We start from the raw sequence: 121896 nt of genomic DNA on the forward strand, positions 1-121896 counted from the left end.
GTTACGCTCTAACGACAGGAGACAGCATTGAGTTTTCGAAGCATTAAATTTTACACGATTTTTGAATCCCCATTGGACAATGCTGTCAAGATCAGAATTTAATGAGCTTATCATACACTGCCGTTTAAATTCCACATCCGAAGGACAAGGATGTGAATCTAGAAACGAATATGAAAAGCTGAGGGTACTGTCGTCGGCGAAACAGTTTAATGGATTAGAAGTGACAGACAAAAGATCGTTTATGAATATAAGGAAGAGAGTCGGAGACAAAACGGAGCTCTGGGGTACACCAGCATTTATTTTATGAATTTCAGACTTGAAACCATCCAATACAACTTGTATTGAACGGTTAGAAAGGTAATTTCTAATCCAACGAAGAAGAGATTCATCAATACCAAAAGCACGCATTTTCGATAAGAGAGCTTGGTGCCAAACTCTATCAAATGCTTTTGAAATATCAAGTGCAATAATCTTACTTTCTCTGTTGTCTGTAAAAATGGGTCCGAAAAATACTCTTAAGTCGATTGCATCTTTGCATCCATATGTTATACATAATTCTGAATGTTGCTTTTGTAAGGCCAATTCTTGAATGCGCTTGCGTTGTACAGGCGCTCTATTATTCCATTCATATTGATAGAAGAAAAAGAATTGAACGTAGATAATAAAGATTTTTCCCCTAGCGTGATAGACTTTTTTAACTTCCATACACTCAAAGGCTTTCCTTGATAAATCTGGCATCTTCTTCTGGTCACAGAGGGTATATGCAGCTTTAAATTTAATTTTGCTATAAATAGTTGAAATTATGGTAGTTTTAAGTTTAGATTTAAGTTAATATTGTAAACACTTAACGTTAGCATTTAACATAGTTAATAAATACAATTCAAATTTTTTATTAAAATTTGGACATGTTATTTGTATTATTTTTTGTAATATGAAAAAAGGTGGTACCCGTGGCTTGATGGTAAGTGCGTTGGACTGTCACGCCAGAGGCCTTAGGTGAAATCCCTGCCTGTGCCATCCAAAGTTTTTTCACGGGTACTGCGAGGAATTGAAAAATTCTCCAAGAGTAATTCTTGCCATAAAAAGTGCTTTCTCAAATAAGCCGCTCGGATTCGGCTTAGAAAATAGTAGGTCCCCTCCATTCTTGACAACATTACTCTCACACAGAAATGGTTGAAAGTTGTAAGTCACTAGGCCCTAGTTCTCAAAGGACTGTTACATTGCACCACCTTATTTATTTTGTTTTAATATGCATATGTTTTAGTATACAAATTTAACAACAATTTAAAATGAATAAGATGGACAAACAGTCCGTAGAGACAAGGGCCTTATGACTTACAACCATTATTTTTCACTCGAGTTTTTCAATAAATAAATTATTATGAAACCAAGTAGATTCATTTGATATTGCACAAACACATATAAATATAAACGGAAAAAAGAATTATCTAATGTTCTATACACTCCCTTGAATAATAACATATTATGTACCTATGATAATTCATAAGCGTCTGAAATAATAAAAACAAAAATAATATAAATAGCAGCTACTTTTTATTTTCTCTTTCTCATTTTCTTCTTCCTAGTTATTTGTATCTCTCTCACATTTGTACATGAATTGTTCCTATTATAATGAACAACTGCATAAACAATGGCACCAAACTAATTGATCTGTCAAAAAAGTAGGGTTGGGTTCGAAGTCCTGTATGGATCATAATACTGTATTTAAAATACTGTATCTCAAAATACTGTATTTCAAATATGTTTGTATAAAATACTGTATGATCAAAATACTCTTGCTCAAAATTCTGTATCTTGAAATTCTGTACACCAAAATTCTGTATTAGAAATGCTGTAAATAGGCTGACAAATAAAAATCGTTTTGATAATGTAAAAAAGTGCGCACTTAATTTTAAAAACAGATTCCTTTTATAATAGAGTAAGAGCATTCTGTTTTTTTACTTGTTTGGAGTTTCAATAAATGAAAAAATGTACATTCGAAAACCGAGTTCTGCTTTTGTTGTTCTCTATAATGGAAGCTTAAGAGCGGAATTTTGCAAAAATACAGTACTTTTAGATAATATTTTACTTATACAGCATTTTAAGAAGAAGAATTTTGAGATACAGTATTATTAGATACAGTTTTTTGACAACATAGCATTTTGAGATACAGTATATTAACCATACAGTATTATGAATATACAGTATCATACAGTATGATACAGAATTTTAACCATAAAGTATTTCAAAATACAGCATTTCGAACCGCTCCACCTCCAGTATTATGAAATTCAGTATTTTGACAATAGAATATTTTGAGACACAATATTTTAAATGTAAAGTATTTTGAAATACAGAATATTAACCATAAAGTATTGGGACCATACAGTATCGCACTGTATCATACAGAATTTTGACCATATAGTATTTTAAAATACAGCATTTCGACCCGCTCCCATCCAGTTTTCAGAGTAAATCGCTTTTAATGCCCAGGAAAAATGGTAATTAAATCCTGCTTCTAAATTCAGACCAATAAAAATAATTTTTATAGAAGTTCCTTTGATAGCTATGCCCTAGTTTTCTTTGAATTTTATAAAGTTACCGAGACCATTTTTAATATTTGGGCAAAACTTTGAAAACTGATCTAGTTGATTTATAAGAATCAACGACCTCAATATTGTTATTCAAAGACCATTGTTTGGCTGTTTTGCTGGTGTACTTTGGGTCATTATCCTGCTGGAAGACCCATTGGAGCAGCATTTCAAATTCAGCATATTGCAGCATCACGTTCTTTAATATTTCTACGTAGGAATACTGGTCCATTATATTTTAAATCCAATATATTGGACCAACTCCATAGTAGAAAAGCATCCCCATACCATGATACTCAAGCCTCCATGCTTGATCGTTTTCGTTGTATACCCCTCGCGCAAATTTTAACCGTTTAGCTATGTGTATTTTTTTTTTTCAAAAGCGGGACTTTTCGTGGACTGTGAGCGTTCAAATTGTGATGACTCAATCGTCTTCTCACAGTATGAACAACGCACGTTAAATCCATTTTGCTTACTATTTCCGTAACTGCTGCGAGAGGATGTACGAGTATCTTCGAAAAGCGAATAATTTGTTTTGTCATTGATGGTGTCAGATTTTTTTCCGCAAAAATCTTGAACTTTAAAACAAATTCTTATGAATGACTTACTTGTAATTGGGAAAATATTTTTTAAAGCAAAAAAACAATTTTTTAGACAGATATTTCGATTGCTGCTATTATGTTGCTCTCTTAAGACCCTTTGAACACACTAAAAAGAAGAACAATGAGAGAAAATTAATACATAGTTAGATTACGCTCGCAACGGTTCTTCGCAAGCTATGAGTAAACCTCACATAAGAGTTAATGAAAAAAATGACACAAAATAATAAAAACAAAAACTTAATTTTATTTTATTTCATTGCAATTATTTTGCTCGCCACTGTTAGTGATGTGTACATTTTCCAAAAAAGTATTAAAATCTTCTTTTCTAACCAAAGCAACTAACTTAACTTAGCTATCTTCTCTTCTTAACTCTAACTATCTTTTTCTCCTTTTTTCTTCTTCTAATTCTCTTATTTCTTTGTTAGTTAGTTAGTTTTAAAAACTTTATGTAAACAAAAAAAAAAGCTTTGATTTACAATTTACAATTTTAACCTTAAGTTTAATATGGCTTGGCCAATGGCCGTCTACCAGATTGACATTTTTTTTTAAGTTTTATATGTATAAATATTTAACATTGTAGTTTTTGTTTTTTTTTTTATTTTAGAAGCCTCCTTCGATAATACGCTTTCTATAGCACAGTGCGCTTGATGTGTATTTATATAAAATCTCCCAGCTTACTTTTCCATTCAAAACTTCCATGGTGTTGTTCCAATCCATTTAGGCCACCCCAAAATATCTCACTCGAAACTCTTTTAAGATGGGACACCTGGCAATAAAGTGAAATGTATCTTCCCTTTCCTTCAGATTACATAGGCCACATAAAATCGGCAGATCAGGTCGATGAGGAATGAAATTTAAATTTAATAATTCTCCTCGTACTTTGAATATAATGTTTATCATATGCAGAGGGTAATGGTTAAGGAAGTATGTGTTTTCTCGTAGGTCTGTACTGAGTTGACTGTAGATCATTCTATATTGTAAGGTTTGTGCTTCTTGTAGATATTTTGCATATGTGGTGTTGCTGACTTTTTCTAATATCGCTGTAAATACTCTTCGCAAGTCCGTTACACTAATATCAGGTAAACAGCGGAAGTTTTCTCCTAGACTATTCGCCAACTCCTCCCACTCTTTGACTAGAGCTCCCCTAGAAGATAGCAGCTTCTTAAGAACTTTTTTTGGCAATCTAGTATTATCCATCTCCATCACCTTCAAATTATATTCAAAATGCAGCTTTAGTGTGCTTAAAAACATTGGCGGTTCAGTAGTTTCCAAATGCAACATATAATTAGGTGTGCAGTTAGGTAGCCGAAAAATGCGTTTTAAGAAATACCTGAGGAATCTTTTCACCTCTTCGAATTGGTTGTACCCCCAAACCTGAGCACCGTAGAGCATTATAGAAGCTGCGGTGGCATGAAAAATTTTAATCTTTGCCCTGTGTCCGATGAATTTATTTTCAATACAACGGGCCCACACTGAAGATACAACTCTCTTGCTTCCGCTAGTTTCAACTGGAAATGTTTTTTCATGTTGAGATTTGCCGTGATTAATACGCCTAAGTATTTATATTCTCGAACGATTACAACACTGTATCCCATATAAGTCCACTTTTCATTACTCGCATATCTACCACCACCATCCCTGAATATCATCATTTTGGACTTCTCTTCAGATGATTCATCGTTCGCTGCATTCCTTCAACACTAACAGATAAAAATACAATATCATCCGCAAAAATGAGCCCTGGTATCTGTGTATTTGCAAACTGGATGCCTCCGCCAACTTCTTCCACGATATCGTTTATAAAGAGATTAAACAGTAACGTACTCAGGATACATCCTTGCTTTACTCCCATTTCAGCTGGAAACTCTACAGAAACAGATTCCCCATCCCACACGTAGGCTACATTCTTTTCATACATCGCTTTCAGTAAGGTAACAATTTTACCTGATATCCCCAATTTATAGAGCTTATAAAAAAGTGCTTCTTTGTTTTCAAGTAAAATAATATTTTATCGATAAATTTTGTTTTTCCTTTTCCTTTTTCTTTAATTTTATTTTATATTATTTTCTTTTGTATTTTGAAATTTGAATTGTTAAGTTAAGTCACATGCTCTCACAAATTTATAAGATACCTGTTATCTTACTGTGTAAGCTTTAAAAATAAATAAACTGAAACCAGCGTTCTGGTACTTACATTGTATTATGTATATGATAACTTGTTAGTTCTATGAAAATTTGCTAGGTAAAGCATTTATTCTCGTTTAAGCATGTGGTTCAATGTTTTTTTCTCGTAGTGGGCCAAAGAACAATTGGAATTAGAGTTGGGCGTAAGATCGAAAGAATTCAAATACGTACCAGCTGATAGCTTATTACTAGAACTAGTATTCTGGAGACAAGTCTAAAAACCGCAGGAGATCAGAGATATGATTCATTGGACCCTTTGATTTTTGTATGTACATGAAAAGTGGTTTTCTATTTATATTTTATAGTTTAAATTTTCCAAAAAACAGATTTAACTGGCAACAGCTAAGCAACTACTATATTTCTCCTTGTTAAAATTTAATACAATTTGTTACCGAGTTTTATTTTATTAATTAATTATTCACCTTTATAAGAAATACGTAATAGCACTTTTCATTGAAAAAGTTTTTCTTGAGGATCTATCAATTCCTCGTTAAAAGCAGTAGTCATAAAACAAATCTTTTGCCGTATAGCTTAAATTCAAAAATATTACCCTACAATATGATTGATATTTTGGTTATGTGCTATGTACCTATGTATATGTCGATACTATATCCAATAATTCTTGAAACAAGTGCATTAAATCATTCCGTCCTTACTTAGAAGCTTTTTTTAAAACACTTCAATTTCGTTTTCCTTTCAGAAACCATTGGCAAGAAGTCCACGTTAAAAAACAAGCGAGTGCGCACAATATTCACACCCGAACAATTAGAAAGACTAGAGGCTGAATTCGAACGACAACAGTACATGGTGGGGCCAGAACGACTGTATTTGGCGCATACCCTTCAATTGACTGAAGCCCAAGTGAAAGTATGGTTTCAAAATAGAAGGATAAAATGGAGAAAACACCATTTAGAAATCACTCAACAACGTTTGGCGCTCCTTCGGCAGACACAAATGCCACCGGGAAACGAGGATGAAATCAAAAATAATTGCGAGGAAATAAGACAAATAGGAGGCAATCGACAACCATCTGAATCTGATCTTTCCGTATGCAATGATTCCATGGACGGTGAAAGTGTTGCTGAGGGAGATGATTCATAAGTGAAGAAGCTTATGCATGCAGGCCATAATTATACTCTTAATAAAAGCATTTAAAGGCTATGATAAGCACAATTTCAAATAAGCACAGGGTGTAATTTAAATTTTAAATAGAGAAACAAAAAAAATATTACTTGTACATAATATGAATGATATAAATTGTAAGTTGTAATTTTAATGACTAGGATATTAATATACTTAACAAACAATTTGCTGACTTTTTGTTCTTGTTATTTTGTAAAACCAGAAATTTACCCAAATCAAAAACAAAAAAATAAGCCGGTTTTCGGACAAAAATATAGTTTGTATTTCCATATGTGACAGTGTCCGAGAAAAGGGAGTACAGGGTTATTGAAAAGCTTGGTTTGAGATTTACGAAATACAGTGACTAATTAAAAACAAGAATTGTGCTGTTGTAAGTATAAAAAAGAGCTAGTGTATCCTTCTAAAAACCTGTAGATATATGAACATAACCTAGTTAATACAGCAATTAGCTGTACATTACTTTTCTTTAAAGTTTTAGAAAACAAAAAAATGAATTTATTTTAAAATTGTTTTTCTTTTTGATAGATAGATAGATAGAGGCTCCCTGAAATTACGCCATAGGAAATTACGCCAAAAAAATAAAATGGAAAAAACGCCAAAAATTCTCCATACAATTTTTTGGCTTTTTTTCCTAGGAAAAAGAACCCAAAGAGTTTGGTGTTAATTCCGGATTTTTTGGCTATTTTTTCCGAAAATTTCTTGGCGTTTTTTCCTTTTAGAATAATGAAAAAAGGCCAAACAATTTTTGTTTGGAAAAAACAAAAAAGGAAAAAAACGACCAAAAATAAACTTTTTAGTTTTTTTTTCCAAATCTTAAAGCAAAAAACGCCACAAAACAAACTTTTTGGCATTTTTTTCCTAATCAAAGCCAGAAAATTAACCGTTTATTCTTTCAAATCAAAAACAAAAAAGTACATGTTTGTCGAATGAATGGTATACAAAATTATATAACGGCAAATAACAGTATTTTACATGTTTTTCACGAATTTTGAAGAGCATATTTTGTTAAATTTTTTAACGTGATCAGTAGTGATTGGTAGTTTGTTGTTTCCATACCGTTAGTAGAAGAGCATTTTGATAAAGCGATGGACAAAATGGAAAGTTTTGATTATGAAATTATAAGTGGTAAACAAAAAAATAGCAAACTTTTGTAACAGAACAAAAACAAATACACAAAAAAAAAAATGTGTGTATAAAAAAGATGTTCTTTACATTTGTTATATTTATTAACAATTGTGGTGCTAAAATGAAAGTAAAAAGTGATGGATTGTGTGTAAAAGCAAAGAACTTCATTGACCAATGTCTGTGTTGTCGGGAAAATGTGGCAGATGTCCTTCAGGTTTACATTTAATACCTATACAAAAATTGACAAATTGAAATAAACAAAGTTATAAGAAAATGTGTTCTACAAAACAAATGCACAAGTACCTATGATATAATCAACGGCGGGGGAGGCAGCGCGTACGCGTCGCGTTCGCCGTTGCGGCGCGCCGCTCCATGTTACGTCGTACGTTCAGATTCTTTTATAGACTTTTTGGGCTTTAATTCCAAATTAATTTTGGAAATTAATCCAGAAAAAGCTCTGTTCATTCTTTAAAGGCTTAATTTCCAATACTAATTTGGAAATTACACCAAAAAGTTCTTATTTTTTTGGCGTTTTTTCCATTTTAGTATTTTGGCTCTTTTTCCAAAAGTTTGGCGTAATTTCCACACTTTTTGGCGTATTTTCCTTTTTGTTTTTGGGCGCTTTTTCCTATTTTTTTTACGCCAAAATTGTTTGGGCTTTTTTTCCAAAACAGTTTTTGGCGTAATTTCCTATGGCGTAATTTCAGGGAGCCATAGATAGATAATTGGATTTTATTGAATCAACATTTGAATTTAACAATAGATACGTTTTTACATTTACAAAAATCATTATTACATGGCATTTGCCGTCTGCCAGATTGACAACTATAATATATTAATTTAATTACAAAGATATAACCGTTTTAAATAACATATGTGTTTAAAGTAAGGAATTACATATATGGAAACCAATAAAATTTAAAAATTCAAATAAGATACAGTTAAAGGTTTGTTTAATCAAAACTCTTCGTTAATTATTCTTGCTCTATATCTGAGCGCAATTATACAATATTCATAAAGTCTATTAACGTTCATATGATTCAATTCGTCCAGGACTTGCTCTTCAGATAAAACATCGCTCCCAAGAACGCTTCTTCTGGTTTCTTTCAGAGTTGGGCATCTTCCCAAAAAGTGAATGACGTCTTCTCTTTCTCTCATGTTGCAAATGCTGCATTCTAATGGTAGATCAGGTCTGTGAGGCATGAAGTTCAGATTGACAAGCTCGTTGCGAAGTCTGACCATTGTAGCGATAACATTAACCTTATTAGAGTCACGAAAATAGTTTTTCTCTGCCAAATTTTGATTTAATCTACTGTAAACTGTTCTGTAGATGGAACTGGAGGCTTCAGCTATATATTCAGCTCTACATTTCTCATCCACCTTCGAGATCACATTGTAGAAGAGAGTCTTGCAACTACCAATGTTTACCAGGTTTAAATCAAAGCTTAAATTGCATTCTTCAGCTAGTTTTGACCACTCTCTATGCCAGCTGTTTCGTTCGTGTATGGCACTGATAGCTACCTTCTTGACTAATCTGGATTCTGATAAATTGAATATGTAGGTACTGAAGAAAATCGGCTTGCAAGGTCTTTATGTGTAAAGGTGATAGTCCTGTTTCGAGCATTACCACGTAATTTGGTGTGTTGACTGGTAAGCTAAATATCCTTTTAATATAGTGAGTCAAGAGTTTTTCCACCGTTTGAAATCTCATACATCCCCAAACTTTGTTTTTCTTTTTGTAATTCATGTTTTCATTTCAATAGGATATGTTTTAAAATATTATGTATCTTTCTTTTTTGTTTGACTAAAGACTAAAACAGTACAAGTATGAAACACTTGTATAGCTGGTTATTTAGATTAGGATTGACTTCGTATCATATATGTAAATAAATCATCTTAAAGGTTATTAATTAAAATTAGCGATTTTCAGGTTTATCATCTTATTCGTCTTGATAAATTATAATCGTGGAATTCGTGGCAACTAATCGAAAAGAAATTCAGTTTGCAGATGCTTTTTATTAACATGCGTTTTATATTTCAAAAGTTTGTCTATATGTATCAATTTTAGATTTTATTTTTTTATGAAGAAACGGACTGTTGGATTTTTATAAAAAAAAAACTACTGACTATCAAGTTTGAAGACAACATTTTTAATTTTTGAAAAGCTTTAATATTTCTTATAAGTTAAAATTAGTTGGAAGCCATTATCTCAAATTTTTGAAAAGATATTTGAGTAGAAAATCAATTTTTACCACCTTTTGTTAAATTTTGTTTTAAGTTTTATTTTTTGTAAAAAAAACTATACGATTTTTCTCAACATTTTACTGAATGTTAACAACAATATTTTTTAACAGATAAAAGTAGTTTAATGCTAATATCTTAAATTTTTGAAAAGATATTTGAGTCGAAAATCAATTTTTACCATTTTTTATTAATTTTCTTGTTTAGGTTTTTTATTTTTTGTAAACAAAACTGTCAATTCCATTTTTCTCAAAATTTTTCAGACTGTTGAAAACAATATTTTTATAAGTAAAAATTAGTTGGAAGCCATAATTTCAAATTTTTGAAAATATATTTGCAGGGCCAGATTTAGATGTCCAGAGGCTTCGGGGCAATAAAGAAGCGGAGGCCCCTTCGCGGCGAATTATTTTTTTTTATAAAGTAAACCGTTTTTTCACTCGAGTTTTTCAATAAATAATTTATTGTGAAACCAAGTAGATTCCTTTAGTATTGAACAAACACATTTAAACATAAAGGGAAAAAGAATTATCTAAAATTATATTTTAGAGTTAACGAACGGAACCTTTCTAGCTTTTTTCGCCGAAAAATCGTTGATGATTTCTTTGAAATCCAGTTCTCGGAGTAAATCGCTTTCAATGCTAGAAAGCTGCTATAGACGGTTATGTCCCATTGTGGTTCGAAGCCTATTTTTTATAATTTTCATTTTTGAAAATGAGTGCTCCCCAGTGCAATTTGATACCATCAGAACCAAATACATTCTCAATACAATTTCGAGGTTTAGGAATGTAGCTCTGAAATATTGATTTTCGAGAATTTGGTAGTAAAATAGTTCAGCCGATTGATCTGTTCCATAGTCCTTTTTCTTCTGTTATAAGTCAATTAAAGACACAAATTGAACCAACTCATTAAAAAGACTAGGCTCTAAATCAAGCGGATACACTTTCACCAATACCTCTGCTGAAGCGTGCAAATTTTCAGCACCCATCTTCTCGATGTGATTCAGGAATCCAAATTTCTAACGTAAAGCTTCATAGACATGCAGTAAGAGAAACGGATAGCCGGTCAATCACATGGGATGAAGGCGGAAATACAAAGTATTTTTCCTTGGGTGACAGATTTAGGTCTTGTGCTTTCCCGTAATCGAGCGAATTCAACCTCACATTTCTCGTTCTGGTGCGGGTGCGTGATTGTACATATTCATTAGTATGGGATATTTTTTTGGCTGCTTCCTCGTATTTATCATAATCATTTCGTTTGGATTCCACGAATGATTTCAAAGATTCTAGTGCACGCATTGCCGATTCAAGAATCATTTTCGGGTCTTGCAACGTCTTTTTTGTAGCGTTGAATCGCTCCAATATATCGTTCCAAAAAGTTGCAAACAAAGCGGTTTCGACACCAATCATCTTCTGTGGAAGGTTCGTTGTTTCATTCCTCACGATTGGAAGATATGCTGGTTAGAGCTTCTTCGATTTCCGAATAGCCGTTGACTTAGGTTTTTTTAGCTTCAGCTCGACAAGACCAACGAGTGTCGCTGAGCTTTTTCAAGACTAAAAACTGGCCGCTTTTCTTCTCCGATAATTTCTCAAACAGAATTCGGTGCCGCTCTGTACTAGGCACTAGCTGTGAAAAACGTGAACGAATTCTGTACGAAGTCAAAGATTGAACAGCCGATGGACAAATTACCAATTAGTCAATAATAAGGCTGAATTATAGAGGAAATATGGAGATCGGATACTGATCACTCAAGGTGTCAACAGATTTAGTGTGCCAGTGGTATGTTTTAGAGACAGTGGGAAAAAATTCTCAATGAAGCGCGGTATGGAAACAGGACTAAAGCTGTGGAAATTTTACGGCAAGATAGTCAGCGTCAAGTGTACAGCACAGACACATACAATGCCTCAATCCCTTACTTTTTTCCTTGAGGGTCTTTAATTGGCAAAGACAAAGAGAATAGAAGAAACAAAGAGAAAATGTGCTGCATTGAGAAATGACATAATTGGGATTGTCAGACCTAGAACCTTCGTATCACCTCTATTGTGCAGAGTATCATTGCTCATGTACAGAAAGTATGCTTCAAGGCATTTAATTGATCTTCTTGCAAATTTGGGCTTGGATGCGACACAACTTCTGCTACTTTCAGGAGAAGCAAGGTGGGCTTCTTTAAATTGTCCTTTATCCAGCAAGCAGCAATGACATTTTCTAACCCCTCCTCTACTTACAACCAGGTTGAAAAGGCTGGGGAGATGTGCTTTCTGAAGTGGTGTAAGTTGCCAAAAAAAAACAAACCTCCCTTAACCAGTACCGCTTCCAATCAATTACGAGGTCAGTGGCAAATATGAAGCCTGAAATCAAATCCCTACCCCCAACAGAGAATGCAGCTACTAAACAGCTCTCTCGGCGAACCTACCACCAAGTGCAGCTCCCTACCTCTAACAGAGAATACTGCTGAACAGCTCTCTCGGCGAACCTACCACCAAGTGCAGCAGTGGCTCAGTAATGAGCTGGCCCCTCAAGATTGGAGTTGGAAACGTGTAGGAGACACCCTGGTGGCAAGAGGTTCTTCTAAAAACTATATTTTGTTGCTGCACCAAGGATTGTGTAATTGGAAAATGTGGCTGCCGAAAAGCGATGCTCACCTGTTCTGCAGCGTGTCTCCACTGTCAAGGGAAGCGCCTGAACAGTGTGCCTGCTGACGATGAAGAGCCCATTCAGCAAGAACCACCCGCTACTGAGGAAGAAGATGCCATGTAGAAGGTGCGTTGCTTCATTCCTCACGATTGGAAGATATGCTGGTTAGAGCTTCTTCGATTTTGGCTTTCGTTGCTTCAGCTCGACAAGACCAACGAGTGTCGCTGAGCCTTTTCAAGACTAAAAACTGGCCGCTTTTGTTCTCCGATAATTTCTCAATCAGAATTCGGTGCCGCTCTGTACTAGGCACTAGCTGTTAAAAACGTGAACGAATTCTGTACGAAGTCAAAGATTGAACAGGCGATGGACAAATTACCAATTAGTCAATAATAATTAATTTTTCCAAGAATTGAAGAACACTGATATGTACTGTAGGCTGTAGGTAAAGGTAAAAGAGCAAACAAAAAAATACATATCAAAGGAAAAGTTGTGTACTAGTGTTTATTAGTTAGAATTTTAAACAAAAATTTTCCGGGACTTCCATTGTCCGGTCCTATTCCACAGCTCAAAGTTAGAAATGGTTTGCGGCCGACGGATCTTCAGAATAGAGCGCAGACAACGGTTAACAAAAACTTGTAGTCTGCTAGAGATGTTGGCGGAGCATTTCCATGTTTCATTAGCATTTAACAGCACTGACTTGACGTTGTCGAAGAGTTTCAACTTAATGCGTAGCGATATTTTGCTAGAGTTCCACACAGGACAAAGGATTCCAAATTCACAACGGGCTTTGATTACTCTACTGTTAACATCCAGGTCCGTTCCGCCATCGAGAGCTATAAAACTTCCCAGATAATTAAACTGCTCGACCTCCTCTATGGTCCCCTGCTTTAGAATAACTTGTGTGCTTTGGCCCGTGGTCATTACTTTGGTCTTTTTTGTGTTAATCCTTAAGCCAGCAACCTCTCCATTTAATTGCAGTGAATGACACATCGGATTTAAGCCTGCCGTGTTGTTCGCCATGAGACATATATCGTCAGCATAATCTATGTGGCTAAGCTTGTCAAACAGATTCCATTGTATACCGTGTCTTTCATTTGTACCCAGCGTAGCGATCATCACATCCTCAATCGCCACCAAAAACAGAATTGTTGACAAGACATCTCCTTGTCTCACTCTTTGACGCATATTGAAGGAGTCGTAAAGCTGTCCATTGTGCAAAACAAAACGCCTTGCGTTGTTGTACGATTCTTTAATAACAGCGAAAGTTTTGAAACGATACACGTTGGAAACATTACATATTCTCAATAACAAAAACAACCTGGACCAAAAACAAGACATACAAAACATCTCTGCTGTTATTACTCTCTTCTTTCTTCTCAAACGAAATTTGTGTTCTATTCAATTCAGACTTAACTTCATTCCTCGAAGTGCTAATTATATTTATAATTTAGTTTTTAATTACGGGATTTATAAAAGTTCCCGTTTACGATGGAATTCATGATAAACGTTTCAAAAGTGGATTGATTTTTATTGTTAAGATTGAACTTTACGTAGTTTTTACGTAACTATGTAAATAGGAACCTTTTTTATATTTTAATTTGAGATTTAAAAAATAGACTTCTAATTTAACTCTTTCAGCTATAGATTTGCAAAGATGGGTCCGATTTGTCAAATTGAAAATTTTGACATTTCTCGACGTTTCAAGGTCTCTAGAGTCGAAATAAAAGTCCGTACGTTCACGACGTTTTTTTCGTCCTCCATAGCTCAAGAACTAGAAGAGATATCAACTTCAAATAAATTTTGTTATACAGATAATAAGGCAGAAAGATGCAGAAAGGGCTCTCAAGAAAATTGAGCAGGTGGTTTTTTTACCATAGCAGTTTAAAAAAAGGTGAAAATTTTGGTTAACCCTAAATATCTTACGAACCAAAAACGATAGAGACTTGAATTAAATTTTATATAATAAACCGTATCGTGACACCAAACAGGTATATTTTTTGAAAAAAAATCAATATAACGGTTTTTTATAAATCAATAAAACTGAAAAAAAAATTTGTCACCTACAAAATTTTACGACTGAAATATGATTTCATCTCCAAAACAATTTTGTGCAACGAAGAATAATGTTTTTGACATCTGGTAAAATTTTGAGAAAAATCGAATAAACAGTTTTTTTTATAAAAAATAAAAGCCTAAAAAAAACATTACTCAAAGTTCGTAAAAATTGAATATCGATTCAAATATCTTTTCAAAAACTCGAAATTTAAGCTTCAAACTTATTTTATCTTATAAGAAATATTGTTTTCAACATTTTTAAAAAATGTTGAGAAAAATCGAATTGACAGTTTAAAAAAAAAAAAAAAAACCTAAAAAAAAATGTATAAAAGATGGTAAAAATTGATTTTCGACTCAAATATCTTTTAAAAACTTTGAGATAATAGCTTCTTGCTAATTTTTTCTTATAAGAAATATTGTTTTCAACCTTAGGACAAATTTTGAGAAAAATCGAATTGACAGTTTTTTTTACAAAATATAAAAACCTAAAAAAAAATGTATAAAAGTTGGTAAAAATTAATTTTCGACTCAAATACTTCTTCAAAAATTTTAAATATTGGCTTCAATTAAATTTTATCTTATAAGTAATATTGTTTTCAACATTTGGTAGAATTTTTAAAAAATTCGAATTGACAGTTTTCTTACAAAAAATAAAAACCTAAAAATAAAATTAATAAAAGTTGGTAAAAATTGGTTTTCGACTCAAATATCTTTTCAAAAATTTTAAATATTGGCTTCAATTTAATTTTATCTTATAAGAAATATTGTTTTCAACATTCGATAAAATTTTGAAAAATATCGAATTGACAGTTTTTTTACAAAAAATATAACTCTAAAAAAACAATACTAAAACTTGGTAAAAATTTACTTTCGACTCAAATAGCTTTTCAAAAATTAAAAATATTGGCTTCAAACTTATTTTATTTCACAGAAAATATTTTTTTGGATATTTAGTAATTTTTATATAAAAATTTAACAGTCGGTTTGTTCATAAAAAATAAAATCTACAAAAAATAGTACGCAAATTGGGTAAAAATTGAACTTTTAAGCAAGACAAATTGACATACGGGATGGGAAGTTAACAGTGTGGGACGCATCCCAGCCTCTTTTTATTTTATTATTTACAAACAAATACAAATACAAATTTAAAAATTCAACAAACTGTTTTTGAGAAATTAGGTTGTTATTTTACTGACCACCGTGGCGCTCGACCTTGTACATAAATAAACATAAATAAGAAGAAAAAAGATAATTTCAATACATGAAAAATAAGAGGACTACATAATATGGTATGAAAATCCGAGAAGCATTTTTTGTCTTTTGCGGATACAAAGCGGGACTTTACAAGTGTTGCATTTCCATACGGTACTTGAAGGATCTGTTGCTGTATTTTGCACATCTTCGTGAAGTAGACCGTTGTGGTTGGTGCAAATTGCTTTCCATCCGTATTTCGCTCGGAACTGATGGCCAGGAAGACCAGTGCCTGTGCAAAAAGTGGACAAATTTCGATGCCACCCTTTGTGCATCACGGCGTCAGGACATGACACTTCAATCATGTCCCCATTGTGTTTTCTACGACATACAACACCTGCTTTTGCCGAGTCTTAATAGTCGGTTAGAACTAAAATCGATCTCTTATCTTCTATTTTATAGCTGCGACATTCGTATCGCTTACCATTTATCGAACTGCTCTCGTGTCAAATTTGTGTCTTCTTTTAGTTTCGGCTATCAAATCTCTGGACTCTGTCTCTACAAACTCTATAACAGTCCATAACTGTCGATCATCTCTAATGGAGATGGCGCAACAGTTTAATATTCACCTTTGCTGGGTGCCGGGCCATAGAGACATTCCAGGTAACTGTAAGGCAGATGAACTCGCCAGGAACGGTACAGAACAGCCCATCCTACCACGTTTGACAAGTACTGGCATACCAATCGCTACTTGTAAACTGCTACTAATGCAAGACGCTGCGAGGAGGGCAGGCACCATGTGGACCAACATCACCACGTGTCAAGCCACAAAAAACATCTGGCCAACACTGGATTTAAAACGTTCAAGGTGCTTGCTCTCTCTAAGCAGATCGCATATAAGCTCGATAATAGGTGTCATAACCGGACACTGTCTAATAGGAAAGCATGCCACGAGACTAGGCGTATTCTCAAATGACTTTTGCAGAAGCTGTATGGACGAGGAAGAGGAAGAAACGGTTCTTCATCTTCTTTGCACATTCCCTGCTCTAGCTCGAAAAAGCAAGAATTACCTAGGAGAGTTCTTCTTTAGCGATCTAAATCAATTCAGTATAATCAGCCTCTCACGTTTCGTAAGGGACTCTAACTGGTTCCATTGAGCTTAGGAGGACGCCTCAAGATTCATGTGGTATCACAATGGGCCATTAAACTGGCCTAAGTGTGTCCGTTTCCATCTTGGACAGCCACATAACCTAACCTAACCTTAGTTTCGGCAGATATTGACGATTCGAATGCACACGCTTAAATATTGTCTTTCATTAAGTCTACCTGTAGGGCGTAGCTTTTAAAATAATTATCAAAGAATACTCTATTATTCTTAGATTCTAAATTTTTTTCGAAACACCTTGCGGCCGAGATCAGTCTGAACTATGTTTCCTATTTTAGCGGTATATATGTATTTCAAATCTAAACAATATTTAGACTTCTCACACTTCATCCGAAGCCTATATACTCGCTTGATTGGCTTTTTTGGCATATACTGCTTTAAAAAGTTGCGATCTTTTGAATTTGATCATACTTTCATCAATTGCAATGTTTTTTTAGGAGTAAAAGTTTTTATCAAAATCTCGTTTTATAATGTTTTACATTGGCCTTACTTTATAGAGTTTGCCAAAACTAGCATTGCTTCTTTTAGGCACTCTCGTTGAAGGTTGATAGGTACCATCATAGCCGGAGGCCTTTCATTTCACTCGTCGTCTAGGTCTAAACTACAAACACTTTCATCATCTGTTGGAATATCTTTTAGAACAAAGTCAGCAATATCACCTTCATTCAGAACACGTCGCATTCTGCAAATGTAACATTCAATTCCGTTGAAGACATTGAAATAAAACCTACTAAAGTCACAGTGGTAAGTTAACTAACAACGATATTACTCTTATTTTTTTTTATAAAAAACGAATAATTTCAAATTTAGTGTATAAAATAAACACTAAATTACAAAAAAAAAATACTAAAATCATAACACCAGGAGCACTCTTACCTTTTTTACAGATTTTCAAAACTTAACATTGACAAAAATGACAATGAACGTGTTTTGTACAAAATCTTATAGCTTGTCTGCTGCGTTTCATTTGCAGAGATTCCGCAACGTACAACGGAAACATCCCAAACAACACATATGAAATCGAATTTTCTGTTAGGCGAGATTGAAATATATTTCAAATACCCGCGAATAGGTGGTAGGTAAACTAACCACCAGACCTGATAGAGTTAAGAAACATTTTAAACGCCCAAAAATTACCAAATTCAGTTACACTGTCATTCAATTATGAATTGAAAAACCAAAAAAAAATAAAAAAAAAAAAAACAATAATAAAATATCAAATAAACTTTACTGGAAAATATAAAACGTAAATTAAATAAAAATAAATTATTTGCTCTCCGCATTTGCTGATGACTGATGTTGTTGTTGTTGCTGTTGAGGGGACGCAATAATTATCTTCAAACTTTTATCGGGAAACTCAAATTCGAGTTTCTCTTTAATTTCAATGCTTGGATTTAGGGAATTCTGGAATGTTTCTATCATCCTCGGCACCAAATCATCTGTGATCATAATTTGTATCCAATAGCCAAGCACTCCGAAGGGAAAATCTTTTGTAACCGCAGAACCCGTTACAGACTCCGCAACAAAAGTCAAAGCGAGATTCTGTGATTTGAAGGTAAAATGCCTGCCATGTCTAATACGATCTTTTATAGAGAGAAGTAGGAACTTAGCAGCATAGGGTGCTAAAGTTATTTCGATTCCATCTAAGGGAATACAATTTGGAGCATTGGGCTGATAGTTAAGAGGACATGATTTTTGTAAAGAATTACAAACAGACATAGATTGAAGGAACTCATTGCTCTCTCTGATTGGATCATTTTGTTGCGAATTGTTCTCCTGTGATAGACACTGTTCGTTTAAGCTCTCTGAATCAATTTCTTCTTTAAAATTTTGCTTGGGAATTTCGCGGAATGTGAAGTCAGCGTTGACTCCAGCCAAGTCCGATCCCTGTTTTTCTATATCATCAAGCAGACTTAATAAAGTCTCTGGAAACAGATCAAATACGCTTTGCGAACGACTCATGTCTGTTACAAGAAAGTTACCACCTGTTTTTGTATCCTGCATCAAAAAGTTCAAAACACCTTTACCATTCCAGCGCGATGCCTGTTCAATCTCTTCTTCGGTCACACCGACCACTTGACAGAACTCAACCGTCCCAAATGGAGATTCCAAAGGGCCAAATTGGGAATCTTGAGCCAGTAATATGTTTTGAATTATAGAATTGGACCCGTCTAAAGCCTTTCGCCATGGAACATTGTCACCAGCATAAAATCTGTTTCCGGTTTGGAAGCAATATCTAGCTAATGCTTGCAATAGATTTGCTGGCCAAGTTGGAGGTCGGTCTTGTTTTTCATCACCAGATGTGTTTGGTGTTTTCAGAAGACGAAAGGTGAGTTCAAACCCCAGTCCAGATGTACGAACTCCTTCGATTGCAGGTTCCGCAACATGTACACGACCATCGCCATGTAGGTCACTCAAACCGAAACTAATGTAGTGCCAGTGGGCGGGGATACCTCGTTCCTGATCACCTATGTTCAGGTACATACTTATGTAGTCCAAGGGGTCTTGGCCTCCTAACCAATACTTGAGTACAGTGGTCACTTGCAATGGATTCGGTTGATCTGGATAAACACCCAAACAATGGTCGATTAGAGCCTTAAGGCCGGGCGGAGGTTCAGCTCTTACGGTGGTATTTATGCTTGCAGCCATTTAAATTTCAAAACTCTTACTTAGGAACAAAAACTCAACTAGTTAAACAAAAAATAAAGCTAAACATTTACTTTACGGATTTAGTATAAAATAAACAAAAACATTTTGATGTTTGAACAAAGCAAAATGTTGTTGGTTTGACTTTGACAGTTGACTCTTTGGCTTGGCTTTATTTGGCTTCAAACAAAATAGCTGCGCTACGGCGCACTAAACACGTCGCACTTAACATTATTAAAATAAACCTTTTTGCAAAAAACTACTAATATTTTAAACCTCCGCGCGCACATGCAACTTTTAGTTTCGAAACTGTTCGGTTTCTAAACTGAGCACGATAGACTTATATGAGAGCCCGCGCACATGCTGAAACCGTTCTGTCGACCATTCGAACAACTTTTAAGTTTGTGTTTTGACACAAAATAAACTATCACCTCGAACCAATCCCTTAGTTTGTGTCACAAGGAATTATAGGTAACTGCCCGGACATTCAACTAAATCATTGAATAATTTTCTGTAAGTGCAAGAAGGAGACAAATTTAGTCAATGTAAATAAATGTTTCCTGTGTATTGGTTTATTTCGCAACTTTCGGAGTTGCTTATGTGTGCGATGTTTGGGCAACTAACGATCGAACTATTTGGTTTTGAAAAAGTTGCATGTGCGCGCCTATGCTAAGAGTCTTCACGCAACGTCTAGTGGTATTTAAGGACTATTCAAATGCAAGTGACCAACGACAGATGAATAAATGTGATTTTAAACAACTTATAAACTTAAATTCGGTGCAAATTGCAAACAAAAAGGTAAGGTAATGAAATTATTTTTCTCATTTCCAAAATAAGAGGAATTAAAGAAAACAAATTATTTCTCACCAATTGTTACAAACTGCCAAACTCTATTCGCGTTCCACATGCAATTCACACTTCAATTATTAAAATGTTCACGTGCCTTAACCTAAAAACTTAATTCTAGTGTGTTTTGGTATTTGTCATGACGAATGAAAACAAGCCACGATGGAACAATATTTGCTAATCGTTGGTCAATAGTCTTAAATACCAATAATAATGGTTTTGTTTCATAATTTGAAGATTCTTTAGTATATTTATCTTAAAATCGTTATCAAAACTTCACTTAGTTCTGCCCAATGCTTAAATGTTGAGTAATAAGTAATTTGTATTGTTTTCTTCAAATAAATTTACCCCAAAGGAAGTAAGAAACTTTTTTGATCCATTGGAAAACCTACATTTTCCAAGTAAAATCAAAAGAAAATCCTTCTTTCAGTCAATAAAAAATTAAATCAATTTTTTATATTTTAAGCATCTTGCACAAGTGATACGAACTGCGAACTGTGGATGTTTGCATGTTTTGACTTTTTTTCACATGGGCTTTATTTCTATTCGCAGATACCGAAGAATTAAATTACCCTTCTCTCCATATTTTCCACAGCCATTATCTTTCACACAAAAACAAAACAATTGTGGTATAATTTTGAGGTTATGTTGCACACGAACAATTTATTCGTTACAGTGTGGAACGCGAATAGAGTTTGACAGTTCGTAGCAACCACTCTGCAATTCAGTACTACCAAACTATTTTTATAAAATTTTCTTGTTTTAGAGAACAAAATGCAAATTTGTTTATCCTATCATCCTATTAGTTCCTTATAATTTAAATGTGTTTTTGTTTGAAATTTACTTTTTAAAATATATAAATCACGTTTGTTTGTTCATTCGTTCATTCGTTGTTCGCTCTCATGTGCAATGCTCTTTATTGGCACAAAAGATTTAACAACCTATTGTTAATAGTTTAACAATTTACTGGTTAGAAATTTGCTAAATATTTATCAATTTACTAAGGGAGTCCAAAATTTTAAATATTTGCTAACTAGTAAACTGCTAATTGTCTTTTAGTAAAAAACGAACAGCCAAACATGTCTTAAAAGTGACAATTCTCGAAAATAAACAAAACAATTACGCTTAAATGGACCAATTAATTTGATTTCCAACTGTTGACTGGCCCATTCCATTTACAGCTCTTATAAGAATAATTGTTCAGATGTCATATGAATTTAGCACATTAATCAAAGTTAAAGTAGCCATTCCGTGATTTTAACTTTAGCAGATTGTTAAGAGATAGTTAGATGTTAAGATCGTTTAAAATTAGGTAAATCATCATCAACATTTAACATTTTACTAAAATGTTTAGTGAGATCTAAAACATACCGCTGAAAAAATATATTTAAAACACTGCCCAAAAGTTGCCTAGTGAGTATCACCCTTACTCCGAATTCCATATAATATTCACGCTAAAAAAGATTCGATGCACTTATACCCGAATCTGAACCAAAACCATCTTCATTATGTGCCAACTGCCAACAAATCTGTCAAATTTAGCGCATCTGTCAAATAGGCCCACTCGCACTCAGTAGTTTTCGTTGTGCAAAAAGCTTCTCACTGTACAGAAAATATATTTGCGAAAAAACAGTTGGGCTGACTTCTTTTAGAATTTTATTAACTACTTAACAATAATGGAACCCTATGATGTTGTAGTTAACCAACCTGTTGTAATTGATAATGTAAGTTTAAAAAAACAAGATGTATTTCTCTTAGACCAAACTTCGAAATCAAGGCGGAGTTAAAAGTACAAAAATGGAAAAGGTCTAATGGAGTATAATGGCTAATGACATCACCAAACGGTTTCACCTCAAGAGAAATAAGTACATCACAAAAATCTTGAATTTAATTTGGTTTTGTAATTTTGGAAATTCAAAGAATAGTTAAATTGAAAAAAAAAATACTATTTTTTTTAATTCGTTGCAAGATGTTCTGTTTGCAGCATTAGTCAAATTGATTGGTGCCATGCCCCTTGTCATTGTCGTCTTGACGTGACGTCGATGCTCAAGGGATAAATTGCCGGAAAACGTCCGATGACGCATCGATTGGGTTGCTTCAAAGTGGTGGTATTACGTTCCTTTTGGCCACAAATGCCTGAAGTCACAAAATCTTCGTTCATTTTAAGCTTTTGGTATGGATCCCGATAGAAATCTCTTTGGTTTTGACAAGAAGTGTAGAAATTACAGATTTCTTCATCTCGTTTGTAGTTAACCATGGACAGATTAATCTTTGGTGTTAATTCTGAGATAATTTTACGGTGATTTCTTGAGCTTTTTGATACCAGAAGCATGTCCACTTGAGGAATTGGAGTTGTTTTTATCATTTTCACTTTTTTTTTAATTTCGAAAACCAAAGAAAAAATTTGATATATATTTTTTTATTTAATAAAAACTTCACAGGGTTCTGGTGTTATCAAGGCTGGTTTTGCCGGTGAACATATTCCGAAATGTTACTTTCCCAACTAGTGAGTACCTTAATGGTGTTAGATTGTTGATTAACAAAGAATTGAGTGTCAATTGTTTGGTTGTCTACTTGCAGTATCGGAAGACCGAAACATGTACGAGTTATGGCTGGTGCACTTGAAGGTGATATATTTGTTGGACCAAAGGCAGAAGAGCATCGGGGTTTGCTGAGTATAAGATATCCAATGGAACATGGAATTGTTACAGATTGGAATGACATGGAAAGAATTTGGAGTTATATCTATAGTAAAGTAAGTAAAATAAGTAAGACAATAATTATTGCCTCTAAATCTGAAGGCTAAAATAGATCAGTATCAATACATATTTTTTCTGTGTTCCAAATTCGTAGGTATTGTATATTTTAGTTTTGAAACTTATCATTGCAAACATTAAAATTGAATCGAATTCTGAAGCAGCTCACTTTGAATAAGATTTTTTCAATTGAAACTCTGACCCTTGAGAGCTCTCCTTGAAAGTAATGTGTGTCCCAAATTATGCCGGTTTTCCAGTATGTCCAGTATGCATACTCATAAACCGTATATAATTGAATCCACTAATGTAACAATAAAACAAATACAAAATCGCTGTTTTGAGGATAAAATGAAACTTTGAAGGTTTTTGGTCCAACGATGTGTTCTTTTTCTGTTGATCTATGGTTTTCTATGTCTTTTAATAAAACCAGCAGTTTTTAGAGTCAATGTCTTTTAAGGTAATAAATGCATCAATTGAGTAAAAACAAAATTAAAAATTAGAGTTGTGTTGTTCTTAAACTTAAACTCTGTTCAGTATGAGTTGCGCTCATACTAGTATTTTACTCATAAAAACAAATGTCTGCAAATAGTCGGTGGAACAAAACCTATAGATTTAGAAAATCCGTTCGCTATGTATAAAGAGTAATTTTACTTTTCTTACACTCACTGTTTCATTTGTGTTACTGTTTTTGTTTTTAAACAACGTACTTAAGGGAATAATAATATCCTTGTAATTATTATTAAAATAGGAAGGACAGGATTATGAAGAACCGATGCATATTGGTTTCGAATGTGTGCACATTGTTATGAATGGGAAATATTGAGTCTGGTAAAGCATTCCACATTCGTGTAGTGCGACTAAAAAAAGAACCTCTGTACCTTATAGTCCGTTCGTAATTAGTCTTAAGGGTAAATGATGAGCATTCCTAGAAGTACGGGTATTAGGGTTGAATTGTTTGAGGGGAGGAATGCAACTGGCTTTTTCACTAGTATCTACCAAGAGCATACCTTTTCAGCTCATCCATTAGTAAGTAAACCAAAAAGTTTTGTTTCATCTTTTAAATTATTAACGAATCCCACTTACTTTGATTCTATTTGCAACCCAAATATGTATATGGCACGCAGAGACTAGTCAGAGAATTTACTCAAGTCAAAAACAAGGTGTTTCTTTGAAAACCAAGTAAAAAAACAGGCTGGCGCTCTTCTACCAAAATGTAAGGGGGCTTCATAGCAAGACTGCTGACATTTTTATTAACTCGCAATTATTTCTACACGACGTATTCGTTTTGACAGAAACTTGGCTTAATTCAAGATTTTCCGACACAGAACTTTTGAGTCAAGAGTTTAAAGTTTATAGAAACGATCGTCATGTTGGTAATGCAAAGGATTTAGGTGGAGGTGTTCTCATATCGGTAAAAATACATAATTCTCTTCTTTTGTATCTTTTCTATTTGAATTATCAATTGAACTGGTATGTGTTACGATAATGATACAGACTAAGACTATTTTTATTTTAAACATCTACATTCCTCCAAAAAGTTAGGAGTCTGTTTACAACGATCTCTCCTTGGCATTAGACTTTCTTATAAATTTGTCTAACTCTGACACCAATATTTTACTTCTAGGTGATTTTAATTTACCACACATTCACTGGATTCCATCCAAAGAATCCTGCCTTGAAGCCTCTTATTCTTCTTCACAATAAATTTGAACTATCTATTCTCGATAAAGTCCTTCTTACTGACTTACAGCAAACAAACTGTATTCAAAACTCAAAAAATCGAATTCTCGATTTAGTCTTTTCTTCTGACGCTGTTAGTACTCTTGTTCTAGAATCTAGATTAGGAATTACTAATATTGATAAATATCACTCCCCTTTGGATATTTTTTTTGACTTAAGTAATCACCTTAGTGAACACAGTAATCCCTTTGATTGCTCATATAATTTTGATTTCAGAAGAGCTAATATCCAGCAGTTGTCTGAAGATTTTACCATTTCTGGAATTGCTGATACATTAGCATTTCCAACATTGACGAAGCAGTTTCAACTTTTTATAAGATCCTTAATTATTGTTTTAAAAAAAATGTACCCATAAAGAAATCAGGAAATACAAACTTTAGCCATCCTTGGTACACGAAAGAATTGCGTTTACTGCTTAACAAAAGAAATAAGGCATGGAAAACGTAACTCAAAACTCTGCCCCCAATTAACTTCTCTTTTTATGTTGAACTCTTTAACCAATTTAAGTCTCTTTCTAATTTTTTATATGCTTGTTATTTTACTGATATGGGTACCTCTTTGAAAAAGAATCCTAAAAAATGTTGGAATTTTGTAAACTCAAAGAAAAAATTAGATGGCTTTCCAGTTAACTTCACTTATAAGAACCTTTTATTAGATAAAATTGTTGATATCTGTAACAATTTCGCAACAAATTTCCGTGAGTCATTTGTTAATAGCCCTGAAGAAGTTGATGAAGTATATTTTCATAATCTTCACTTCTTTTCGAAAACTAGCTGTAGTCACATATCTGTGCTAAAGAGTACGGTCCTTGATCTTTTATCTGCCTTGAATGATGACTGCTCAGCCGGTCCCAATGGTATTCCCCCGATAGTATTAAAAAAGTGTAGTAATGCTTTAGTTGAACCCCTTATTCCAACTTTCTCTGAAAACATTCGAATTTCCCAGTATATGTAAGAAGTCATTTCTAACAGCAATTTTCAAGAAAGGTAACAAGGCGGATATAACAAACTACAGGCCCATTGCAAAGCTTTCTTTCATTCCTAAATTGTTAGAACAAGTTGTTTGTGAAAGTGTAGCATTTTTTAGAAAAAAATTTCATTTCCAAACAGCAACATGGTTTTTTAAAAAAAGATCAACCGTTACTAATCTCCTCACATACTCAAACATATGTTCAAACGCTTTAGAACAAGGCTATGAAGTTGAGAGTATACACTTACTTTTCTTAAGCTTTTGACCACCTTTTGTTGCTCAATCTAGTGCTCCCAGAACAGCCATTTTGGCCCTTTTCTATTCATCCTGTCTATTAACGATGTATCGTCCTGTCTACGCTCAAGTGAACTTCTCATTTTTGCTGACGACAGATTTTAATAATAATAAAGTCCAAACACGTATTCTTTTACAGGCTGACATTGATGGTTTGACATTTTGGTGTCAAAGCCTTTCACTCAACCCATTAAAATGCCAGACGATAACTTTTACTAAAAAACTAATCAATAGCTTACTAGACTATTGTATATCACAGCAAAAACTCTGTCGCGTCTCCACATTTTATGACTTAGGTGTTCATTTCTGTTCCAACTTAAAATTTACACATCACATTAAATTTATTGTTAATAAAGCAAGTTCTATCCTGCGCTAACGCTGCGCAAAGGAGTTCAATGATCCCGTTGTTACTCTTTCTTTGTATAATTGAATATGCTTCGCAAGACTTCCTATTACGAAATTTATAGAAAACGTATTGAATCCATTCAACAGAATTTCATTCGCTTTGCCTTAAAGGGTCTTCCTTGGGATGTTCCTTATGATCTGCCTCCCTATGAACATCGTATTCTGCTTCTTCAAATGCAATCTCTCCACCAAAGGCGTGTTATAAATGACTCAGTATTTTTTCATCAACTCATTAATGGTGAAATTGATGCACCTTATTTGCTATCTTGTGTACGAATTACCGAGGCGGAACTCATCACCTGCGTACATTTAAATGTATGCATATTGACTTTCATAGAACTAACTATGGGGAGAATGAAGCTTAAAGTCGAATGAGCATTTTATATAACTTAAACTGTTCATCGATAGATTTAAATTTAATTAAGGTGGGATTAAAATCATTGTTTAGAATCAGTGCTCCACTATCGTAAACGTTCTCATTTTATTTTTTGTTTTGTAATAGTTAAATTATGTTTTGTATTTTGTGCTTGTGTTAGGCTATAATTGTATTATTTTTTACTAACAACTAACACATGCACTTATGATGAGCCTCTGATCGTAGTTTGAAGCAAGCTGCTATAAAATAATGACACCATGAAACCTTACGAAGGTGCTCAAGAGATACAAAAGTTTCAGTTAGACAACTGCCATTTATAATGCTTTGAATCTCGTTTAAAACTTCTTGCATCGGCGGAAAAACTTAAGCTCTTAGCAGCTTTTTCGTCGAATTCACATATGTGAGATGGTTTGTGATGCACATTCCTAGAACTGAAAGCTGTTCGGTCTCCTCAATTCCACTTCCCACCCATGGATAGTAGCATTGGGGGAGAGTTACGCTTTTACGACACAATAGAACACATTGAGTTTTCGAAGCATTAAATTCTACACTATTTTTTAATCCCCATTGAATGTTGTCAAGATCAGAATTTAATGAGCCTATCATTTGGTGCCGTAGGTTGTGCACATACAAAAAAAATTATGAGAATCTACAAACGAATATGAAAAGCTCAGAGTACTGTCATCAGCGAAAGTGGGTTAAAATTTTAGATAAAAATAAGAAAGAGCGTGGGAGACAAAATAGAGCCCTGGAGCACACCATCGTTTGTGTTGTGGATATCAGATTTAAACCCGTCCGATATTCGAAAGGTAATTTCTAACCCATAGTACCCGTGGCATGATGGTTAGTGAGTTGGACTGTCATGCCAGAGGTCTTGGGTTCGATCCCTGCCTATGCCATCTAAAGTCTTTTCACGGGTACTGCCTCTTGCGAGGAAATGACAAATTCTCCAAAAGTAACTCTTGTCATGAAAAAGTGCTTTCTCAAATCAGCCGTTCGGATTCGGCATATAAACAGTAGGTCCCCTCCATTCCTGACAACATTACTCGCACACAAGAATGGTTGAGAGTTGTAAGCCACTAGGCCCTAGTTCTCAACGGACTGTTGCGCCCCCCAATTTATTTTTTTTATTTAATTTCTAACCCAACAAAGTAGTAATTTATCAATACCAAATGAATGCATTTTCGATAAGGGAGCTTTATGCCAAACTCCGTGAAATGCCTTTGAAATATCAAGTGCAATAATCTTACTTTCTCTAAAACGATGTTAATATTTGTTCCACTATTCGGTGGGATAAACCATGATTAATGGATAATACGAAAGCCATATCGGTTATTAAGAAGCTTTCGTTCTTCAAGATATTTCTCAAGCTGAAAATTGATAAGCTTTTCCAAACCTTGCAAGAAGGGACGTAAATGCAATTAGAAGATAGTTAGAGGTTGCGGAGGGTTTGATAAAACCCATTTTATGTGCATTTGTGGGTCTTATTTTGTTTTATTATATTTTTGACACATTTGTAGGGAAACATTTTATTTTAAACATTTGTTTATATTTTAGAGAAAAAATAGAAACTTTTATTAAGCTTTAAAAAACCTTAAGATGTTTAAAGAATTGGAAATGAAGTAGTGGTAGAATAAGGTTCTAAGGTGCAGAGGTGGCCTTCGAAAAGGATATTTTACTCCTAAAGCTCGACACTAACCTTCTAACACAGTTCATGTTAATTTTTGTTGGTTAAACCCTCTTGAATAAAATACCATCTTTTGTAAATTATTTATTTTCCTCATTTTCAAGTTGATCAAGGTTTGAGTCATTTTATCATCATTCTTTATCATCATCGAAATTAACATTAATTTGAGAGATACAAAATTTCTTCTTCAAATAATACTTTCAACTTAAGAATAGAGACAATTTCGTTTGGTGTTGAAAATATAACTTCAAAAAAGGTTGAAAAGATAACCATGAATCCACATATACATATGTCAAAATTTTGTTATCACCTTACATAGTCTAGTCGTTCAAGGTGCTGTGTTCTCTACTCTGTACATTTATGTGCTGAGTAGTATGCAATTTAATGTAAAATGTTGGTAGTTACTCGATTAAGTTAAGAACTAAAACAGGTTCAGACGACATAAGGGACTTGAAAGGAAGGCAAATTTCTAGCGTCTGATTGGCCAGCTGCCAAAAAATTGCCTTCCAATTAATTCAACTTTGTTGGAAAGTTGACTGGAAAGTTAAACAAGAAAAATTTTCCTAACTATCAAGTCAACTCCATTTATGTGAAAATGACCGTTAATTTACTTTATTACTGTGTTATTAAATTATTTTCTACCCAGTTAAATTTAATGTCTTATGTAAAAGGGTTCCATGTCAAATTGGAAAAGAAATAAGCAATATTTATTGACAATACGAAATACAAACCGTGGTGGACTTCTTGTTTGCCTGAGGAGTGTTTTGTAGACAATGTAATGTTTTTGGTAGGCAGAGGTTAGTGTAGTAAAGTTCCAAGTTTGAAGTTTATGGCACTTGAAGAACATACCACTTAGTGAAAAATTACGTTCAAAGAATGCAGTTAATTGCAAATTAAGTCCCTTTTGTTGTCTTAACCTGCCCATTGTTGGAGTGTTAGTTAGGATGGAGAAATCTCATGCCAGATGTCTGGGTTCTGCTTTTTTCACGAATACTGCCTCTTACGAGGAATTGACAAATCCTCCAAGTGTAATTCTTGTCAAGAAAAAGTAATTTCTAAAATTGGCCATCAGGATTCGGTATAAAAACTGTACGTCCCTCCATTCCTGACATTTCTCTGATTATGTACGAGCTGTTGCGCCTCCTAATTTTTTAAATCTCATTTTTGGGGCTTAAAATCATGCTCTAAGAATTTTTGTATGTGATAATGATGGGCATCTGCCCTTGTCGGAAAAAGAATAGAAAACTAGTTACAAATGTACAGATTTTAAAGAAAATGTACCTCAGTGAAAATATTTGTTCAATAACAATTTAGAACTGTGCACATCTTGCCCTATTTCACTTGTTCGCGCCACATAATCCGCTGTCCTGTGGACGTGGATTGGAAGAGTTTCTAAAACGGTTAAGTGGAGGAAAAAATGTTTAAGGCATAAAATGTCACAAATCGTTTGCTGGACAATTTTGATTAGAAGTTTTAACATGATTGTAGCAGACTTTTCATAGCAAACATTTTTCATCTTCGACTTTGCATACACACGCATACGACTTTACAGATCGCTTATTATATCATACAAAAATTAAACAATTCTGTCATATTCTAATACATTTCTTCTCTTATATTATTCAAAGGAACAACTAGCTACATTCACAGAGGACCATCCTGTTTTGTTAACAGAAGCACCTTTGAATCCTCGAAGAAATCGCGAAAAGGCAGCTGAATTCTTTTTCGAAGGCATTAATGCTCCAGCCCTATTCGTTTCAATGCAAGCAGTGCTTAGTTTGTACGAAATATTATTTTGGTCAAAGTTAAAGAATTTTAAAAACTATTATTCATATAATTTTTCTTAAACAAAGATACGCAACTGGACGAGTAACAGGTGTTGTTTTAGACTCTGGTGATGGTGTGACTCATGCTGTTCCCATCTATGAAGGCTTTGCTATGCCTCACAGTATTATGCGTGTTGATATTGCTGGTCGAGATGTTACACGCTATCTTCGAACGCTTATTAGAAAAGAAGGATTCAATTTCCGTTCGACAGCAGAGTTTGAAATAGTCCGATCAATTAAGGAGAGGGTCTGTTATTTAGCGAGCAATCCACAAAAAGAAGAAAATATAGAAACTGAAAAGGCTTCTTACACATTACCCGATGGAAAGACGCTTGAGGTAAGATTTAAAAAAAAAATAAAAAAAAAATATTGAGGATTATTGTTATTGTCGTTTCTAATTGTTCTTATAAAAGATTGGACCTGCGAGGTTTAGAGCTCCGGAAGTACTTTTTAGACCTGATTTGCTGGGTGAAGAATGCGAGGGTATTCAGGACGTTCTGATGTATTCAATAGAAAAGTCCGATATGGATTTGCGAAAGATGCTGTATCAAAATATCGTTCTCTCTGGTGGTTCAACGTTATTCAAAGGTTTTGGTGATAGGCTCCTCACAGAGATGAAGAAGCACACATCAAAAGACTTAAAAATTAGAGTGAGTTTCATGTCTTTTTTTACTTATTGATAGTGTTTTTAAATTTTTTGTTTTTTTTTTCAGATTGCTGCTCCTCAAGAACGTCTCTATTCAACATGGATGGGAGGTTCTATATTAGCTTCTTTAGATACATTCAAGAAAATGTGGATCTCAAAGCGAGAATACGAAGAAGAGGGTCAAAGGGCTGTGCACAGAAAGACTTTTTAGTTTGTTTAAATTTATATTTTTACTACCAGGCCTGCTTTCGATTTGATTTTCGTCATTTATTTAGTTGAAAAAAAAGTTTGACGTTGTAAATGCATAGTTGTGCATTTTAAAAATGTAAAAGAAATAATGGCTTGTAGGCATAATTATTATCATTAGAAAACAAGCTAACACTTTGGTTTTCTCATGGCCATTTAAATAAAAATTTTCGCATAATGTATTTATTATAGGACACAACAAAAATCCCAAGTTTATATTCTGTTTTCTATTTCATTTTTAATAATTAATAAAAATAAAGTCCGTAAATTTATTGAAAACAAAAACAAAAATTAAAATACAAACGATGCATTCACATTAAAAGTATTTAGAAACAAACATTTTAAATCGCACAATTTGCTAGACTTTACATTTACAAAAGTAAGTGTTTCTTAAATCGCTATACACTATAAATACTCATTTTAGTGAAATTAAGTTTATTTAATCGCGACCGTTGAAACAACTAAGTGATTTTTTTTCAATAAAACATAATTTTAACTACATAAATGTTAACAAGACTTTTGTTACAGAAACCGAACCCCCCAGTTCAAGTGCTTGAAAAATTTTGCAATAAACTAACTTTTCATTATATTTATATCGAAAATACTGAAAACCTGAGAATCTCAATATGGTTGAGCGATTTAAAGAATTGAGACTAAGACTCGCGAAAATATTCAGAAATGAATCACTTTGTTTTCTGTTAAAAATTAAATTTGGTATATCTGCTTATAAATATATTAAGTGTGTTTGCAAAAGGTTCTCTTACAAAGTTTTGTATATGAAGGCTATCGGGGATAAAATTTCCCAACGATGAAATTTGCAAATACTCATAACCTTTTTCTTTGTGAGCTAAAATTTTACAATTCGAAATGATAGCCAAGATTCTCGTGACACTTCATTTCAATCAAAATAAACATCAAGGAATACTTTTGACAATATTCAAGTTCCCAAATTACGAAGAAGGGGAAATTCCTCGGGGAATATTATTGACGATAACTTCCTATGTTATGTATTTTTTTTTTGTGTGAGACCATTACTCTAAATAATTCCTTTTATAATAGACAAATTTCCTCGAGAATACAAATGAGAAAGAGACGTTCATGGGTACTTACTGAAGAATATACTGGAGCATCATATAGGGTCAACATTTTAATATTTCTATATTTTTAAACATTTTAAAATTAATTTATTTATGTTGACTAGCTTTGTTATGATAACGTTCATTAATGAATTAATTAATAAATTATATTTATTCCAAAAATACTAATCTGAGTAATGGTTTTGATAACGCTTTGCCCTAATACTGCGATTTTGAAGACTAAACTTAAGTTGTTTAATATATTTCGTGAACGGAGAAGATAGTTGATAATATTTTTTAAGAAAAGGATAGATTGTTCTTTATAAAGCTGACGAGAATACACGTATGTTCTTCAATGTTACATTAAACTATTTTCGTTACTGGGGTTTTAAAAAATTAAAAGTTAAACATTAGACTAATTCGTTGAATTTGGTTTTAGGTACATTCAAAAATTCTTTTCAATTCAATTTTTCTTTAAATTGGTCCAAACATACATTATTGAATTTTTTGTATAAATCTTTTGAGATTGGATGCGAATTTTTCAAAACATATTTAAAGGAGAATGGGTGTATTTGTTTGAGTTGCGTCCTATAGGAGTAACACATTGATGCTAACATATATCGTTGGAAATATCTCAATGCATGCAGCAATGGTTTGTATTAGGGATGTTGCGAATATTCGCATCCGCAATTGCGGATTATTCGCAATAATTCAAACATCAGCATCCGCATAAACTGATGCGGATGTTTTTTAACGCTTTTTTTCAAATTCGAAAAATAGCAACAATGATCAATAAAACCGACCCAAAACAATGATCAATTAAAACGAACCTTTCACCCTTATTAAACATTTTAAATTAAAAAATGTCGGTCCCAAATAGACGACGACAAAAGCAACAACAAGTCATATGGAATGGTCGCAGATTTGAGGATATAAAAGCTCTTGCTAAGTGGCCAGAGGACAGTTTATTTTTATATATTTAGTGAAAAATTGATACAAATACAGAACATAAATGCCGCCACCAACAAAAAGCAGCATCTGGATCTATTTTAATTTAAATAAAAATGATCCTGACAAGTCCGAATCCAAAATATATCTTTAAACATACTCACGAAAAAAAAGGCGCACGACTTCTTTGTTGAAAAACAACTTGAAGTCAAAGCATATTGTGGTGGCTTGTCCATTGTAAATAATATAGGTACCTAAATTAACGAAAATAAAGTGTATAATTTTATCATTTATTGCTTACATATTAGTTAACCATTCCTTATGGAAGGCTTCAAAAAAAAAATGTCTTTGGTGTCAAAAATAAAACCATTACAAGTAGATGCTTGATCGCAGAACATCCTACCTCGAAACAAAATTGGAAGGTTCAACCAACATAAGGGACTTCATTTGTAGTCAATTGCATTTCTTGAACGTACATTTTGACCAATTCAACTAGTCAGTTTTTCAAGTGTCATAAACTTCAAACCCAGAACTTTACTTCCCTAACTTCTACCTTCAGTTTACCGTACAAAAACTACCAAAAACATTATTGTCTACAAAAACAGTCCTCAGCAAACTACAAATCCATCCCCATTTGCATTTCGTCTTGTAAAGAAATATTACATATTTCTTTTTCAATTTGAAGAGAAACTCTTTTACACCAAATATTAAATGAAATTGTGCGAAAAATATATAAATCATAGAAGAATGAAGTTCAACTTTCAGTTAATTAAAGAAACATGAACGATTGTCATTCTGACGTTAGTTGACTTGACTTCATAGTTAGGAAGAATTTTCTTGACTTACTTTCCAGTCATGTTTCCAATAAAGTTGCCCTAATTGCAAGGCAATTTTTTGGCAGCTGGCCAATCAGATGCCAGAAACTTACCTTACTTTCAAGTCCATTATGTTGCCTGAACCTGCCCAATGTCCAATTCGTAGAAAATCGTATGGGGTTTTCCATATATAAAATAAATCAATTTATTCTTGATCCACATCTGTCAAAACACAAATCTGTAGATCTTGATTTTTCGTCAGACTTACCCTTCTTATCTCCAAAACTAATACAATTTTTAAAAAATGTTTAGCTGGAAATTTGACAGCTCTACCACACGTTACACGAAGTTGTACTAATAAAATGACAAAAAAGAAAACCATTCTAATCGTGTTTCATGTGCCACTAAAAAAAAACAAATTCATGAAGGAAATCTGAATGTATCCATGGAAAACCCAAGTAGAAAAATTAATGTATTTTAACGGTTCAGGTGAGTTCATGTTTTCCTATTCAAATTTATGACGACATCTTCTAGTTGATCTTACTTTAAAGCATCTTTAAAGTCAGCTTAAGTTAAAAATTGTCAGTTTCAATGTACACAAATTTGCAGATTTTTTTCATTCAGATTGACGGAGCTGGAGAATAAAATATAAACACAATTCATTATTATTACTTTTGAATTTATTTCCATCCTTTTAAAATTTTGCGATAAAGAATTCACATGAAATCGAATCTTAAAAAATCTGTTCTCATAATTCGGACAGCACAAGTGAGAAAATTGTAAGAGATTATGTTTATGTTGTTTATATTTCTGAGAATCCGGAAATCTCTGAGATCTTTAAAATATCAACGGACTAATTGCCAGAAACGTCATTGTTGGAAATAACTCTTTTTCGTTTTTTAAGTTAGTTTACAGTTACTTATAGTTTTTCATTGTCATATAGTTTTCATTATAGACGTATCGAGTATGCTTTTAGCAGAGCTTGGCCGATCCATTGTACAGTGCCAACTAGTGGATGTTTTGTACCCTGAAACGTTTACTATCTGTGAATCACCACGTACATATTTCAACATAATACATTTATAAAATTAACGGGTAAATTGTATACAAGCGTTGGAAAAAATAAATTATTTAAAAAGGGTTTAAAAAAGTGCAAAATTAAAAAAACAAAAAAAATATTTAGATTTTATGGTTTGCAGTTATTTATAACGTCTTTATAAGGCTGTCATGCTAGAGATCTTGGGTTCGATCCCTGCCAGGGCCATGTAAAGTTTTTTTTCACGGGTGGTGCCTCTTGCGAGGAATTTAAAAATTCTCAAAGAGTAATTCTTGTCGAAAAAAGTGCTTTCTCAAATTAGCCGTTCGGCTTAAAATTGTAGGACCCATCCATTCCTGACAACATTAACCGCACACAGGATTGGTTGATAGTCACTAGGCCATAGGTCTCAACGGGCTGTTGCACCAGCTAATTTAATTTTTTAATGAGTACATCCGCCATTTTAGAATATAACCTCCATAAGACGGTTTGGAATAGAAATTTTAATAATCACTGGAAATAGATTTTTTAATAATCACAGGAAATTCGGACCCAGAAATCCCAAAAAGCTTCAATATAGGTTTCCTTGTTTTCAAATTATCTGCCAACTGCATAAACCTTACGAGGAAGCCAAACGTTTTTAATTATGCTGAAGAGCGGTGAATATGGTTGCCATGGCAAAAGTTATACTCGTACGTCTGATTGAATTCAAGTTCTAACAACCCTCGAAGTTTGAAGTTTCATTCAAAGTTGTTCCCATCACTCTAAAATTCCAAAAATAAATCTTTTTAATTTGTTTGTGTCACGTTTATACCTACTCATCTTCTAACTCGGACGCACAGTTGAATCAGCTTACCATTCGACGATCTAAATATAAGATTTGAGACAAAATTTGCTCTGAAAGGTATTTGAGATACTATAAGAACTGGACATAATAAGTCAATGATAAGGTATAACATGTACATATGTATTTGGCTTTTGTAAGCTAATTGGTTTCTATTGTCAAATATACCAATAAGTTAATTGATTTGAGAACATTGTACGATCTGACAATCGTCTATGTATATACTTGGCTTTAGCATAAGTCTCTTAGGTTTGTGTTTTTTTCTGTTTTTAAAAAGTTTCTGCCAGTTCCAGTTAATGGGGTTTATTCCTTTAACTCACTAGCTGCTACAAGTCGAAAATCGTTTTCACCAATATTTGTTCATTACTTTCCGGTTCCGGTTGAGGACTAATGTACTCATACTAGGTCTTCTGCTAAAACTTATTCTCATTATATTGATACATCAGTCTGCTTTCATTCAAGAAATTCATTCTTCATGCATGAATTGCTAACAGTAGGTATACAAAAATTCATTTCACTAATACGAGTCAGTGCAGTACACACCTAAGTTACCAACTTTTGTTAGTGAATCAATAAAACCAGGTACAAAACTTGCCGCTCAAAAAACAATGAAGAAACTTAATTTCATGTATTGCTGTGAGTATGTTCAATTTTCTTTATGTTGTCATATGTATCGGTATCGGATGAGTCGAGAACGTTTTGTCATTAATATTGCACATATACTAAAATTGTAGCTAAGATTTCATTATATCATTTCTGTTTCGAATCCATGAGTAGCTTCTGTTGTGATTCGACGCGACGACCGATGTTAGCGTTTCGCGGCAGACACAGTTACAGTTGGTCGGCACTCGGCAGTTGAATTCAGAATGTTTTATTGTTGAGTTGTGTTGCGTGGTTACCAAAGTTTGCTATCATTCACAAAAGAAAATATCCAAAATAATTGAATTTGAATAAGTTATAAACTTTAAAAATACCTCCATTCTACCAAAAGAGTTTCTTAACACAGAAGTTGGATACATTCTTGGTTTTAAGAAACGTTTAATCTTTAAAAGAACAATTTTGGTCAATTTACGACATTTGTAGTTGGAAATATGATGAATAATGAATCTGAGGTAAATTTAAGTGTTTCATTGTATTTCCCTAATTTTTAAACCAACAATTTAAGTGTTTATGAGTATGTTTTAAATTTTGCATATATATTTGTGAACTTTGATTTTTAACTTCTAATAAAATTTGTGTTTTGTTTGCTAATACACAAATTTGTATCTTAGAATTAAAGATATTAAATTGCAAAATCAGGTTCCTTACCTACATACATATATACATATAGTATACTCTAAATTATGTATATGGGAAGAATGCAAGTGTAGAGCAAAACAAAAAAGAAGAAGACATGTTAATAATTTATTAAGATAATGATAGAAACAAAAATATACGTCACTAAATTTGATAGGTGATGCAGAACTAGTGATGTGCCTTTGTATATTTTTCACTGAGTAATTAATTCAAACTCAGGTACGCACCGTGAAGATATCGGTAGAAGGGTATAAAACAAAAAAGATTTTGTTTAATATGTAGTGGTTTTTTTAAACAATACAATAAACCTAGAGCCTAGTGACTCTCAACCACTTCTGTGTGCGAGTAATGTTATCAGGGATGGAGTAGACCTACAGTTTTAAGCTAGATCCAAGCGTATTTTTTGAAAAAGCACTTTTCATGGCAAGAATTACTCTTCGAGAATTTTTCAATTCCTCGCAAGAGACAGTACCAGTGAAAAAACTTTAGATGGCACATACAGCAATCAAACCCAAGACCTCTAGCATGACAGCCTAACACATTAACCATCATGCCATGGGCACTACGGACTCATTTCATATGTAAAAAAAACGTTATATGTACATTAATGTAAACCATAAAATCTAAATATTTCAATACTTTTTTCTGAAACTTTGCACTTTTTTCAACTTTTTTAAGTAGTTTATTTTTTGATCTTGTGGAATTTCAACGCTTGTATCCAATTTACCTTATAATAGTGAAATGTTTTCACTTATCCTGTCCGAATTCCGAGAACATATTTTGTATGATTCACAAAATTTGATAGGTGATGCAGAACTAGTGATGTGCCTTTTTATAATTTTCACTGAGTAATCAATTCAAATTCAGGTAAGAACCGTGAAGATCTCGGTAGAAGGGTGAAAAACAAGTAGACAGGTTTTTTTTAAAACAATACAATTTTTTGAAAAAAACAAGGTACATTTTTAATATTAATGCTTCAAAATATTATGTACTTTAGAGACTTTAACATGTGCTGACAGTAGCAAAATTAAAGATTTATACATACATTTATTTACGATGCTAAGAAGCTTGTACCGATCGCGATTGTACAAACATTAAGGTTATAGAACATTACAATTGTTGACTTTTTTCGTTTTTGTTTTTAGTAATATGTTTGTAAGTGTTAATGGTTGGTTAAAAAAAACACTATATTGTTTATTATTTATATGAATATGTACATATGAATTTTGAATTTTTTTATTTTGTTGCAATACATAGATCGAGCTCTATTTTTTTAACAAAAGAAAGTTAAAGAAGAAACCTTTGCAGAAATACACAGAATGTATTTTTAGGTAAATGATAAAATACATCATTTTTATATATTTTTTTTTAAAATTGCATACACTAAAGGGGTTATCACTTTTATTAACATGTTTATATTTTTCGGATCGTCAATAAAGATTGATTAATTTTAAAATTGGTGTTTCCTCTAAATGTGGTAATAACTTATACGTTGACTCTTTTTGGCCTAGAGGTGTTGTAATACTTCATAGACGGATTGACCATCTCTTCGAATCCCAAACGAAGGCGTTGAAGTAACTTATGAGAAGCTTTCTAATAATGTTTAAATGATTCTACATAATACTGGAAGGTTAAGACTAAAAATTAACAGCGTTCTTTAAGCTGTGAGCCAATTTCTATTCTTGGCTTTATGGCAATCCTTTTTCCGGAGCTGTTGTAAAATGATTTTATTCTATTTAGAAGAGATCGTTACTGTGATGACGATTAACTAGCGAAAGGGGGTGGTGTAGTGCTTAAGGCTCATTCTTCATTGGCAAGTCAAATTATTCCTCTTAAAAATGATTATGTTGAGAAAATTTGTGTAACAGTCAGTTGTTCTAAATATATGTACACTGGTGGCCACACAATTAGAAACGACACCTATATAGTAATATACGTATGCATAACTTTATTAAAAATACATTTCTTCAGGTTGAAAAGAGGTTTGATTTATAGCCTATGAATAAGAGTACACATTAAATAATTAATGCAAGAAAAAAGCTAGACAATATCAAATATAAAAACATATAAACACAGAACATATAAAACGGTATTTCATTAAAAATCTTCAATTTAACATAAAGTAAGCATTAGTGGTATACCCTCCCAGACCTACTTAATGTTTTGGAAAAGCTCGTCCGAGTTTTTAGATTTTTTGGATTTTAATCCTCTCTCGACGTCTGCCCACAAGTTTTCAATTGGATTCAGGAATTTGCGCGGGCCAATCCAAAATACTGGTTTTTGTATCGGCAAACCACTGCTTTACAATACGTGCAGTGTGTTTCGGATCGTTGTCCTGCTGAAAAATGTAACTAATGGGCATGTGTGCGAATGAATAAGGTTCCATGACATTCTCCAATATGCTTTTATAAACGTGTTGATCCATTCGATCGTTTATCCTTACTAATGGACCAACACCACTCCAAGAAAGTGTACCCCAAACCATTATGTTTCCTCCTTCATGTTTCACGGTCTTCAGCGTGTGTTTTGGGTCTAATTCTTTTTTCTGAGGACTTGTAACGTACACTTTACCGTCTGACTCAAACAAATTTAACTTAGATTCATCACTCCAGAGTGTTTTTTTTTCCGAAAATTGTAAGGTTTTATTTAAGTGCAATCTAGCCAAAGTCAATCGTGCCTTAAGGCTTTTTTTGGCACATATGGTTTTCTCCGTGCAACACATCCGCGTAGACCATGTTTTAAGAGGCGACGCCTTATAGTTCTAGCTGACAGTTCTCGACTAATTTTGGGGTGTACCAGAAGCCAAGGAAGGATTCCGCTCAATTGGCAATCTTTAAGGGATTTCAAAGCTTCCAGTTATTTGAAATACTTGTATGGCTCCAAATACCAACTTTTTGGAACAGCTAAATCCTTTTAGCTATGGAGTTTATTGACTCATTGTCATTTTGGTAACACTGCACAATCAGCCTCCGGAGTTCTGGATTGCACGACTTATTTTTACCCATTTTTTCACTGTATTATAATTAATACTGTAAAAATAAGGAAAATATAATGAAAACAACCAACTCACATCGATAAAAAATCCGAATTAAAAACAAATTCACTGATTCTAGTTGTCGTTTCTTATTTTCTGTCCAGCAAAATGTCGACTTCAAATGAATTCCCTAAAATAACCACGTTTTGACAACTTCTCGCGTTCAGAAAAACACAATATGTCAGCCATTATCGACTAACAGTACTAGCCAAATACAGTGGTGCTTAAAAAAATCTTATTGATGAAAATATTAACAATATATCGTTTCTTATTGTGTGGCCACAACTGTATATAATATTTTTTATTGTATATCTTATGTGCCAACTAAAACTAATTTCAATATTTATAATGCCCATATGCTTAATATTTCTTATATATTTGATATTAACGTTTCTACCAATTATAATACTTACTTTTGCGTTTTGGATGATTTTAATTTAGGTGATATTAATTAGATGTAATCTGAAGATGATAACCGTGATATACCACTTAATGTTTTGAATGATATAGAAATCTTGTTTATTGATCATTTGTTATCTTTAGATTTGAAACAAATTAGTTGTGTAAACATTTAAATAATCATTAACTTGATATTATTTTTTAAATAATGATATTAATTCATTTGTTAAAGCTCTTATACCACTTTTTTTGAATAACTGTTTACATCGTGCAGCTCTAGAAGTTGAATTTATTTCTTGAATTTTGCAACGTTAAAGTTAGTGAAATATCGTCGGTGAATTATAATTTTGCCACAGCTAACTATGGAGCTGTTAACATGTACTTTTGATTTCTAATAATTTATCTACATGTTTTGCATTATTTAAAAATGTCTTAGAAGATTCGTTTTGAAAATTTGTTCTTTAAAAAAAAAAATGCAAATAATAAGATCATAATTTAACTCATATTTCAAAAAATTGAAAAATAAATTGATCAGATTGCTGATCCAAAAAATTCAAACAATAATTGTCTTGTCGTTACGATTATGATTTTTTAAACTAATTTTCTTATCAACAATACGTTTGGATTGGAGTTTTGAGTTTCCCAAAGTTTGTTTCATGGCACCGGTATTTCTGAAAAAAAACCCGTGTTTTGTTGGAAAATATATCCATAGTATAGTAGGATTTTACACGAATAACAAAAACAATATCCATAGTATGAATAACACCGATAAAAGTTAGAGTAGAATCTTACTATGGATGGGTTTTTCACATTTACATAATTGCATTTGTATCTCTATGACTGTGTTCGTTGAGTAGTTGTGCATTTGGAATTATGTATGTGTTCCATTGGGGAAAAAAAATCAATCTGTTACTGTCGATTTTATTTGGTTTTGTTAATGAAAAAGGACTAACTGGGCTTATTTTGCAAGAGAAAACAATAGAAAAGTTAATTAAGTTTTGCTATGTCTCCACTAAAGGTATATCTCAGTTTAGATTGAAAAAATCTTGTTGGTGTTTTTCTAGCGCACAAAAAGATTTAAAATGATTAAGTATAACATTCTAAAATGCAAATGGTGTTTCGATGTTTTCGATGTGTGATGTGCAAGTGAGATAGTTGGATTCGTGTTAAACAATAAAGAACTAATTAGTTCAGCACCATATAAGAATATGCTCCATGCCCATTTGTTTTGTAATTTGATTAAAACAAAACTATATTTTTTGTACACAAATATGCAAATAAACAGACCATAATGCATTATTTTTTAAACCAACTTCTCCACGCAGGTTTTTCTTCCCAAATTTTTACTGGACTCCGATCTCATTTCAAATCAATTCAGGTATATAACGAATTGAGCCGATGTAGTAGTCTTCGAACAAACCTTGAAGCAATTGTTAAATGAACTTTTTTTATAGAATCTCAATTTCCAGATTTTGTCTTACCATTTCTTCTTAAAAATTGTCCATTTTATAAGTTTTAGTTAGTTTTTTTTTGCTAAGTTAATTTTAACATTTGATTTTCACAAAACTTTCTTCTATTTGTGTGTTTTTTTAAAATTTTTGTTCTGACAAATCTTTTTTCAGTTTTACCAATTTTTAAATACAAAAATCTGGCTACTGCGGATCGTTTTTGGTAATTTCTCACTGTACTATATATAAAATACCAAAAACGCACTTATTGTAAAGATGGATTGACCAAACCTCTTTCCATGGTTTTCCACTTGTCCCTTCGGAATAGTGAAGTTGTGGATGAATGGAAAATCTGGGTCTACACAATTAGTCTATAACTATTGAACTATTTCAAAATTGCAAGTTATTCCTTAAATTTTTGAAGCCATTGTCAAAAACAAGCTATATATTTAAAAATGGTTTACCTGATGTAAAGCACGTTTTCACTCGCGGTAGTTCTATTACCAATCTCGCCATGTTTTTAAATTAATGCTTATGCAATATGGAAAATGGGATTTTTCCAAAGCCTTTGTCAAAGTTGATTCTTATGATTTCTTAAAAAAACTTGAAATTTTTGAAATTCAATCGGGTTTATTAAAATGGATCAAATTTTATCTTACAGTAAACAGTCAGTACCTGTTAGTTCGAAACATCCTAACACTATTTTTAAAAATTCTGGCATTTCCCAAAGCTCTTGGTTTACGTTTCCATGTATACGTTTTGAAATTTTAAAATATAATTATACTTCATGAAAATAGTTTGACTATGTTTTTTTATTGAAAATAATTTGTAATATTTGTTTCTTTTAGATGAAATCAATGGATGCAAATCGATATGCAACTAAGAAAACTATTGCTCAGGGGATGCTGGATATAGCTTTGCTTACAGCAAATGCATCCCAACTAAAATACATTCTTCAAGTAGGAGAACAACATCAATTCTACAAATTAATGTTGATTTTGATAAGCCTATCAATATTTTTACAGGTACATAAGTGAACTAAGAATTAACCAACAACAATAATAAATTATGAAGTAAACTTCATTTTCTGCAATTTCAATCATTATTTCGTAGCAAAATATTATCAATTTTGGAATTAAAGCCTACTAGGAACTCAAATCGGGATAAGCGAAATTTTAAATGTTAACTCTACAATCTTAATCTCTACAAAATCAAAAGTTAGAAAAACGTTTTTTGAAAAATATAAATACAACTTTTACCAAATTTGTATACTAGGCCTTAATATTCCAAAAACGAAAATAATGCTTTGAATTGGAAAATATAAAAGTAAGCCAAGTATACACGATTTGAAGATTTTCCAATATTGACCGAACTGTCAAAAGTTTATCAATAGTATCCAATAAGGTGGCAATTGTCAATTTTCTATCAACTGGAAATTGTCTGTTTATACGGTTTGTTGATTTTATCCAATAGACAATTTTTTGGTAAGAAATCGGCAGACAATTGCTGACAATTTTTTATTTCAATTAATAATTGTCTTTTTACACGTTTGGAAGACTTTAGAAAGGAATAAAATTGGTAAAATCATTGGAAGACAATTTTCTCAACAGATGATAGAGAATATCAAAAATTTATTTAAGAAGTGATAACAACAGGTTGTGCAAAAAGATTTTTAACCCTTTTTGTTATATCTTCTTTTTTGTTATTTTTGAAACGGTTACTGCTTATTTCTTTCGATTTTCGTAGTTTTCAAATTCTTTTTTGGTTGTTTCCTACTCAAAAACTTTCTGCCAATTAAAAATTGGATGACGTTGTTTGAAAAGAACATCTTCTAATATCCATTAGTGGAAATTCATCAAATCATTTGAAAATATAAACTATTTGGTGTTAAGAATACAAGCGATTGCAAGAAGTCGGTAAATTTTTTGATAGAAAATTTGCCGACAATTGACTGGATTTTTTTTTCTGTCACTTTTGACAGATAAAATTTGTTGTTTACATAGTTGTTAGAAAATTGGTTAAAATTGTTTGCGAAAAATATACCAATATTGGAAGATCTTCCAATCATGTATACTTAGCTTTACAAAACAACTCAATAAAATATCTTTTTGGAAAGTTATATACAATAAATTATTATTTTATATGTAAATAGATTCTATCTGGGGCTCTCAGTTTATCATTGAGTTTGTTACGTGATTGTCGTCTTCATAAGGCCGAATTTCATTCATCAGCCAACATTATAAATCACGTTCGAACTGCATTTGCATTTTTAACTGCAATGATAAATCTGTTCATATCTGCTTTTGACTCAAAAATGCCACCTTCTCAAGGAAATTACTTAAATGATTAAAACAAAATATGTGTATTTAAAATTTAATGTACCTTTACATGAGTTGTAAATAACATTTTATCAAAATAAATATTGTCAAGCTGTGTGTTTTATATTTGAAATCGGTAATTCGTGGCAATAATAAATTTAGAAAATATAGCAGTTCTTAAACTTTTAAAAATTATATATACAAATTTCTTTAAATAGTCGTGAGAATCTTGAACAAAAACAAAACCATTTTTTTTGTAAGAATTACATTTACATACATATCGAGCCCTTCCCGCCAATTTATCGTATGCTCAAAAATAAATTGTATCCTAAACTACAAATCAAAAGCATACTGCTGGTCTTTGAAACAACTTATACAACAATGACAATATTCTTTCAGGCTCCATGTTTTACTAGCAAATTTTAATATTTAATTTGCCTTTTTTATTGGAAATGTTGGTTACGATAAAATGGCGGGAAGGGCTCGATATGTATACATATGGTTTAGTAATAATATACATACATATTACAATTAAAAACAATTAATTTTGTATCCTTATTATTAATATGTTAATAATGACCCCTGCAGTTTATCATTTGTGAAAATCGATCTTAAAAACATAAACCCATTTTTGATGTAAAACTAAATTAGCAGAATATAGCAAAACCAATATTTTTTTCATAATATCAGTTTGAAAAAACTTAAACTAATTTTGAAGAAGCTAAGTAATTTGAATTTTTCAATGGCAAATTTCTTGCCGAAGTTCTTATCATGTCTGTAGAGGTTAGGCTAGGTTAGGTTAAAATGGCTGTCCATGATGGAATGGGACATACTTATGCCAGTTTTATGTTTTCAGAGTTTTCTTAGGCTCAATGAAACGTGAGAGACTGGAATTTCCCTAGGTAATTCTTGCGTTTTTGAACTCACCCATGCAGCTTCTGCAAAAGTAATTTGAGAATGCGCCTAATCGCTTGGTGTGCTTTCCTTTTAGATAGTAGAGCAGATATAGACAGCTGTTAACAATTGCCTCAAGGATTGATGCCCGGCTGTCCGTGATGGAATGGGACACACTTAGGGCAGTTTTATGTCTTTAGGCTTTTCTTAAGCTCAATGAAACCAGTTTGAATCCCTTACGTGAGAGGCTGATTAAGCTAATATGATTTAGATTGTTAAGATCGTTATAGAAGAATTTTCCCAGGTAATTCTTGCGTTTTTGAGCTAGCGCAGGACATGTCCTCATTCATTCAGCTTTTGCAAGTCATTAGAGAATACGCCTATCCGATTGGCGTGCGTTCCTATTAGATAATAGACCACACATAGATAGCTGTTAAAAACTGCCTCAAGGATTGGTGCAATAATGCCTGACGTTGTTTGTAGTTTAGCTGGTATTATTCCATCTGATCCTGCAGACTTAAATGGTTCGAAGCTGTTGAGAGCACATTTTAGCTTGTCCCAGATCAGACCTTGTGGATATGTTATATTAAAACTTGAACGAATATGATTGTTACAAGTTGCGGTTAGAGAACTACAAGGAAAGTGAGTATCCAGTAGTAAGTTCAGCGATTCTTTACTTGAATTTGTCCAGGAGCCATCTCCATTTTTTATATAGCATGGCATCGCTGGATTGGTTAAAAGAAATTTCCATAGCCTGGAGGCCTCAGAGTATTCTTTTATCGTGGCACAAAAGGATCATCAGGAAAATCACTTAGATTTCCTTAGTGCCTTCTTAAAAATTCTCCTCCCAGTGAGGGGCTAGTAATGCGGGTCTGGCTCGGTTAAACAGTTTCCTACATTCTTTTCTGAACGAGTCAAGCTCTGAGGTCCACTAATGTAGTTTCCTCTTTCCTTTTATGAGTATAAGTGCACAGCCAATTTCTAGCGATCTATTCATAGCTGGGGTAAGGTCATTGACTTTGTTGTCAAGTTCCGGTTTTCATGCACATTGATATTGAACTGGATATATTTATGATCAGAGAACGAGTGTCCAAGATCATATGGTTATCTAGAGACAAGAGTTATGTCTAGGTCTTCTTGTCGAGTATTAGTAATAAAGGTTGGTTTATTTAAAACATTACTTACTAAGAGGTTAGTATACCAAGAATATAATCAAAAAGACACTCACCTTTGTTGGTAATATCTGTACTCCACATACAGTGTGATGAGCTTTAACATAGCTCCCAACATGTCTGTAAAATCCGGTTTAAAATCAATTCTGAGTTCTAGACATTTTAGATCTCGGTTGAATGGAAATGGTCATAACGTGTTTTTTTTTTGCTATTATTATGTAGTACCCCGTTCGTAGTTTTTACTTGAAATTCTGAAATTTTACGAACGAAATTTTAAAAAATCTGCCAGTTTTTCTTAGAGTGGACATTTATTTTTAGATTTAGTTTTAATATTCCCAATGAAACCAGTTTAAGACCCTTACGAAACGTAAGAGTCTGATTAAGTTAATATGATTGAGATTGTTGTAGAACAATTCTTATAGGTGATTCTTGCGTTTTTGAGCTAGAGCTGGGCATGTACAGAGGAGGTGAAGATTTATTTTCTCATCCATACAGATTCCGCAAATGTCATTTGAGAATACGGCTAGCCACGTGGTGTGCTTTCCTTTTAGACAATACAGGGTTATGACACCGATTATTGAGCTTATGTATATGCGATGTGCTTGGAGATAACAAGCATCTTGATCGCTTTAGGCCAGATGTTGTTTGTCACCTAAAACATGGTGATGTGATACCACCTGGTTTTTACTAGTACAAGACTTCTTTTACCGCCAAAAGTTCCGCCTGGAACACGCTGGAAATTACCGAGAGGCCAATGTTGTTGGTAAAAAGCAGAGCGTGCAATTATTTGTTTACTATAAATATATCCAGAGGTGTAAGGTAGAGTAGGGTGCCAGTGCCGCAGATGGGGTCGTGCTGAGCGATCGGCTTATACATAGGCAAGCTGAACGTTGAACTTTATTTAGTTTGTCGCGGTTTATAGCTTTTTCTAAAGCAAACCACCACACCTTACATTAAAATCGGTCTGATTACCGATGTATAACCAATGCGTGATTCGGTGTTGTAAGCCACATTTTGCAAGAAAAGAGCTACAGTAGCTTTTTTGACTGTTTCTGGTATAATGCGTTTCCAATTCAGTGTTTTCAATTTTGTCTAATAAATCCCAGCTACTTAGACTCGTCTAAGAACTTATATTCGATTCCTTTAATAAAGGGAGGGTTAGCAAATGGAATTTTGCATTTCTTCGAAAATAGGACTAATTAGGTTTTGTGTGGGTTAACACCCAGTCCACACCAATCAGCCCAAAGTATTTGTCTGTCTAAGGCATTTTGTAAGAGTTATTTTAGGGTATTAAGATGCTTTCCTTAAACCGCTAAAGCAACTTCATCCATATATAGGCAATCACTCTGAAACCCTCCGCATCCAAACCAGTAAAGATTTTAGCATTAAATGAATTAACTCCCCAAACGAACTCTCTACGTTCAGAGTTGTTAGTGCAGATGTGATTGCATATGTGTCCACCTTCTTTAAAGTACATTCGATGTCAAGGAAAGCAAGCACAGTGAAGTCTCTATGATGGATGGAGTATTCGATGGTACGTACTAGTTTGTGTAACGCCGTTTCCACTGATTTACCGTAGGTATGTTGAGACGTAGACAGAAGTCTTGTATCAATTCTTGCCCTTAAATGAATATCAATCAATCTTTCTAAGGTCTTAAGAAGGAATGATTATTGCAAATAAATTGTCGTCTTTGTCTAAACACAGAATAAATCTAAAAAAAAGTCTTTGGAAAATACAAAATCATTGCTACACTAAACTTTACTATCCTAGATCCCTAAATTAAGGGGTCTATTAAATCGAAATTCTTTCCCAAACTGAAATGTGAATCATAGTTCTAACGCTTAAGAACTTGATGAAGAAATGAGTTAGAACCCATTTAAGAAATTGGCTGTTAATATTTGCTTTGTTTTAAGTAATTTTAACAGTATATATTAAAATTGCTTATTTTATTTTTCTTGATGAGGAATCTATTATAGCTCTGCACTTGTTTCCTATAAATAACATTTATAATAAAGTTTAATGTAATATTATTATAGGGAATATATTTTATTAACTACCTATATGTCTTTTCGTTACAAATTTAAATATTCGTGTATTTGTAGCTCCTGGTTGGTATTTTCTTTGTCATCATTGGAAGTTTGAATATCAACAGAAAAAATGAACAAACAGCTGCTATTATTATGAATGATGTCATATTGGTCACAATATTTATAATTTCTATTGTTAATGTAATTATATCTGGTTTCGGAATGGAATACTCATCACAACCACTGCGGCTAATTGATCGTGGTGAAAAAGAGCCATAAAAGTTTAAAACATAAATTAAAAAAAAAACATGATAAGTTTTATGCAACAATGCACTTTCAGCAACATAAAAAAGTATATATGGTTTTGAAATTTAACGTGAATAAAATTTGAAGTATACGTACATTGTACGTGTCGTATGACAGTTCTTGACAGTTAACTAGCCAATCAATTTCATTGTCAGACGTAATTGCACATAAATTAAACCCTGTTCTTACTCCTCATTAAAATGATTTTTCCTTGTTTCTGTTACAAACTTAATTTGAAACTTAAGAAAAAAACTGTAAACTAATAATTTTTAGAAAGAATTTTAAAAATAAAGTGAGTCTATTTTTAAAAAATTAACAACTTGGTTTTATTTTTTTATATATACACAGGTGACAGTTGGAGTACTTCTCTTGATTCAATCTTTATTGTCTATTCATAAAACACCATTTCAAAGAAAAGCGGCAGACGTTTTAAATCATTTTGTTGTGGCAACAGTTTTGCTTACGGTATTTTGCGATGTCTTAAAGATGAATTTTGGACTTGATCCGGCTGTTGCTGTTTCTATAGCAGGACAATCCAATCCTTGATTTTGATACACCTGTTTATGTTAAAAATAAACCTTTAGTTTAAGTACTTATACATATGTATCTATAAAAATTTTTGGTGATACATACATTCAAATAAATGTTGCGGAATTTTTTAAGGAAATAAACAATTTGTAAATGTATACTGTATGATAAAGCTCTATTTTCAGTAAAATGTATCTTTAAACTGTCAACAGCTAAGGTTTTGTTGTTTTTTGGAATAGAAAATATTTTGCGTTGATTAGAGATCTGATATGCCTCACAGCAAAATAAAATGCTCAACAGGGGTATTAAGGTCTGGTCGGTGAGGCAACCATTTATAAAATTGATAGTGAAACCAATTTGGTAAGTATGATAAAAATGGATAACTTACGTTAGTTTATTTAACCAAAAGCTAAGTGAAAATAAAACCGATCTATCACAAAAAAATGAAAATTCCACATGCTTACTTAAATGCTACACCATCTATTCGGTCCCCCATTATTTTATTTATTTATTATTATATGTATAACTTCTCAAAAGAAGTTTTTAAGTTAAATACTATAACCCTACTTATCTGAATGGTTTCACTACATCAAACATACCTAATTTGTACAACTCAAAGATTTGAACATCCTACTAGATAAGGATTGCTAGTCACCAACTTGGCGTTAATGTCATCTATTCTTTAACGCTAAAAGCCCTTCAGAAGGAACTTAATTTTTGTTTATTTTATCAAACCCCTAAACAAATATAGATGTTATTAAGCTGGACATACACGACCATGTCCAATTTGGTACGGTCCAAATTTGCCCGGAAAACACGACCAAGTCACAGCCACTTTGGCATATTGATTATTTTTATATTTTTAATTTCGAACACAGACAAATATAAGTATCCCAAAGAAATACACAGGCAGAAAGAGTTATTAGGGGTCTAAGATTGTGTAAACAGACAGAACTACTTGGCTCGTTGTTTCCCCACACACGGAATTGCCAAGCCTAGGCTCGTTGCTAAAAATCCAAATGGACCAAAAATTAAATTCTTCATTTTTCCGTTGAACCTAACTTACATACTTCAGGTGGCCCTAAAGTCCGGGTAGTTGCGGTCCTTGTGGATTGGGTTCGAAGATCTTCAGGGCTGCAGCGTTGATGTCCGTCCGCTCTACATGATCCGGCCAAATAAGTCTTTCGACTTTAATTCTTTTAACCAGGTCAGTGTCGCTATTGAGCCCGTACAGTTCTTTGTTGTCTCTTCTCCTCCACTCTCCATCTATGCAGACGGGACCTAAAATCACACTAAGACATCTCTCTAAAAACATCCTAAGACGCTTTTGTCTTTCTTTAAAAGGGTCCAAACCTCGGCGCCATAAATTAGAACCGGGATGATGAGTGTTTTATAGATGGTGCTCGAGAGAAAACTGTACTACTCAATTGCCTTTTAAGTCCGAAGAAGCAGCGAGAGAGAATTGTTCTTCGTTTGATTTCAGTGCCAGTGTCGTATCCGACTAATTGGGTGGACCTTTGAAGATGGTGCCTCGAGTGTTGACGGTTGAGTTTTGCACAAAACGCATGACACGACCTTGATAGAGCAGCGAGCATTCTCCATCGTCATTCTGCACAAACAGATAAGTTTGACAGGTATGCCAAAACTAGACATATTTCCTGTAGAGCTCTTCCCTATAGATGCTGTCATACGCAGAAATCGATAAAGATATGGTGGGTAACGAATTCGATTTGAAGTACCTGATTTTTTTGCCTAAGATCTTCCGTAATGTGAATATTTGGTAAATGGTGGACTTTCCTGATCTGAAGACACATAGGTAAGGTTGTTGACAAACAACTTGAGACGTAAACATAGTACAGCAGAAAGGATCTTATTCAGGAGACTGGTTCAGTTTGTTTTTAACGCAATTCAGAATGTCTCCTTTCTGGTGTATTGGGAAAACTATGCTAAAATTGCAATAATCGGGCATGCCTACTTCCGACCATATTTTGAAGATGAATTGGGCCATAATCCCTCCCAAGTCATCGCTCCCTCCCAAGTCAAGCTTTAAATAATTCGTCAGCAATGCCGTCAGCAAAAACACTATATGAAGATATAAATTCTTCGTACGTATCACCTTCCAAAATCCATTTGTTTACATTGTGGTATTTGTAATGTGGACGAATTCAACGAGAGAAATTGACGCGTTTTCACGCATACATAGAATCAACTACTAAATTTTTATAGGTAAATTTCATAAAATTAGAGGAGAAATCACACGCATACTTAAATAAATTTATGAGTCCAATTTCCGGTTTAGCTTGTAGGCAAACCAATATGGGATTTATATCTTTACTAGAGTATTTTTGGCCGTCAGCTTCAACATTTCTGTTGGCTTCCTACCTTTACTTCGTCGAAGACGAGTAGGCAGACTTGTTGTTCTGCGTCGCCTAGGTTGAGTGGTTTTATCCCCTTACAACGGAATTCTATTCGTCATCGCCGTCATATAATTGGGAGAAGTGCTCTTTCCATATCCTCAACAAAGGCTGTGGTCTTCACAGGATGGTCGCTGATACACTTGGATCGACTTTCCATTACCGCAGCATAAATTTCCTTCTGATTTTTGGCACAGTTAGGTAGAGGTCTCAATAGAACATGTTTTAAATATTAATTCGAGGATTCACCTTTAAATCATTGTAAAAAAAAAATTTTATTTTTCGGACTTAACCTTACTTTTTTTGTATTTTATTTTTTCAATTGATAACACGGCGTACTAACAGCTAGGTATGTAAGGGAGGCATGCTGCCCTCCTGCAACCAACCTGCTTGGGATCACTATAGGGTTTCGGGTGGGTGAGTTTCGGTATATGGAAAGTACTTCTTGCGTATTTGAGCACTAAAATAAAAGAAATCCCCAACAAAAAAATCAAGTATGGCAACACTGAACAAAAAACATTTAAGAAATGTCAAAATCAACCACTTTTGCGTGTTTTGTATGTAAAAATGTGAACTTTGAAAATTAATTTAAAATAGAAATAAATGTTTCCTTACTCACTCTAAAATTACTATAGTTATTATTTATTTGCACATATCTATCAAATAAAAAAAAACCGCGAGTCGAAATTCGTGCTGCGGTAATGGAAAGTTGAGCTGAAGCATTAACCAACGCGAGGTTGGTTATTATCCATATCTAGTAACTCATGGTTACTATAAGAAAATATTCATTTGCATTTAAAACATTTGCTCTTAATTTTGCGCTACAAAACAAAAATTTGAAAACAATTAATGTTGATGCGAATACAAGAACATTTCCCATCCTGATAGCTTTGATCATCGAACGCGACCAATATTTACAATCAGATGTATTCCCTCCTCATTGGGACACGACTAAAAAAGCTATTCCGAACACAAACCCAAAACAAATCAAAATACCTCCACCCGCAACCAATTTCTTAACCACAACCAACTTCGCGCACGAAAAAAAAACTGACATAACCTCAAAGTGTACAACACACACTCTCATAAATCGAAAAAGAACGAACATAATTTTTTAAGGTGTCGCGTTTGTGTGGTTTTTTCGCGTGAAACTTATTTCTATTTTCCCTCAAGAAATTAAAAAACAAAATTATTGCTCTCTAAAATAATCAAACATCTTAACAAATAACGCAAAGAACAAAAGCTCAAACCACTAAATGCAAAATAAACTCGCATAGCAAAGTTAAAATAAAAATAAAGATTTATACCAATAATGCATATCTCAATAAAACGTCCAAAAAACTAATACACAAACAACATAACAACACAAAAAGAATTTTTATTTTATTTTTGTATACATATACCTGCGTGCGTGAACGGAACGTGAAATGCAATGCATGAACGAAAAAGAATCGTCTTAAAAACCGTGCTATATTAAAGTTTTTCTTTTCTAATTTTCTTTATTGTAATTTTATTAATAATTGAAAATATCGTTTGTTTAAACTGTAAACAAGTCAACTTGAAGGGATTTTGTAATATGGAATCCCATCTCTCCTCGTCAAAGTGAAACATTTTCTGAATGAGGAGACTTAGACTTCTTGGTGCTTCAGCTGCTTCTACTTTTACCTACATCACTAACAGCACCATAACTTCAGTCATTCTTAATTTGATTTAGTTGGGGCTGTAGCTGTGGAGTGTCTAGTGTCGACATCATTATTGGGGAATCATTTTTATCTGCATCTCCAGCAGTACCAGGTCCGTCAATTAACATGATATGCCACAAATGAGTATTGCCCATTTTCAAGTAAATCATTGAATAGAATCGTTTGTTCGATTCTCATGAGGAAGATGATGATGATGATCTTGAGCAGCAGCAGCAGCAGTTTATCATGCAATGTTGTTGATGATTACCTCGGTGACACACTCGACCGAGAGGAAGAGGAATCAAAATGAATAATTTATTTATGCTTCCAAAAAGCTACCCGTCCACTGTGTTTCATGCTTTCGATTTAATTTCCAACACAAAGTCACCACAGAAAAAGCAGCCGCCACAACAAATTGAGAGAAATGTTAAAAAGAAATAATCAAAGGTGAGAGTTTATAACAGACCAAACATAACATAACCAAATAGGCCTTTCCAGGATCCCACACCTAACATTTAGCTTCAAAGTCCTTTTAGATGTATTATTTTTTTTTAATTTGTTTTTCATCGTTTTCTTGTGAAACTCTCAGTCAAATGCTGCCATGGAAGCTGCAACTTCATGAATTGCACTTGCAAAGTTGTATACAATTGAAATCGAATTCGACAACTTCTGCTGTCGGTTTCGGTCTCTGTCATCAGGATGATGAGGATGACACACACCTCAAACAACAACAATACCAATCATAAAAGTTTGCATTGCGCTCTTGCATTCCTTTGGGTTGTACACAGAGTTTGTGTTTTGCTTTCCTTTAATTTGTATATTCATTATTGTTTTTTTTTACATAAAATCTTTTAAAAACTGGGAGTTGCCGAAATTCAGAGACAAGTGCATGTATTTCATCTTAAATTTGATCCTAGAAATTGTTTATGATATCGTCTTTATCGATTAAAAGGTAGTATTTTGTATCCAAGTATTCTTCTAGCGGCATGACAGCGCGCGTTAGCGGCAGACATAAAGACTTATTATTTTCAAAGTTAATCAGCCTAAAACTATTTTGGATAAATGTGATAAAAATAGTTTTTGAATCTACATTTTGGCTGTTTTATTTTGAAGCTATTTTAATTTTAATATATTGCGCAGTGTTATAAACATCAATTGTTGAGAGCTATAAATAAAAAAAAGAAATAATAAAATGTTGATTATTTGAATCATCACATCAGCGCCGTTTAATTCAATATAAATTTCAAGTTAGTTTGTATTTGTTTATGTCTACCGCATTATTTGAATATATTGTTTAAAATTTAAAACTAAACATGTATGCAAGGGTTTATAAGTTTTAAAATCTTTGAAAAGGTATTTGAAAAGAAGAGATGAATATGGAATATTGTTTAAGATCAAATTCAGTCTAGATATTAAAAACCGTGCATTTTATTATGCAAGATTGTTTTTAAATGATCGATTTGAAAAATTTAAAGCCTAATATCTTAGAAAAAAATCTTGGGATATTCAAGGTCCGCCCAAACAGGATGCTCATGAGTATAATCATGAAAACCGTTTAGAAAACAAAGGAAGACGTGCGTCGAATAAAATATTCACTCCAGCAGTTGTACCCAAGATAATACGGAAAGTGCAGCGAAACCCAATGTTATTACCTCCAAAGACATGCCACATGCTTCTTAACCTTGATCTTAATGGGCGAGTAGGTCGAAAAAAGTCTTTTATAAATAAAAAAATAGCAAAGTCGTCTTAGCTTCGCCAAGGAACATCTTTCTGAGAACTCTAACTTCTGAACTTACTTACTTACTTAAGGTGGCGCTACATTCCTGTGTGGACTAGGACCTCACTCAACAAACTTCTCCATCTAGCTCGGTCCCTAGCTAGATGTCTCCAGTTTCGCGCTCCATGTTGGGTGAGGTCACTTTCCACTTGTGCGCGCCACATGATCCGCGGCCTTTCTCTATTCGCTGTCCTGTGGAAGTGAATTCGAAGACTTTCCGGGCCGGAGCACTGGTTTCCATGCGCTCTTCGTGACCCAGCCATTTTAGTCGTTGGACTTTTACTCTTCTGGCTAAGTCAACGTCGCTGTACAGCTCGTCGTTCCATCTTCCCCTTTACTCCCCTTCGATGCATACGGGACCGTAGATCACGTGAAGAACTTTTCTCTCGAACAGACCCAAGGTGCTTTCATCCGCTTTTGTACCGTATAGCAGGACGGGGATGATAAGGGTTTTAAATAGCGACACTTTGGTTCTTTGAGAAGCACTCAATTGCTTTCTAAGCCCAAAGCGTTAATCTTCGTTTGATCTCAGCACTGGTGTTGTTTTCTGCGTTTAAAGCGGAGCATAGGTAGACGAAATCCCTGACTACCTCAAAGTTACGTCTGTCGATGGTGACGTTTTGACCAAGACGTCGGTGTTGTATGTCCTTTCTTGACGACAGTATGTACTTTGTTTTGCCCTCATTAACCGCTAAACCCATTTTTGCCGCCTCTGCCTCAATACTCACAAAAGCCCCATTGAAATCACGCTGAGTTCTTCCGATTATGTCAATGTCATCAGCATATGCTAGTAATTGGACAAACTTTTGAAAGATAGTGCATCTAGTGTTGACGTGTGAGCTCTGCACTATTCTTTCTAGTACGATGTTAAAAATATCGCATGACAGTGCATCACCTTGTCTAAAACTCTTTTTGACATCGAAAGGTGCTGTTAAGTTGTTTCCAACCTTTATCGAGTAGCGTGAATTCTCAATGGTCATTCTGCACAAACGTACGAGTTCGGCAGAGATGCCAAAACCAGACATGGCTCTATACAGCTCTTCCCTGTAGATGCTGTCATATGCGGAATTGAAATCGATGAAAATATGGTGTGTGTCGATTTGGTGTTCTTGGGTTTTTTGCAGGATCTGCCGTAATGTGAATAGTTGATAGACTGTGGACTTTCCTGGTCTAAAACCACACTGATAAGGACCTATCAGGTTATTGACGATGGGCTTTAGACGTTCACATATTACGGCAGAAAACATTTTATAGGCGATGTTTAGTAGGCTGATAAGTTGGTACATATTAGAGGGTCTCCTTTTTCAGGATCAGGCATACAATACTGAGGTTCCATTCATCGGGCATACTTTTTTCCGACCATATCTTACAGATATGTTGGTGCATGATCCTAACCAACTTATCTCCAGCTGCTTTAAAGTGCTCGGCATTCAAGCCATCCACTCCAGCGGCTTTATTAGACTTCTGCTTAGATATGGCAATTTTTACTTCGTCTAAGTCGGGAGAACGGGATTGTTGGCTATCGTCGTCTATGTTGAAAGGATCGTCCTGTCTGACAGCGGAATTTGGTTCGTCGTCGCCGTTATACAGTCTGCAGAAGTGGCCCTTCCATATCCTCAGCATTGACTGCGGTTCCACTCTTACTTCTGAAGCTCTGTTATTTTCTCGGACGAGTCCTAATCTAATATTTTTGGAGTTGATGGTATTCCTAACAGAGCCTAATACAGAGCTCAAAAAGAAAATATTAAGTCTTCAGTGGAGCACAGTGTCGGCAGCGGTATAGTTTAGAATGTACGCAAGAGTTGGTAATATAGAATTTTTCGATGGAATTATCGACAAAACTGTGTACATAATTGATAATTTTAAATTAAAATGTATTATATTTGTATTAAAATTGTTTTCGATTTCGATGTTTTTCATTAAATGAAACCGCAAGCACAGTCACCAGATATGAATTTAATCGAAAATCTGTGACTACTGTTTGGCAGAAACATAAGGAAGCACCAAATTTTTAATACAAATGACCTTAAGAAAGACAATCTGGATGAGTGGAACAACATAATCTCAGAAACCACCTAAAAGAAAAGGAATTCTTCCTCTTCTTCGGTTCCTACGCTCGTTCTCAATTACACGCCTTTTGTTAGCTCTTTAGGAAAGCCAATCTCATTGCTAGGCAGTTCGACCCCAATTCAACGCTGCCAGTGTTATGACTCCGTCCGTACTTGAGCGAGTTAGTGAGTCCTTAGGGATCTAAACACACATAAATCCGCTGGTCCGGATGATATCCCCGCTGTTGTCCTAAAGAGGTGTTCTTTAACGCTGTCAAAACCACTGCGTGAGCTTTTTCATCTGGAAAACCGCATTTGTCCATCTCACCGAACAGTGGAGCAAATCTTTACATCGCTTTGGAGAAAGCAAGATTATCGCACCTGATATTTCAAAAGCTTTGATAGGGTTTGGAATAAGGCTCTCTTATCAAAAATGCGTGCTTTTGTTTTTCATGAATCCTTCCTTCATTGGAATAATAAGTTAATTACCTTTCGAATCGTTCAAAACAAGTTGTATTGAATGGATTTAAGTCTGAAAACCACAAAACAAATATTGGTGTGCCCCAGGACTCTGTTCTATCTCCAACACTCTTTCTCATTTTTATTAATGATCTCACGTATGCGACTTCTAATCCAATACATTGTTTCGCTGTTCATAGTCCTCTTAGCTTTTCATATTCGTTTTCAGATTCACATCCTGCTTCTTCGGATGTGGAACTGCAACGACAGAATATATTAAGCTCGTAAATTCTGACCTAAATAGCATTGTACAAGGGTGAATAAAAATCCGCGTGGAATTTAATGCTTCGAAAACCCCAATGCTGTCTTGTATCGTTAAAGCAAGATATACCTCGCTTGCCACTATCCATAGATGGGACTTGCATCGAGGAGACTTAACATCTCGATATTCTCGTTATGTGTCTCACTATTCACATTTTGTGGGACGATCACGTACGCGAAAAATGCCTCAATATTTGGGTTTTCTAAGGCGATGCAAGAAATTGTTTTCCCCCTCTGATCTAGCTGTTATCTACAAGTATTATATATGTACGTTCAAAGCTTAGGTATAACTCCCTTATCTGGGCTGGTGCTCCTGCAACTGCAACTGCAAGCCTGTTGGAAGTATTGAACGTAGAGCATTTAAATTGATAAATGCTCTTTTACTTCGCTTGAAAATCATCGTATGGTAAGTAATAATAATAGTAAAAATAGCCTGCTGCATTTCACCCTTAAACAGTTCAACCGTACTACTCGCGCTTCTAGGAATGCTAATCAATATACCCTCGAGCCCAACTTCAGTCGTAATGTCAAGTATAGAGATTCGTTCTTTAGCCGTACTAAGCGAATGTGGAATGCTTTCCACACTCTGTCTTTCCCAGCCATTGCAATAAATTCAAAACCAATGTTCACCCGCACCTCCTCTTAATTCCTGTCTCCCTTTAATAGTGCGTATATGTGTCTACATAATAAGGGTAGTATTTTCCCCTTAAGTGCGCTTATTTTAAAAAATGTATGACAAGAGCTAATACACAAAACTTTAATTTGTTAATTTGTAGACTAATAAAGTTGATCAGAATTTGAAAAAACGAGTAAATTAATACAATTCTGTTTCCATCCATATTTCTTTAGATTAAACACTTTTCCAAAGGATTCACAATTTGTCAAAATATGCTTTCATCAGTTCGTTAAGTTCAATTTAAAGCAAAACACAGAACCAACGGTTCAGATGTCCGGGTCTACGCCTTTTCTCCAGGGTAAGCATGGTCTGCCATGCTGTCGCCTACCATAAAACGTACTACAAAGGACTTTCCGAGCTGGTTCCGAGCTTCGCTCATATGAGCTAAGTGTTCAGCCCACCGAAGTCTACCGTGTTTAACTTTTTTCACAAGATCAACTGCGAGTTAGGTTGCATACTGTTTATGATTATAGAGTCTTCGGAATCGTCCCTCCTCATATGTGCCTAAAAGGTCGGTGTGCTATGAGATCTATGATCCATATGTGAGTACTGGCAGAATCATTTTCCTGTACAGAAGGAGTTTAGACATTAGATTCAAAAAGATTTTTGACAGACTGAATGTAGGCTCTGTTGGCTTTGAGCAACCGCCCGCGTATTTTTTTGTATCTAAGTTGTTATCGATTGCTTCTATTGACCCAAGGTATTTGAAGGTTTGAACTACTTCAAATTTATGCTCAGCTACTTTGATTGTTTGACTAATTGCTCTTCTCGCAATCGGTGCCACCGTGTAGTATGTTTTTCCTTCACTAATACAACCTGAAGCGGTTATCCCTATGATTTTGATGTCGATTGCATAAACTGGACCTTGTGACGATGCTCTCCCTTGTTGGCGTCCAAGAGTCACGGATTGCTTTCTTCAACGCGAGATTGAAGACAAGGCAGTCCAAACCAACCCCTTGTCGAAATCCATTGTAGATGCTGCTTGGTCTTGACAGCACTCCTGCTATTTTCATGGTCAACCTACAAAGTCTTGCCGATTTATTTGAGATTCCGAATTCTCTCATGACTTTGTATTGTTCTACCCTGGCTATGCTATGGAGGCGGCCTTAGAGTCTATTAACAAATATTATGTTGCAATATTAAATTCTAGACATATTTCACCCGCCTGCATAAATGATTTGCCTGTGTGGAGCCTCACTGTTATTGTCCTATGATAGTTTTGCGTATGGGGCTATCCGATCTTGTAGGATATAGAGTATCTCTATAGGTGTTGCACGTTGTGACATCTACTTTCTTGTGTATGTTACATATAATATCTTTTTGCCAGTCTTCTGGCATTTCGTCATGTTACCATAGGTGAACTATAAGTTCATGAATTGCTCGATCGCCATGTTGAAACACCTTGACTGGCATGCCATCGAATCCCGGGCTTCTGTGGGCTTTTTCTTGAGCTAAGCGTTTAACAATTTATTAAAGCACAATTTCCATCGCTCCAGTATGCCTGCAGGATCGACCATCAGATTTCTCTCTCTGTCCTTGCAATATGTGCAGCGCTGTGTATCTATAATGCGTCATGTTTCGGACTTAATTTGGTTATTAGTTCTAAAACGAAGCTAATGTTGTTCAGCTTATCATCCTTCCAAAACTTTGAAGTTGATTTTCAGTACCATGCCCCAGAATATCAAAATTTCAAGATTTCTAACTGTAACTTTTTAACCGGGACCAAGACTTGTCTAACTTATACTAACCAAAACTAATCCAATTGTTTTTCAATAGAAAAAGTGAATGATTTTAAATACTTAGGCCTTGTAATTGATTTCAAAATGAAATTCTCAATTCACACGGATAACTTGGGAAAGTACTTTACTTTTTGCAAAATTAAGTTTCAACTGAGCTTTTAAAAACTATTTACTATGGCATTTTAAAGTCTAAGTTACAATATGGAATTTTTGTTGGAGTGGTATCTACTTCAACAAAATTCAGCCTTTGTTAGTTTTGCACAAATATGTTATTAGAAAAATTCGCCGTACACCAAATAGATATTCGAGTTTTCCTCTTTTTTATGACCTGAAAATTTTTCCAGTGCGTCATTTGTATTGTCTTAGTGCTTAAATCCTTTTTATGATGTCTGGTAATCGTAATTTCCGTTTAATTTCAAATTATAGTTTAGGTGGAAACTCTACGAACATCTTTACCGTACCCACATTCCGTACAACTGCGTTTCAATTTTTTGTATTCTATTTCATCGTTTCGGTTATTTAACAAGCTTCCACTTTCTTTGAGAACAGTTACTGCTCCTGGTATGTTTGCAAGTCATTTAAAACTATGGGTTTTAGATTTTGATTATTTAAACTTGGAACTAATTGTTTCTGGTACTCTGGTTTAGTTTTATGATGTGTTCTTTATTTTCTCTATGAAATGTATTTCATTTTGTGTAACAAAGTAGTTTTATTTTCATTATTGTAATAACATCTTTTTTTTCTGTGTATTCTCAAAAGGATTCGAATAAAACTTTCTCTAATATTAAGTATCACCCCACCCATTAATTTTAATTAAGTTTATTAATTGAAGTGGCATTCAACACTATTTTAATTTCTTTGTAAATTGAATACAGAATGTCATTATTTTATTTTCATTTTTTCATTTTATTATATTTAAATTTACATTCTTTATTTATTATACAAAATGAAATGAAATAAATAAATAAATAATAATAATAAAGCTCAAGATTTATCTACATAAACACGGTCTTTCGCGTAGACCAACAAAATGGCAACGTTGTCAACCTGTTGTTCAAGCACCCAATCGACGTATCTACGATGTACGAGGGAAACTATGTTTCACAGTTTTTAAAATATCTGTAAGCAATCCATTATCTTCAAATGTCTTCACAATTTTGCCAAGTGCTTGCGTAGTTGGACGATTATTTAAACCATGATCTCCTCTTAAAACACGATAGCTATGTGGCTGTGGCAGATATTTTTGTAGAAGGTTTTAATAATTTGTATGTGTTGTGCGATAGTTGAGCTATCGACTTGTGAATGTCTGACTTTCAACTTAAAAAAAAAAGTGGTTAAACAACTTAGTTTGACAGATATCGAGTTCCAGCCCTATACTTTTAAATCAGCAAAATGTGTAATCCTTTACTTCAATTGTATTGTCATAACTACTGTCAAAGTGGATCCAAAAGAAAATTTAAAAGAAATTATTTAATTTTTGTTATGTAAAAAGAGTTCATAATAAATAGAACCTTTAAATATACGAACTCATTATTTTAAAACCTTCTTTGATTTCATTTATTGGCTTAAAGCAAAACAAAATGCGTATTACCGATTTATTTTTCTGTATTACTTTGTTTTACCATCATCAAATTCACATACACAAAAAAAAACTTACTTTTCCTGGTTCAGTTAAAATTCATATGATTTAAAAAATGTAAAAACACATTTAGTCCCAGAAAGGATAAATAAATTAATAGCAGTACCTTAAGTAAAAAATAAACTAACAAATATGTATAAAGTGATTTATTTAAAGGAATTACTAAAAGGTTGTGCATTGATTTTTCAAACATTTCAACTTCAAAGAAATACTCTAAATTCAAATAACTAATAAATTTTGTTCACAAAAATCTAAAGGACTTTCTTTTTGATTTTTGTCGGCCTATTATAAAAAATTTCATTAATTATTATTTGCATATATTTTTCCCACGTATAACATCAAAATTACCATTTTAATTAAAACAAAATATTCTTTCATCTTTCAGATTTTTAAAAGAATGCATTGAAGATCTTGTTATAAACCAAACGAAGAGCACATCGTGACAACGAATCTACCTAATAAACAAAATTGTTGACAAAATAAACACGCAAACCAACAAAATAAAATGTTCTCACTACCCCGGAGCTAGAAATATTTATTTCAATAACTCATCGAAATAACGCGTAAAACACATAAAAAAGGCAAAGAATTTAAATTAAAACAACAAAAATCGAAGAAAAAGTGAATTAAAAAAAATATATAACTAATGTCACACATTATAATATATAAACAAAGAAAAAGAAAACAGACACACAATTTTAAACAGAAAAAGTAGTAAAAATAAATTAAAATTAAAAAGAATGTGTTCTTGTTAATCTTATCTAAATCTATTAATATATTAAAAAAAAAAAATATTAAAAGCAAAATAGATCATTAGTATATCAACGAATATTATTTTTTAATTCCAATTTTTAATCATTAAATCAAAAGTTAAATGTGTATAAGTTTTAAGTGAACTTTTCCGATGCTTACTTAGTTATTTTTAAATTTAAATATCGTTAAATTTGTTTGTTAGAATATACACTTATATAAATGTAGAGGAACTCTAATTCTTTTCTTAAAGTAATAATCAAAAATCATAGGAGTAGTTCAAGTAGAAAAAAAGCAATCGAAGTTAATTTGTTGATCCCGTTGTTTTTGTTGTTAAAAAATTCAAATTTCGGTCCATAATTAATAATTTGTTTATGTTCTCACGGTAAGTATTTTTATAATATACATACATACAAAATTTAACAATAATATTTACAAATTTAAAATAATTACATCTTTATTTACTCTTTGAGCATTTTAATTCCATTTAGGTATTTGATCATTTTTATAACTATATATAAATAATATATAAAATAACCATAAAATTAACGACACTCTCATTTAAAAGAATTCACGTATTAACTAATTTCATGATTTTTTAGTACAAAATTAATTTTTAAAAAGCAGTCATTACTGGTATGGAGTTTCATTGGAGACTTAACAATGTTATATTGTGATTTTACAATGTTTTATAGTAAACGTCAATGAAGCATGATTTACTTACATTACTTTAGTTGTCGCTACAGGGCTATGTTCACCTGGGCTTCAAGTAATAGATCCCGCCAGCTTACTCGATCTCTATCTTTCTGTCTTATGTTTCGAATACCAAGCCGGTGTGTGTCGGTCTCAACTTGATTATTCCACCAGAGATGAGATCTGCCTCTGCTTCTGGTTCTCTCAGGCTTAGCGTTTAGTAACCTACGGGTTCGAGATTCGACGTTCATTCGCTTTACATGCCTCAGCCATCTTAATCGTTCAACACATTTTTTTATAAACAGTGGCAAGACCCTGTACAGCTCGTGAAGTTCGTGATAATATCGTCTACACCAAATATTATTTTGCCTGCCGACACAAACCGTTCTACGTAGATCCTTCCTATCGAAGTTATCAAGATACCCTTCATCCACCTGGGAAAGAGTCCATGCTTCTGCACCGCATAATAAGACTAGGACGATCAAGGTTTTGTAAAGTCTCTCCCTGGTACTTGGCGATAGGGCCTTATTCCTCAATTACTTACTTAGGCAAAAAAAACAGCGATAATCAAGAGTAATTTTATGTTTGACTTTAGCGCTGACGTCATTTGCACAGTTAACAGCAGTACCCATATAGATTAATGCATTTGCCACCTCGAAGTTATACCTATCAATAGTTACGTTCTGACCGAGTCTACGATGTGAATCGATGGGAAGTGATAGTAAATACTTCGTTAATCACAAGACTCATTTTGTTCGCTTCAGACTCAATGCCGGAAAAAGCCCCTCGTTTGATTCTTCCCATTACATATATCGAAGTCATCTGCATTGTGTGGATTTTTGAAAGATGGTGCCATTGGTGTTTCGCAACACCTTCTCAAGAATAATTTTGAAGCAGCTACATTACATTGCATCGCGAGTGAAAATTGGGTCGATGGTAGATTTTCCATTCCTGAAGCCAGACTTATAATCAGTTTATTTGTGAATGGCTTCAGGCGTTCATATAATACGCTAGACAGGATCTTGTAGTCGATGTTTAATTGGTGTCTGTATTTGACGCAGAGAAAGCCTTTCACCTTTCTTATCGATCGGACAGTTAGTGCTTAAATTCCACTAGTCGGGCAGGCTTTCTTCCCACCAGATTTTAGTTATGAGTTAGTGCATGCTCCTTTTCAGATCAGCTCCCGCGTGCTTGTAAACCTTCGCATGTAAACCGTCATCATCGGCAGCTTTGTTCGAATTCATCCTTGTGGTGACAACTCTGAACTAATTCAGGTCGGGTGGGTGGAACTTCAGACCATCAACGAAATGGATTTGCCGGGGCTGCTCGTTGGAGGGATCGTCGGCTCCATCGCCATTAAGCAGCTTGTCAAAATGATCTTTCCAAATTCTTAGCATCAGCTGATTCTCAACTATAGTATTTTTCTACAGGCTCCAGGAGGGCGGCTAGTGAATATCTGATAATCAAATCCTAGACGAATTAAGCAAACATGAATTTAAGGCTTAGGGAAATTGTATACCTTCATGAACTTCAACAATTAGGTTTTTAAAAATCTCAGTAATTGGGCCATTAGTAGTAGTAGTACGTGATGGTTAGTGCATAGGGCTGTCATGCTACAGGTCTTTTGTTCAATCCTTGCCTCTGCCTGTGACAAATCCTCTTGAAAAGTGTTTTCTCAAATTACAAATAAAATTTGTGCTCTATTCAATACAGACTTAACTTCATTCATCGAAGTTATAATTATATTAATAATTTACATAAATGTTTTGACAATCAATGTTTAATATTTTGTTTGATTCCCCTGAAGAGGGCAACAATCCCTGCCGAAACGTTGTGAAAGTTAATGTAAATTGAGTTTGTTTGATCATTTTTGTTTTTTTGTATATATTGTGAGTCCACTAAAGTGGTTATGAATACCCTTATATTGACAAGACACAGTGCGAGCAATTAGGAAGGAAGGACATGATTAGGGAGTAGATACCGATGGTCAATGGTCTGTACATTGTAATGTCTAAAAAAATATTAAGTTGGTAAAGCATTTCATATTCGTATAGTGTGCCTAGAAAAAGAATCTTTTACCTTAGGGACCGGTTATAGCTATCAGCAAAATCAAACAGTAAAATTTTGATGCAATAAGATGAATCCTATATTCAAGCATTTTTTCCAAAAAGAAATGCATTTAAAGTTTTCTTTAATTTATAAATCCATTTTAATTTTTTTAATGATGAAATTTTATATCACTGAACAGTTGACTGCCAACAAAAAATTTCATTTCGTTTTACTGTTGTTGTTTTTTACTGTTCCGATCACATCATTAAAATGTTTACTGATGAAAGCAACAGTAAAACAAAATTGTGAAGAGCGAAGCTCGATGTTATGATCGACATTTAATTTAAAGACGTAAATTTATTGATTGCTATAAACGCTCATCAGTAAAACAAATCAGATTCCTCCTATTTCAAATTTTACTGATGGATTTTACTGATAGCTATAACGGGCCCCTTAAAGTACGTTTTTTGGTGCCATACATTTATTTTTCTGGAAAGTACTTCGTTTACCTATAAAAATAAACAACTTTACTCTTATTAACATTTTTGTATTAAAAAAAACTATACACAGTGTGCGAGTAAAGTTGTCAGGAATGGAGGGGACCTACAATTTTATGCCGAATCCGAACGGCTAGTTTGAGAAAGCACTTTTTCATGACAAGAATTACTCTTGAAGGATTTGTCAATTCCTCGCAAGAGGCAGTACCCGCGAAAATTATTTTTTTTTAAATTAAGGTGGCGCAGGCAGGGATTGAACCCAAGATTCCTTGCATGACAGTACTTGGCATCTGCCAGACATATAAAAATTGAATATTTTCATTTCCGTTGATTCTTGATTGTTTTTTTTTTCAAATTTTATTGACAACTGTTCTTCCTCATTATTTTGTTGAAAATGTATTATTATATTATAATTACAAAAATGGCCACCACTGTGTATGACCTCCCGTATTAAGATTTTTAACTTCCCATAGGAAGTTATTGTAATGGGTCCGATTTGTCAAATTGAAAATTTTGACATTTCTCTACGTTTCAAGGTCCTAGAGTCGAAATAAAAGATTTTTAGAAAGATGTCTGTGTGCGTGCTGAAAATGTTGGTTAGCCCTAAATATCTTACGAACCAAAAACGCAAGAGAATAAATTAAATTTAATATTATATATTGTAACGTGATACCAAACTAATATATTTTTTGGAAAAATCCAAATAACGTTTTTTTATAAATCAAAAAAAACTAAAAAAAAATGTTTTACCACGAAAATTTTACGAATACAAAATAGTTTTATCTCCAAAACAGTTTTGTGCAACGAAAAATCAAGTTTTTAACATCTGGTAAAATTTTGAGAAAAATCGAATTGACAGTTTTTTTTATAAAAAATAAAAACCAAAAAAAAAATAACTCAAAGATGGTAAAAATTGAATTTCGACTCTAATATCTTTTCAAAAATTGGAAATATTGTCTTTAAACTACTTTTATCTTTAGAAAAATATTGTTGTCAACATTCAGTAAAGTTTTGAGAAAAATTCTAATCGACAGTTTTTTTTACAAAAAATAAAAACCTAACATAAAACAGTAGGTACTAAAACATGGTAAAAATATACTTTCGACTCAAATAGCTTGTCAAAAATTAAAAACTTCAACTTCAAACTTTTTTTTTCAAAGAAAAGTTTTTTTTCGGTATTCAGTAGTTTTTTATAAAAATCCAACAGTTCATTTTTTCATAAAAAAAATAAAATCTACCGGAAATAGTACACAAGTTTGGTAAAAATTGATGTTCGGTTCTTGATATCTCACAAATTAATTTCATTCATCCAATATGTAATAATTTAAGGAATGCTACTAAAATTGCTAAACAAATTTTGTGGACTTAAAATCTTTTTAACAAAAAGTATATATTCATTCAAAGTTAACTATTTCTTTATATAAAAAATATTGTTGGTTATTTTAAAATTTGTAAGAATAATTCAACTAACAACTTTTTCAACATAACCAATCTTATAAGCAAGACAAAAATACAAACGGGATGGGAAGATATCAGTGTGCGTCGCATCCCAGCCTTTTTATTTATTTGAAGTATTAATTATCATCAATCAACATGTATAGATATAAACTGCTGTTCGTCTCGTTTAAACTCCGGATTGTCTGGAACGGTTTATTTTTGACATTTTTCTTTTAAATAAATCGATCTATCACCGTCAAGATAGAATTTTTTGAAATTCGATTTAGTCAGACAATTTTGAAGATAATTTCGAAATGTGAACTTTAATTGAAAGGTCTATACCTCATAACATGGAGGCAAGGAATCTAAATTTAAAATTCAACAAGTTTTCGTAAAAACAAAAATTATTGTGCACAAATATTTAAGGCTGCTTATAGATTGATCAATTTTGATTTCTTTTATATTTTAGGTAGGTAGTCAAAAATAGACTAATAAAATTATATAAAAAAGTAAAAAAAAATCATAATTTAAAGGGACATCGGAAAAAGATTTCCAATTTTTTTTTTTTTTTGAAAATATGGTTCACGCTTGAATGGGCCGATCCTTGCCCATAGTGTCTGATGAACCAACAGTTTGATTCTTTAAGCCTTAGCGCGCTGCACGATAACTATTTAAAGTGTAGGTCTACTGGTAAAATGTGCAAAATAACATTTATGATATCTGTTTGGCAGGGTCGAAAGCCCCCGTAATGACGACACTAGCTATTTTTTGAAATATCCTTAGTTTCTCGATATTGTTATCGTATTGAAAATCGTTTTCAACTGCTGAAGAATAAAATTCTTGCAACAAAACAAAAATATCAACTTATGAAATAAATTTTACAAATTAAGCTACATGAATAATTATAGTTTGGAATAAAGATAGAGAATCGACTCACGGCATCGCTGCACCAAGGCAACACGGTGTACACTTTGGGAACTTCTTCTATATTGGGTTAACCGATTTTTGATATTTTCGTATACATATTTCAAATTTAAGAAACAAATATTGATATACATAGATACAAGGTGCATAGATACATAGATACATAAGACATATCGGAAAAATCAGAGGGTATGTTAAATTTTGTTTTCCCCGTTGGTTGGTGCCATTTGATAGGTCTTAGCTTTAAGACATATCTTAATATATTTTTTAACTGAACTTATATTGCAATTCTTATACATAGATCTAGAGCCGTGTCAAATGAATGGTATTTGTCTGTCTGAATGAATTCCATTGATTTAAAAAATTGCATTTATTTCACCCTTTGAAATTTAATCAGGCGTTTAAATGTAATATGCTTTTGTCAAAGGAATACAATAAATGCTAAAAAAGAAACTATTGTTTGAAAAGTTATGAAATATTTTTGTTTTCTATTGAGAACTTGATTTATTGAAAGGAAGGTTTTTATGTTTGAACAGCGAAACATTTAAGGAATGAGAATGACAAAATCCTATTCGTGCAATATTAAGAAGTCTTCACAATCATTTCATACGAAAGTTGATGCTTTTATTTTTTGTGGAATAATATGTGTAAGTTTATTACAATTTAAAGGTAGATTAATCGTAATTGAAAACTGATGAAATACTATGCACTTTAGTGCATAAATTGCGTAGTATTCGATTTCGAAAATAGCAAAGGTTCCACTAATTTAATTACTCTAAATTACGTGAATTTCATCGCTCATCTTTATATGCTTTCAGTATTTATGAGTTCAAGTTATAAACTTTCTATAGGAAGTTATTTTAATCGGTCCGATTTGTCGTACTGGAAAATATTGACATTTTTCGAAGGTACAAAGAATGAAATTTAAATTGGAGGGATGCCTGTGTTCGTATAATAGTACGTGCCATTTTCATCGTCTTTAAATAAATAATAATACAGAAAGGTGCAGAAAGGACATTCGGAGAAATTGAAAAGGTGTTTTTTACTATAGCAATTTAAAAAAGGGAACATTTTGGTTGACCCAAAATATCTCACGAACAATAACGTTAGCGACTTTAATCACATGTTATATTAATGTGATGTGATATCAAACTAGACACTGTCCAACTTATGGCAGAGCTTTTTCAAACACACAGGTGCTTGGAACTTAACTTAAGGAATTACCACAGAAATAAAAGCCAAACCCGTGAGTTCTATTTTAACGTACATCCCAGCATGACCTGTTTTTTCTCTTTTTCTGTGAGGGAACTTATCGTAATTTATCTCACTTCTAGCTTTGGTTAAAATAGACACACATTTGCTTTTGAACTACAGTATTTATTCGTTGATGGAAATATAATACCTTTTCTCTGTTAAAGGAAAAAGGTGTTGTGGCGGTTTTTTTCTGCTTAAATAATTATGTCTTACCTTAAAAAACTTAGCTTAAAATGCAGCCATACCAATATTACTTGGTTAATTTTCAAAAAGAAAGGGGCATTATTTAATTGAAACTTTGATTTTTAATTGCCAAAAAATTTGTGTGTCCTTTAAGAGAATTTCATTAGTGCAATATACTTGAGTTGGTATATTTTACGTGCGGTGTTTTTGTTTTATTTAAAATAGCTTAAAAATTTACGATTTTATAAGAAATAAGACGAACTGCTGTTAAGAAAAGTGTGGATATATTTTCTGCAGCAGATCTAACTGTCTACAATTGTTTTAATGAAAATAAAATCAAAGCCATAAATCATAATCAAAAAAGAAAGTAAAAACAGGGTAAGAGCAAATTCGGCAATCTTGGCCATCAGACAAATAGTTTTTGCGTTAAAAGAGATTAAGTCTTTCGGGGAATTCTTAAAAAAATGCACATACTTACCTCATGGCGTTGTTTAAAAAAATTAGGTTACATACAATTTTTCTTTTTTTATATGATTCTGTTCATAAAATGAAAATAAATAGTTGGTAACCCTACCGACATTATTTGAGAAAATCATGCCTTATAAAATGATCACTACGACAACCCTGCGAACTTCTTTGAAATCGGTATATCTTATTGATTTCCGTAATAGTATGGATGGAGCATTTTCTAATTGATTAGAGCAGCGGTTCCCAATCTTTTTTACTCGCGGAGCACTTTTTGCGATAGACATTTCACGGGGAGCACTTCGATGCGCATATGCCATTTTTCGTAGTTACATGTAGCAAACTTTTTTTTTCAAATTTCGTTTATTTTATTGAATTCAGGGAACAGTGCCTACAACGAAAAACGCAAAAACAATGTCAACTTAACTAAATAAATAATTACATAATTATACTATATGCATTATAATTTTTTGTCAATGAGGAAGGTTCTAATTTCAGCTCCATTTCGAAAACCGCGTCAGTGCTTTTCCGCCACCTTAGTTCCAGGTGAAGATGTAAAGACTTATGTAGACTACCCATGTAATCACACAATACTTTAAAAATGGTATCCTTTGGCCGTGATTTAATAAAGTTGATTATTTTCACGCTTTTGTCCAATACCTTTTTAAGGGAGACCGGCATTTTTGTCATTGCGAGGGAATGGCGGTGTAGAATGTAACGGCTACTGATGCATCCTTTAACAATTTGCTTTATTCTTTCGACGGCACCGGACGTTTTTTACGTCATTTACAATTTGTCAATCAAATAAAAAAATTCAGCACCAGTTGAGGTAGTTGGCAACAGCTTGCAAAAAAGCAGATCTTCTTAAAAGGTCTGTAGATATTGGTAGCGCACAAATACTATAAAAATAGTAAATCCTGCAACATCCGTGCACTCATCCAATTGCAGCGCAAATTTTGTGACCTATATTCGTAAAAGTAAAGTAGCTTTCAAATTCTCCGCCAAGTCTCCATATTGTGTTATTTTACAAAGGAACGGTTTCAACTTATTGTTTGGGCCTTTTCATTCAACAAACATTGAACAATGTCTTTAACACATGGCTTTATTAAGTTTTCAGCAATGGTATAAAATTCACCAGTTTGCACTCTTAGGAAACTTACCTAGTTGGACGCCATCAACCGATTTTCGTTCACTGTCTTTGAGTGATATGTAATACTGGTTTGAGATTTAGTAAGTTCAGCATACTTTCTTTTGAAGAAATCAGTCGGTTTGCTTTTGCAATATGGATGAATCCCTGCAAAGTGACTTTTCTTTTTTGCTGGAAACATTACGCTGTTGTCGAGGTTTGTTGTCACTTAGGAAAATTGTCTCAGCAAATCAAAAATTCAAATTTGATTCGTTGTACGTCCTTTTAATTGATTTCTTTTCTGTAGCATTGATCACCGTGGAACTTGTTCTAGGCAAACCCTCAAACTAAAACCGGGGATTACGATTTTAGGTAAATTATGATTTTGTTTGGACATACCTGTCAGTTGGTGATTCTTCGGCAGATTCGGGTGCTTTTGCGGAGCATTCATTTGCTTTTTCAGACTTACGACAGCGATCCATTCGAAAGATTTATCTATAAAAACAAAATATAGTAAAACTCACGCACTAAAAACAACTGCAAATTAAGTTCACTCTTTCGTTTAAAAGTTTGCATGAATTGAACAAAAACTGTTTCTTTTTCAATCGTCACTCTCTCTAGTCTTCGTGATATTGTATGTAAATTTATACGAGTACAATGGAATAAAAAATGGAATTTGTCCCTAAATACAACTAAAAAATTATGCATTTTCCGTCTTTTCTCGGTATTCGACTGATTGTGGTTGCCTACAGGCCTACCATGGCTGTCGTTGAAAAAACAAAAAAATTTGCTGAAATTTGTTTTTAGTTACCTATTCTTTTTTTTGTTTTAAATATGAATTTCAAATCCGACTGCTGCGATCAAAATTACAAGATCAGAAGCCCAAAATTAGCAAGTTACTAGTCCGTCTTGAAATTTTTATATTTTTAACTTCCCATAGGAAGTTATTGTAATGGGTCCGATTTGTCAAATTGAAAATTTTGACATTTCTCGACGTTTCAAGGTCCCTAGAGTCGAAATAAAAGATTTTTAGAAAGATGTCTGTGCGTGCGTCTGTACGTACGTTTGTACGTCCGTACGTTCGCGACGTTTTTTTCGTCGTCAATAGCTCAAGAACCAGAAGAGATATCGACTTCAAATAAACTTTGTTATGCAGATAATAAGGCAGAAAGATGCAGAAAGGGCTCTCACGAAAATTGCGTGGGTGGTTTTTTCACCATAGCAGTTTGAAAAAAAGGTGCAAATTTTGGTTAACCCTAAATATCTTACGAACCAAAAGCGCTAGAGACTTGAATTAAATTTTATATAATATATTGTAACGTGATACCAAACAGGTATATTTTTTGAACAAAATCAATATAAAGGTTTTTTTTAAAAATCAATAAAACTGAAAAAAAAAATTTGTCACCTCCAAAATTTTACGACTGAAATACGATTTCATCTCTAAAACAATTGTATGCAACGAAGAATAATGTTTTTGACATCTGATAAAATTTTGAGAAAAATTGAATTGACAGTTTTTATTACAAAAATTAAAAACCTAAAAAAAAATGTATAAAAGTTGGAAAAAATTGATTTTCGACTCAAATATCTTTTCAAAATTTTGAGATATTGACTTTTCTTTACTTTTATCTTTCAAAACATCTTGTTGTCAACATTCAGTTAAAGTTTGAAAAAAATCGATTTGACAGTTTTTGTACAAAAAATTAAAAACCGAAAAAAAAAATTAACAAAAGTTCGTAAAAAATGATTTTCGACTCAAATATCTTTTAAAAAATTTAAGATAATAGGTTCTAACTATTTTTTTCTTATAAGAAATATTGTTTTCAACATTAGGACAAATTTTAAAAAAAATCGAATTGACAGTTTTTTTACAAAAAATAAAAACCTGAAAAAAAAATGTATAAAAGTTGGTAAAAATTGATTTTCGACTCAAATATCTCTTCAAAAATTTTAAATATTTTCTTCAAACTAATTTTATCTTATAAGAAATATTGTTTTCAACATTTGGTAAAATTTAAAAAAAATTCGAATTCACAGTTTTTTTACAAAAAATAAAACTCTAAAAAAAAACAATACTAAAACTTGGTAAAAATTTACTTTCGGCTCAAATAGCTTTTCAAAAATTAAAAATATTAGCTTCAAACATATTTTATTTCATTTTATATTTTATTTTATTTGCGCAAATTTGGTAAAAATACATATAGACAAACTTTTAAGCAAGACAAATCAACAGACGGGATGGGAAGTTATCAGTGTGGGTCGCATCCCAGCCTCTTTTTTTCAAATATTTCCGCGGCGCACTTGGATATTCTTCGAAGAGTACCAAGTGCTCCGCGGAGCACACTTTGGGAAACCCGGGATTAGAGTATAGTATAATTTTAAAAATAAATCAATTATCAATTTTATTATAAATTAAAAAATAATGAATACAAATATTTGGAACCCAAACATCTTACGAACCAATAATTATTTTAACTCCAAAATAATGTTATGCAACGAAAAATAACGTTTATGCCATCTGGTACAATTTTGAATCGATTCTAATCATACAATTTCATACATTTATTATTTGGAGTTTCGGGTTATATTTTATACTTGTCATACTTGTGAGAAATGCCTTCCCAAATATCTAATTCTATTTTTTGTTTTTTCTCAATTTGTAAAGTTTTGCAAAATAGTCCTCCGTGGCGGCAATTACTTCCCAATTCGACGCAAGTTTCTGCCAAACAAGTGACTTTTTCAAGTCTAGAGATAAAAGGAAGTCGCACGGGGTCAAATCTGGAGAATTGGTGGATAGGAAAGAAGTTCGTAGCCTAATGTGGCCGTGACGAGGGCGGTGTGGTGTAAGCCAATACATTGTCATGGTGGAAGAGCACTTGTTTCTTTGCTAAATCACACCGTTTTATCTAGAATTCGGGGTCCAATCTAGTAAATAATTTAATATTTATATACACAAATTCAAAAGGATTCGGGTTTTTTGTTTTCGAAGATAGAAAAAATTAAAGTTTTTATTAATGGCGCTACAAGTTTTTTTTTAAATAAAACAAAAACCGTATTGGATATGAATGCAATTCTTTATTCCTTTGAAAGTTCGTTCGATGTCATTATGTATGGAACTTGATTTCTTCTGCATGGCTACCACGGTCTCACTTGCACGGAAACATTTCGTACTGTGCCAGTAGATTCAATTTTTTCCACTAGACGCTCAATTGTTGATCTGCTAGGACGATTATGACGGCCATAAGTTTGATGTCGCACTTATAACGTTGAGTCCACTGACTCCGAATTTCGGAAGAAAATTTTAATAATTTCGAATCGTTGTTGGCTCGTATACCTTTCCATCAAGAAATATTGCGTCGTTTGCTGTCCCTATCGCTCTACTTATGTAGCGTCCCTGTTAAAAAACCCTGTACATAATTGTATATACATACATATGTATATTTAAATACCTTTTATTAAAACCTTTAATAAATGTCCATAATATTACGATACATAAATATTGTGAGAATTTAGTTTTTATTATTGTTTCGCAGTTGATAAACGCAATTATGGTTTGGTGTCAATGGTGGCTTGAATATTGACTTCCAATGCCTAAAGAGCTACTATTTTATCGGCATAAAGCAGTCTTTGGTTTGTGTTACAAAAAACGGATCACTGTTTGGTGCGGATTTTGGTCCAAAGGTATAATTAGGCAATTTTTCTTCGAAAAAGTGCAAAAGCAAACCGACTGATTTCTTCAAAAGAAAGTATGCTAAACTTACTAAATCTCAAACCTGTATTACATATCACTCAAAGACAGTGAACGAAAATCGGTTGATGGCGTCCAACTAGGTAAGTTTCCGAATAGTGCAAACTGGTGAAGCTCATACCATTGCTGAAAACTTAATAAAGCCATGTGTTAAAGACAGTTTATGGGGATCGTTATCAAGCCATGTTGAACGAATTTTTGTATGTAATGAGAAGGATATAGTCAACATTTGGTTTCAACACGACGGTGCCACATAGCCGTAGTTACACCCATTTTTGTATGCCATTTTCAAAAAAAAAAGAAGTTATTTGGGGGACCCTAATTTGTATGTAATATTCTTAAATTATTAAACTACGACATTAAGAAAAAGGATCTTTTGTTATTATTAAACATTGTTTTTAAGCATTGTTAACAAAATTTGAAACTCAAAATTAAGAATGCATATCACCCGTGGCGTGCCCCGAAATTAACAAATCCTCAAAGAATAATTGTTGTCATTTATGCTATTTAGATTCGGAATATAAACTGTATGGGTCCCCTCTATTCCTGACATTACTCGAACACAGGAATAGTTGACCGTTGTAAGTCACTAAGGCCTTGTTCTCTACGAGCTGTTGCGCTACCTAGTTTATTTATTTTTAGAAACAATGGATACCAAACATTATCAATTTTGTTCATTATGTACTACTTTTGTTTTCTTATTCAATAGAGTTATCCACAAAATCTATGTTTTATTTTATAATAATTTTTTTTAACTTTTTTTTCATTTTGTTGACAAAGGTGCGTTTGTCGTTTAAGGTCGGAAACTTGGATCATAAACAACGGAAGGTCTGATGAACATTAACTATAGTTACTGAATTAATAACTAAAATTAAATATTGGTCTGCTCCTAAAAACTAGTCTCCGCAAATTTTGTACTAATTAGTTTAAAATTTTAACACAGAATTGCTTTTAAATACATGTGCGTTTAATATTTAAATAAAGGGTTTTTCAATAATGGTGGCACGTACTCGTAGCGCCGCGCCGCGCCGCGCCGCGCCGTCCTGTTGAAATTAGATATCGTCAAGATCCATATGGTTCAATTTGGACCAAAAGCAACTAGTTATCATCCTTATGTACCGTTTGCTGTTCACGGTGACTGCCTCATTAACGTCGTTTTTGAAAAATTACTGCACAATTACGCCGCCGGCCCAAAATCCACACCAAACGGTAACTTTTTAAGGATGCATTATCACCTGGTGAACCTCGGGTGGGTTAGTGTCGTTCTATATACGGTAATTTTGCTTGTAAACACAGCCATTCATCCGCAAATGAGTCTCGTCACTAAAGATAATTTTTCGGCCAAAATTGTCCTCTTCCAAACGGTTATCTATGGTCATAAACTTTGAGCTCCTTGGTCAGTTGGATCTTGTACGAGTGTAGGCTCAAGTTCCGAAGCAAAATTCGCCAAGTTGAAATCTGCGAAAGGCCGAGTTCTTGTGCACGGCGAGGAATAGGCTTCCTCGGGTTCCACCAAACGTTGAAGAGTCGACTGTAAAAGGCCACCACATCTATGGTAAAATGGGCGCAGTGCGCGCAATTTTTGTGTTAACGTACACTCATTTTAATAATAAAGTTTTATCATTTGAACGTGCTGTTCAATGGTGTTACATGTCATGATGATTCTCCAAATTCTCTCTTGTCATGAAAAAGTGCTGTCTCAAAATAAGCCGTTCGGATTCGTCCTCCTCCATTCCTGACAACATTACTCGCACACAGGAATGGTTGAGAGTTGTCATTAGGCCCTAGTTCTCAATGGACTGTTGCGCCACCTAATTTTAACTGAATAAGAGACAAATAATTTGACAGGTGTCACCAAAACTAAATGGCCGCCACCGGAGGTGTCAAATTCTACTTGGGCCAATTTAAAAATCCTATTCCTAAAAGAAACCAACTAACTCACAAAAAAGGTGAGATGTGATTAATGTAAGCAACACTCGCTTTACCGAGGTATAAACTCTGCAAGAACTAGCATTACTTTCAATCTTAAATCATACATAATTTATCCGGGGATTAAATTTTGATGCGAGCGTCGTCAATAACTCCAATAACGGTCGGATTTTGATATATCAAAAAATCTCGTCCTGTTCTTGAAATGTCAGCTGAGGTTTGAGCAAATTTTAAATAATCTTGTTCAGTTCTAGGAATTGCTTTCGACTTTAGGATATGGTTTCCCGTTGCAAAAAAAATCCAAAGCCACCAACAGCTGTTTATAAGGTGCAATATTATTATTACAGAAAGGAACAAGTCCGAAAAAGCAAATTTTTCCTTAATATATGTGGCTCAAAATCACCAAAGTGCAGAAATGGCTTTGCTAGCAATTTAATGCCTTAAATCTTGACTTAATTGGAAAAAAAAATGAATGAAATACTAAAAATAACCTCTTTTGTGTGTCCATCAAACAATATAATTTATTAATAAGGTGCATTTTAAATGAAATCAATATACACTCATAGAAAATTATTTCGGGAACGCGTCCTAATTTACAATCTTCAACAACAAGTCCAAATATAATTGAAAAATTTAAGGTATTTAACCCCGGTCATTACTCATTATAATACACCGTATTATATATGCAAAATGTAGTTTTAGAGATGATACTAAAAGATTATTTATTTTTAACTATAAAAATGAAAAAATAGTTTGTCCAATATAGTACAAGTCATTTCAGTGACCATATCGATAATTAATCAAAAATAATTTTAAGTAAATCCAGCCATTCGGTGTCAAGCGTCATTCGAGGAAGAGAACAATAACAAAGCCGGCTGTCAGAGTATTTTTCGTCAACTTAATTATATCTAAATGTTAAGTACCATTATTCATAGAGCGTACATTAATAGTCCGTCATTCCGTGAACGTATTTATTACATTTAATTATTGATGAATTTCTTTTTTTATAACTCGAATTAACAAAGAAACCTCAAATATGTTCCTATTGACAAAAGCAAATCGCATTTGAGATGGCCGCCGTATAATCAAAAGGTGCTCTTATTTGAAATCGTCATTTCGTGAACGGTCACTTCGGGAACGTTCCGGGACATGATTTGACGTATTTTTCTTGTAGAATATTTTATATGTATTGTTTTCATTATTGCTTATTTAATATAGATACATAATACATCCATGTTATAAATTAAAGCTTAAATTATGTGCTTTGTTTTGATCTTGTTAATTTTATCAAACTTTGAAAAACGTACCCGAATTGATGGTTTCTATAATATATCTAATACTAAAAAATATTTCTAAGAAAAGTCATCATTTTAGCTTGCAATTTTTATTTTCATAAAACCAATTTTGAAATTTGCAACCTTCGTGATTTTGAGCCATATACATACATATATTTCCCTTTTTTCAAAATTCTTGGCAGATAATTCAAACAGTAATAAAACAATTGTCCTTACATATTTTCTTTTCCGTCACAAAAGTTATGTCTTACTTAACGAACTTTATGTTTGAGTTTACTTTTGGTGCAAAACACTATCTGTTTCGTATCAGCAAATGGTGCTAAAACTATTAAAAGTTTTAAGGAAAATATAAAACGGAATCAGAAAATTACCCCACACAAATTTAAAGTAAATTCCAAACGTACTAAATATTATCAACTAATTTAATAATCTATTTCTGCACCAAAACAAATGTACAAACAATTTATTTATTTCGATTCGTTAAATGCTAACGGTAATAACAGTGATAAAATATTAAATAAACTTAAATCTAAAATACATTATTAATCTAGGTTGTTTTATATTGTTTATTTAAAATTGTCATTAATGGAATCAATGAGAGAGTGATTTGTATAAAAATATTGATCAGAAGGACTATTTGCCCCATACATAGATTTACTAAAAACATTATTAAGAGGCAATTGTACCTTAAATTATGTTGACGAACATAAAAATTTAAACGACAGAGATTTGATGGAGGTAGAATGGATCCATTAATAATTTCCAAAACTAATTAAAATAGTAAATACTCCCTATGACATGCATGAGTGTGGTCCAAATATATTTCATCTAACCCGAAGTTTACGTAAACAAAATCTCATGAGTCATAAGACTTCTTTGCACGCAGTTTATTGGGTTTATACAATACATCCGTAAGATATTAAATAAATTTACCTACTTCTTAATTTCACAAAAAAATATGAAAATTTAAACCAACCCATATACATACATACTTATACCTATTAACATCAAATTATTGAAATGGGAATAGATTTAAGTATTAAATACAAATTTAAGTAATATAAAACAGCACTAAATGTTCGACTTTAAACATGTATTTCCGTCTATTAAATTTTTACATATTGCTTTTGACTAAACTGTAGTTTAATTTCGTTATTGGTATGTGGACTTTAAATCTTAACACTAAAGGGGATTGCTCATTTTATAACGGACATCCGGCCCGGAGTGTACACTTTTTCGACATAAATTCTAATATCTTTGTAGTACCCGTGGCATGATGGTTAGTGCGTTGGACTGTCATGCAAGGGGTTTTGGGTTCAATCCCTGCCTGTGCCACCTTAATTTAAAAAAATTAATTTTCGCGGGTACTGCCTCTTGCGAGGAACTGACAATTCCTTCAAGAGTAATTCTTGTCATGAAAAAAGTGCTTTCTCAAATTAGCCGTTCGGATTCGGCATAAAATTGTAGGTCCCCTCCATTCCTGACAACATCACTCGCACACAGGAATGGTTGAGAGTTGTAAGTCACTAGGCCCTGGTTCACAACGGACTGTTGCGCCACCCCATTTGATTTGTTTTTTTCTAATATCTTTGGATACAGAAAAGAAAGGAAAATCAAAAAGGTATATTAAAATATCTATCAAATGAAACTAAAATTAGATTTCTAAGATTTCTTTATTTTCGTATATAATTTTTTGGGTTTTCTTTAAAAAAAAATTAATTATAAGAAAGAAATCTTTCAAATTATTCCTCAAATGAAAACATTATGAAGTTTCTTGTTAGTTATTCTTATATAATATTAAATTATCTAAACACGCATTTTTGTAAAAAGTGTTTAAAAGTTGTAATGTGCTGCTTTCAATAACCTTCACCTCTATAATGTTAGAAGAGTAGCATGTGAGCTGTATAAGCTTAACATACAGGAAAGAGTTAACCACTTACGCTATTAAATGTCTGTCAATAAATTTTTTCCGTTTTGTTTTGATGCAGTTGATATTTGGTTTTTTTGATGTGATTTCTTCTTAAAATATGTTTTTTTACAAAAATGGATTACGATTCAACTTTAAATAAAAATCCAAGTAACGTAAATGGTTCCCAAGTGTAAAGAAACGAACCTAGATCAGGTGGGGGAAATCGAAGACAGATATACGGTAATTGCCAAAGGTCAAAACCAATCATAATAGCTGATGGTACATATGTATATGTACAAAAAAGTTCTAATTATTTCCATCAAAGAAGTACTTACTCCTTGCACAAATATAGAAATCTGGTGATGTCCTTCCTTAAGGTGTGTACTGATTTACTGATAGTAAAATAATAGATGTATTAGGCCCCTATCTGGCGACAACATCTGATGCCAACATCATGTGTTATGAATTTAGAGATGAATCAAACGCATTGAGTCAGAATTTTCAAGCAGGCTATGTTTTTATTTTAGATAGAGGTTTCAGGGATTGTCAGACATTATTAGAACGATTAAATTATTCTGTTCATATGCCAGCGTTTTTGGAAGACAATGAATCTCAACTGTTAACTTCTGCTGCTAATAAATCCAGATCAGTTACTATTTGCAGATGGGTGGTATAAGTAGTAAACGGAATTTTCAAGAATTCTTTCAAAATATTTCGTCATGAATTTTTTAGTTAAGTGTCCAGACATGTTACGAATTATGATTGACTTTAAAATAGCTGCCGCCTTGATTAATAAATTCCACGTAAGGGGAAAAAGCAGTTCAAATTCTGAATATAGTAAATAAAAAAATAATATTCTAGCAGATTTTGCAACAAAAAACAATTTAAACAGAAGACGAATTCATTTTACTAATCATATCATACTTACTTAATATTATAAATGCGAATGTAAGTTTGTTTGTTACGCTTTCACGCAAAAACTACTTAACCGATCATCATGAAACTTTGCACATACACTCTTGAATTTATTAGAAGTAACATAGGATATTATTAAAAAAAAATTAAAAAAAATTACGAAAAAATAAAAAAATTGTTTGTCAAAATATCGCCAAATTTAGCTACTTCAACGCCATCTAGCATCATAGTAATGAAGTTTCAACTCTGAATACTGTAATACCAACCCACTGTATTACCGACGGTGACGACAATATCTAATTCAATATCTAATTCAATTGAATATAGTTTCAACTGTTTCTAATTTTTCTATATTTACCGTACATGTTACGAATGTCTGCACATGTTGTTGCATCATGTTAGAGGTTCTATTAGCTTTACAGAACTTAAAATTGTCAATGGTCAGGAATGTCAAACCTACCGAAAAGCATGTGAAGCTCGGCGACTGTTAGAAAATGACAATCATTGGGATGAAACTATGGCTGTACAGCTTCAATGCCGATCGCCAGATAAAATCAGGGAACATTACGCTACGCTTTTATCTTCTTGCGGTTTCTAACCCTCAAACTCTTTTGAATAAGTACAAAGAATACATGGCTGAAGATATTTTACATCAACTGCAGCAAGTACACACAGACATTACTTTCAATGAACATGTCTACAATAAAACGCTAATTATGATCGAAAACAAGGTTTTTACGATGGTTGGAAAAAAAATCAGATGATTTTGGAATGTCCAGCCCTCGACGAAACAATGTGGATGATTTTGATAATGAAATTGCACGAGAGCTAGATTATGATTTCATAGCACTGCAACATCAAGTGGCAGAATTAGTCCCTCAATTACTTCCAGAGCAAAATCATGTTTTCCATGTTACGTAAAATAGACTCCGGCAGTGGTGGACTCTTCTTTTTTTAGATTTCAGAATTATTTATTTTTGTTACGGTAAAATATATTTTAACATTTGTTGTTGCATTTCAATAAGCATATATTAAGGTGTTGAAACTTCATTGTCTGTAGTAATTTTTAAAAATTGTTGATCTCAGCCAAGCAATAAAATTTAGTTATTATATTGACTCATTTCTATTATTATACCCTCACCCTTTATCCTTCATGCTTATTTAATTTCTCCACTGCGGGCGAAGCCGCGGGTAAAAAGCTAGTATAGATATAAACACAAATATTGTTTCTGTCCCACGCTTAAGTTATAATGACGTTATTTTGTTTAGTTGTGGAACCTATCAATTGAAACAAGCTCGATCTTATTACGGGGAGCATATCCGAAATTATGGCTCATATCTTATAGAAATAAACATGGACCCAACCAGTAGTCTCCCAGAAGGTTAACCCTCAACAAGATATGCTAAATTATTACGTGGTAGGATTCAGAGCAAGCATATAAACCAGAGAGCATATTTTTTGTACATTTTAAATAATAATTATCTACAGGGCAGAGAAGCGATTGAACAATATTATTGCAATTGCCTAGTAGGTCGAAGAACGATTGGATGCTGCGCTCATGTTATGACTATAATATGGTTTTTAAATTGAGCAAAATATGAGACTAATTTAAGATCCCCTTCTCAATTCTTAAATAACCATTAAAATTATTTATTTTTCTTTGAATTATTATGAAAAAATGAATAAATTGTTGAAGAAACCCTAAAAAACTATATACGAAAACTTAGGTTGTAAACTAAGTTGGTGCCAAAAAAATAAATGTCATCATTGGATTTTAAAAGATATTATTGTACAAAAGTTTGCCTAAAAAATGCTGTTATTCAAAGGTTTGATTAAAAATAACTCAAAATATATAAATCTTTGAAATGTAATTTTAGTTTCATTTGAAAGATATTTTTAACACCTTTTTGATTTTCCTAGCTTTTCTTTATCCAAAGATATAAGAATTTTTGTCGAAAAAGTGCTGATTTTTAATGGTTGTACATTTCGAACTTCAATCTTAAATATCTCGGATCTGCAATGAGTTATCGGCAAAATATTTTTGCATATATCCGGCTTAGAACAATCTTTAATTTGATATCAAATTCATTGGTGTACACTCCGGGCCGAAAATGAGCATACCACTTTAATTATAAGTAAAGCACACAAATTATTGTCACAAATCAGTTTACAAACAATTGGGAAAAAACAAATAACAATTCAACTTTAATAGGCAAATAAGTAAAAACAATATATAAGTAAAAAAAAATATATTGTTTAATAGATAAGAATGATTTACTTTTTATTTTTTATCGTAAGATACCTAGTCACCAGTTTTCTTTTCCATAACGATGTTATTCATATACATATGTAGGTGTGCCTACTTCGGAATGGTTCCAAAAGATGGTTTATACTAGTTGGCCTTTTATTATAAATTGGTTTTTTGACTGCCAAAAGGTCTCCTATGGATTTAAGACATGAAACCAATTCTTTAAACATAAACCACTCGAAAGCCGGTTCGGTAAATTTATACAAAAAAGCACTACTTTCCAACAGCTAAGAGCCCGTTCACACGATCCCGAATGGGCAGTTTTGCCGTATCGTCGATTTTACCGTATAAGCCAGTGTCAATATAATTTGAATGAGTACATTCAGACGATACGGCATTTAACTGCATACGGTAAAATTACCGATTAGGTCGATTTTGTCATTCGGTTTTGTCTCGGCAAATCGTTTTCGGTCGTACGGTAAAAAAACCGATTCGGCTTATCGTGGCAATGTATTTATAGACAGTGCCTTCATTGCGTCATTTTTCGTCTGGGCTACTGTCGAATAATTTATTGCTAGTAAATAGTCGTAGTGGGTCGTCGGTGTAGGGTTGAGTACGGTGAACGGTTAAATAAACGTACCGTCTGAACACTCCAAACGAAAGACACCGAATTGAGAAAATATCCGATAATGTGAAAATACCGAATCGTATGAACGGACTCTTACAGTGTAATTTAAAGTTGAAGATGCTGTAAAATTGTATGCAGAAATTGTGTATAATGTATCCTGATAACTTTAAGGGATGTGTGCAGAATACACTCACATATCTAAAACATAAGTAAGTATATAAATGTGGATATGTACTTCACAACACACGCATACATATTTATATATATAATCTTCGATATAAAATACAGATGGAATACCATAATTTCTTCAATAAATCAATAACCGACATTTTTTCAAAGTATTTTTTTTTTCATTTGTACATCTAAGTCTATACCAAAAGGTGAAAATAAATATTTCAAAATTATAATTTTTTAATCTTTAACTAGACGTGAAGTGTAAAAGTAAAATGTAATGGAAATTTGTTTTACCACTTACACAATGTACATATCCAGTTTTCTTCACAAACACAGCTTATTTGTTGTTTATACATATGTATGTGTATTGTGTGTACATACATATATGTAATTTTGGCTTTTTATATTAATTTCAAATTGAAGAGAGACTTAATCACGACTGTCAAGTTCGCACTACATTTTTCGAAATTATAAAAGCTGAGTATGCAGTATGTGTGTAGATTTAAAAAAAATGCCATTTATTGCTAGGTTGATATCAAGTTACCACAACATTTTGTGAAATTGTGTGCTTAGTTTTCCTAATTTCACAAAGGGTAGTGCTAACGTCATCGTCTTTAATACTATAACAACTTCGTCAGCATTTTAATGAAATTGACAAATTATTCTATCTTCCACACACACAGAAGAGAAGAGCCCTGGCTTGTTGGCTCGGGCTTTTTCATTTTTGACTTATGAAAAATCCAAAGGGTCGATTTTGGTTCGGTTCGGGACTTTTTCGCCCTTTGGCTCGGTCGGGTATGGACAGCCTTACGTGTGGCTTAAAAGCAAATTTTTGAAACTGAAAATGAAGAGTATATTGTGAACTATTTTTATTGTGCGTTGTAAAACATATAGCTAAACGGCTTTCCTTTTCATAATGTCTTAAATCGAGATGCATGAAAATCCACTTTAGGAGATACACTCAAAAATATTTGTTTTTTTTTTTTCATATTTAGGAACAATTCCATGCCAACATAAATAATCTTTTTTTAAAGAAAGCTTGTACTTGTATTTCCTACTGTTTTTTAAACAAAAAGACAGCACCCTTACGTTGACATCTTTTAGGGAACCATGTTGCTTTACGCAAAGGAGGAATTGCCAATCAGATGGGTCTTTCAAAAAGACAATGACCCAAAGCACACTCGCAAAAAAGCTAAGGCGTGGTTTCAGGACAATATAATTTCTGTTTTGGACTGGCCGCCTGACCTCAACCTTTGGGTTGATGTTATAAAAATGGTTACACGATCAGATTTAAATTACAGTGGACTCTGCATAGAATTTTATCTTATTGGAGACATATCAGGCTTTGAGGGATTCTTTATAAATAAAGGTTCTACAACCAAATATTTTTGTTTGTAATGTGTATCAAAATTTTGTTCTTTTCCTTATTTTATATAAATATGTACTGACATTTCTTTGACGGGCAAATATTAACCTTGAAGTTTCATTTGTTCGTATTTTTATTTATGTGATCAAATCTAACCTTTTCTTTTCATAACCTGAATTAAAATTAATGTGGCTAAATAAATATAAATATTTATAACTTTCCATTGTTATTATTTTGACCGCAGCTATACGTGAAACTCTAAAGATTTTTGCAGCGAATGCCGAAACACATTTGTCAAAATCTTGTTTAAAACCTACCATTAGACATATTTTAGAAAATGCACTTGTATCTGTTTATTAATTATAGGTTTTCTATTGTTCTATATAATACAGGGTTATCCATTTTGCGATTTTGAAAGTAAACGTAGATACAACACATACAACATTTTTTTCATGATATTTCTTGTTTTATTATAAATTTTGAATGTTGAAATTATGTGTGAAACATCACATCAATTTAATGACTACCACGCAGATTGTTGGATTCTTTTGAGGTAATTTTCGACCACTTTTTGACTCATTAAAAAAAAGTCCAGCGGTGTTAAAACGCAAGATCTTGGTGAGAGGTTGACACATGATGATGATAACGAAGATGATACCATAATCTCCTCTTAAAGCATGATATGTGGCTTATGCAGAGTCACCATTTTTGAAGAAGGTCTTAAAAATTTGAATACGTTGTGCTATAGTTAAACGATTTTTTTAAATGTCAGCCCTTTAACTAAAAAAAGAAATTGGTTTAACAACTTAGTTTGACAGATGGCGAATTCCAGGCCTATACTTTTGAAACCGTGAAATTGATATTCCGTTACATATTTTTTAAACTGCGGCTATATCCGATCTAATGTCCCCGCAAATTTGTATGTATCTATGTACATACTTAACTAAAATACAATATAAACCCGCTTTCTTAATAAAAACTTAAGATTTCTCTAAAGTTTGTAAATTTGTTTAAAGCCGACTTTTGACAGACAACTTACCATCGATGAATCTATTGTTATTATGATTATAACTTTACTTTAATTCTTGTGGTCATAGTCATCCATATGGTTAGGTATCATATAAAAGTTGTAGTAGACACTCAAAAGCTACACTTTTACAAAAACATATCTTTCAATTTACCAGCAAAGTATGTCTGCTAAATAAAATGGCATCGGACTTTAAAAAAACCATCAAAAGTTTTGAAACCAGGTCATGGCATAAACTTCCACTAGCAAGCACTATGTAATCTGTTTTATTTGTTTTTACATCAACTCCTATTTATGACCCGCATCAATTATAAAAGGTAGCTTAAACCCATACAACAAAATCCCACATTCCTTTCTTAACTTTCTCTTCTCCATATATACCAATTAACCTCCTTTGTGGTTCAAAAATTAAAAAAAAGAAAAACTTTGAAACAAAACAATTTTTTCCGCACTCAGAGGTCAAGTTTATTTTCCCTGACTAGACTAGACGGACTCTATTTGATATAGTTGTTTAAAAAAATATATAAAACCAACAAACTTTTTGATCTAAAACAGTTGTCTGAGTGCGCATATTTTACTCTACTTTATTCCTTCCTCAAGCGTTTGTTTTAATGACCAAGTACACACTAAAATAAAAATGTACCTGGTTTATACTTATGTAGGTATGTGTATGTTTGGTAACTACGTAGTTTGAAATACCTATTTTTCTATAATAATTTATTGTTCTGATTATATCCTATACAGATTCAGATGTATATATTCCATCTTTTCATAATGACTTGTACTGGTTTTCATTTTATCTAAGTGTCGTTCGTTAATAAGAACGACAACGATAACGACAACGACAGAGCAAAACGGAATAAAACGAAAAAAGACCAACCCATGAATTCAGTGAGATCCACAAAGCATTCTTCTTCTAACAACCATAGCCATTAGTGTAATTCAAATCCCATTAAATCAACAGGACATGCAAAATGGCGCCGCACAATCACCAACCCAAGTAGTACTTCAAAGCGAAAACCCAAATCACTCCTTTCTCATTTTTCATTGCTGCTTGCACATCTCCCATCAGGAATCATCAGCACAGCCTCTTCAACAACATCAAACGATATCTGAAAAAGCACCACACCACCATTTACCATACCACCAAAACCAGCAACCAACAACCATTGCCAGTGCCACCCTTAAATCCAGTGGCGGTTCTAGAATCAGCAAAGCATTCGTCCATATCCTTTCATCATACTCATGAAATTAACTCTTCCTCTCCTTATTTATGTAGTTCTACATAACCTAACAAAGCTAAGGGATGAAAGAGGGTTGTTCATTCATACATATATACGTATATATTTAAATAAATCTTCGTATGTATTTTTAAACGCTAAGCTATGAATATGAATTTTATAAAATTGCACTTGCGCTGTTTTGAGCGAGCTTATTGCTCTTTAATTGAGAGAACCTGTCTCGCTTTCGCACAAAAGAATCGCTCAACAAAAATTTGCCGGCTATAGAGTTCATTTTTCTTTGCAAGTATTTGCATCTTTTGCCGACAATAGTTGTGTCTTTTCTCCACAACTATACGAGGAGCAACGTTTTAGCGAAGGAGAACAAAAGAGATCCTCCTGCTGCTGCACGTGACAACAACAACAACAAATACTTCTTCATTGCCTTTGCCGTCGCCGTCAGCTTCGTCGCTAATGCCACCTTAACGAGTGTATACAAAATGGGACAGGGATTGACTTTCCAACTTTATGATGTGCGTCACCAAAATCGCATTCATGGTTTATCATTTGCGATTGTCGGTCTCAGTCTCAGTGTTGGTCTTCGTTTCAGTCTCGGTCTCGATGTCAGTATCCTTGTTGGGTCCTTAGAAGGTTTCCATTTGCGTTGAGCACTAGTCCCTCAAATACAGGATCGAACAATTTCTCTTGTGAATACAATAGATAAAGTGACACGTCGTCGTCGGTCGTGCGTCAGTCCTCGCAGACAGTTGGGTTCGGTTTGGTTCTTTTCTTTTTCTTGCGTTTGTGACATCTCTGACATCCTGTACATCATCATTCCACAACCTGTACTGCTGAATGTTATTAGTGCGTTCGTGGGTGTGCTATCGACAAGGACTTCTTACTTACCGCTCGCTTACTTCTCATTAACTTGTCACCATAAGTATATTGTGTTGTGTTTAGTCCTCCTCGTTCTACGTTCTCACTTTATACACGGAATTGCGGTTAAGAGAAGTTGAGCGCTCTACCTGGTGGTTAATCGTATTCAGGTGAGACTCACGTGTTGCTTGTGTTATTAAGACTGGGCCTTTCCTTGGTGTGAGCTTGTGACTTTTATATATGGTTGGGTGTCATTTATACCAATATGGCAATGGAACGTGGGGTTCGTGGTTAAGTGGTTTATATGAGATACAAATTGTTGCTGGCATATAGAGTTATGAACAATTGTACGAGTAACGATGATGATGCGATGACGATGCCGTCGTCGTCGTCGCTTGTCGTCGCATATAAGAGAGCCAATTACTTGTGCTGGTTGGTGCTCTATGTTCCAATTAAAATGATGCTAGAGATTATAGGTGCATTATATTGGTACACTTGAGTGCTAATCCTTATAGGAGATCCTTATGAGAGGGATCGGGATCACTTTTCGCCTACGGATGCAATATTATTCTATTGTTGTAACATAGTTTTGTACTCGTAGTATCTGTACGTGTATAGTAGGTATTGCTTCATGGATATTCGTTTTGATTGTGTTGGATAATTGAGGATTTTTGTTGTTTGATGAATCCACATTAATTTTATTACCACGGGCTGTCAATCAACTGCCAAAATATATTACTTCATTTTTATTTTATTATATTTTTTCATAACGCTCTTCTGCTTGTTATGAAAGGATTACAATTGAAGCGTAAAATATTGATAGAATTTTATTTGCCTTCGAGTCTCTGGTATGGTATGGTTGAGCAAAAATTTTGCTTTTATTTGTTTTTTTTTTTCAATTTCAGTTAGGGTTTTTCATATCGAGTTTCTTTTGTGATAGCCAAGATATTATTAGATGTATGTTTGGATAAGATTAAATGTATGGTAGGATATGTTTTTTTTTTACAAAAATTATAATTCCCGTCTAGCCATCAGCCTTTAATAACGACGATGATAAAAATATTGTTTGTTTAGATGTGTTTGTAGAATTTGATGCTGTTTTAGGAATGGTACTTACTAAAGGATAAGTAGGTTTATTGATATGTACAAATATATATTTAAGAAATCGTTTTATGTGTTTGTTTTTTTATTTTCTTCACTTCCCATGGGAAGTTATTGTTAATGATACCGAATTGTCTAATTAAAAAGCTGACGTTTCTTGAGACTTTCAAAATCTTAAAACAAAGTGTAAACTGCAAAAATTGTCGAGATGCGCCGGCCAAAACATAACATCGATTTAGTTGGTGTGGTAAAAAGTCCTTTAAAGTTTTGCCGTATGCTTTGGATCATTGTAGGAAGATCCACCAAAGAACCATATTTTCCTAGGCACATGGCAACATGATGGTTTCTAATATGTTTTCGACACACAACTTGTTTCCTTTATAAAAATAGGTGCTATCCCATGCCAGAAAAACATCCCCATGCTTTGATTTTACCACCACCAGATTGTTTTTAGGTCCTCTTACATAGTGGCGGCCATCGGAACCAACTAAATTGAATTTGAATTCGTCTCTCCACAATATATTGTTCCACTTTTTAATGTCTTCTCCTCCTTTCCAATTTTGACGTTCTCTAGCATAATTTTAAATGATTTCTTATGTTTTTTTTTGCTTAGCAACGTAACTTTTTTAGCTTATCTTTCACAGGGATTTGCTTCTTCTGCTGTCGATTTTGCTACTATAGTAGTATTTTACTCCTTTCGAGAGTCAACTGCTACTCTACTACCAATGGAGGAAAACTACTCCCTAAAATAAAACGTAAAAGAAATTTTTAATTGGCTTGCAATAAAAACCAAAATTTAAAATATAATGGAAAAACTTGGACATCTCTGATTGCATTTACCCACTAACATCTATGTTGTGTTATATTTCAATATCAAATGTTCATTGGCGATAGCGAAATATTTCAAATAAATAACGCAAACAATGATTTAATTTAATATTTCCTCTGATTAAGAAACTCGTCGGCCAGTTATAGCTATCATTGAAATTGATCTGGATACATTTTTGAATCGATTGAATTGACGGTTTTTCCCTTTGATTCCAAATGAAAATTATTTACGGATCGATCGGAAATCACACAAAGAATTTTTTTGAGAATAAAAGGATATATACGCATTAATTTTTCTAAAAATGTATTTTTCTATTTTCCGGACGCAAATTCATTATCCTGAACAGCTGATACTTTTATGTTCAAAAATGAAACGAATTGTTCCACTTAATTGTGTTCCAATGATACACAATTTCAATTAAAGATTTCTGTCAGTAAACATTTTTCGGTGGTTTTCAATCAGGAAATTTTTTCAATGACAGAAATTTCTAATTAAAGCTATAAACGACCTACCAAAAAATTCCAATGTTCAATTATGAAAAAATGACAATGGTGCGAAAGCGGAAAGAAGTCTTTTTAAAAAGTCATATTTATCCTCTTAAATTTTAAGTACTCTTAGATATAAAATAAAAATATTGATTATTTATAGAAGCTATCTTCTATAAGAAGTCTAGTACTAGGAAAAAATGCGTTGTTTTTAACTTTTTGATTTCAAAAACAATCGCCAAAAGATACCAAAAAAAGTAAGTATACCAGCATAATGTGCTCCATACATTCATGTTAAAGCACATAAAAAATCAGATGCAGATGTGGAAGTTATGATCAAAAATGTTTCACTGAATTGGATTTCAAAAAACTCCGTTTTGACGGTGGTGTTTACCAAAAAGTTTGATTGCTTTGGTATTAATTGTCAGAATGAACTGGTTAGTCCCATTATTATAAAAAAATGTCAACTTTTATTTTAAAAATAAAACAAAATTAATACATAGACCAGGGTCTGAGAATTTCGATTTTTGCAAAAGCATTTATTTCAAAAGCATTTTTCAACTTTGAACTCAATTTTCTTGATAACAATACACGAAAAATAATAAAGTTTTATGATATTTTAAATTATATGATAGAGCTTACAATATAATACAAAATAAAGAAAAGGATTAGGGGTAGTCCCTTATTTTTTTTTATTTTTTCGCTAAATTCGTAGAAATCAAAAAGGCGTTATTTTTAAAGTTTTATTGCTTTGTGTTTGTTGTGTATTGCGTAATTTTGTATTACCTGGCTTATTAAAAAAATCCCTTTCTTAAATCTATATATATAAAGGATTAATGAAAAAAAGTTAGTATCGAGTTATTGAGCATTTGTGCAAGGGTTAAAGAAAAATGTTTACTCTTGGATCAACAAGAAGTGAAATACATATAATAACAAACATATATAGTGAATTGAATACATTAAAATGGATTCAATCGAAATTCCTTATTCGGTGTTGTATAGTGAACTTATTACTATTTATTGTCATGATGTTCAAAATCTTCTACCATATTTTGTAAGGGAATACCCTAACTTATTTTTGAGCAAATAGAAACTGTGCTGTCAGAATTAAAAAAACGTTTTATGTCTCATTTTGTAAGTCTATGAAACGCAGTTCATAAAAAAAAAATTGAAAAAAATACACTCATTGGCTCGAAGGAGTTTTCAAAGTAGAACTAACCCGAAGTGTATTGCCCGAAACATCAACTAATATGGGAGACCACGAAAGAGTTTTGACGAATGCTGCGATGGAGCTAAAAGGTATAAGAGGGTAGCAGAATAATTGTCGAAACGCCAATATTAAGACATGCTCTAAAAGATTTTACTAAAAAAAAAAACTTTTATTTAAATATAACATCAAAAGCCTCAAATTTTATAAAAATGTCAATAACTTTTTTTTTTCTTGACTTCATATTGACCAAGCATGTTTGTATAATACTAATCTTAACACGTGTGTATTTCCTTAAAATTCGTTTAATAGTTCAGATTTTAAAGACTTTTTTCCGCTCTCCCATACAAACATCAAAAACCTAGAAAAATGTCAATAACTTTGTTTATAATTATTTTTTTTCTAACCAAATTTTGACTAAATATGTATATGACTATTCTAAACGTGTTTGCCAAATTTCTTTCTTTTTTCCGCTCTCCCATACAACCCGAACCAATGTGCGCCGGTCTCATGGACCGGGCTTTTCAACTGAAGATTTTTCGAAATGTGTTACTAATATTTCGTGCTTTTTTAAAAATATATGCTTCTTGACAATAAAACAATGATATTCAGTCGAACGAAGTTCTTTTATTACAATACACAAATTCAACGAAAAACTATAACGGAGAAGAAATGTATTCGCATTTTTTCGCACACCAGGTCTCACAGACCAGTAGGTCCATTGGCGTGTTAAAAATATGGCCACTACTGATTGTATTAATTTCAAACTTATGTCATTGTTAATATTTTGTACTTTGTTCTTAAAATCCAACTGGTATAATAGTAAAACTTAAACCAGTATATTAAATTCACATTTGCAAATTGGAAAAATTTAAACCATCTTAAAATTAGCCTTTTGATAGCGAGAGGTTGATAATAACCGTTTATAGAATTGTTAACGATGATGCCGTGTTTTTTGTATCTAAACCTATTAAGGCTAATTGCATTTCAAAGCCTACAAAACCATAAGCCCTATGTATGTATATATAGTATGGTAGAAACTCTTAAGAAAGTTATATTCGTTTCAGTATCTGTGGAGTACACAGACTACATAACCAACAAAGAACTTATACATTCCTTGGACATCTTCACGTTGAAACATTTTTATAAATTGGCACTATTCAATTTAATATCTGACTTTATAGTCAAATAATAAAGCTGATTTAAAAATATGTACTTTACTTTTTTAGTAGTTAAATTTGTAGGCCATCATGGAGGTTAGTTTTGAGTAACTTTTAGGAATTTTGTTTTTGAAATATGAGCTATTTCTGTTGGACTATGATGGATAGAGGTATACTGACAGTTAAAGTATAAAATTTTTCCAGATATACGCTATCGGCCAAAACTTAATTTGTATTTTTTTTCTGACTAAAACTGATGTTTTTAAAAAAATCGTATTGTAATAATAATTGGTATTTAGTTTTAAAACTTTTGTTATATAACAACACGTTGCATATCCTATTGGCATACTGTCCAGAAAATTTAACACAACAAGTTTTGGAACATTATTACAATTTTATTTGGTTACGTCCCAAAATTATGTCTATTTCTGCAATTTCTTTTCCATTAGAATCTTCAATAGATTCTTGCTTCAATTTAAAATACTAAGTTTGCCATACATACATTTTTTTTACTTAAAACTAAAAACATATTTTAACCATTACGGAAGTGTGCACCATGCCAAAACTTTACCGAAGTATCCTTTTAAAAAAGGATAATCCCAAAATGTTTAAAGCACACTATTGCCCATGATGTCTTTATGTACAAATGTATCCATTTCCATTCAGTGCATAGGTCGATTTAGACAGGTTCGAAAATTCCCGACTTGTGCTTAGGGTCTTCATTTTTGATAAATGTAAAAATTATGATGGATGACAAGCTTCTCCACAGTTTGTATCAAATTATTTACCAAGATAGAAAATACCAAATTTCGATGCAAGTCCAAACTTAACGCTTTTTGCCGCCATCATAGTTATTATCGCCTGTAGAATGTCTTTTTTCAGCTCTTATTTGATCTCAATTTTTTTTTACAGATAGTAATAAAGCGTATGGCTTTCTTAAAGTGATTTTTTTTAAATTGATTATTTAATAGAAAAACTTTTAAGATCTTAATAAATTAAGAGAATCTATTTTATGAAGTAAATTTGCTTTCGATACTCTGAAATTAAGATTTAAGCATGAATTTCAAGGATATAAATGTGACTTTTTCGTTAAACTAATGGCTTTAGTTGAAAGAAATATCATATATCCAATAATTTAATATAAAAGTTTTGAATCTCTAGAATTTAAGTGTGAAAATATTCTGCCACGTGTAATTTAAAAATACCACACTAAAGTTTTTTTTTTTTAATTTATTTATTTACCTAAATGTGTTTGTTTTTAATTGTTAAAAAAATTAAGTGACTAAATGTAACTATTCCCTTAAATTCAAGAAACAAACATTTTCCCCCTCCTAATTCTTAAGTGTAGTTAATGCCATTTTGATCAAACTATTTTCACGCATAACAGTAATTTTGTTTTAAGAATAAGCATGCTTTAAATGATAGAATATAGAAATAATAGACTCCCGGAAATGGCGTCTGAAAAAAAAAAAACAGCAAACAGTGTAACTATAGGGTAATTGGGTAACTGTATGCACAATGCCTGCTTGGGCACATTAAAGGATTAAGATAGGGGAAAGATTGGGTGAATGCATGTCATGTATGTACATATATATAAGTTGATATTTTGACCTCATTTTCTTGTTGCTTTCTCTTCATTCCTGTCTGGCACAATTTCTATAATTGCTGCATGAAACCCAAAACTCCTATAAACTATTGTAAGCTTTTAAATAGTGCATGTAGGTAGTCATCCAAATTGAATAGTTGGATCAGCTTAGTTGATTTCATTCCTTGCCTGATTAAAAAAAACCTTCTTTAAACAATACTCAATTTTTTTAACAGATATGCTTATGATTATAATTCTACGGCGCAAGATCCTAAGGTCAAAAAAACTTATATGTAATTTAAAAATTGGTCCATAAGGCCGGAATACCAGTTAAGCATCTTGCACATGAGCTATGAACTGCGAACTGTGGATGTTCACATATTTGACTTTTCTTTCACATGAGCTTTATTTCTATTCGCAGACAGCGACAAATTATCAAATTACCTTTTTATACAAGAATTTTGAGGTTAAGTTGAGCGAGAAAAATGTATTCGTTGCAGTGTGGACGGTATGTGGAACGCGAATAGACCTTGACAGTTCGTAGCAACCACACTGCAATTCGTTACTACCAAATTGTTTTTACAAAATTGTTTTGATTTAGAGATTAAAATGCAAATAAACATAAATGTCAATTGGTTTCTTATAATTTAAACGTGTTTTTGTTTGAAATTAACTTTTTGAAATGTGTTATTTAACACTATTTTCCTTTTGTGTCCCTTAAAAACGACCTTCGAATTGCAATTCGTTACCTCTCTTGGTGTAGAATAAAATTTTCGTTTTCGAACGCTAATGACATTCGGCAACGCATTGCGAGCTACGAAAAATCCGAATGCGGATTTTTCATTCCGTAAGTACTAGATTTCTTATCCGCATTAGAAATAGAGAGTACTAAATATTCGTTTTCGAAAATATTTGCTTTCAAAACGCATTACAGAGTAGGGCCCCTCGACGATTTTTTTAAGGTTTTAGTAGAATAAATCACCTTATTTTATATGAATATGTAGGTATTCTACTAAGCTGGATCAGATCCTATTCACGGAAACAAATGGTAAAGATTGACGTTTTTTCTAATCATTGTGGTATTCCATTTATAATGATTATAATTATTATTACAACATTTCAACAAAATATATCAAACTTTGAAGCTTGGTGCGAACAACATGGACCTTGACATTGATCAATTTAAATGTCCCAGTGATGACTTAAAACCAAACCGTATAATTATTCTCTAAAAGTTAGCAAACTAAAAGAGTACCTATACATGAAATAAAAGGCTTAGGCGTAGTTTTTGATAAACATCTAAACTTTAAGTTACATCCTTTCTTATATTCGTTTAATAGCCAACTCAATGATAGTGGCTTCCTTAAAAGAGATCCGTACACTTTAAAGACAATGTATTGTTCTCATTTGCTCAAAGGTTAATTCATAACAATCGACGTACTAAACAGCCAACCAACTAAGGTCTGAATTCTCGATACTTAAAGGCAAATGGTTATGACAAGTTATGATTTTATAGGTTACTATTGTGATAAGATAAGATATGAAATAATAGATGCCATTTAACAAAAGGTCATCACGAACAAAAGTTGCTTTAGTTTTGGGCAAACAAAAAACAATACGGTACAAGTAATATTATTTATTTAATTGTAAATATTGATATTACCTTCTTTCAAACTCTCTGTATACTGAAGAAAAATTAAGCCAAATAAATCAACACTAACTAATTTCTAACCCTTTGTCTCAACATTTCAGCAGTCAAAATTTTGTCACCCACAAGTTTAACGTACAAATAACCCCAAATATTTTTTGGCTTATGAACAAGCTCAATAATAGTTAAATTAAGGCCTTTGAGTTTTTCATTTTTTCTAATTAAACTCTGGTAGAAACAATCGAAATTTAAAAAAGCAAAATTATTTTGAATTACAATAAATTCAGTAAATAAATAACAAAATTTATGATGACTTATCCGCTCATTCCCAATGCTAAAAATGCATCATTATTTTGCTAAAAACAAAAATATTCAAATCTGTCTATATGACAGATTTACAGCATTAACTATTATTGATGGCTTATTGCTATATTTTTGTTCAATTGTTTATAAACTTTCAAAGACGATGGACACTTATTTGGTTTATGTGTGCTTTGCAGCAGATGCAAATGACTAAAATATAAGTTAAAATAATTATTTTCGTTTTAATACAAAAAAACTGCACTGTCTTCTAAATTCAAATCCGGCAAGCCACTGGGTGCGGTTTCTCGGTTGATCAACCCACTGCTAGAAGGTTTTGATTCTTCAAGAATATAGCAACTCATTGAAATACCATAAAGTTAGTTGGTAGGTATATTTCCTGCTCTAAAATTGGTCCTCAAGCTATTCATTTTATTTTTCAAACTTAGTATAGTGGCCTTTTCATCGCACTCTTTTAATATACCGTGAAGCTTTTCACATCATTTTAGTTTTAAGACTTTATCCGTATATTCTTTCGACTATATTTCACACAAACAATCATTTCTCTTTATAAATTCGTTTAAAAATCCTGAGAACATTGTCGAAAATCAGACATTTTGTTACAATTAATTTACAATACCCAAACACAACGAAAATTCACACCACTTTATCAACCTTCTGTCAGAAGTCCATACAAATATTATTCATCAGGTTATATATTTCCATGGAAATAAAAATAGTTAGGAAAAAACATTTCATATTGTTTTTTTTCTTATGATTTTTAACTTCAATTTGGTTATATTTGTCATTAGACCTTATTTTATTTAAAGTTTCGGGACTTTGCAAAATATAATTATAAAACTCCGTCCATGACATATTTTTAAAATTATGTTTACAAAATAGAATTGCTTTGACGTTTTCTGTTTTTAATCTATTGCGTTTCTCAGTCCATTGCCTGTTTATCAATGAAAATATGCCCTCAACATTAGCATTATGGGCAGGAATCGCGAATACAAACTGGGCTATCATCAAAAGTTCACTATATAATCCAAGATTGCACATTTTTTCAAAATAATTTACCCATTTCTCGTGTATTGGTGCGTTTATAAAATTTATATTTTTTATTTCTTGTTCCAAAAACGTCTTGCTCAAACAATTTATTTTCATTTGTTAACGCCTTTCTCTCCCAAATAGAGCAAAGAATTTTGGATATCGTTCCATTCCGGAACCTTTTTAAAATTCACTCAAGAGCAATTAAATTCTTCATTCAGAGAATCACACCAACTCTGAAGATATTATAAGCACATAGCATAAACCTCAATTAAATTTTGTTTAATGTTCAAAACTTCATTTCTATTTCCACCATAAGCGAAAATTTGTTTAAAAAAATTCTTTAACTTTAAACATTTTGTGATGAAAATTCTTTTAGGGCCGTCTTCACACGTAAATTATTATTTAATATAAATAGAAATACTGAGAGAAAACCAAAAAAGAGGACAAATCGCTTTTATTTTTAAAGTCATCGAATAAAAGTTTTTCAGGTCAAAAAGAGGACATGTTCTCCATAAACAGGACGCCTGGTCAGCCTAACTGTGAGTAACATTGATAGTCCTATAGGAATCATCAACGTTACCTGAATCTAGACTCGTTCACGGTTGGTGAACCCTTATAGCACAACTAAATAACATTACTGACAAATAAGTGAACTATATGAGACTTTCGTTTTTACTACTATCTATCTGTTAAATTGTTGACAAAGAAAAACTACTAGCTATACTTTCTCCTCTCTCTCTCTTTTATTTGTTTGAAAATTTAATGGCTTGGTTTTGCAATTATATAAAAGCAATAATTGTAAACGTAAGCTTTTAACAAAAAACTAGGTGACCGTAATTCGAATGCGCTTTTCTTTGTATTTAAGTATAATATTAAAATCTAATGCTCGCTTTACATAGCCATTAATCTGCAAAAACAATATATAAAAGAAAACGCTATTAAAAGAAAGAAACTTAGCGACCAAAGCACTTTTATTTCCACAAATAGAAAATAGAGACAACAAAAATGTTAACACAAAAGTTAGAAAGAGAAAAATACGTATCACTTACCGCCAGCCGAATGCCCCAACAATGGCTCAGTTCCTTTCTAAATTAAAGCGTATAATGGCTTTGGGTGAATGGAAGCTATCTTTTGCCTACACCACCAGTAGCAGTCACAGTAATTTCTATAACATTTGTTTTTTCTGCCAAGCTAAGCCTTGTTTTTGTTATGCCGCGCCGCGCCATCCTTCGCCAACGCCAACGACATCGCCATATCATTCATGTTTCACGTCCCTTTTAAGTTTCCAGGAGGTTTTTGCAGCATTTGTTTCCTTGATTATACTTTGCAATATCTACTCATGTTTTATCTATTCTATTGTACTTAAACATGAACAATGGACGTCAGTCGTTTATTACGTCAAAAACGTAAAGAACTCTGAATAGGAGGACGAGGACGAATACGAGATAGTTGATGAGGTTTTATCAAACAAAAAAAGAAGAAGAAAACAAAATTGAGAAACTCACTTGCGTCATTTTTGTTTGTAGAAGACGCGCCCTTCTGCATTCTGTTGAGTGATTTAGTTTGCCGTTGTCACATCAGAATCAGACTGTTCTTGAGTTTTTAGATATTTTGTTCGTCGTTGTTGTATTTAAATTCGTCGATGTGTGTTGCTTTCTAGTTGTTGTCCCTTTACCTACGCTATTTTTTCGTTTGTGGGCATTCTCCTTTTTTGTGTGTGCACACAAAATGAATCATTGTCCTTCTTTGCTATATATACAGGATATCACATTGGTCGATTTCATCAACCAATCAAAAGCCATCTCAAAATGGCCGCGATTCGATTTCTTATTTGCGCATTGTTATGTTTTCGTTTTTGTTGCCGATTTCTTTTACTTTGCGTGTTGAATTCCTTTTTTATTGTGAATGGGGTTTTAAATTTTATTATTACGAGTATATTCATTTGAATCCCTTATACAGTAGCTACGTTGTTTTGTTTGTGGGAAAAAATACAGAATTTTATGGAACTCTCATAAAGGAAATTGATTTGTTACTGGGTATTAGGTATTGTTTTTATAAATGTATACCAAAGAATTTCTAAGTCTGTATTTTGTTGGAATTCTGAAAATATTAAGAAAATTTAAAATAGGCAGATTTCAAACCATAAATAAGTGAGTGTTGAGGACATTGTATGATGTCAAAATCAAGTTAATTTAGATTCTAAAAAGTTCACAAGCTTTTTCTTCATTTGTTGATCTCTCATTTAAAAGGTTTTTATTTCGTTTTTCAGTTCTAGTTTTTAAGGGAAACATTATACCTAATAACTAAATTTAGATTTGGAAATGTTCGAAACTTCTTTTCTAATTCCGTTTTGATTTGTATTGTATTGCAGAAGAACACATCACTTAGATATATCCCTACTAAATTTTTACCCGATTAGATAGAAAAAGGATTGGATATGAAAAAAACTATGCGTCTGTGATTTCCGTGCGCCGAATGAAGTTTCGAACCTGATTGATTGGTTTTTGACATGGACATACAAATCAGACATAGAAATCTTTTGCTCAAAAATGCATCTTTACCTTACAACGTTGACTTAAGTTCTCACTGTTTATTGGAGAAAGTTTTTAATTATAATATTTTTCATGTATCAACAGTGTGGTTTCTAAATAAGGATATCATTGTTATGGTGAATAATTTGTAAAGGATTTTTAATAACTGACTGAATTATAAGAATACTAATTGCTGCCTTACCGGTTAAAAATATAATATTACAGTGCATGGTGAGATAGCTTCTCTTTTATAGAAGTGACGAATGCCTATCTTTTACCTACACTAAGTTTTTAAAAATGATCTCATAGTACATATGTGGTATTTTTAAATGTTGTATTCAGATAGATATTGTACTATTCGGGGTTATCCATTGTTGGTTTTTAAGTACTCAAGAGTTAAAGGTATATCTGCATAACACAAAAAAATCCAGCGGCATGTGGCTCTTGTTGAAACGAAAAATTCATCAAGTATTCTTCTACAGTAGGCAAAAAAAAGTCGCTTATCATATGACTGAATTGACGTTGACGGTCGTGCCATCGTCGTTTTCGACGAAGATCAATCGCACAACCCGACCAAAAAGCCCACCAAACAGTCCTTATTCCTGAGAACGACGAGACGAGGAATTGACACATTGTATTAGGCAACACTTTCACTTACAACAACTTGACTTTTGTTTGTGATAGGCTGTTTTTTATTGAACAACAAATTTTCTTCATACGTCATATGAGTCGTAGCTCCCGAATCGACAAACCAGTCGAAACAACTTTTGTTGTTGATGAAGAAACAAGCAAATAATACTTTATCTCTCCTATTCTTGTCGCTCTTGGTGTTTGATTTCTTGTTTCTATTTGGGCATGTTATTGTAAAGTGGCCAACCTGCTTACACGTATTGCAACGATATCTCGCTGTACTTGATTTCTTTTTTGTTTAAAGTGCACTATCAGCACTTTACTATCAAACTTAACGTCTTGGAGGAGCATATTCTTCACGACACTCCTTTTTAGAATTTTCCACTGCCAAAACCAGTGCCCGAAAGTCATCAGGCAGCCCGGAAAGCATCAGGATGCTGTTAATTCGTCGTCAATATTTAAGCCGGCGTTTTGGTTTGTCAGTTACGTCAGAACCATCATATTGATATACTCCTGCATTGATTCGCAGTCGCTTAACTTGAGTTGTACCAATTGCTTTAGCAATTCAACTTTTCTCGTTAACCCACTGAAACGCTGAAACCAGAGCCTCCCATGCGTCTTTTGTAACAATAGATGTTGCGATATGTGCAAAGTTACTTGTCTCAACCATTAAGGTTATTTAATCTAATGCACGCTCATTCAACTCCGACTCTTTTTCGCTCGGCTCTGCAGACAATCCTGTTTCGATTATCTTCCAGCAATGCCTTATAACCAGGTTTGATTTCGCATGTCGCTTCCAAATGTCGAAGTCCTCGCGGACCTATCAGGTTATAAATCGACAAAAAACTATGGAATCGTACAATTACAATATACAATGTACAATTATATCTGCACAAAATAAATTTGTTTTAAAAAACAAATTTTTAATTTTCTAATTGTATATTTATTTATTTAAAATATTAATTGAATCTAATTTAAATCTTGACTTTAAAGGTCCATAATCTGTTTAGAAAAGTGCAGAAATCTAGGTTATAAATTAGAATGAGTTTATTTGACAGAATTCATAAGTTGTCGTGTTACAATGTTTACATAGTTTGATGAACTTATTCAGTAATAGTTTTTCATTTTCAACAAGCTGCGATATTTTCAATGGTACGAGCGAAACGATGATGCATAGGCCTTGCAATATCTATACCTACGATTATGTCCAACTACACAAGCAATTCACAAAATTGTGAAGAAATTTGTAGACTGTAAACCATAATCTCCTCTTAAAGCGCGATATGTGGCTGTGGCAAAATCACAATTTTTGTAACCGATTTGTATGCGTTGCGGTCCATTTTCGTAAATGTCAAACTTTCAACTGAAAAAAACAAAAATTGGCTTGACAATTTAATTTGACAAATATGGAATTCCCTGTACTTTGAAACCGCAAAATGCATAACCCGTTATGATACAATAAAATATCTATCAATTAATTTTGAATGGCAATACAATTCGCCAAATGTAAGTCTTTTCTAAATAATTTTGTTTCCATCAATTTCTTAATCGCAATTGAAGAATGTTTCGAAAACAAACTCCTATTGCTTAAGATACATTCAACGACCAGGAGGAATCTGATAAAATTAATCTAAGTTATAAGGATGTTATTTCTTGTTTTTTTATGTTCTTCTATAATGTCGTTGAAGCACTTTAAAATGTTCAACTCTTTTTTGTCAGTGGAAGTCGTAAAACGTGTGTTTTGGGCATGGTGAGTATATTTTTCTACAGTAAATAGGCAAACAACTTGACGGAGGTTGTTGGAGCATTACTTTCGATGTCATATTTTTAAACACATGTTTTGTTACTTGTTATAACTAATTTCCAATATTGACTTGACTTAATTTTTGACAATAAACAATAAATCATACAAATTGATATAATTTGTTTAAAGAATTTTTTAAAGTTTTGATTTAGATTTTTCAAGAAAAAAATGACCCTATACAATAAAATACACAATTAACGATCTTACTTGCAATTTCCCATACTTTCACGTTTTTTTAAATGGGCCTGGACAAAAAGTCAATAGAGATGTTTTAGTGGGTCTTTGGGAACACTTCTCAAAGTCGATTCCAATCATAAACTGTCATTAATTTAGTTTGCACCTTCGGGTTGTATTTTAGCTCTAATTGTTATGTATCATCACATTTAAAAGAACTTATTTACCAAAATGCATCATATTATTGGAAATTTTAATTATAATGTTCTTTTATTTAAGTGTTTACATTCTATTCATATTAATAAATAATAAAACTATTATTAACATAAGAAATTGGATCTAATAAGCATGGTAAATTCATACGATGATTCACTTCAATATTTCACTTCAACGCTATCTTGATTGCTATCTGATTGTAACGAACTGTCAAACTCAATTCGAGTTTCACATACAATCCACAATTCAACGAATAAAATGTTCAAGGGAGTTTAACCTAAAAATATAGTTCTAGTCTCTGTTTTAAAGTTTAAAAAAAATCACTTTTTTGGTACCAAACCGTTTTGTTCCATTTTTTTTTTTTTTTCAAAAAAATGGTCATTTTTCGAAGAAGTCAAAATTCAAGCATTTCAAACGTTTTTAAACATTTTAATTTTCATTCATGAAAAATTATACTTCAAAATGTTGGTTAACAAAAAAATTAACAAAATTGTTTGTCTTTATTAAGTTTTTAAGTTTTTTGTATGCGAAGTTCAACATAGTGGAATTCAAAAGTTTATTCAAAGATTAGTTTTATTTAAATTGATTGGTAAGAAAATTCTTTCTCCATACTCCAGGGGAGAGACAAAAAATTAAATCGATAAGTTTTCTTATGTTTGAAAACATGTCACTGTTATCAAGTTTTTTATTTCAGATCTGCTTCCAAAACTATTGAATATTTTCAGTATTAATATCTACGTTGTTAACATTTTTGAGTAATCTATACTCTATCGATTTCGAAACCAATCAAAATTATGTCAAAAAAAACTTGACAACGCGCCAAGTGAATATATTTTTTATTTTTCAGAGCTATCAATGAACTTACAAAACTTGAAAATTTAAAAGGTTTCCACTAAGTTTAGTCGTTTTAAAATTTCACCACAAGCTTGTATTCAAATTTGTCTGCAATTATTTTGAAACTAAGTTTTTCTTCCTCACTAAAAGTGATTAATTTTAAAGATAACCGTGGACTTAAATAAATACTTTTCTAATCATCAAGTAGTACCCGTAGCGTAATGGTTAGTGCGTTGGACTGTTCTGCAAGGGGTCTTGGGTTTAATCCCTACCTGTGCCACCTAACTTTTTTCACGGGTACTGCCTCTTGCGAGGAATAGAAAAATCTTCCAAGAGTAATTCTTGTCATGGAAAGTGCTTTCTCAAATTAGCCGATCGGATTCGGCATACAAACTGTAGGTCCCTTTCCATCTCTGACAACATTACTCGCACACAGGAATGGCTGAGAGTTGTAAGTCACTACAGGCCCTGGTTCTTCATGGACTGTTGCGCCACCTAAAAAAAAAAATCATCAAAATATTCATCATTGGTTGAATCAATTTCAAAAGTACTCGAAAAACTGTTAAATATTGTGTTTTGAAAAATCTGCAATAGTTTAAGGAGTTAATTCAATATGGTCACATAAAATATTAAATCCAAGTGAAAAGTTAGATGAGTTTTTTTTTCATGAGCATGTTTGACGGTTTTCATTTGTTCTTTTTAAAAATTGTGTCTTCCCCTTTTTCGTCCTTCCCCTTTTTTCCCTAATACACAAAAAAAGAGATTTTCCCCTTAACCTAGGACCCCTATGTGAATCTGTAATGAAGCATAAAAACAAATAATGGGAAAGAAATGTCATAATAGACGAGTATTCGCTCATTCCTTCGGCGCTATGATGTGAATAGTGTTTTACTGGTCGCTCATAGATTCCACATGCGATCCACTTAAATAGCTGACATTTTGACAAAATAAATAAATTGTAATTTTGAAAACCTTTGAAGCCGTGCGGTTAAAGTAAATATAATTTTGTATTTATTAGCTTTTTAGTATGCTAAAAATTTAAAAAAAATTCTTCATTTAGTGAACAAAATTTTGTCCACTATAGCCAAGTACCTTCTTAGACCTTGAATTGGGCGTTAAACAAAAACTTCACTCCCTTTCTGCCATTCCTTCCGTTTCGTATACTCAATAATTCCTTGAACAAGGATTCCTATTCCAACTTTGTTGACTTGAGAAAACGCCCCTTCTAAATTTGTTTGTATCCATGAGCTTCGGAAGAAAAAAAAAACTGGCTTCGTTGGTCGAAGCCTATTAAGCTATTTGGAAGTTGGAGCATAGGCTTCACAACAATAATTCAGCCGTTGCGAGCCCCTAAAGTAATGTAGCTGCAAAAATGAAAAAAAGATGTACTAACTTTACAACAAAATTTTAATAAATAAAATTTTTTTTACTGAGTCTTTTACCAGCAGATGACTGTCAGAACTTGTTAATTGTTTTTGACAGCTGACAGACATCGCGCAAATATTTTTTGGCTGTGGTTTTCGTTTTCATTTTGCTCTGCACTTGGAGTCCACCGAAAAAATTCGTTTCACTTCAGCTGCGTACTAGGCTTATATGAAAGTTTATGTTGATGGATATTATAAATTGCACCAATACTGTGCAATTTGTAATGCAAATTTTTGTGCACATCGATTCTTTCGGAATGCAGTAGCTTCATATCATATTTCAAAGTCCACTAGAATTTCAGTATCAAAAATGGGACAAAAATGCTTCTTGCGACAATAGACGCATTAAAAATAACCTTACTTAATTTAGTTAATGCAAAAAAGTATAGATTTATATTTTTGTTGCTTCGTAAGCTAATTTCTTAAGATGGCCATGATTTCGAGGAGAATTGCAATATTAGATGACCAATCTTCAACCTTTTGCATAACATTTAAACTCAATGGTAAAACTTCTACATTTTAAAGATGTTACCCATCACACTAGGAATTAAAATTATTCCTATATTTGATTAATTACCTCAAAAATTGCAACCAACATTAGACCGACAACTTTGTGGAAACTTTTGATAATTCTTTAAATTACATTGGTTAACAAAGTAACTTTTCCTCTGTCCCATCTCTTCTTTAAATTTTTCTATCACATTCAGTTTTTAAAATATGCTTCTTTAAAATAGTAAATCAATCAAAAACGGTTTTTTTAGGCTAACTATTATGGCTATTAACTATCAATTATTTGATAACTGATAGCTTCTATCAATTTATTGATAATTTGGTATTGTGAGTATCAAATGATAATTTTTCACCCATTGTGAATACTAATCAATATACGATTGTGAATAGGTTTTATTTGGTGTTTGACGTTTGTCATTTGTGTTGAGTTCTTGTGTATTGGTCTATAAATAATTTCGTCGGAGTAATGTAAGTTGTTTTCATTAAACGGTACGTGCCTATTTATCAACGAAGAATTTGTAGCTGATAAAAAATTTGATGGATATCATAATTTTTGACAGCCGTAATGCTAAGTTTAATTTAGCTATTTTAATTCATGAATTTATAATTTGTCCAGTGGGTTTGAAGCATCTCGTAATACTGTTTATTTTAGTTTGCACGATAAACCTCCGTTCCTCAGTATAATTGCATTCAAACAACAATTTAGTAAAGACATTTCGTTCTTCAATTTGTGTATTCAATAAAAACTACAAAAAAAACTTACAAATCGTATTTAAATTACAATTCTGTAAGTTAAAACTTATATAATAAATTGTTTGCAAAAATCATTCTCGTCTAGATACAATTTAAATCATTTTGGTATCCCACTTAGTTTCTGGAAATTCTCATTAGTTATGAGTATTTACTTAACTCTATATGAAGTTTTGAGTAAACTTTGATACGTTCATAGTTTTGAAAAACACGTTTTCGATTTTATTATTTTTAGTGCGGATTTTGAATTTTTAAAAATGTCCGTTTTTAATATATGTATATTAGAAAACAGATTCGTTACAAAAGCAAAAATATTTTAGAATAAATGGGTTTGCGTTTTTTTTCAGATTTTTGTAAGACAGGTGAAATCTAAGAACCTATGAAGATTTTTCGAATTTTATATGAAATAATATAAATATTTCAACTGAATATTGAAGAAAGAGATTATAAATTTAGAAAAACACCATGGATTTTATTAATGCAAATTAAATACACACATATGTTTGTTCTTTGCGAATTTTAAAAAGTAATACATATCTCAAAAACCTGAAGTGAAAAATTTATTTCAAAGTCGGATTTTTATTAAGGCTACTAAAATCTACTGGAAAAGTACAATTTTATTGCCAATAAAAAAACCTTGTCGACCAGTTTTATCATTAAAATCATTATAATAGATTTGTACAAAATTTAAAAACAAAAAAAAATGTGTTTTCCTTTTAAAGTAAAAAATTATCTAATATTATCGAAAACAAGAGCCGATTCCTATCATTCCTCCTTGAGTAAAATTGAAAAATCCGATTGCGAGAAAAACGCGCTTTATACTTGCGAGTGGCCACTATTTAGACTTCCTCCATTCCTCACAGATAAGAAAAGGGTTGATAAAAAATTGTACATTGGTTTGTTCCCTTAAGATTTTAAAAGTTTAATATATTGAATCAATATTGGAATATTTGGATATTCAAACTAAACTTTTAACGTACTCTTAGAAGCTAAAATGATGCTGATGATGTGTTTCTGAAATTCCAAGAATGTACAAACTTTTTTAAAAGCAACTCAGGTTCGTAATGTAAATTAAAAATGGTCACATTTATTTTCGATTTTTTCAACATCTCGAACCAAAATATGCCGCGACCAGTCTGAATCCGCCATTGATCAAAAGCAGTGTATAACAATTTACTGCAAAAAAATCTAACTAAAACAGGGAATTTTATTTTTTTTCAAAACGTATATAAATAGTAATACAAAACGGCGAAACTCTTGATGTAAAGGGTGATTTTTTTGAGGTTAGGATTTTCATGCATTAGTATTTGACAGATCACGCTGGATTTCAGACATGGTGTCAAAGAGAAAGATGCTCAGTATGCTTTGACATTTTATCATGAATAGACTTACTAACGAGCAACGCTTGCAAATCATTGAATTTTATTACCAAAATCAGTTTTCGGTTCGAAATGTGTTTCGCGCTTTACGTCCGATTTATGGTCTACATAATCGACCAAGTGAGCAAACAATTAATGCGATTGTGACCAAGTTTCGCACTCAGTTTACTTTATTGGACATTAAACCAACCACACGAATGCGTACAGAAGAGAATATTGCGTCTGTTTCTGAGAGTGTTGCTGAAGACCGTGAAATGTCGATTCGTCGCCGTTCGCAGCAATTGGGTTTGTGTTATTCGACCACATGGAAGATTTTACGCAAAGATCTTGGTGTAAAACCGTATAAAATACAGCTCGTGCAAGAACTGAAGCCGAACGATCTGGCACAACGTCGAATTTTCAGTGAATGGGCCCTAGAAAAGTTGGCAGAAAATCCGCTTTTTTATCGACAAATTTTGTTCAGCGATGAGGCTCATTTCTGGTTGAATGGCTACGTAAATAAGCAAAATTGCCGCATTTGGAGTGAAGAGCAACCAGAAGCCGTTCAAGAACTGCCCATGCATCCCGAAAAATGCACTGTTTGGTGTGGTTTGTACGCTGGTGAAATCATTGGACCATATTTTTTCAAAGATGCTATTAGACGCAACGTTGCGGTGAATGGCGATCGCTATCGTTCAATGCTAACAAACTTTTGTTGCCAAAAATGGAAGAACTGAACTTGGTTGACATGTGGTTTCAACAAGATGGCGCTACATGCCACACAGCTCGCGATTCTATGGCCATTTTGAGGGAAAACTTCGGAGAACAATTCATCTCAAGGAATGGACCGGTAAGTTGGCCACCAAGATCATGCGATTTGACGCCTTTAGACTATTTTTTGTGGGGCTACGTCAAGTTTAAAGTCTACACAAATAAGCCAGCAACTATTCCAGCTTTGGAAGACAACATTTCCGAAGAAATTCGGGCTATTCCAACCGAAATGCTCGAAAAAGTTACCCAAAATTGGACTTTCCGAATGGACCACCTAAGACGCAGCCGCGGTCAACATTTAAATGAAATTATCTTCAAAAAGTAAATGTCATGGACCAATCTAACGTTTCAAATAAAGAATCGATGAGATTTGCAAATTTTATGCGTTTTTTAAAAAAAAAAAGTTCTCAAGCTCTTAAAAAATCACCGTTTATAAAGTTAGGTTGGGTTGTATCTGTATGAGTTGTTGCATCTGTAAAGTTAGAAAAAACATCTCACTTGGATCTCTTTGGATCCATTGGGTTCACCAGGAATTGGGAAGGGTAAGGAAATTTGATTTAAGTTGAGTGGGGCCATCCTGGTTTTTGGAAAAATTTTAGTATTTCTATAGGTGGCAAGGACGCATAAGTCATCAAAAAAGTAATTTCATAACATTGTCTTTCTTCTCTTGGATAAGCTTGGACATTCGCATAGAAAGTGGAAGCTATCTTCATCCTCCTCCTCGTCCTTACATCCTCTACAGAAATCTGGTGAGCCGATACCCATTCTGTTCTTTCAAATTGTAGGAAGAAAGTTCCTTAGTGACGTCAGAAACCGCTTGTACTTCTTCTTTGAAGTACACCGGAGTAATTTCGAAGCTTTATTGATCTCTCTAGGAGAGGATTGCATAAATCGATACCAGACCCTACACCCTCCTACGTTTTTTTAGCATCTATAAACACAGACACATGATTTGTTTTTATGACCCTGTTTTTCATCCGGTCCTTGCATGTGGGAAGGATACTGTACCAGTAATGTGTAGAGAAACACCATCAATATTAGTGCAGTCTATAATTAGAACTGGGTTGACCTTTAGTCTACACTTACTGGCCCTATTACTGAGCATATGTAGAAGTTAACAAAGTAAAGGTATAAATTTCTTCCTTATAACAATTTCGTCTGCATATGCAATGACCTTTTATCCACTTAAACTTAATTCTTTTAATATTTCGTTAACGACTAATAACCACAGCATGGGAGATAATATCCGATCTATCGGAGTACCCCTACATGTCCTAACTTGCAACCTGCTGCTACAAATCTCTGCGTTTAAAATTCTTATTTGAGCATAGCATCAATCCAGTTTGACACAATTGGTTTTATGTTGACGGAGCTTAGGGCTAGTCGAACAGCACTGCTAGTGACTTTTTAAAGGGCCCCTCTATGTCTACTAATGCACATATTTGCCTTTGATATAAGCATGTTGGGTTAGTTTTTGTCATATGAACGTTTCTACTTATCTTTCTAAAGTCTTTAGAAGAAAAGAAGCCAGGCTTATAGGCCTGAAATTTGTCCGTTCAGTGTGAGAGGGAATACCGGCTTTCGGAATGAATTTAAAATTGACTTCTCTCCATCTAAGAGGAGTATAGAATCGGAACAATTGTGTCTTTAGAGCATTTCATTATTAGGGATATGAATATGAAAGACTTCGTGCTTAACCATAACCGGGTTTCCGGAGTTTATAACTTAATTTAGAATGTCTATGTAAATACATAACTGATTCAGAATCTGGATATTCGTTTGGAAATTTATTTTGTATATATATAAATGCTCAATTATTTGATCACGACATAATTTGGTTCATCAAGAAATACCAACTGCCCATAGTTATTGTTTTAAAATATACTTATACACAGACAAAAATTCTTAATTAAATTAATATATTTTTCTTTTCTATTTCCAGGCCTTGTCTGAATGCCTTCCAAAATAAAAACATATATTTGATAAAATCTTCCATGTCCATGAATTTTTAAAATTCTTGACAATTTTTTTTAATGTAAATTAAGAATTTAAAAAAAAAGATAGAAAACATCGTTGCTAATATTAATAATTATTACTGTCCAAATTTAAAACATAAAATTACAACGTATTATTTTCTAAATAAGATACTAATCATAAAGTAAAAATTAAAATCTTTGAACAAAGTAAAGAATAATCTTTGTTCAAAAATTGTTTGATGGAACGAAATTATATAGATACATCTTAAATAGCAAAATATACTTTGTATGCAATCCGCAAATTAAAAAGCATTTCTTAAACTAAACTACAACAGAAAAAAAAGCTATCTTTTCCAACAATAAGGCGTTCTGGTTGCCATTTAACAGGACCAGTCTATCCCAGGCATAGTCGGTTAAATAAGCCTCGTTGTTTTGCAATACAAATTTAACTTAACGTCTCAATACATCAGACGCTGTGTGTAATTAAATCTGTTTAAATACAATTTGGCATGAGCCATACGCCAGCTTTGAAGAAATATGAAGATAATGAGTGTAGTGGGCCAAGACCACCTGTTCCCGGAGAAGAAAGTCGAGTTAGAAAGGTTTGTATTAATAATACACAAAATAATCGATACTATATTATTTTGTCTCCTTTTTTTAAAGATGACCGAAGGGGTCTCGGAAAGCTCAAAAAATTCTCCACCTTCATACTTGAACTGGGCATTGCGGCTATCATATCTTCTTGAAGATAGAGATGGAGTTGAACTGTTCAAAAAGTATGTCGAAGAGGAAGCCCCTGCTTATAATGATCATTTGAACTTTTACTTCGCCTGTGAGGGATTGAAACAACAATCGGATCCTGAAAAGGTGAAGCAAATTATAGGTGCAATATACAGGTAAGATCAACAGAATAAATATAATTGATCCGACTTAAAATTTAATCGGTTTCAAAACAGATTCCTCCGAAAAAGTCAACTGTCCATTTCGGAAGATTTGCGACGCACCATCAAAGCGGGTCTCAAAAATGAAATTGCGCTCAGTCCAAAAATATACGATTCTCTACAGCAAGATGTCGAAAAGACTATTAATGAACGCATTTATCCGACATTTTTGGGTTCAGAAATGTACATTGAGTATATTCAACAAATGTCCGCAGCTCAGGAACGCTTTAGCGGGGCAACGCCGTCGACCAGTGGAAGCAGTAGTAGTGCCAGTGGCGGTGGTGGAAATGGTAATTTAGGAGCTAGTGGAGGTTGCAGTGGGAAAAATCCCGCTCTTATTCCAATGGCTGCCTTAGCTGCAGGAACAAGTGGAGCTACAGTCGGCAGTTGTAGTGCCAGCGGTAGTGTTTATGGTCCCTCAACATCGGCTAGCTCAAGTGGTTCTGTAAGTGCAACTGATACCCTCCCGCGCAGCTCAACTCTTCCTACGTTACATGAAGACTCAGAGTTATCAATAAGTGATGATTTTGAAAAGCTACGTGTTGAAGGTGGAAGAATGTCGGCCGACATGCCAATGCGGCTAACAAGAGATCTTCTGTTGGCGACACAAAAGCGAAGACTGGAAATTAGACCTCCTGGGTATGTTTTTTTTATTGAATACATGTATATGTATATAAATATGTAATGTGCCACTGGATGTTCTTGAAAGTTATTTTTTCTACATTTTCAAACCCTATTTTGTAAATTTAAACGATGCTTACAAAAATTATGATTATATACTTATTTTGTTTTGATTGATTTTGTTGTACTTAAGATTTTCTAATTGACCAGCTTACATTATTCTACAAAAAGCTTTTATTAGTTGGCGAGTTAATGTTTCTTAAGTTTTCAAAAAAATATTCTTTTCTTAGATTTGAAAAAATTCTAACCTCCTAAATTAGGGTTCTTACTTATTTCTTTATCAAGGTCAACAGCGTTAAAACATAAACAAAATTACTCATCCAATAAAATTTGTATTTTTGTTCATTTTATTTTTTTTACTTGAAATAAAATTTTGGGAATTTACATTAGAATTTAAGAAAACTAGACTTAAGAATTTCTACATCGAATTTCCAGGGTATTGGATTGGATGAATATTTCTATAGGGAGTTGACAACTACCAAATTTGTTTTAAAAATATATTTTAATAAAATCGTAAGAAAATTTCACTATTACATTTAGTTTTGATCTCACTTAATTTTAAATACTTAATGCCCAATTTCATAAACAATATTTAACAAGATTTTAAACTGTTAAATGGAATATTTTGGTTTCACTAAGCGTTTTTAAAGTAAATAAGCTTTTAAACCCGTTTTAAAACTAAAGGCCCGTTTTTGGCTCATTAAATTTTAAAAGTGTCTTTAAAAAATGAAAATGACAGGTTGACAGCTGATGTTTTACTTCGTAAAATGATTATTCTCAATATTTTTAGATACGGAATGAATAGGTTAACCAATTCAACATTGCATTACTATTTATAATATTATTTTTATGATTTTAATTTTTAATTCGAATATTAGATTCGTCATCTTCATCTGACGAAGAAGAACATCATATATAGTCATACGCCACCGTCCAAGAAACACGATTACTCAAACTTTGGTTTTTGATTTGTTTACTCTGTTGTATTTTGAGATTCTTGTCATTAACGAGTATTTCAACATATAATGCTTTCTCATTTTTTCTCACACAATTCGCTTAATAGAAAGAAAAAAGAGGTTTTCTTTTTACAGGGTTGTGAGGAGAACTCTATTTTAACAAAAATATCCCTGAAGTTTCCCATTTTTAGCTTGGTAAAACTGAACAAATTTAAAGGCCTGATAAAATATAAAAAGCTTTTAGATAAAAGTGCTTTTAGTTTTTGTTTATGAAATCCTCCATGCCTCGCTATAGCCCAAAAGCTCAAAAATTACAATTTTAATCATATTAACATAATCAGCCTCTCACGTTTTGTAAGGGACTCACTTTCATTGAGTTAAGAAGAAAGCCCCAAGATTCTGTACCTATGTTTTATCTGTACGAATCTTTATTCTTTAAGTAAGAAAAAAAGCCATTGTTACCGGTTAGGTCTTGATGTCTAATTTAGTCGATTTTAGCTTTTGAAATACTGCTAAGGCATGTAGATCTACCCATTGATTTTAAATATTGGATCAGAATTCACTTAATACACTAAAATTGTTGATTTAAAGTATCCAATTTAATACGTCGTTAAATCTATTCAGTTGACCCTAAAAAGCTTCTACTTTACGTATGAATAACTTTACAAGTCGGCGAAAACAAGACTCTCAGTTTTATTTGAATAATTGTTTAGTTTTGTTTCAACATCTTAAGGAACTAGTAAGCAAGTGTCGCAAAAATCCTCAATATTTGGAAAAAATATCAATTTGAAAAAATATGTAAGCTAGTTAAATTAAAAATGAAGAAAGCCAATGTAAACTCTGTTTTATACTGTTTTTTTTTTTTTGTTTGTCTTCAAATTCAATATTATTTAATTTTGTTCTTATTAATTTATTTTTTATTTTTTTCTCTTTCCTTTTTTATGTTTTTTTTATATGTCTGTACACGAATTAAAAAAATATTTGCTTTAAAATGCATTATTTTTGCACAACATTTACATCACATCACACCTGACTATACTGTACAATAACTGAATGCAACTTGCTGTGTGTTTTTGTTGTTATTTATGTGTGCCAACAAAACATATTTAAATATTGTAATGTAATTGGAATTGCATGGACAAATTCATCCACTCATTCCTCTCCACAATAAAAATCCCGATCAAATATTTTGATAAATTCCTGCATGTAGAGCCCATGGTTATGTGTATACAGCAAATCAAAGTACTTCCTATATGCCTAATTCGAGGGTAGACTCGGAAAGAGCAAGTGTAAGTTCCGGTGGACGAACCGATTCTGATACGATGTCGCTCTCAAGTTGTTCAATGTAAGTACTTTTGCACCAACCTTCTTTTATTTCTACAGACATAATACAATTTTTAAGTAGTCTTTGTTTAAAACTTAGAAATGTTAAGTATGTAAATTTTGATTTGTATCTTACAGGGATGGTCGTCCATACATCCAACGAAGACATAACTCTTCGGAAAGTAAAGCAATAAGGCAGAGTGCTCAAGCCAATAAGGAAACCAATACGTTTCAAGTAATATTTTCATACAAACAAACGTCCATTAGTCTTTATATTCATTTTTGTTTTAAGGTTATCCCGCGAACACAACGACTGCATTCGAATGAACATCGTCCTCTTAAGACATCAGAACTAGTAGCATTGCTTATTCCAAAACTAGAGGAGGTGAAACGTAAACAAGACCTAGAAGACCGGGCTCATCGTGAGGTAATATTTGTAAACACAATTAACTTCTTACTTTATGGCTCTCCAAGGTTGAAATTTATTATATGGTGGTCATATGTAATTCTTATATCTATGAAGTGTTTCCTTTAATATCTGCTCACTTATTTTTTTAAATTCTTTTAATAATAACGGGAACAATACTTATTATAAACAATACTTATAATCTCAATTATGAATACGAATACTACGGATAAATTAAAAGTAGAATCTTACTAAGGATGGGTTTTTGACATTTATACGAGTAATAGATATTATGTGATTTCGTTCTCAAATGTTAGTACAGTTGATATTGCATATGTATCTCAATGGCTGTGTTCGTTGAGTAGTTGTGCATTTGAAATGATGTTTTCCATTAGAAAAAAAATCAATCTGTTACTGTTGATATTATTTAGTTTTGTTAACGAAAATAGACTAACTGGGATTATTTTGCAAAAGAAAACAATAGAAAAGATTTTTGATATGTTTCCACCAAAGGTTTATCTGAGTTTAGATCAACTAAATCATTTTTGTTGTTTCCACCACACAAGAAGATTTTAAAATTATCAGGTTTGACAGCACTTTCTTAAATGCAAATGGTGTTTCGATGTTTCTTATGAAGTGCAAGTGTGATAGTTTGATTCATGTTAAACAATGAAGAACTGAATAGTTCGGTACCATATAAGAATATGCTTCCTACTCAATGTCCATTTTTTTTTAATTTAATTAAACCAAAATTATATTTTTCGTACACGAACATGCAAATAAACAAACGATAAAGCATAATCTGTAAAACCAACTCCTCCACACAGGTTTTTCTTCGCAAATTTTGACTCGACTATGATCCCCGACCGGACTCATTTCAACTCGATTCAGGTATATAAAGAATTTAGTCTCGCTTTAACACCACAAGTTAATGTAGTAGTCTACAAACAAACCCCCTTCTTGAAGTTTTTATTTTTTGTCAAATTGTTTGGTTCTAACTTTGGAATCGATTATCACATTACACAGACGTATTTTCTTGATTTTGATAGTCGAATATCAAAAATCAGTTTACACGATTTCACCCCTGGTCTCAATTTCGCTATTTATTTTTTGGAATTTTTTGATAAATTATTCTGGCAAATATTTAATTGTATCAACTTTCAAATATAAAAATTGGACTACTGCGGATCGTTTCTTGGCAATGTTCCACTGTACTATATATGGAATACCAAAAAAACGCGGCTATTGTAGTCAATTGATTGAGGGTGCTGGTTGAACCATAGTTTGATCTGTTGAATATATGGCAGTCTTATACTTCTAAGACTTTAAGTCTTACAAGTATAAGACTAGTAGTAATTTAACTGACTTAAGACTGATAGAGATGAGTGTTGGAAGATTTATTAAAGGAAGCTTTTGAATGTAAGAAGGAAATGTATGTTCATGTGTCCATGGAAGAAAACGAAGCAAAAACGCATAAATGTTCTCTAAATTACCTCAGGTCTTGTTATGTGAATAGATGTAAGATGACCACACTACACACACTTATTCAAGTATAAGTCTTAAAAATGAAACAAAAAAAGCTTAAGAACGTAAGGGTCACGGAAATCACTGAATCTCTTTATGAATTCTAGGATCCTATTCGCTTTCTTAACTATCTAGTTTAAATGCTCACTAAAAGTTAACTCGAAACCAAACATTACTTCCCAGAGGGAGTCCAGAATTTAAAATAAATTAATCCGAATACTCATTACGAAATACAACACTATATACTTAATTTTTTAAATGCGATGCAATCCAATTTAAAAAGTTGATGTTAAAACCTTGATTTTTTAGTTTGTGTTTTGTACCACAACTTATTTTTAAAATCAGTAAATACACAATCGAATTGTTTTTCAAAAACATCTAAACAAAAGGACGTGAAGTTAAACAAATGAGTAACTGTAGATCTCTTTTTCACGAAACCATGCTGAATATCACATTATAATTAAAGTGCAATGAAGGAGAAGTACATAACATACAATAAACTCGGAACAGTTTCGGTATCAGATAATTTAGCTATGGGTCTGTAGTTAATTACTTTACTTTTAGGACCTTTCTTGTGCACAATAAGGTATAATAAATGCACTTTACAAGAAAGCTTTTTTGAAGAAGTTTTGCAAACATGTTTGCTATAACCTTAGGTTCATGACTGGTTGACAATGAACTTGATAAAGAGTTAAGGTAGCTACTAGTTTTTTTTTGCTAATTACGAATTTTCTAAAACTATCTGAATCAGGCTAAAGGTCACTGTCTATTTGAGAAAATAACTTACATATAAAGAATTGGAATAGTTTCTAAATATTCGTTTTAGATTAAAAAAAGTTACATAATCTTCATCAGCTTTTGTCCTATTATATTTTACCCAGGCTTTGTTTTATCTATCTTGGAAATTAATTTTATAAGCGATCCCCATGTTAGTGCATCCCTGATTCATAAAAATACGAAACAAAATTAAAACATAAAGAGAATTAGTAGATTTTAGCTTTTTAAAAAAAATGCAGTTAGGTGTATTTTTAATTTTAATAGGGGATGAGCAACTTCTAAATACATACATATTTTTCGGTTAAAAGCTTACTTTTCTTATTAATTGTTTTTTGAATAACTATACGTTTTCTTTCTTTGACAAAAAGTTGGTTGTACGAAAACTTCTCTTACGGGTTTTCATTTTTATTTCAGGATTTTTATTTTAGGTATACAAAGCATTAAGTATATTAAACCATAGAAAACATAACAACAATATGAACCAAAAATAAAAGGTAAAGATAAAAGATCACTATCAGAGTTTTCTTCAAGAGTAATTGATGGAGATAATAAATTTTTACAATTTTCTTCCACTTTGATATATGGGCTCATATCACTTTGGTCCCCTTTTGAAAGCTTATCCCAAATAAGCTTTTCAACTCGTTCAATAAGGTGTCTTAAAATGTCTTATCCAAGATAGCCTATTCAACACAAATGATTCATTCCAAAATGAAATCAGCTGCTCAGAAAAATAAATTTCTGTCATTTTTTGATGATGATGATAACCATTTGAAGTAATTTGAAGTTAGGTTGCACACGACTCTGCCTTAGGCAAACTCTTGGTTAAGCAACCAGCCGCTATTAGATAGATAATTTAATAACCTTTTCTTTAACGAAAAAATTACAAATGGGTGGAATTTTGCTTTCTAAATTTTTACAATTGAATTCTAATCAAAATGAACAAGGTAAAAATCCATTCAAACATTTTTCGGTATTGATTTCAATGATAGCTATAATTGCACTTTCTCCTGCTTCCTCGTAGTTTAAGAAGCAGTTCCAGTATGTATTTCTGTTATATATGTATATTGATTCCTTCAACTAATTTATAGCGTTTCTTGGATGAATCCATTCCATCGAGTGATAGGCTTGCCAGTGATCGAGCATTCGCCCAAGCGATATGTGAAAAATTCGCCCTCGACGAAGACAACGATCAAGACATTCTTGATCAGCATGTCTCACGTGTTTGGAAAGATCAAACTCCACATCGATCTCCCGGTACAATGTCACCGTGCCCTCCACTACCAACAAGAAGACGAACTACTCACGATTCAGGAATGTTAAGCGATGGTGCCATAAGCATAAGTACATACAAACATATTTATTATATTATATTTATTGTTTGACTTATTCCAAAAAAAAATTAAATTTATTAAAGGTGGGCAGTCAATGAAACACTCAAAGTCAATGCCCGATCATAGTTCCTCCTCAAGGAAGCTAACCAATAAATGGCCTTCCATATATACTGATAGTGGAATTAGTCTAATCTCAGCCGACACTCTTATGAAGTACAAAGACGCCAGGTAATCATTTTACTTTCAATTAATATTATTTTCATAAAAATTAATATTTATGTGCTTTATGAAATAGCTTGAGACCTGGTTCAAGTACCGCCTCACAGTTAGAAGAGGCAAAAAGAAGACTGGAAGACGAGAACCGTCGGTCTCGTCGTTACTCACAACAACATCCTTTGCCAGCTATGCAGCCGGCTCAATCAATGAGCAGCAGTAGTAGTGGCAGTAGTAGTTTACATCATCCACCACCACCGCCGTTGCCCGCTAAGCCACAGGAAACAACAACTGTTGTCTTCTCGTTCTGTGATGAGGAATATCCATATCGATCTAAAATTCCTGGTACTCAACCAACGTTAAAACAATTTAAGGATTATCTGCCAAAAAAGGGAAACTTTAGGTTTGTCATTTATATATTTTATTCGTTAAAAAAATTATAAAATAATAAAACAATGCAATTTAATTAGATTCTTCTTTAAAACCCATTGTGAGGATCCCGATAGTCCAGTAATCCAGGAGGAGATTGTTAATGACTCTGATATCTTGCCTTTGTTCGAAGGCAAAGTGATGGGTCTGGTCAAGCCATCCGATTAGATATTAAGTTTCTTGTAGTCAGTTTTTTACACAAATATAAATTAAAAAACAAATACCAAGATTAAACAACAAAAAAAACACAAATTAATTTAACAACAACATGCAATTTATGTCAATGTATTAACAAATAAAAATAATGCAAACAAAACCGCAAAAAAAGAAAAACAAACAAAAATTAAATACAAAAGTTAAAAACCAATAAAAAAATATTTAGTGATAAAAACAAATTATTAACAAACAAAAACAAAAAGAAATTGTAAAAAGTCGTATTTTTTAAATTTTATAACAAAACAAAAAAGAACAAAACCACAAATAAAACAACAACAAAAATGCTAAAACATTTTGTATTGTTAAACATTTCAAAATGTATCAACAGTCTACACACGAAGAAAAACACACTCATTCGTAAGATGCAAATATTTTTGCAAACGAAAAGAAAAACATAATTATTTATTTGTAAATTGTTTTGGCGCTTACCAAACAAAAAATTAATAGAAAATAGAATACAAATACAAGAAACTAGATAACTCAGTATATTAGCATAAACGATTTCTGGAGGAGAATTGAATGAAAACATTAAGGAACACACAAGTTGCAAAATCTATGTTACCTAGAAGCTAAATTAAAATATTCAAATTTATCATTTCCTCTCAAAAATAAGTAAATCGATTGAATGTATTATTTGCGTGAAGTGCCCAATTGTTTCCAGACATGCTTTTTACATGTTATTTTCTTATAGAATCTTTTATGCCTAAAAAAAGGCAAACGTGTTTCGATTGATGCAAGGATAAGAAGTGATATCACCTACACTATTCTGCAAACAATCTCTTAAAGATACAAAACGGAAACCTCTGGCATTCATATTTCAATGTTTTTAAACCCAACGGACTGTTATTATAGGAAACATCACAGAAATAAATACATACATAGTATTGTTAATAATAATCAAAACAATTTGATCAATTTGATGGGATACCAAAACTTTGAAATTCTTCTTATGTTAGCTAAAACTGTTCCCTAGCGAGAAAAATGGGTCGATGCTTTCTTTTCTTATTAAATTAAACAAATTAAGAACATTTTCGAGGGAACCTTTGGTTTCATAAGTTAACAGTTTATAGTGTTTAAATGAATTACTTGAAACAAAATTATATTTTTTGTTTTGAATTTATTTCTTCTGCCTTGTGAAGCCAAATTCCATACCGATTCCATTTTTAAGCTTAAGAGGACTTATAATAAAACGATTTTCTAATAAAATAAATCAATTTACCTCGTTTTGCAAGCTTACTAACAGCATACGTCAATATTGCAGTATCATTTACCTAACAACATTTTAATAATTTCTACAACCCCTTTCGTACATATAGACATTGTGTATGACCATAGTAAACACTTTTCTAGTTACAAACTTGCAGCAAGATCTGTTTTCAAGGTGCTAAACCAATCATCAAACAATTCTTCTCCTAAATTGCATCTAAAAACAATAAAAAAAAAAAAAACAAAGTACATTATAGAAGTAAATACATCAAGCCTTTATTGTTCCATTTTTGTTCTGTTTAAAACTGTGTTTAATTTTTTTTGTTTACCAATGTAATCTTTTATTTATTATTATTTTTTATAAATCTATATTTTTGTGTTTCTGTTTTATTTTTTACTATACATATGTATATCATAGTTATTTAAAAGCAAGACGGACTGCCTGCAATAAGTTTTGTTAATAATATTGAAGTCCAATAATGTTAACAAAATGATATTCATTTTGAGAAAAAAATCAAAACTTAAGTATAACTAATAAATTAAAAAATAAAAGATTGAAAATGATTAAA

The 121896-nt window shown here is 32.7% G+C and overlaps 5 protein-coding genes and 1 long non-coding RNA gene across 10 annotated transcripts in view; 4 read left to right on the plus strand and 2 right to left on the minus strand.

Annotated features, from left to right (window-relative positions):
* LOC129940538 (homeobox protein B-H1) overlaps nucleotides 1-6645 on the plus strand; it is a 12225-nt gene extending 5580 nt beyond the window's left edge. Inside the window, exon 2 of the mRNA XM_056048914.1 lies at nucleotides 6077-6645. Coding sequence (XP_055904889.1) covers nucleotides 6077-6477 — 401 coding nt within the window. The 3' untranslated portion in view covers nucleotides 6478-6645. The remainder of the gene's footprint in view (nucleotides 1-6076) is intronic.
* An 11491-nt stretch (nucleotides 6646-18136) lies between these two features.
* On the minus strand, nucleotides 18137-19727 carry LOC129938538 (suppressor of fused homolog). The gene has a single exon (XM_056046164.1). The coding sequence runs from the start codon at nucleotides 19574-19576 to the stop codon at nucleotides 18194-18196; it is 1383 nt and encodes a 460-aa protein (XP_055902139.1). The 5' UTR covers nucleotides 19577-19727; the 3' UTR covers nucleotides 18137-18193.
* A 2239-nt stretch (nucleotides 19728-21966) lies between these two features.
* On the plus strand, nucleotides 21967-32625 carry LOC129939909 (actin-related protein 1). Its single transcript, XM_056048091.1, has 7 exons — nucleotides 21967-22143; nucleotides 22861-22925; nucleotides 23000-23174; nucleotides 30275-30426; nucleotides 30500-30809; nucleotides 30886-31122; nucleotides 31186-32625. The coding sequence occupies exons 1-7, from the start codon at nucleotides 22096-22098 to the stop codon at nucleotides 31327-31329; spliced, it is 1131 nt and encodes a 376-aa protein (XP_055904066.1). The 5' UTR covers nucleotides 21967-22095; the 3' UTR covers nucleotides 31330-32625.
* A 2236-nt stretch (nucleotides 32626-34861) lies between these two features.
* Nucleotides 34862-36529, minus strand: LOC129939580 (uncharacterized). The gene is made up of 2 exons (XR_008780554.1): nucleotides 36058-36529; nucleotides 34862-36003 (listed from the first exon to the last, which is right to left on the minus strand). It is a non-coding gene; the product is annotated as an uncharacterized LOC129939580 (long non-coding RNA).
* Nucleotides 36530-36590: 61 nt separating this feature from the next.
* On the plus strand, nucleotides 36591-49715 carry LOC129939579 (ninjurin-1). Of its 4 annotated transcripts, none has more exons than XM_056047646.1 (3): nucleotides 36591-36719; nucleotides 43109-43285; nucleotides 48748-49293. In XM_056047646.1, the coding sequence occupies exons 2-3, from the start codon at nucleotides 43109-43111 to the stop codon at nucleotides 48949-48951; spliced, it is 381 nt and encodes a 126-aa protein (XP_055903621.1). In that variant the 5' UTR covers nucleotides 36591-36719; the 3' UTR covers nucleotides 48952-49293. The 4 variants fall into 4 exon arrangements, with proteins under 4 accessions (XP_055903621.1, XP_055903620.1, XP_055903619.1 ...); XM_056047645.1 differs by lacking the exons at nucleotides 36591-36719; nucleotides 48748-49293 and adding exons at nucleotides 36753-37195; nucleotides 44413-44711; XM_056047644.1 differs by lacking the exons at nucleotides 36591-36719; nucleotides 48748-49293 and adding exons at nucleotides 36760-37195; nucleotides 49327-49715.
* A 3276-nt stretch (nucleotides 49716-52991) lies between these two features.
* On the plus strand, nucleotides 52992-121573 carry LOC129954255 (axin). Of its 2 annotated transcripts, XM_056068043.1 has the most exons (12): nucleotides 52992-54049; nucleotides 62647-63396; nucleotides 111291-111926; nucleotides 111988-112220; nucleotides 112281-112904; nucleotides 115113-115247; nucleotides 115364-115460; nucleotides 115518-115652; nucleotides 119021-119273; nucleotides 119347-119491; nucleotides 119559-119879; nucleotides 119947-121573. In XM_056068043.1, the coding sequence occupies exons 3-12, from the start codon at nucleotides 111834-111836 to the stop codon at nucleotides 120071-120073; spliced, it is 2163 nt and encodes a 720-aa protein (XP_055924018.1). In that variant the 5' UTR covers nucleotides 52992-54049; nucleotides 62647-63396; nucleotides 111291-111833; the 3' UTR covers nucleotides 120074-121573. The 2 variants fall into 2 exon arrangements, with proteins under 2 accessions (XP_055924018.1, XP_055924019.1); XM_056068044.1 differs by lacking the exon at nucleotides 115113-115247 and having other exon boundaries at nucleotides 52993-54049.
* Nucleotides 121574-121896: the final 323 nt, after the last annotated feature.

Source organism: Eupeodes corollae, chromosome 1 (genome assembly GCF_945859685.1).
Source record: "Eupeodes corollae chromosome 1, idEupCoro1.1, whole genome shotgun sequence".
Lineage (NCBI taxonomy): Eukaryota > Metazoa > Arthropoda > Insecta > Diptera > Syrphidae > Eupeodes > Eupeodes corollae.

Bases quoted from the DNA above. Each gene is read 5' to 3' on its own strand.
- LOC129938538 (XM_056046164.1), bottom strand. From the start codon at position 19,576: ATGGCTGCAAGCATAAATACCACCGTAAGAGCTGAACCTCCGCCCGGC.
- LOC129939909 (XM_056048091.1), top strand. From the start codon at position 22,096: ATGGAACCCTATGATGTTGTAGTTAACCAACCTGTTGTAATTGATAAT. The intron at 22,144-22,860 runs GTAAGTTTAAAA...AAAACTTCACAG, and splicing joins AACCTGTTGTAATTGATAAT to GGTTCTGGTGTTATCAAGGC. The intron at 23,175-30,274 runs GTAAGTAAAATA...TATTATTCAAAG, and splicing joins GGAGTTATATCTATAGTAAA to GAACAACTAGCTACATTCAC.
- LOC129939579 (XM_056047643.1), top strand. From the start codon at position 37,175: ATGATGAATAATGAATCTGAG. The intron at 37,196-43,108 runs GTAAATTTAAGT...TGTTTCTTTTAG, and splicing joins TGATGAATAATGAATCTGAG to ATGAAATCAATGGATGCAAA. The intron at 43,286-48,747 runs GTACATAAGTGA...GTGTATTTGTAG, and splicing joins GCCTATCAATATTTTTACAG to CTCCTGGTTGGTATTTTCTT.
- LOC129954255 (XM_056068043.1), top strand. From the start codon at position 111,834: ATGAGCCATACGCCAGCTTTGAAGAAATATGAAGATAATGAGTGTAGT. The intron at 112,905-115,112 runs GTATGTTTTTTT...TCCTGCATGTAG, and splicing joins CTGGAAATTAGACCTCCTGG to AGCCCATGGTTATGTGTATA. The intron at 115,461-115,517 runs GTAATATTTTCA...TTTTGTTTTAAG, and splicing joins AGGAAACCAATACGTTTCAA to GTTATCCCGCGAACACAACG.